Source organism: Conger conger, chromosome 8 (genome assembly GCF_963514075.1).
Source record: "Conger conger chromosome 8, fConCon1.1, whole genome shotgun sequence".
Taxonomy (NCBI): Eukaryota; Metazoa; Chordata; class Actinopteri; order Anguilliformes; family Congridae; genus Conger; species Conger conger.
The window spans coordinates 29,364,125-29,508,303 of NC_083767.1; the positions used below are offsets into that span (position 1 = coordinate 29,364,125).

Sequence of the window (144,179 nt, forward strand, 5' to 3'; positions counted from 1 at the left end):
CAGGTCTTAGAATTGGATATTCAGATATATATACTGTTTTGGTTCTGTGTACTCCACTGTATGGACCTGAAATGATGAAATATCATTGCAATATGAATAGCATTGATCACTGCCTGTCTGGAAAAATGACCTACCATTTCTTTCCACACAATTCAACTCCAATCCTCAACTGGATTGTCCAGGGAGGACTATTGGCAGGGCATCTTTGATTAATCTTTTTCTAGAATCCTATGGCAGTTGATGTTTTCAGTTATGACTTTCTGTGGAGATGTTATATAGCTGAATCATGATTTACTTAAAATTTTAATAGCCTACATTGTTTGATGTACTGATACTCAAAGTGTACCCCCCTTTTAAAAGATCACTGTAGCGCCAAGCTGTTTTAGCCACTTCTCCTGTAACGATATTGCTTGTCATAACTGACTGTTATGACATCACTGACTGAAATGACTCTAGAGCCAAAATATGAGTAGGTGTGCGACTGTACAAATAGTGGTGGGGCTTAGGTTTACCTGATATTATTGTGGTTCATAGAGTGCATATTGCATTATTGATAATAGTTTAGGCCAACTGGACTGTTCCTAGTGCTCACTTATGTACTGCAGCCAGCCCTTGACACTTGATTTGATCTTTGAAGATGATATTAAATATTTCTATATTTTGAAATGGGATATTGCAGTATAATAGCTTAAAACCTGCTTGATTACCTACAGTACAACTAGGCTAGTAGGCTACAGACAGCTATACCTCAATGTGGATTACGTGAATGTTGTGCATTGACCATAGCGGCAAGCTGAGCGCAAGATGGCGCTCATGTGCGGCCTATGTAAAAGGCAAGAGAGTAGGAGTAATAATGAGAGGAGAAGCAATCTGAGCAGCTGCAGGACTGGAACCCCAGTGATGATCTGGCTGCAATCCAAGCAGTGGAGCCAGCGTGTTAAATTATATTTGCAGCGTCATCTCAAGGGTGGTTGCAGTAGTCTGAGCATTCAGGGAAATACTGAGTTAGTATTGAAATACTAAATGTTATGTAGATGATAATATGTTACAGCACATTGTTTTAGTTTGACTATTTTTGTTTATGCCCACTAGTTAGTTATTTTTCTACACTTTCATCTATTTTTCAGTAATACTCTCTAGGTTACTGTAATTGAGGGAAAAAAGACAATACGCATTTCAATGTAGCTTTTGCTGGCCAAGCAGGGAAGCTGCCATAGGCAAACAGTGTGTTTCTACATTTTCTCCTTCTTATAATTATTATAATTCATATTTTTATTCTGGCTAGTGTCTATGGGACCCAGTAGAACTGTATGGTAAAACGTTTTGGGGACTGAGTGGGGACAGTCCCATAATTCTTTTCACCACGATCTCCACTTCGAGCACTCTAGTGCCACCAACGGGTCAAAGTTGGAGGAATGTTTATGCATGTAAGTTTTGAACCGTATGCCCGATTGGATTCCTTGGATCAAGCTGAGTTCAACACATCCATTGATGTGCATTTTCTGTCATATTGGATTTTCTGAAAAGTTTTCACAGTTCATTCTTCACCAAAATTGCCACTGATGATGTCTCACAAAATAGGATTTTTTATTTTTGAAAGTGTTTGTCCATCACAGCCAATCAAAATCGGTGGGGAAGTTGGCAAACAGGAAGTGAGCTGATATTTTAGCAACGCTTTGATGTATTGACACCATATAAGCTCAGTACCGCTTCCTGAGGAAATGCAAAAAACGGGAATAATTTGTCCACTGGGATGCGCCCCAATAAGTAAAAACATGTTTTTAATAACTTGATCTGTTTTCCTTACAAAAGTCTTGTGTGTGGTTGTATCTCGGGAGATCCCAAGGCAGAGACAAATGTGTTCATCCATTACAGTCAATTGAAAATGGCAGCAAAGTCGCCAAACAGGAAGTGACGGCCTAGCTCAGCAACACACCAACATTGGTACATAGACTCGGGACCCCATTTTGAGGAAGCACCAAAAATGTTCTGTCCACTGGGGGGGACTGCAATTAGCATGTGTTTTGGCTAATAACCGGTGATGTGTTTGCTTAAAAAAATATTATTGTGTCTAGTGAGGTCCCAAGGCTGAGACATGGCAACTTTTCATTTCAACCTAATTGATGTGGCCACCATATCTGATTTTACTGAAAGGTTGAAAAAATTTTCACAGGCCCAAAAGTTTGCCCAATCTTCACCAAATTTGGCACAGATGAGCTTCAGACCAAGCCTCACAAAGGTAATCAGATGGATTTTAGATTTTTTAAATCTTTTGTTCAGTACAGCTAATCAAAATCGGCAGCAAAGCCACCAATCAGGAAGTGAGGGTATATCTCAGCAACACTTTGATGTGTTGACACCAAACTTGGTATATGGACTCAGTACTCCTTCTGGAGGATGTGGAAAACATTTGGTGTCATCACATTTATCACTGCAATAAGCAAAAATGTGTCTTTGCTAATAACTGTTGATGTATTTTGCTTAAAAAAACTTATTCTTATGTATGCTGATACCTTGGTAAATCTAAGAGCTGAGACATGATATGACATGACACTTTAATCATATTGGACTTTTAAAAACATTTTAACACAAACCTGTGCCAAACTTGGCACAGATCATCTTCAGACCAAGCCTCATAGAACTTATCTGATGCATTTTTGATTTTCAAAAGCATTCATCCATTACAGCTAAACTAAAGGCAAACAACCTAAACAGGACATGAGCTCATATCTCAGTTACACTCATCTTTGGTCAATTGACATAAAACTTGCTATCAGTGCTTAACAGCCACACCTTTTACATGATCTGATCAAGTTGCCATGGCAACCCTGCCCTGCTGGACTGCTTGGCCCCCTCAATCCTGCTTGCAGATTTAATCATTTGTCTTGGCCAGTGTAACACAAACAACAGGAAACTGTATATACATTGATAGTAGAACACTACTGATGCCAAAATGAATTCATAATTGTATATTTTAATTGTCATACCAGTGCTTATAATTTCTATTTATGATGTATTTTCTGTTGTTATGTTGTGTTTATGACTTGGAGGCCCAACAACATTGCTTGAGGCAGAAACACCATTTTGTTTTGACAACTGATGTGTAGTTTCAGGAAAAGTGTCAACTATCAACATAAACACAGAATAACTATTAAAGCGAAAATTAAAATTTACATATCTGTCACGTGCGCAAATGTTTCACCCTAATTCTCATGGTACGCAGCCTTTTTGGCTCAACTCTCAGCAGCCCATTTGTTTACATTCTTGCATGGTGGCTGGATGCCAGTTGATATTAGCGACTGGTATAAGTATGAATCAGAGCATCTGATTAACCTACAATTGTCTGTCGAATATGAATCAACTACTAAAATATGTCAATGCTGACATTGAAAATTACATATATTCTCATTTGATGCATGAACTAGCTAGCTATATAGCCTTGCTTTTTGTAGGGAAAACTACCAACATAAAGCTAATCACAAAATAACCTATGTCATCAAAGGGTGCCAAGAAGACGTTCAAATCATTTTTTAAACAATTTCTGCGGAATGTCATTCTGAGTAAAATATGTTCAAATTTTATTTTTATAGTGATCCTTCGGAAAATGCTGCTCAAATAAATAAGCCTCTTCCTTTGAAGCTCGTCCCCATTCATTTCTGCCAGCTAAGGTCTGCTTATTTTTCCAGAATTGATTACGGAAGTATCCCCTGAGCTTGAGTAGTGTCTAGATCATTGTACTATAATATAACTGAAAAAGAAAAATTGCACTTTTGCCATGGCCCACATTTTTTAATTTGATTAGCCAGTGGGACAAGGTCATTCTGGTCATTTTGCAGATTGTAATGGCTGCCTTTGTATGTTGCATATAGCAAGGATAGCTTATTTATAATAAATTCACTAGCTAGCAACGGCTGCTAATTTTTGCTAAATTAACTATCTGTGTTTGCTTGCTAAGCAAGTTAGCCAAGGGGTGGTACATAAAAGCAGTTACCATAAAACGCTGACAATACTAGTTTTTTTTAAAAATTATGGTAGATATGCTAACGTTCTTAACTGCCTGTTATATTATAAATCTTGAGTGCTATCTTTGGCAGTATTTATAAGCTGTAGTCCATTGAATGTGGGTAACATGGAAAAGAACGTTGACTCGCAGTGTTCCGGATGATCGATCCAAATGGTCTTTGGTTTTTATTTGCGTGTGTAAAGTGTAATGAGCTTAATAACCTTTCCATAAACTTAATGTAATGGAGCCCTCTCCCCAGTGATAGTGGCTTTTGCTTGAGAGACAAACTTTTGCACAGTGCCCTTTTCCTTTTATTATCATCCATAAACAGTAAAAATGTAGGGCTGCCAATAATTGTGGTTTTCAGAAAAAAATATATTAGCTCTTAAAAAACATTGAAACAAGCGAGTAAATATCCATCCATCCATCCATCCATTATCTTAACCCGCTTATCCGCTGAACAACTTCCTCTCTTCTTCTCTCTTCTTCCCTTTCTCGCTAAAACTCTGGAACAGGAGGTCTGCTCCCAACTGTCCACTTATCTTCTCCAGAACAATCTCCATGACCCCAACCAGTCTGGCTTCAAGAGTGGCCACTCCACTGAGACCGCCCTGCTCGCGGTCACTGAGGCACTCCACTCTGCTAAAGCAGAATCCCTCTCCTCTGTCCTCATCTTCCTCGACCTGTCGGCCGCCTTCGATACAGTCAACCATGAGATTCTGCTCACATCGCTGTCTGGGATGGGTGTCACAGGGTCTGCACTCGCTTGGTTTTCCTCCTACCTCTCTGGTCGCTCCTACCAGGTGACTTGGAGGGGCTCAGTCTCCGACCCTCACCCCCTACGAACTGGAGTCCCGCAGGGCTCAGTTCTTGGGCCTCTCCTCTTCTCACTATACACCATGTCTCTTGGTTCTGTTATCTCTTCCCATGGCTTTTCTTATCATTCTTACGCTGATGACACCCAACTCTTTATTTCCTTCCCCCCCGACACCCAAGTCACCACACGGATCTCTGCCTGCTTGGCTGATATCTCTGCGTGGATGACTTCCCACCACCTGAAGCTCAACCTTGCCAAAACTGAGCTTCTCTACATCCCTGCTAAGTCCTCTCCGTCAATCGACCTCTTATTGACTGTTGAGGACTTTGTAGTTTCCTCCTCCCGTACGGCAAAGAATCTTGGGGTGACTCTTGATAACTGCCTCACCCTGGCTCCACAAGTATCCTCCACTGCCAGAACCTGCAGGTTCTTTCTGTATAATATACGCCGTATCCGTCATCTCCTGACTGAGAAAGCCACCCAGCTCCTAGTCCAGGCGCTCGTCATTTCCCGCCTGGATTACTGCAACTCCCTCCTAGCCGGTCTCCCAGTGTGTGCCATCAAGCCCCTCCAGCTGGTCCAGAATGCTGCAGCCCGCCTGATCACCAGTCAGCCCAGGTCGGCTCATGTCACCCCGTTTCTCATTGGCCTCCACTGGCTTCCTATTGCCGCACGCATCCGTTTCAAGGCCCTAGTGTTGGCATTTCCGGCTGCTAAGGGGACTGCCCCACCTTACATACAATCCCTGATCACTCCCTACTCCCCAGCTAGACCACTCCGGTCTGCCAGCTCTGGTCGCCTTATGGTTCCCTCTTTACGTGCACCTGGCGGTCGAGCTGCAAGTTCACGCCTGTTTTCCGTTCTGGTTCCTCAGTGGTGGAATGACTTGCCTACCACTGTCAGGATAGCAGAATCCCTCCCCCTATTTCGACGCAGACTCAAAACCCACCTTTTCAATCTCTACCTTAATCCTCCCTCCTGATTTCCCCTGCCCCTCCTTTCTGATATCCCTATCCTTGTCTAACCTCCCCCAAAAAAATAAATAAAAATAAAAATAAAAATGCACTTATGATGACAACTATGTTTAGAACAGCATTTCATGTGTATTTTGCTAGTTCTGGATGTGATGCTTTGACTTATGGTAGAACCTATGCACTTGTAAGTCGCTTTGGATTAAAAGTGTCTGCCAAATGACTAAAATGTAAATGTAAATGTTATCCTGAACAGGGTCGCAGGGGGGCTGGAGCCTATCCTAGCATACAGGTCGCCAGTCCATCGCAGGGCACACACACCATTCACTCACACACTCATACCCACTCTCCAATCAGCCTAAGCTGCATGTCTTTGGACTGGAGTATTCAGAGGAAATCCACAGGAACATGGGGAGAACATGCAAACTCCACACAGACCGGGATTCAAACCCAGTGCTTTTTCATGTTTATCAAGGGTGCCAATAATTCTGCTGCCAACTGTAGTTGTGCTGCATGCGCACATGCTAAAGAAACAGCCCATGTCATAAAAATGGCAACCCTGGCCATATTGAGATTTCAATCTTTTTTTTTCTTTTTTTTATCAGACCGGATTTCTTTTACCTGGCCTCTCCTACAAATGAAGCACCTGAATACATTTATACACGAGTCTGTCTCAAGGTAATGGGCTATCTCTAAATGGACTGCTCTACTAGACAGGTGAAGATAATTCCATAACACTTGACCAGGCCTCATCCTTTTTTTACTTCTATTGGCCCGAAGTAATCCACACCAACATATGTGAGGGGAGGCAGCTCAGGCGTTACACGGTCTGTAGGCAAGTCTGCCATCTTCTGTTCACCCAGAGTGGAGTGGAGACGTCTATATGTAGCACACTGCGATATGATCTTTCTGGTGAGGGAGTTTGCACAGGGGATCCAATACTTTTGCCGAAGCTGAGACGATGTGTAGTTTCTTCCACTGTGTCCTACTTGTTGATGGATGTATTTGAGTATCAGATTGGAAACATGATGTTCTTTTGGTAAGATTGCTGGATGCTTGGCCTCCTCTGGCATTGCCCATCTGTTTTCACCTTCCACCCACTCTGAGCAGGCCATTGTCTAATACGGGGTCTAATCTTAGGATTGAACTGTCCATCTTGACAGTAAGACCTTTCTTTAGACATGCAATGTCTTCATTGAATCCTTGCTGCTGACTGAAGCACACAATTTCAGATTCAGCTTTTTTAATGTCATCTATTGACAGATTGGATGCGGTGAGCGATGCTTTGAACTTGGTACATTTTTCTTTAATCAGTCCATCCTGCTTGTCTTGATTTGGTTCTTGTGATTGGACTGTTAAAAATATTTCCCTTCTTTTCAGACATAGCTCTTGTAGTAGCTTCTTGATTCTGAGAAACCAGGCAACTGCTCTGATAAGACTGTTCCATGACCCGTAGTAATGGATCAGAGTGCTACTGCTGTTGTGCTGTTCTTTCACAATTACATTGACTGTTAATCTATCCTTTTTTATTTCAAGATCATCCAGACTAATCACGAGTGGTAGGTTGGGCCATTCTTATTCTGCTTGTTGCAGAAAGACTGGTCCATTTCTCCAGAGATGACATCCTAAGAGCGCTTCAGCAGTTAGATCATGGGAGGCTGCATCAGCCAGATTGTCCTTGGTGTTGATGTACCGCCATTGCTTGACATCAGATGCTGTCCTGATGGCACAGACTCAGTTTCCAACAAATGTTTGGAATCATTTGGTTTAATTCTTTATGTACTTTAAGACTGACGTACTGTCAGTCCAGAATGCTGAACTCTCTAATTTAATCTGTAGCTCTCTGGCTAACAGCTTATCCATCCGCACAGCTAGCATAGCTGCTGTCAATTCCATCCTTGGTATGGTCATCTGTTTGAGAGGTGCTACTGTAGCCTTTGCCATCAAGAATGCTATATGCACTTTTCCTCAAATAAGACCCAGTCCTATATCCAGTCTCACTTGCATCGCTGAAATGGCGTAGCTGTGCCGAATTTGATCTTGCCAAAGCTTGCAGTTTTAATACATCTGCTAATGTGGAACTCTTCTATTGTCTGAAGACCAGAGAGCCATCTTAGGTGTCTGGAACCTTGTCATCTCATCCATACTCCAGCCTGCATAGCTCTTGAAAAATGTGCTTTGCAGTAAAGATGAATGGTGCTATAAAGCCAAGTGGCAGGTGACAGAACTGACGATGGACAAGATGCTTCTCCTTGTGTAGGCTTGGTTGTTTAGTGAAATCTTGAACTTTAATAGGTCTTCTTCCACTGTCCACTGGATTCCAAGGGCTCTTTCAGTGGGAAGGTCTTCCGAGTCCAAGTCCAGGCTTTTCACTTCCTTAGCTCGGTCGTCCTTGGGAACAGAAGCTAATACTGCTCGGCTGTTACTTATCCATTTTGTGAGATGAAACCGACCACAAGCACAAAGCTCTCTGAGTTTTTTGCAGAGCTGTATAGCATGAGTTTCTGTAGGGAAGGATGAGACAATCATCTACGTAGAAGTTAGCATGCACAACATGAATGGCTTCTGCAGAACATTTTTTCCTTGTTGTCATCTGCAGTTCTTTTAGCGCATGACTGGCACAGCTGGATGAAGATGTAGCTCCAAACAGACGCACAGTCATTCTATACTCGCCAAATCTCTGATTATAATCACCTCCTGGCCACCATAGAAGACAAAGGAAGTCTTTGACTGCTGGTTTGATTCTAACCTGATGGAACATGCCTTCTATGTCAGCCATTAAGGCAACCTTCTCCTTCCTGAAGTGCAATAAAATGCCGTGTGCTGGTAAGGTTGGGACCTTGGATGAGTTCACTGTTCAGTGATACCCCTTGGTAAGAGGCAGAACAGTCAATCACGACATGAATGGTGGCTTTCTTAGGATAATACGCACTGTGGTGTGGTATGTATCATACTCTTCCGTCATCGTTATCAAGCTCAGACTCTGTCACAGCCTCAGCATGACCCTTGACTATGACGTTTTCTAAGAATGTTGTGTACTTTTCTTTGTACTTGTGTTTTTCTTGAACCTTTTCTGCAGCATAAGGCATGTTGTTGGACGACTTGACTATTGTTGGGAATTCTGACATTGTCATTCTTGAATTCTAACGGTAATTGATAGTGTCCGTCTTTGAATGTCGCTGTTCCCATGATGCTCATGAATATTTGCTTTCTTTTACATTACATTACATTACAAGGCATTTAGCAGACGCTCTTATCCAGAGCGATGTACAACAAAGTGCAGATCAAACAGAAGTACAAGTGCGAAGAGGACCTGAGAGGACAGTACAGTTCCAAGTCCTAGTGTAACCATAAAGATACAATCGGAACCCTTGAAGAATACATCAACTTCCAAACTAGCATACCACAGTTGGCAGCTAGAATACCCAGAGTACAACAATCTTTTCATCATAAGCTCTTTCTGGAAAGTCATGATTGAACTGCTGTACCAACAAATTAGACAGAGGCTAGATACTGAAAAGCGGTTAACACAAAGTGGATTTTTTTCTTTGGAAGGGTTGTCGAGAAGACCATTTACTACCCAGCCTAACACAGTCTTTATAGCATAGGGTCCTTTGCCCTGGCTGTTGACTTCCCATGGTTCCAGTACCTTGGGAGCATTCATTCCTATGAGCAGCCCTATGTCCGTGTCAATGAATGGTATGCAAACGTCTTTCAGGTTGAACCATTTCTTTACTGCCTCTTCTGTGATTTATATGCTCATGAGTGACTGGGATATCTGTCTGGGTGTTTCAGGGAGCTTAAAAAATTCATCTTCATCTAGGCTGCTTATTTCAAGACCAGTAACTACATAGCTACTTACTGGTTTCTTTTGACCCATAGTACGTAGCAGGATTCTTGTTTTCTTTCCTCTGATATGAAGTTGATTTTTAGAGCTTCAGTCCAAAAGGTTGCAGAGCTTCCTGGATCCAAAAATGTGTGTGGATTAGTTGATTAGAATTGGTTACTTTCACTTTAACAGGAATGATGGAAAGTGGCATGGTTGGAGTGATACCGGCCCCTGTATGTGTGTTGGGGTGAAATGAAACCAGTGCACTGCTTACAGAGGTTTTTCCTGGCTTTATTTCAGACTCTGTCTTTGCATATGCAGGACTGTCGGGTGCCTAAGTGAACACTCTTTGCAGGTCATCCGCTTCTGGCAATTTATGCTGAGGTGCCCTCTTGTAAGGCAGCCAAATCATATGCCCTTTTTTTAAGAAAGAGATCTTTTCATCATGGGTTTTGTTGCTGAACTTCCTATATGTTTCTAATCCATGTTTTCAGTTGCAGTATGCACAAGGTTGGAGAACATAGGTTGAACTATGAGTAGGCCTACTACTAGTGGTGTGTGGTTCTGGAACTGCATTTCTGGAAGCCGCTGGTTCTGGAACTGCGCTATTGGAGGTTGCTGGTACTGGAACTGCGCTGTTGGAGGTCGCTATGGTTACAAAGCTACTTCCTTTATAAACTGGTGGGCTTGGAGCTGGGAGCTCTGGTTGTTTTACTGTCCTTTCTCAGTGCAACATCTTGCAAATCACTAAACAGTGGATCTATGGTCAGGCTTGCTTGTCTTTCAATCAACTCAACCAAATGCCGGAACCAAGCTCTTTTGTTGTTACAATCATAATAATTGTAAGCAGTCGTTCTCCACCTCTCCCTTAGTTTTGTGGGAGAAAAATATAATGTAGTACAATGTAACCTAGGATATATGTATCCAGATATGTACAATGCATATAGTTAGAAAACTGCTTAAAAGAATATTGTGCTTGTGACAGATAACCAGCAAAAATGTAAGGGAGGGGTGGGTGCTCTGCCACAGCTTACGTCATATGGGCATATGTGCAGGGGATAAAGCAGAACACGCTTCCATTGTTGGGTGCGCTCATGTGCTTGTTATGATAAAAAATAATGAGGAGGAATCGCACCCGAGGTCGGTTCCTCCTTACCCAGACTAAGGAGGAACCACAGATGATAAATATAACCTTGAAGATACTGTAGCAGTGGGCTAATTGCAACACAAATGTTATATGACTTAAGGAGCAGATGTGGGCCTAGGAGTACAACGCATGGGAAAAATACTGAGACACTGTCTGAAGATGATTGGCTTTCACAGTAATGTATTCATGTGATAACTTAGGATGTGTAATGGCATAAGAATAGACACCCTGTCTGCTAAAATCCAGAGTGTTTTCTCACATTGGTGTGAGGCATTCTCCGTGCTTTGTTATAAGGTTAATAAAGCTTGTATTATTGAAACTCTCCTTGCTGTGAAAGAACTGGGTTCTTTTAAACGGGAAAGGTTGCTTGCAAGAAGTCTCTCCTAATTCAAAGGGAATTTTCCCCGACAGTAACTTGGCGTAGTCGGCAGGATCTCTAACTCGTTTCTGTCTCAGAAGGGGCTGAGTCTCACCAGTCCGGGACTGGAAAGGGATTGGCAGGATCTCTAACTGCTGTCTGTTTCAGAAGGGGCTTAGTCTTCCTAGTCTGGGACTAAAAACGAAGACCGCCTCCGGGAAGAGGGAGCGACCCGAGATCCGGATCCCTAAAATGAAGACCGCCTTCGGGGGGAGAAAGCGATACGAGATCCGAATATTGAAGAAGGAGAAAGACTGAGTGGCAACCCCACAGCAACGAGAACGAGACTTGGGCAGACTACACCGGGTGTAGGGCGTGCCTATGTGTTGACGAACGCACCGGTCCGGGACCGGAGATCTCGTAAGGCCTTAAAGACTCATTTCAGGTTGGTACCTTTCTGTAATTGTTAAAATGGGGAATAGTTGCGGGAAGGAGTTAAATGTGGGCTCTGATCAATTTACAGGGCCCCTAAGAACAATGTGGAACCAACACGGACCATCAGCCGTGGAAGGTTTAAAAATTTGGCAAGAGCATGGGTTTCCTTTAAATGGCACATTTTCAACACAGAGGTTAGAGGATGTTAGAAAAAATATGGAAAGTTGTACTAAGAAAAGACATTTTTGTAAAAAAAAGGAATTAAGGGGATTTGAGTTATGGGAACGAGAGGCACGTGAAAGGCAGGCGAGACAACAAAGAAATAATGATAAAAAAGGGGAAACTCAGCCTCCGTCGTATTTTTCAGCTGGGGCGAGTGGGAAAAGCACACCCTGTTTATATCCCTCACTAACCATGTTAAAACATTCCGAGGTTGACACGGACCTGGACTGCCCGGTGCCCCGTCCACCTCCTCACGCACCTCCACCGCACCAGCCAGCCCCGGTCCCCAACACCCCGACGAGACCGCCTGCTCCAGCCCTGACTCTGCCATCGCCACCACGCCTACAGACTCCTGGAAGAGGGACCCCTCAGCCACCAACGTTGACACCCTCCACCAGCCCCATGGGACCAACCAGGCACCAAACCCTCCACGGGCCACACCAGATCGGGATTACAGTATCAGCCACGGAAAAACTACCCGTGTGCAATACCAAGCTGTCAGTTCCCTGCCACAGGAACTGCAGCAGACAGAGCCCCTGTCTGTGCCTCACACACCGCAGAGGCACGGGAACGCCAGTATGGATTAAAAGACATTCCAGAAGGAGAATGGAATAAAGAACCATATCAGGGTGATCCCGAAGGGTGGTATGGACCTAAACCTGATGATCCTCCCCGCCCCCAGCTGACAATGGGACAGTTTCCGATGGTAGAATGTCCGGACCCCCATCAACCAGGGCAGGTACAATTGGTGTACCGACCCTATACTAGGGACGAACTAAGGGCAATCTGCTCGGAACTACCGAACCCAAGTCATACTGGGGGAGAAACTTTCTATAACAATTTGATGAAAGCATTGACCGAATTTTTCTCCATTGACATGCGATTCCACTGCGCTTATCACCCGGCCAGTGCAGGAGCAGTGGAAAGAGCAAATGGAGTGGTCAAAAACAAATTGACAAAAACAATGGCGGAGACAGGGCTGGATTGGATAACAGCTCTGCCCATAGTCATGTTGTCCATGAGGTCAGCGGTAAGTAAGACGACAGGATTGTCGCCCCACGAGGTCATCACAGGGAGACCCATGAGAACCCCCGTGGGGCCCCCAATTGCCGGGACAGACCTAGCCCTAGTAGATGATCAAATGGTTCAATATTGTGTGGAATTGAATAAGGCACTGCGATTTGTCTCAAAGCAGGTGAAAGCAGCACAACCGGCCGTACGTGACGAACCTGGCCATCAGCTGAAACCAGGAGACTGGGTGGTGGTGAAGGACTTCCAGAGGAAGAGGTGGTGCGAACCCAGGTGGCGTGGACCGTTCCAGATCCTGCTCACCACTCCGACGGCTGTTCGAGTAGCTGAGCGCACTTCCTGGATACACGCCAGTCATTGCAAGCTGTACAAAGGGGGGGGATGCCTGTGACGAGCCATAGGCTGTCTTTGATCAGCAACGGGGACAAATGGCGACTGGTATGGCTTGGGGTTATGACAATCACCATAGCCTCATGTGTACCAGACTCTCTCTGGGCCAGGGCCACCCACAACGTATGGTGGAAATGGGCTAATCACACAGCGATGAAAGAAACTGAAGGGAGAGGGGACTGTGTGGTTTGCGCTGAACACACACCAGACCATTGGGTCGTTCCGACACCCTACAACACTTCCACATGTGCAAGATGGCTGATGGAGCACCGAGAGACTTGTGAGGCAATGTGTGGGGTTGTAAACATAAATGATGAATGTGCAGCAGCAAACCAAACTGGTAGAAGAACTATATTGTTGAATATGACTAGAACAAAAAACTGTTTATGTGTACAAAATTGTACTAGAGGGGCAGGGACCTGCCCGTATTTGTGTTTAATGATGCAAGGATCAAGACACTATAATGCTTCTGCCCACTGTACAAATGTGACCATGTGGCCCGAAACTAAGAGGGAAGAAAATATCACAAAATGGGGAGTGGGTGAATCTAAAATAGAATGTTACAAACGTACAAATGGGGTAGTAAATGTAGGGGCATTCCCAGCCAGCAATTGTAGTAAAACGTGGAACGTAAATGAATTGGAAAATACACAGTCAACAAACGGGAGTGCTCTACCTCCACAGTGGGCTCTCCAGGGGACGGGGACACCACTGGCCGACTTATGGTGGGCCTGTGGTCTCTCCCGACCCTTAACCCAGACATTGCCCACCAATTGGACTGGAACTTGTGCTCGGGTTATGAAGGTGCTCTCACATTGGTGTGAGGCATTCTCCGTGCTTTGTTATAGGGTTAATAAAGCTTGTATTATTGAAACTCTCCTTGCTGTGAAAGAACTGGGTTCTTTTAAACGGGAAAGGTTGCTTGCAAGAAGTCTCTCCTAATTCAAAGGGAATTTTCCCCGACAGTTTGAATGGAAGCTTTCATATTGGTTGCATGATTGATTTCTTCTAGTGCTTTCATACCTAGCATTGTGTTATAGCAGCCACGCAGGAACAATGAGTATGACTGCAATGCTTTGCCATCCTCTACCTTCATGGGACTCCAGTTTAAAGCTTTCCCTTGATATGCATTAGCAATGAGGATATCATTTCCATAATGTTTTTGTAGAAGTCTTCTGGCATCTTTGTAGCCCTTTTTTGGCTCCATGTGTTGACAACCTTTCTCAAGAACTTGTGCTTGGCCTTCAGTAAACTGCTCTAAATAGAGTAGTCTGTCACGGTCGTTGCTTGTTCTATCCTCAATACAATGCTCAAATATTCTAATAAAGCTCAGGTACTCCAGTGGCTCTCCTCTAAAAACAGGAATTTATCTGAAAGGTAAGCTTGCTAGTTTCTGCTCTTTGATTAGCATGTTGGTAATCTAGTTCTGTTTCTGCAAAATGTTAACTAAATTACTTTCAGCAGGTTTAGATTGAGAGCGTCCCCTAGGGGTAGTACCACTTATATTCCTTGTGACTGGTTGCCTAAACAGTGAATCTTCTCTCTCCTGTTTCAGGTATAAAACATGCTTGGAGTTTTGAATTTTAGCAGTAGCTTTAGAGTCCTTTATTGGCACAATGTCATCTTCATGCTCTTCTACATCATCAGTGATATCATCATCATCATCAGTGACATCAGCCACATCAGTGACATCATCAGTGACATCGCCGTTTTTTAAACCTTGAATGGCTAGAGCTGTTTCTTGCTGGGCAGATTCAAAATATTCTGTCATTCTATCCTCTGTAGTAGCAGTTGGAAGATGATGCAATTCATCATCTATAAGGTCCATAGCTTTAATCCTTGCTTCTGAGACTGCAATCTCAGTGTCTGAAGCTAACCTTTCTCTTTTAGCTTTCAGTTCTAGTTCTTCCTTTTCTAATTCTAATCTCCTTTCTAGTGCAGCTGCCAGTGCACTAGAAAGGAGATTTCTTTGCTTCCGTCTACAGATGGAGGAACCAGTGGATGATTTACTGTGTTTAGTACTGACTGACACATTTTCATTTTCATCTTCCTTGTCTATTGAAGGAGCATTTTCTAGCCATCTTTTCAGTTTTCTTGTGAAAGCCTTGTGATTAGTATATTTTGGTTGATACCAGTTAACATGATCACTTTCTTTCTCATCATCAGGCAATAATTCCTGTACAATTTGATACAATGCACCAAAGGCTGTGGTAAGATTATCCAATACAATTGTATTTCACTTCACTTAGGTTTTCATACGTGCCAAGAAGTGGTTCTATTCTATTTATTTTACTGGTTATTTGAGCCAGTGTCGCTTTTCTTGCGTTCCTTTGCCTTATCAAAGCTGCGTTGACCGCTTTATGTGTGAGTTTTCTCTCACGTGCAGTTCATTCCAATTGAGCTGCATTTTTAGGAACAGCACCTAAGTTTAGCACTGTTGGTTCGTCAGGCCCTTGCTCTTCCTGAACAGGCTGTTAGGAGACAGACAGATTTTTGTATTACAAAAACTTCACAGATGCATGTTAATGTCCACAGGAAGCTTCCATTGTTTTACAGACAACCAATAAAACACAGCGGTAGAAATTGCAGCCTATAGGGCAACCCTGTATAACGAATGACCAATCAGAGGTCACACTGTATTTAGCACCCAAATTTGAATACATGCAAATGTACTTGTATAAAGTCCCCGAACTCCAATGGTTTGATGGATACTTTTGTGTGAATCCTTCATGCTGGCTTCCTGCAATAAATACTTTCGTGACTCAAGCCACAAACATAGGATTTGCTGCTTCCTGAGAAAACGGTCACTTTAATTATTTGGTAAAACTTTGTGTTACTAACAAGGCCTAATATGTTCGGGCCAAGAGGCTTTTTTATTGTCATCGGCCATGGTTAACAATGTTGCAAAAAAGGCAAACTTATAAAACAATTATTTGTATATTATTTCCTTTACTGATAGCGCATAGGCCTATGATGAAAAGCGGAACACTTCATGCATTTGCGTGATGACAATCCATGGCTTCGCAATATCTTATCCTTAATTAACTTGTTCTTTGGTTCCTTCATATAGCAATGCCAGTTTCTCATTTGAAAGTACTCCAGTTTCCTCCCACAGTCCAAAAACATGCAGGGTAGGCTGATTGGAGAGTCTAAATTGCCCATTGGTATGAGTGTGTGAGTGAATGGTGTGTGTGCCCTGCGATGGACTGGCGACCTGTCCAGGGTGTATTCCTGCCTTTTGCCCAATGTATGCTGGGATAGGCTCCAGCCCCCCTGCGACCCTGTTCAGGATAAGTGGGTTAGGATAACGAACGAATGAATGAATCCAGTGTCGGAACCACTATCCCACAGGACAATTCCGCGATGTCCACCCCACATGACGTCTAGCTCGGTTCAGCCAATCCCGTAATGGCGGGAGCAATAAACTTTCCCCGTATAAGAGCAAAGATGTTCTCGGGATTCCCCCTTCTTCCCATTTCTTCGACGCACCCCCTTGGGCCATTTTCTTCACCTCATCTGCTCTGATACTCGGACAGAGGCTGAATTTTAAACGGCGCACTGCAAGGCCTACAGACACACCTAGTTACCTTGCGGTAACTTAGTGGCCTATAGTGAGTGTAAACTGGTGTACGCAAAACGTTACATCAGTTTACCCCTGCAAAGCACAGCAACAAACTTTTCCACCCGGAAAAAGGACCAGTGAACATCTTTTCAGCAATCAAACGGACCAGACAACAATGAACAGCCCAGCTTTGCGCACCTCTCCAGGACAGCATTCACATTGCGGCTCCTACAAGGACAGCACGTCTTTTTGATCCAGAAATGCGTTTCGACTCAGTAAGACAACAAACATTCAGGCATAGCCAGTGTTTAGTTTAGTCTTAGCTGATTTGTGAATATGTGTATCTATATTTGCTGTCTTATTGTTTGAATGTATTTTGTTAGCTATATACATGTACGTGAATTGATTTGCCGTCTTTCTCGCATATATAGAGTAAACTACGCAAGTAGTCTCTTCTCACAGCTAACAGTAGCACTAACAATGCCCACTTTTACCTTTCCACACACACACACCCTTACCTAAGAAAAGGGTTTATATGCAATACCCTCAAGCAATTCCCTTATCTAAGGGGAACTCAACCATTAAGTGTCAGAGTTAAGGGAAACACTTAAGGTGTTTTATGCAACTGGGCATTGGTGCTTTGTTGTTAGGCATCTGGTTAAGTGCTTCATAGAATTCATCCAGTGTTAGAGGTGCATCTATTTCAATTGCCAGTTTTTTGTTAAGTCCAGGTAGGTCTACACGGTTAAGGAAGGAGAGGGTATCTACTAAATTTGGTTCGTGGTGCAAGGTATATAATTTGCTATAAAATTCCCTGAATGTATTGCTAATCTCAGTGGGTGTGGTCACGGGTTCCCCTGCTGAGTTCTTTATGACTGAAATGAGAGATTTGATTTTATTTCGCTTGAGTTGGTTTGCCAGATATTTCTCTTCTCAGATATAAGTCTTTGTATTAGGAACTTGGTCTTTTTGTTTATGATATTGTTTAGTTGAGAAGTGGTTGCTGCTAATTAATTCTGTCTTTCTTCTGTGGGATTACAAGCATACATGTCGTTCAATTCTTTGAGTTTTTGTTGTAAATGTTTTTCTTTTTTTCTTATGTGAAGAGGATTAAATTATTTTTCCTACTTTTTCCCAGAGTATTGAGGGTGACATTTCTGGAGAATTGTTTATTTCCAAGAAGGATGCCCATTCTTTAGTAAAGAAGGTGTTAAAATCAACATCTTTAAGCAGTGAGATATTGAAACGCCATCTGGTCATGGGTAGTTTGAATTGCTTAGTGTTTAGATTGAAGGACACAGGGGCATGGTCACTGATTATGATGGGGTGGATTTTAAAGTCTGAAATATCAGATATGATTGAGTTACTTGTGAGGAAAAAGTCTATGTGAGAGAATGATTTATGAACTGGAGAGGAGTATGTATATTTTCTGGATGATGGGTTTTTTAATTGCCAGTTATCGCCAAGACCAAAATCATTCATGTACTGTTTCAGTGGTTTGGTGGTGTGCCAGTTTCTAGTATTACCTGTGTGGTGAGATCTGTCTAAAGCAGGGTTGATGACGGTGTTGAAGTCGCCTCCGATTATTATTTTTGAATTATATTTGAAATATAATTTAGTGAAGATAAAAATGTATGGAAGAAAGTAGGATCATCAATGTTGGGGCCATATATGTTTGCAATGGTGATACTGTTGCTATTAATGGAGGCATTGATGATAACATATCTTCCGTCAGGATCAGTAATTGTTGCATTATGGATTAATGGTATTCTTTTGTTTATTAGAATAGATACGCCTCTTTTCTAGGAGTTGTAGGTAGATGAGAACTTGAATGAATTGTGAGGATTTTACCTTGTGAGGCTCAGAGTCTGTTAGGTGAGTTTCTTGCATGAGGCATATGTCTGCATGTAATTTGGTGAGGTGATTTAGAATTTTAACTTTCTTTGCCTGTGAACTAATCCCACGGATATTCCATTTTATGAATTTGATTGACATATTTTAGGAGGGTTAAGGTCCGTTTTCCCGCACAAGAGATTGAATGGGTTTCCCCATGTCCGTACTGTTTCTTTCAGCTAGGCACAGATAGGTACAGACAAACATCAAACAATAGGTGAGAGACAAAGTGCTGTGTGTGCATGTGTGTTTGAGAGAGAGTGAGAATGAATGAAAGGAGAAAAAAAAGAAAAAGAAAAAAAGGAGATAAATGTGGAGTGTCCGTATTACAGATAACACTGAATGCTACCAGTAATGGAATGGGCTATCAGGAGGTTATGATCTTAGGGTCATTGCAAGCCTCAAAATATTTAAGAAAAGACAGGGTGTGGTGTCGCAGTCTTGAAATAAATGTAAAATACAGCCTTATTCCTAAATACCACCGCAAAACCGGAGAAACTAAATGTGAGTACTTAAAGAAAAAATAGGTAATTTCGGACTCCTAGCGGTCAAGAGAGGAATTGCACCAACAAACACCCTGAAACCAAAACATGCACTGTTTTGGAAAGTTGACAGTGACAAACGCAACAGAGCCTGCTGTCTTTTTGTAGTGTTCCAGTAAGAAAATGAAATGTTGACTTTAGTGTGCTGCACAACACTATTTATATGTTTTGTCTTTTTGAAGTTTTCACTTTAGCTAACCAAGTATATTATGAGCCAGCGACTTATTTGGCTATGGAACTAGCTGGCTATATAACTAAGATGATAGTATACCACAAACCATGCAACTGCAACTTACAGTTTGAGACAAATAAAGTTTTAGATAAACATGCATGATTCAAAAAGAAATAAAAGGAATGTGTAGCTGCCCAACTTGAACTCCAGACAAGCTATCACTGAAACTCTATACTATTGCTTATTATCCAAGCGAAGAATACATATCTAGTTATAAAATGATACCAGTTTGTTATCAGTAGCAACAAGCAAATTAGCTTTTAGTTAGCTTGCTGAATTTACAAATATCCACCTGAGACACAATGCGTGTGCAACAAGGCTCGCAACGCTTGCTACTATGTTCGTATTGCCTCAGGTGGATATTTGTAAATTCATCAAGCTAACTATGGCTCGGTAATTAATTTCCAGGCCATGGCAGCCATCTTGCACATCACAAAAACGATGTTTTTAATTAAATGTTTTCATTTGCTGAAAGCCTCAAAAGACAGGAAATTTAATTGATCAACCCTAAGGCTAACATCAGCCTGCTCTCCATCAAGGTGCATTAGCTCAGATCTCTGACATCTGCCTTCAAAGAATTCATAATCTTTAGAGTAGTGCACTGTAATGTGTCCAGCCAAACACAGTAACCGGGCAAAAAGGGTCTTGATCAGGGAGATGACTAAGAACCCAATGGTCACTCAAACAGAGCTTTGGAAGTCTTCTGCAGAGATGGGAGAACCTGCTGGAAGGATGAGCATCTCAGCAGCACTCAATCAAGTAGAGTGGCTCTTGAGTTTGGAGTTTGTCAAACAGAATTTAAACAATAATTTTACTCTGTCAATATGGGTTGTTGAGTGTAGCTTGATGGCTTCAATACTTTCTGAAGCCACTGTCAGTTAATGGGCCTATATACACTCACCGAGCACTTTATTAGGAACATTTTTACTTTATTACAGCTACTTATTCATGAGATTATCTAATCAGCCAAATGTGTGGCAGCAGTGCAATGCATACAGTCATGTAGATATGGGTCAAGAGCTTCAGTTAATGTTCACATCAACCAGCAGAATGGGGAAAAAATGTGATCTCAGTGACTTGATTGTTGGAATGTTGGAATGATTGGAATGATTGTTGGTGGCAGACAGGGTAGTTTGAGTATCTCAGAAACTGCTGATCTCCTGGGATTTTCACACAAACTAGTCTCTAGAGTTTGCAAAGAATGGTGCAAAAAAACAAAAATAAATCCAGTGTAGGGTCCTCGCACGGGCTGCCAAATAACGTAGGGATTTTACTCTCTACGAAACCGGGGCGCCAATTAATGTAGGGTAGCAGAATAACTGCAAAAAGTAATCAGTCTCATAAAATTACTGTTATCAGAAATATCTAACCACAAATTTAGTATTTTAATTAATAATTCAAATAACCAATATTAATGATTAAACATACCGATAACCTGAAGGTTGGAAGTTCTTTGAAAGACTGCTTTAACTCGGCTGTCATGTCTATGTGACGCCAAAACAGACACCGGGTTTAATAAAATATATTTATTAAACAAACATACAAACACAGAACAGATATGAACTAACGAGAAGTTAGTAGGGTGTGTGTGTGTGTGTGTGCACGTGCACAAAGGAAAGGTCAATTCCGCGGGTCAGTGTTAGGGTTAGCTGTGAGAAGAGACTACTTGCGCAGTTTACTCTATATATGCACGGAAGACGGCAAATCAATTCACGTACATATATATATATATATATATTTAGCTAACAAAATACATTCCAATGATAAGACGGCAAATATAGAAACACAGATTCACAATATCAGTACGACTAAACTAAACACTGGCTATGCCTGAATGTTTGTTGTCTTACTGAGTCCATACGCATTGCTGGATCCAAAAGACGTGCTGTCCTTGTAGAAGCGGCGATGGTAATGTGAATGATGTCCTGTGAGCTGTGCGTTGTCGTCTGGTCTGTTCGGTTCTGGACAAAAATGTACGTATGTCTCTGAATTACTGACATAATGGGTAGTCTTGTGTCAGGATCTGTTGGATCTGTTTAAATTTAGTTATTTTTGTATTGAGTTTGGTTCCAGGTCCCAGTCAAGCACCTTAGCCACTAGGCCATTATTAATAATTTGAATATACATTAATATACATTTATAATATAGAATTATACAATACATTTTTAAAATACCTGTTTTAATTACTGGATAAATAAATATGCTGACTAACTGATATTTGTAGTCAACTGATTCACACAAATCAGTAGTGTCCTTTGGCAAGCAACAGCCTCCAGAAACTGGGGTGCTACTTGCACAGACTGAATTCCTACAGGCCAGGTAGGACCAACTCACGTGAGACTGAGAGACTCCAGAAGACCTTGTAGATTGTGATGTAATACCACAGCCATCGAGCAGAGGTGGACAAAACGCCGTTCTCATGTAGTCTTGAAGTACCATACCAAACTGAGGCACATAATGACAAGTGCAGTGAGAGGGCCATCAATCTTCAATTGTAAATCGCTCTGGACAAAGTAAACCCAGCCTCATAGCTCATCAGAAAAACTCAACCGGGCACCTGCAGTTTCACCTTTGCCACTTGCATCATCTGAATTGTTAATCAATGAGGAAGCTGTCTCAGTTAGATGGTGGTACTGCAATGAGAAAACCAGCTGTTAACTCAGTGGTCTCAAACTTGTACTTGAGGGCTGTGTGTATACAGGTTTTCATTTCAACCAATTAATGCTGCCATAATTTCAATTACTCATTCAGCCATATGCATTTAATTGCATTATTTCACTTTATCTGAAATAGCCTACAGCCCCAGTTCAGCAATTGAACAAATTATATAATCAAGATCTGAGGCTGGAATAAAGACCACTATACATGGCCCCATATGGCACTAAGGTTGAGACCAATGCATTAGCTGGTGCTAGTTTGTGTCACTGCACAGCCCTCCCAAATTTACAAAGGAAGTTGAAAACATGGGCAGAGACTTAAAACTGGAATTCCAAAATGGGTGAAAAAATTGAAAGAAACAATTAATATTTTGTGTCTCCTTACTTTGTTCTCACAAGAAATAACCACATCAGGTTTACTCTTGACTATCACCGCAACTTATACTGTAAGGGCCATTGAGAAAAAGTACCTAACATATTAATAGCAATATAGAAAATATTTATATCTTGATTTGTATGAGGAGATGCCAGCATTAAGGATGTGACGCCATTGCGTTATAGATGTGACATGTCTGAAATGCACAATCTAAATTGTTTAACGATCTACTTCCCAATCAAATTTTATCATAGCACATTTGTTGTTATCTGAAATGGTTCTGAATATCAGTTTTGACATTGAGAAAACCATCTTGAAATTGTTTTCAAGATGGCTGCTAAATAGCATTGATTTCAATGGTTATGGGACAAATAAATACATTTTTAGGCATTTTCCTGTTAGCCAATAATTTATCTGATTTAAAAATGGTCACATTTGACTGTTTGGGACATAATAAGTATAATTGGGAAGTAAGTATGTTTAGTTTTTCGTGCTCAGGTTGACATTACTGTGGAATTGCCCATATATCAATTTATAAAATGGGCAGGACAAATCTCGCAATCTGATTTGTTAATAACAGTGATAAAATAACTATGTACCACTGCAATGAATTGTTCACAGTTCTATTTCAATTTTCACTCTGTGGCTAACTAGCTTTAATTTGGTTTGTGTCTATAATGTCTATAATATCATATTTGGTATATGGCTTTATAAAAGCAATATCTCAATCCACTTTGTGTCTGGCCGAACAACGCCCCTTAGCTGTGATAAAATAACAATAACTGCCTGTTGTGAGTTATTGCTTGTATATATACACTCACTGGACACTAGGAACACCTGTACACCTACTTATTAATGCAATTATCTAATCAGCCAATCATATGGTAACAGGGCAATGTATAACATCATGCAGATACAGTTCAGGAGCTTCAGTTAATGTTCACATCAACCATCAGAATGGGGGGAAAATGTGATCTTAGTGACTTTCACCGTGGAATGATTATTGGTGGTTTGAGTATCTCAGAAAAGTGATGCAGTGATCACAACATCAAATGCATTCCCGGAGCTCTTAATGATCTTAATGGCTCTTGATGAGGCACTGAGTACATACTTCACCTCACAATATTGTTTTGCTCACAATATTGTCAAGCTTTCCCCAATGTAGAGAAATATGTTGCAGCTGTGTAGGCTCATTCACTTTGTGGAAAAATGCAGAGGTACAGAACAAAACTTTTTACTCAATAACCAGTATGAATTCACACATAAAATAACACCAGATTAGTAACCTATATCAATGAAAATGGAAGCAGAGGGAGTATGAGATGCAACAGTGAGATGTAGGGCTATGGGGGACAAGGCCTTAAAAAAACTGGATATATGACAAATGAAATAATGGGAAAAAATTGTGAGGGTTCAACCAAATCTAAGCAGATTTAATCAATTATACATGTCTTCAAGAGGGAGAGTTGCCGACTACTACTGCAACCACAGAGTAATGAATGAAGTATAGATACAGTGTAAGATACAGCATCCTGTCCTTGATACTGTACATCAAATGAAATTAAATCAAATGCAATCAAAATTGCATTATGTTTTACTGCTATGATGGTAAATATTTTTTTACAGGAGACTGCTACTGTAAATATGGTCCTTGAAAACAAATGCCCTCTGCTTGAAAGACATAGAAGATACAAAAATGACCACTGTCAATCTTTTGCCACACGTTTAGTGTCAGAGGTTGGATTGAATTGTTTTTTGTCAGAACGTGGTAATTTGGTCATTCTGATATGACATGAATGCAGCATTAAGCTTTGTTGCTTTGGCTGACCTCTCTTTACATTATATTTACTGCTTTGAAGCAGGAAATAAAAGCTGAAAAGCTGAAATGATGAAATCGTGTTCATCTTTTTATCTCAACCCCAAATGTATTCAGTGTATTGCAAAAACAAAGGAATTGGCCTTGCTTTTCCAAAGGTTTTGGACGGGATTGTATTCGTTTAATCGTTAATATTGGTTATTTTCATTATTAATTGAAATACTACATTTGTGGTTAGACATTTCAGATAATAGTAATTTTATGGATCTGATGACTAATTGCAGTTAGTATATATATACTGCTTCCCCAACATATTTGGCACCCACGTGAGGTGTAGACGTGTACATTCAATAATCATCCTCACCATTTCATAGAGCATAAAAAACCCTACACACCAATGGTGAAAGGCTGCGATTCAAGGCACCAACCAGCTTGTTGCGAGCAACTGGGGATTAGGAGTCTGCTCAGGGACACTTCGACACACCCAGGGCAGGGGATCAAACCTACAACTCTCCAACTACCAGACAACTGTACTTAACTCCTGAACTAATGTTGAAGGTGCCCTGTGGTATCTGGCACCAAGACATTAGCAGCAGATCCTTTAAGCCCTGTAAGTTGCGAGGTGTAGCTTCCGTGGATTGGACTTGCTGTTCCAGCACATCTCACAGATGCTCAATCGGATTCAGATTTTAGCATGGGCTCTCTGACCAGTCTGTGGCTATGCAGCCCCATACGTTGCAGATGTACTGCGTGTTGTGCCGCAGTAGCCCTTCTGTCGGTTCAGACCAGACGGGATAACCTTTGTTGCCCTTGTGGATCGATGAGCGCTGTCGCCAGTTCATTGTTTGTTCTTTTTTTTTTTACATTACATGTCATTTGGCTGACACTTTTATCCAAAGGGACTGAGAGTTGATTTAGACTAAGCAGGAGACAATCCTCCCCTGGAGCAATGCAGGGTTAAGGGCCTTGCTCAAGGGCCCAACAGCTGTGCGGATCTTATTGTGGCTTTACCAGGGATCAAACCACCGACCTTGCGGGTCCCAGCCATGTACCTTAACCACTACGCTACTGTCGCTACCATGCTACATTATTGCCCTAACAGTGGTTAGTTTAACCGTTTTTTTTTTTTTTTTGTAGCCATTACCTGACTTGTCTAGGTGAACAACCATCTATCTCTTTTAATTTGACAGTTCTTTGACTTTCCCCATGGTGATGGATGACAAAGGGATTTTACATGTGTGTTACCTCATTTTTATACCCTAGGGAAACAGTGATGGAAGGCCACAATACAGTTCCTTAAGACTGAGATTAACTTAAATAAGTAGAATTTTACTGCAGATTTAACTTTGTTTGTTTTCATTTAAAATAATCTTTAAGGGTGCCAATAATTTTGACACCTACAATTTTCATAGAAAATAGTATTACTCAATAATAAAATAAAATAAATTAGAATAATTGTAATTGGATAAAGGTATATAGTTTTCCCATATGTTTGGATGTAAAATATAGCTAATTATCTGTGTTGTTTATTTTGTAAAGCCTTTTTTCATCAAGGGTGCCAATAATTCTGGACCTGGCTGTATAATCAACCTTCGCTTTATCTGTGAAATTTGCTCTTTTCTACTGACACACTAATGCAGAAAATAAAGACCAAATTTATATTTGCCTTTGCCTAACACTTTTGCACAGTGCTGTACAGCATATAGAGTGGGCTCCAGAATTATTTGCACCCTTGATCACATACTGTTGTTAATGGTATGAACTAGTTAGCCAGCCTCAGAATTTGTATTCCACGTTATTCTTCCAGAACTCATAGACAAGAGATCTGAGACAGGGCTCCATAGGCTTTCTATTGTGTAAACATTTTTTTATTTTTTATTTCAGGATGACTTCTTCATGCCCACATACTAAAAAAACCCAACCCACAAAATCTGGCACCATTCAGATCAAGAAAGCAGAGAAATCCCCTAGTTATACAAAATATTTTGCCAAATTTGTGTGTTGTTCTCATCATACATATCATCCTACCCAGATTTGAAAATGTCAGTTTGCAATTTAAAATTCAGCAATTTAAAACAGGGAAGTGGGTTTATAAGTGTGTTTGTATATGAAACCAGCATAACCCTTATAAGCACAGCAGCGACAATTATATTGATCCAATGTTGCTGGTTACATATTAATTAGTGTCACGCCGCAAACCGCAATGTCAGGTTTGTGTTTTTACAGGCTACTGTATCTACTATGCAACTTGTGCTTGAAACTTACAAGCGATTTTGTAGCTTTAAATGGGTTGACCACATGTATAATCTCTAATTGGCTATGGAAATATGAGTGGGCTCAGCAAAAAAGAAAGATTATGATAGGGCTGTTTCCTCAACACAGGACATTGACATTGATGATGGTGAAGCCAAAAAGCTTGTCCCAATTTCCATCACTCCCCCTCGTTCACTCCTTTGATCCACTCCTTTGCTCCACATTTTTTGCTGGAGTGGAGGAGTGGTAGTGGGGGAGTGGAGTGAAGGAGGGTGGAGTGAAAGACTCAGACACAGCCTCCATATGACAGGGATTTGCATGTGTGTGACATAATTTTTATACCCAGGTGAAACAGGAAGTGATAGAATGACACTGTATATGACAGTATACAATGGGAGCAATAATTATTTGATCCCTTGCTGATTTTGTAGGTTTGCCCACTTACAAAGAAAGGAACTGTGTAGAATTTTAATCATAGGTACATTTTAACATTGAGAGACAGAATATCACAAAATAATCCACAATAACATCATATACATTTTATACATTTATTATTGTATTTTTGCATTAAATAAGTATTTGATCATTCTGGCTCCCACAGACCAGTTAGTTTTCCATTAAGAAGCACTCCTAATCTCAACTCATGACCCAAAACACCTGTGTCAACTCGTTACATCGTTATGTAGCTGTATAAAAGACACCTGTCCACACAATCAATCAGATTCCAACGTTTCCACCATGGGCAAGACAAAGGAGCTGTCTAAGGACATCAGGGACAAAATTGTAGACCTGCACAAGGCTGGGATGGGCTACAAGAAAATAAGCAAGCAGCTTGGTGAGAAGTTAACAACTGTTGGAGCAATTATTAGAAAATGGAAGAAACACAAAGTCACCACCAATCTCCCTCGGTCTGGGGCTCCACGCAAGATCTTGCCTCAAGGGATATCAATGATCATGAGAAAGATCAGGGATCAGCCCAGTACAACACAGGAGGAGCTTATTAATGACCTGAAGGCAGTTGGGACCACAGTCACGAAGAGAACCATCAGTAACACACTACACCGTGAAGGATTAAAATCCTGCTGCGCGCGCAAGGTTCCTCTGCTGAAGAAGGCACATGTACAGGCCCGTCTGAAGTTTGCCAAAGAACACCTGGATGATCCAGAAGAGGCTTGGGAGAAGGTGATGTGGTCAGATGAGACCAAAATAGAGCTATTTGGCATCAACTCGACTCGCCGTGTTTGGAGGAAGAGAAATGCTGAGTAAAACCCCAAGAACACCATCCCCACTGTGAAGCATGGAGGTGGAAACCTTATGCTTTGGGGGTGTTTCTCAGCTAAGGGGACAGGATGACTTTGAGGGTCGACCATATCGAGGGGAGGATGAATGGGGCCAAGTACCAGGAAATTTTGGGCGACAACCTCCTTCCCTCAGTGAGAGCACTGAAAATGGGTCGTGGATGGGTCTTCCAACATGACAATGGACAACAGGCTATCCTTCTCCAAGAACATCGCTACGGTGACCTGGGCGTGCAGGTTCTTCCTGTACAACATCCGGAGAATCCGACCCTTTCTCACCACCTACTCCACTCAGCTCCTTGTTCAAGCAATGGTCCTGTCTCGCCTGGACTATTGCAATTCTCTGCTGGCTGGCCTTCCAGCATCTGCCATCAGACCCCTACAACTCATCCAGAATGCTGCAGCCCGTCTGGTATTCAATGTTCCCAGATATTCACATGTCACCCCCCTGCTCAGCAACCTCCACTGGCTGCCTGCTATGGCTCGCATCAAATTTAAAACTTTGGTGCTCGCATACCAGGCAGTTAAAGGATCAGCCCCTGTGTATATTCAATCCCTTATCAAGACCTATACACCAACAAGACCCCTCCGTTCTGCCACTTCGTGCCGTCTGGCGCCTCCCCCTCGCCACACCTGCACTTCACGTTCACGACTGCTGTCTGTCCTGGTCCCAAGGTGGTGGAATGACCACCCGGTGAATGTCAGAACGGCAGAGTCTCTGACCTCCTTCAAGCGCAGACTGAAGACCCATCTCTTCAGGCTACAACTTTCCCTCCCCAACTCACAATCACTGTGATTAGCCTTAGACCGTAATGGCACTTATGTATAGATATCGTTACTTGTAGAGGTATTGTTGTTTTTATTGGCTGTTGTTGTATTCTAGCTGCCAACTGTGGTATGCTAGTTTGAAAGTTGATTGTACTCTTCAAGGGTTCTGAATTTCTGTATGTTTACACTAGGACTCGGAACTGTACTGTCCTCTCGGGTCTACTTTTGCACTTGTTCTTGTGATTGATTTGCACTTTGTTGTATGTCGCTCTGGATAAGAGCGTCTGCTAAATGCCACGTAATGTAATGTAACAATGACACAAAACATACGGCCAAGGCAACAAAGGAGTGGCTCAAAAAGAAGCATATTAAGGTCCTGGAGTGGCCTAGCCAGTCTCCAGACCTAAATCCCATCGAAAATCTGTGGAGGGAGCTGAAGCTTCGAGTTGCCAAGCAACAACCTTAAGGATTTGGAGAGGATCTGCAAAGAGGAGTGGACCAAAATCCCTCCCAAGATCTGTGCAAACCTGGTGAAAAACTACAACAAACGTCTGACCTCTGTGCTTGCCAACAAAGGTTTCTCCACCAAGTATTAAGTCCTATTGTTCTATGGATCAAATACTTATTTCGTGTGAAAATATGATATAAAATAAATAACATTTATATGATGTTGTTATTGTGGATTATTTTGTGATATTCTGTCTCTCAATGTTAAAATGTACCGATGATTAAAATTCTACAGTTCCATTCTTTGTAAGTGGGCAAACCTACAAAATCAGCAAGGGATCAAATAATTATTGCTCCCAATAGTTCCTTTAGATTGAGATTACCTGAAGGAAATTTTTATTGGTAATTTAGGTTTGTTTGATTTTATTTACAACATTTTTTAGGAACATGAAAAATAATTTCCCTATATGTTTGAACATAACAGAATATTACTAAATACAGCTGTCTTCATTTTTATCTAGGGTGCCAACAATTCTGTACATTAAATACCAATGTTTATTAAATAACACAATGAGACGAGCAACACATCGAGGATTGCCAAAATGAGCGTCTCCACATCAACAAGAAAAAATGCCATTATGAAAAGTTGTCTATTTTACTGTCAAGCACAAAATGTAGCATATAGCATTCAGCACAAAACCCCTTCCCACCGCTAACTTTTTTCTGTCCCCAATCTTAGGTCAGACGAGTATGGCAGAAATGCCAGGGCAGGGTTGCTGGCGTTGCGGCCAGCAGGGGCATATCCAAAAGGGAGTCCCTTGATGGAGGTAAACCTCATGAGCCATCCACCTATGTCATACCAGTATGTATGAAAGGGGATACAATCCAGGCGTTGATGAACTTGCTTGCTACCGTACCCTTATGCACCAACACCTGGTTCCACCAGAGGCTATAGATAGGCTCATGGAGGTGGGTATTCGGTGTGCATGTGGCTGTTCTCAACCAAAATATCTAGTAGTCCTTGAAGTTTGGAAGTCACACACAAAGTGGTACTGTCGTAGTATGCCATGAAATATTGAAAGGAAATTGTGGCACGATTTCGAATTTTTGAATGACCGTAACGTTTTATGAAAATGGGAGAGGATAAAACAGTTATGAAAATAGTGTCAGACAACATGTTTTCAGGTTTCTCTCCCCTTTAATGCCAAAGATATAGTGCTTTGACACAAATCAGAATTCTTTGGATACCATCCACCCCTTATTTAAGAGTGAATATCTCTCGAACAACAAATCCAATGAGGCTAATGTTTTGGATTTACTTTATTGAATATATAAAGAACATTTGCACAAAGTTTGAGCAAAATTGGAGTGGTCAACTCCCACACATCTGGTTGATTTTTCACAGAATTACCCTGTTTCGAAATGGTCTGTTTGTTTCCATTCATAGCATTCTTTAAAACACACCATAAAAGGAAATATTTCTGTAGTATTTAATATAAAAGTAAATACTTTTTTAATATAAAGTATTTAAGTAGATATTTAAGTATTTAATATAAAAATTTTTATACATTATAAAAGTACATCTATATTTGCTTCATATTGCTACAGTACTTTTTAAAACATGCTGCAGGTAATACTAGTGCATCTACATACTTCACATTTTACAAAACAATCTATTTAAAGTGTGGAGCTGTGACGTGTCCATGGTTGAATGTATTGACCAATTGATTGATTGCTCTTGATAGGAAAGACCACGACTGGTTAAAATCAGCAAATCACGGATAACATGACAGCGCCACCCATTTTGGGGTATCTTGAAGTCTCTCTTTCCCATCCTGAGATACGTAATAAGTAAACTGGGAGAGAATATACCAAAGTTTTACATCTCCAGATGGCTACACACAATAACATAACATAACAGGTCAATCTCACCATTTAAAAAAAGTATATATAAAATCTCACATTTTGTATATTTTACATAATTGCATCACAAGAAAAAAATAGTTTCATTTGTACTGTATTGAATCATACCCCACATGTTCATTCTCATGGGTATATTGCCCAGTAATATGAGGTACTTAATCTTACTAAATGGTTGATCCAGGGTGATTGCACAGGAAGAGGTTGATCCAGGGTAAGATCTCATGAGGAGCAAATATAGGGTCTGTATTCAGGAGAAGCAGAGTCAGTGTTCTGACCAGTTCAGGCAACGCAGACATGGAAGTTTCCAGCGCGTGCCGTTATGGATGCGAAGTGCCAGCCATTCTTGCTGGGTGATGGCCAGGTAGGACTCGGGTGATGATGCAGCCAGCACTCGGGGGGCCAGCGATTCCTCTGCCTCAGTCAGGGCCTGGTTCCGCGCAGCCTGGATATCCATACTCTCAAGACTGTTCAGACTGCCAGACCCAGGGTCCACCAGCGAGCGTCTGTTTGGACCTGGGAGAATACATGGGAGCAGTGAATCATCACAGTAACAACCAAAATTCAGCACCGCAGAAAGATTCTATTATATATGAGACTGATTACCGGAAGACCGGAAATGGATTCCTGAGAAGCAGTCTGGAGCCGCTTCCTCTCTGCTGCGCGTAAGATGTACGCACGACGCAAAAGTTGCAATCCGGAATGACAGCGTGGGAACTTTTTGTGCAAATCATCCATTTCTAAATTGAAAGTGTTATATCTGCGCCATCAAACTGGAATATACACTTGACAAAACTATGGATGATATTGAACAACTTGATGCTTTTATTGATAGCTACTCAAACGTAGCCATGCCCGGCAAACCAGGTGAGCCCCACGCCAAACGAGGTAGAGACATGCTGACCTCTAGTGAGACGGAAGACCTTTCGAAGTCCGAAGAGTTTACCTAGGCAGACTGCATCATGTTAAAATCAATATGTGAACAGTTAAAGAAGTTAGATATGCTACATGACATGATGCAGGATCTCGCCAAAGTAAAAAAGGTGTTGAGTTTATTGAGGATTTTAAAAAAAAAAGAAAATGTCACGCTCAAGCATGGTAAACCTACAAAGTGTCACTAAGACTTGAAAGCGAAAATACGGATATCTCTAGTCGGATATCCTTGACCTCCGATGCAGGAGCATGAGGGGAAACATGGTTTTCATGGGCATAAAGGAGGAGGAGTGGGAAAACTTTGATAAATCAGAGTGCATATTGAGAAACCTTTTCAAAAAAGAGCTGCAGGTAACCCGATTGAGAGGCCGAAGAAATAGCATTTGAAAGAGTTCACAGAATAGGCTGCAAAACCCAGGATTTTCACAAACCTAAGATGGCAATCCTGGACAGAGGCCGCGAGTTAAAAGACAAGACCTTCTCAATGCAGTATCCACTGGAGATAGTGGAAAGACGTGGCAAACATTTTCCAATAATGAAAAGAAATAAAGAGCTAAATAAAAAAAAGTGCGTCTGAACGTGGATAAACTATATATAAATGGGCAACTTTTTAGAGACCCAGATATAACGGACTGGCTGTAAGCAGAAAGTTTCTCGTTTGTAAAAGCTTGGATCCTTATTGGTAATATAGGCCAATTGTAATACCATTTGGTTACATGTAGGCTACTATTGTCATTATTTTATTTTATTTATTATTATTATCATTGTTGTTATTATTATCTATTTGTTTTTCTTCTCTTTTGTTGGAGTATCTGCGTTTATACTACCATTTGAGATGTGGCTGTGCTTTGACACAGTCGAGAGTACTCTGATACAATAACATAGAGCTGCATGTATGCAGAGTAGCTGCCCCTTTGCATCTCCATGCTGTCAATACCTCAAGATACCTGGTGGGCTGGAGACATGAAGGTGCAGTCAGGAAGCGTGCTTCCAGGTGTACTGTGATGGTTTTGGTGGGGGAGGTAGCTTTGGAGGATGAAGACATATGGTGTAGGGAGGAGGGTGGGCAGAGGAGGGGTAGGGGTTGGATGGGTGCAAGGCACAGTTTGATGGGAAGGGGGACAACCTATAGTTTTTTTTTAGTTTTTTTTATTCAGATATAATTTTCTCTTTTAACTACATAGGCTATTCTCTTACATGCAAACTTTCCTTTGTCATAGTGATGAAACACGAAAGTATTCCTATAAATGTCCCAAGGAGAAATAAGCATAGCAAGTTATAATGCTAATGGCCTGGCCAACTATAAAAAGCGAAGAGCTGTGTTTAATTGGTGAAAAGACAAAAAGTATGAAATACTTTGCATACAGGAAACACACTCTACAGCCTCTGATGAGTTACTATGGAAGACAGAATGGGGAGGAATAATGTACTTCAGCCATGGACTGAGAAGGGCAAGGGGTGTTATTATCCTTTTTAATGGTATTGATTTTAAGGTTTGTGAGGCTAAAGTTGATACAGGAGGAAGATGGCTCATACTAAATATAGAGGTAAACGTTAAAGTAATTTCTATTATTAACATCTATGGACCCAATAATGATGACCCTGTCTTTTTCAAAAATATTTTGGATAATATTTTACATTTTCAAGATAAAATACATTCAACCATCATGGTAGGGGATTATAATACGGTATAAAATAACTCCTTAGATAGAAAAGGTAATCATTCTGCCAATTATCACCCAAATGCAAACAAAGAGATATCAAATATTATGAGCACAATAGACCTGGTTGATATTTGGAGATTAAAAAACCCAGATAAAGAGGCTATTACATGGAGACGACTTAATCAAGCCAGTCATATTGACTATTTTTACATTTCTTTTCCCCTTGTTCCAAATGTTACAAAAGTGTTCATTGGAGGGAGAATTAAGTCTGATCACCACATTATTGTTATGAATCTTATGACAACAGAATCACCCTGTGGGTGTGGCTACTGGAAATTTTATCAGAGCCTTCTGATGCATACAGTATATATAAATAACCAAAAAAAATTTTCTTTCACAATTTAAAATCTGCTGACCCAGATTTTTTTTTGTTTGGGATACTTTTAAATGTGCTCTCAGGGGTCACACTATTCAATATTCATCCTTTAAAAAAAAGTATCAAGACGAAATCAAAAATATTAATAGCAGAAATAGAAAAGCTGACAATACTGGCCGACTCAACTAGGGATAGTGGAACAATGATAGTGTTAAAAGAAAAGCAGAAAGAAATGGAAAAACTGATTGAAGAAAGGGCCACTAACACATACTAAATGAATAAAGCACAGTGGATGGAGCTTGGAGAAAGATTTACACATGTTTTTCTGAATAAAAATTATACTAAGAAGAATATACAAAAAGGATTCCTTTTTAAACTCTATGAACAGAAAATATTTAAGTTTATCTGGAAATGGGAAACCAGATAAAATGAAGCAAACATACCCATATAATACATATGACTACAGAGGAGTACACATTAAAGTATTAAAGTCTTCTTTGAAATCGTCACTAATTGGGAAACTGTGCTCAAATCCTCACTGGTTCAACAGTAGGTTACTTGTTTAAGGGTGGTCTTCTGGCATATTTACAGCTCAATCCTGTCCATTTCAAATGGTTTAAATAAACAAATGCATTTCGATTTGTCAAAATTTCTCAGTGAATCCATACAAAGCTGGTTACAATTCCAATATCACCCACCAAAAAAAGGTAACCAAATAGCTCAACAGATTATATGGTTCAATTCAAGTACAGTAATAGGTAATAAACCTATATTTATGAAACAATGGTTTGAGAATAGAATTATCTTTGTAAATGATATTTTAAATAAAGAAGATAAAATTATGTCATATGAACAAACTACTAAAGTGTATGGACAGGTTGGTTCGATGCAAAGTTATAATTAATTATTCTCATCCCTACCACAGAATTGGAAACTGGTTAAGGTGTCTGGGAAACTAATGGTCTGCAGACCCCTTATAAAAAATTATAAATGGACAGAAACTAGTAATATTAATCTGTATTAAGAAATATATCTATTTTATTTAAAAAGTAAAGGTGCTTGATATACCATATAAAATTCAGTACAAATGGGAACAGCTTTTTGATGAACCCCTCCCATGGAATGTGATATATGAATGTATATATAAAATATCTATTGATTCCTTTATGCAAGCCTTCCGGTTGAAACTATTGTATAGAATTTTAGCCACCAAACAAATGCTACATAGCTGGGGTATAGAACATTCTCCAGTATGTAGATTATGCCAAGAAACGGAATCAATTCAAAATATTTTTTGGTACTGTCCCATAGTGAGCCTTTTCTGAACTCAAATTCAAATGTGGCTAAGAAAGTGTAATATCAAGGCTGAATTGGACTTACAGACTGTTCAGCTTGGGGATTTTAAGAATATTAATCAAACAGTTGCAAATGTTATTATACTTCTAGGAAAATTATTTATTTTCAAGTCTACCTCGGATCAGAATCTACAAATGGAGCATTTTAAATCAATTGTAAAACATTATACCAGAGTAGAAGTATGGTATGGTTAAAGGTGGAAAACAATTAGACAGGCTGAGGGTTGGTGTTAGGCCACAGCCACATTAGGGATGGAAAAAAAGGACAAAGGGAAGAAAGAAATAAAGGGAGCAGGAAAAAAAGGAAAAGGAAATCCTTTAGTCAGAATATAAATATTGTGATTATAATAATATGATAAAAGTATTATTGTTAATGATATCATTATTGATACATTGTTCTTTTCTGTTCACTTTTGTTCAATGTATGACACTGACTTTACTTTCCAAATATTGTTTAATGTATGTCAACTGCTTGGGTAAATCAGTACTTATGTAAAAAGTTGTCCCCCAAAGTGGGGGGGTGGTGGAGGGATTTAAAAAAGTACAAATAAAGTCTTATATGAATACAAATAAATAAATAAAATGATGTATTTATTTATTATTAAATCTATTATAAGCATAGCATTTTCTCAGCACAAGTTTTGTGTAAGAGCAAGTGCAATTTTTATAAAATAAATAGTAGTAAATGTTTTATTTCCTGAACACTACATACTTGTTGAAATCTCACCTTGACTATTTACTGGTTATGAATATATCCTGCATGATATTTGTGATTGATGTCTAAATTAAAATAGACAAATTATATTTGCTGAAAATTTTGCTGTTTTAGGAATGACTAAATAGCATTCTAGTGAAAGAAACTGCTTCTATTTGCATTTTTAACCCATTTAATTTTTTTCTAAACTGAAATCCCTTATTTCTCACTGTCCTATGTACTGCCTCACCCCACTGCCCTGCCCTGCCCATTGGAATACCCTCAGCACTCACAGCAACGGTGGAATGGGTCCCATCCACGGGATGGCATGTAAGGTTTGGCAACAGGTTGCTGCAGCAGACACACGATGGCACTGTCCACCTGGTGAAAGACGTGTAAAGACAGCAGCCGCTGGTGGATTTCGTCTGACAGTCGATACTCCTCGGACCGGATCAGGTCCCGGATCAGGTCAAAGTCCTGCTTCAGCTGCAGTGCCCCCTGGAGGCTGAGAGCAATAGACAAAGGGATGCAGATTTACACTTGGCATGGTAGAGCGCAGTGTATATTTGCATTAGCCATATTTAGATTTTGATGAGCTCTATTTGTACATTTCCTTTTCCTTCAGTGAGAAAATGTGGCATTATTTGATCCACTTGCTAAATATTTGGTGATCAAAATCAAAATATGCTAACTTTTAAAATGATAAGAATTTTGAAAAGACTAGATGGGTCTTTATATCATATCAATCATTCAGTAATAGCAATTAAAAATGGAATGTCTGAAAAACATTGGGGCTGAAATGGTTTTTCAGACATGCCATAAGATTCAGCATTGCCCTGTAACAAGCAGTACGTAAAAGAAAATGTGATTCTGACATTCTGAGATGAGCTGGAGCCATAGTTTTGACTGAAATCCTCTTCTCCAGAAACAGATTGAAGATCCTCAAGCTAACACATAATCCTCACCAGGGGTATTCAGGGACAGTGATGAGACTGACATAGGGGTCAGGGCTGGGATGCACCTGAATTTGATCTTCTGTTTGAGAATGTGCTCCATCCAGGCTTCCATGAAGGCAGTCATGGCCTCGGTCAGGGCTGGGATCCGTGCCTCATCCGGCAGAGGCTGTACCCCCTCTAGCACCTGCCCAATCACACACTGGGCTGCTGAGGCTGCATAGTCACTGGGGCTGCTTGGTAACTCTGTGCTCAAGCCAAAAGACAGGGAAAGTGTGGGAGTACACATACAGTATGAGTATATGCAAGGGGAACACAAAAAATACAGATACATGGCCATACTCATAGGTTCCCAGTTTTACTGTCACTACCTACTATCAGTATCACACACACAACATACAGTGGCTTCAGAAAGTATTCAGATCCCTTCACTTTTTACACACATTATTATTTTGGAGATTTAATTTTAAATGGATAAAATTGCCATTTTTGTCCATCAAGCTACACTCAACCCAGAATGACGTGAAAACATGTTTTTAGAAGTTTTTCTTCTTGGGTAAATCTCTACAAGCTTTCCAAATCTGAATTTGGGCAGTTTCTCTAGGAAGAGTCCTGGTTAGCCGTAGCTGATATGGCCTAAAATTTACATCACAATATATTGTTATTTTTGGACGATAAAAATAAATATCACTATATGCTTTTTTTTTTTTTGCTTTAAGAGAAATACAAGGCTCAGGGCTAATTGTTCCCTTGAGTTAAGTGGACTTACTCGGTGTAGTTATTGAGTCAAGTAATCCTGCTTTGTCAAATAAGGCCCAGAGTTCGTCATTTTTTCATCAGTTTTTTATTTCCCCCGAGTAGGCCAAGATTTAGACTGGGCCAGCTCCCTTTTTTCAGGAGATTATATAAACTGTAGGTGCCAAATTGATATTTCTCTTATTTACATATTATTTGCATGTTTGAAATTTTATAAATTTGTGTGTGATGTAGCCAATATTAAACATTTGGTCTCTTCTAGCTGTTAAAAACATGCACCATTTACATTGCTAAGGTATATTATTTACAGTGACATAAATGGTGAGAAATTGGTTAATGTCTCTGTAAAGGTACAATAGGTAAGAGTTTTGTGTTAAAACATTGTTACAAGACCATTGTAAATCCCTTCCTATCATTGAAAAAGGCTCACTGACATGTTGACTCACCTATGCCTGTGTTTATAGTCTTAAATTCGGGTTTCAAAATATACAGTTGATGGCCCGACAGTCTGTAACAAAACACTGTATAACTACAATAATTCAGGCTTATTGGTTGAAAATTGGTTCAAATTGCCACAGCCAATGGCGTGGGGGCTTATTCTGATTGAATCAAAATACCACCACTGTTGACCCGAGTTTTGAAGAGGAAGGCAGCAGGTCTATAAGGTACCATTTGAACAAAACACTGCCATAGTAAATAACAGTGGTGACAATATGTTACGGTAAGAACTGTATTATCTGAAATCATATGGTGTACTACTGGACTGCGTGGATTAAATAACAGGCAAGATATGGGATTGTAAACATCTGCAGACAACCTAAAATATTTTTTCTGGAATAAATGGGTGCTGATTTTATGTACTGTAAAAGAGGGTCATTTTTCTTTTTGCCATCTTTAGTCAGACGTTTTTTTTAATATTATAGGCTTTCGTCATATTATAGGCACTACTAGCCTATGTGTCAAATTGTCTTCATGCATTATTTTGCAAAATGAAACAGTTTTGTTCTTTGCATCACCTATTCTCAAAACAAACACAGTTTTTCTAACAATGCATCTGAACAATTGATAAAAACTGTATTTTTCAGCCTCTTGACTTTCTTTGGCACAGCTCTGGTCCTCATGGTGACCAATGCCAATAACATACTCCAAAGGCAATCAAAAGCCTAGAAAGGCTTTCTTGTACCTGCACTAAGGAAGTGATTAAATGCACCTAAGTATTCAGAAGCAGCACAGAAGCCAACCAATTACTTTTGGTGAAATGGCGGGGGGACGACAACGTATTAAAACGGATGTGATTCCTCCAAGCATAACCCTGTATGGATGCGAATACCCCAACATTAAAGGGGACAGTCTGCACTTTAATGTGCACATCATTAAAGTACAGACTGTCCCCTTTAATTTGGAGGTATTGTGCTTGAGAATTAAAGGCAAAGAAGGGATTCATGAGAGAGTAGCAAGGTGGAATCCACAGCTAACCAAAAGAACAATCAATTATTGCCTCAATTGCAAAAAAAAAAAAAAAGCACCTGGTTGATCCCTGAAGCCTTGTGGGATAATGTTCTATGGACAGATTTTTGCACATATTCATATATTGCATGCCAATAATTCTGGAACACACTGTACATACAGGTATGCATGTTTATGTGAATATGGTTACATGCACACATATTGGTCCGTATATATAGAAAAGCTGGCATTTTCAAGCAAAGGGGTTTTATATCTTCTGAAACTCTGTAACAGACAAACAAAACTCCTAATCCCTGAAAAAACTTTGAATATTGATTTTCAAATGCTTGGTGTATCGAAGAAAACAATTAACTATTACCATTCTTTTGTACATTTCAAGGATGTCTGGTACTTCTTGAGCATTAAACTGCTTCAGAGCTTGAGAACAGTGTTCTATGCCTGCATTTCCATCCAGATGAATAACTGAGACAGCACAAAGGGAAAACCAGGTAAGGAGCAGTCTCTGACAAGCAGCCAGGGCCTAACTTAAAAAGCAGCCTCAGTGACTGACAGCCAGGGCCTAACTTAAAAAGCAGTCTCGGTGACTGACAGCTGGGCCTATCTTAAGGAGCAGTCTCTGTGACTGACAGCCAGGGCCTAACTTAAGGAGCAGTCTCTGTGACTGACAGCCAGGGCCTAACTTAAAAAGCAGTCTCTGTGACTGACAGCCAGGGCCTAACTTAAAAAGCAGTCTCGGTGACTGACAGCCAGGGCCTAACTTAAAGAGCAGTCTCTGTGACTGACAGCCAGGGCCTAACTTAAAAAGCAGTCTCTGTGACTGACACAGAGGAGCAGAGGAGCAGGGCCTAACTTAAGGAGCAGTCTCTGTGACTGACAGCCAGGGCCTAACTTAAGGAGCAGCACTCGCATGTAGGGTCACAGCTGGAATTCATTGTAATCACTATGGCTGTGGTCTAGTACAGAATTATGGACCTTTTAAAGAGGCCTGGTTTTCAAACCTAAGAGGAAAGGTTTTTCGTTTTTGGAAAAGACTGTTATGGGTTCCTTGCAAGTTTTAAGTTTGATGCTTTCCTCCCTTTTTCCCTACCTGGGAATATTTTGGTTGATTCCTTACTTCAGGTTTGAAGGGATTCTGTTAGTTGTTTGATTTTGAGTGAATAAAAAACTCCAAGCCAACCATTTATTTGAGTTTGCGTATCTGTTCACCATGTGATGCCAAGGCCCTCCTCAGCCCGGCATCACACTGATTACATTTTGACAGCGCACAGTAGCCAACAGATTGCTTTTATAAATCAGTTTAATTATGACATAATGTCAGGGAACTCATAGGAAATTCCAAAGGACCAGCTCACAGTGGTCTGCAGGTAGATAAGGAGCAAGAACTGCTAGCGGGCAGGAGTGCCGAGCAGGGCCAATATCCACGATATATTACGGGTTCAAATTCCATAATACTTTTATACAACGGTTACCACATTTATATTTAAAAATTTCACAAAATAAAGACAAACTTTAAATGAATGCATTTTTAATGGAACTATGTTTTATGGTAAATGTATTGTTACGCTGAACAGTAGTTTATGGATTGCAAAGCAACAGTATTGCAAACCTTAGCTAGCAATAATGTATCCCCTCTGCACTAGCTAAGCAAAGGTAGCTAGCAATAATGTACCCCCACCGCACTAAGCAACGATACTGCTAATGCTAGCTAGCAATAATGTATCCCTGCTCCACTAGCTAAGCAATGATACTAACGCTAGCTACTTGCAAGAATATATCCCCACTGTACTAATGGTAGCTAGCTAGCTTGCTAGTTTTCACCTGACAACACTGACACACAAGTAATTTGTCTTTGTTGTAGACGTTTATCTAGACACTGCCAGAAAACATGCAGTAATCGACATAAATCATAGCGTGGTTATTAGTCATCATTTGCTTCGCCGGGGTTTGGTGATCTTGCTGGTATTTAGATCCGAGGATGTTACCTTAGTTGTATTTTTTTGTTCCTACTCTCTTCCAAAACCCAGAGAGGGTCAAAGGACACATTAAAATCACTCATTTTATTTTACTTTGTTAGGCTACTTGCGGCAAGATGATGATAATGTTACGTTAATTTTAATTACAAAGTAGATAATGGTGATCTACAAATGTGGAGTAATATTAAAAGATGTGGGAACATTCCATTTAGCCGTGCATATATTGTGGATATTGGCACGGCTGGAATCCAAACGGACCAATGGAGACAATGGCCCGGACCTATCCATTGTATAATATATATGGCCAATTACAGCGTTATGGATGCATATGCATAGCATAGAGGAAGAAAAAATGTGACTTGCGTTATGGATGTCACGCAAAAAGACAGGTATTTTGGGGAGACAATATACTTTCAAAAAACTGTATTGTCAAACTGTAAACTTTCAAAAACTGAATTTTAAAGTCAAATGCAGAAGGTTCGATATCCATGTGATGTAGGGGGCTTGGCTGAACATAAAAATAGCAAATTTGAAAATATTTACACCTTCATCTTGATTTTTTATGAGGCGATACCAGCATTATGGATGAGACACCATTGCTAAAATGGTTCTGAATATCAGTTTCGACATTGAGAAAACCATCTGAAATGGTTTTGAATGTTTTCAAGATGGCCGCCAAATAGCTGTAGGGACTACAACTTCCACATTCCCACAGGAAAATTCTGCGACGTCCACCACGAATGACGTCTAACTTGGTTCAGCCAATCCCGTAATGGCGGGAGCAATAAACTTTCCCGTATAAGAGCAAGACACGTTCTTGGGATCTCTCTTCTGCTTTTTCTGCCTCTTCTGCTTTTTCTCTTCGACGCACCCTTTTTGGCCATTCGCTTCAGCTCATCTGCTCCGAGACTCGGACAGAGGCTGAATGCTGCACAGCGCACTACCAGGCCTACGGACACACCCAGTTACCTCGCGGTAACTTCGTGGCCTATAGCGAGTGGAAACTGGTGTACGCGGAACGCTACATCAGTTTACTCCTGCAAAGCTCACGATCGAACAACAGCAACGAACTTTCCCACCCGGAAAAAGGACAAGCGAACATCCTTCCAGTAACCGAGTGGACCAGACGACAGCGCACGGCTAAGACGCCCCAGCCTGCGCATCTCTCCAGGACACGCATTCACAGCACCATCGCGGCTCCTATAAGGACAGCACTTCTTTTGGATCCAATGCGTATGGACTCAGTAAGAGAACAAACATTCAGGCATAGCCAGTGTTTAGTTTAGTCTTAACTGTTTTTGTGAATCTGTGTTTCAATATTTACCATCCTACTATTGCAATGTGTTTGGTTAGCTACATATATATGTACGTGAATTGATTCGCCGTCTTTTGCGCACTACTCAAGTAGTCCCATCTCACAGCTAACTCTAACTCATTACCATACCCAGAACTCTAGCTTACTCAAGCTAGCTACTCCCACTTTTACCTTTCCTTTGTTCAAGCGACGCGCGCGCCCACACACACACATACACGCCCTAACGTAACCTACTAATTTACCCAACTAAATTTCCGTTAGTTTATCTGTTATGTGTTTGTATGTTTGTTTAATAAATATATTTTATTAAACCCCGGTGTCCGTTTTGGAATCGCATAGACATGAGAGCCAAGTTAAAGCAGTCTTTCGAAGAACTTCCAACCTTCAGGTTATCGGTATGTTTAATCATTAATATTGGTTATTTTAATTATTAATTAAAATACTAAATTTGTGGTTAGATATTTCTGATAATAGTAATTTTATGAGACTGATTACTTTTTGCAGTTATACTGCTACACAATGTTTAACTGGCGCCCCGGTTTCGTAGAGAGTAAAATCCCTGCGTTATTTGGCGGCCCGTGCGAGGACCCTACATAATTTGGAGTCCCGTGCGAGGACCCCTACATAGCATTGATGGTAATGGGACTTTCAACTTTCCTGTTGAAATCCTACATAGATTTCAAAATGATCACAATCGACTGTTTGGGACATAATACGTTTAAATGGTAAGTAAGTAAATTAATTTTTTCATGCTCAGGTTGACATGTGGACTGTGGAATTGCCCATATTTAACCCCTGGTCTTTTTGGAATGTTGGAATGAGTTTGGTATTATCATCCATTAATTTCCTTTAAGACTCTTGTCTGTGTCTGTAACTTTCATTGCTTTAAGGTAGATGAACCATGTCTGTAGATTAGACATGCATAACTTTTATAACTAAATAATCTTGCAAGTTGTACATTTTGATAAAGGTTGATCCAACAGATTGCTCTCCCTTTCCCTGAATTTGGCGATTTAAAGGCCCGCACACACCAAACCGACGGTCGGCCGTCGGACGTCGGTGGCGCCCTGGAGTCTTTCCAGTGTGTTCCGCACGCCGACACTCCGTCGGCGTGTTTTGGAGGGCTCCGACGCCGATTCAACATGTTGAATCGGCGTCGGAGCCCCCGGAGCCGTTGATGAGAGAGAGCTCTCTGATTGGCTGTCCAGCTAGCGAATCAGTGCACGAGAAGAGAAACGGAAGCGACGAAAGCAAGCAAACGAGGAAGTCAAGAGGACACAGACAAGTTACTATCACTACCAGACATAATTTTCGATTAGTATTACTAAATAGCGAGAGAACAAGGAAATTGCTGCAAACTGTTTGTTGTGAGCGAGACAATGGCTGCTTCTAGGTCCAACGCAATGCAAACGCATTCCCCGGTCTTCCGGTTTCCAACTCTCCTGGTGTGGAGAGTTATGACCTCTCACGCAGGCGCAGAACATACGTGCAACTCGGCCGTCGGCGGACCGTCGTTGCGGTGTGTTCGGCACAGCCAACATTAACGACGCGTATCGACGCGAGGCGATCTTTGTCGGTGCTCCGCGGCCGACCGTCGGTTTGGTGTGTCCGGGCCTTAACTGATCATTTATATCTTTGATCATAATTACCAAATTCATTCAAATAAATATATTTTTCATGTTGATTAAGTGAGGTGTTGTGAGTGCTGGACATTTAAATAAGGGTGTTGATGGTTAAAATGACTGGATTCGTAAACTGCTGTTCAAAAACACATTTTACATAATCATCGCCTCCCTGGCAATATATTCAGTTATCTAATGAATACAAGTAGCTATCTAAGTTACTGTACAAGCACAAAGCTTATAAGCTGTAGCTTAAATATAAACATAAGGCGAAACACTGTAAGCAAAACAGTGTAGCTAGCAAAGGTCTGTACTCGACTAGTGTAGCTCAGCCATATAATGACAGCTAAATTAAATAATGAATATTTAAACATGAAATACATTAATTACTTACCAGTACGTTACATGCTAGATGTGTAAAACAGAGTCAGTAATGAAAATAGTTCCAAAAAGTATGTATTCATAGGAATTCTATTATCTACAGCTTGGGCTGCTAGGATTTGGATCTGAGTGTGGCACCTCATTAGAAACAACCCATTTCACACTCTACAGTGCTCTCTCCCCATTTTACTCTCTACACCACCGTCTCCCTATTTTACACTGTACAGTGTTGTCTCCCAGTTTGAAATGCTCCAGGGCCATATCCCTGTTTTATGATCTCCAGTGTTGCCTACCTGCTTTACAGGTAATTCTCCAGTGCTTCCCTGAAGGCATGGTCTGTTCAAAGATTTCCACAGCCATCTTCTTACAATCCTTGGAGAAGATCCTCAGGACAAGCTCTGAGAAGACCTGCAAAATCAGACAGAACAGATCAGCAACATCACAGGCAGTCTCTCACGGATCTCAGTCAGCTGCATTGGAAAGGGTGTTTTAAGGCTCAAATCAGACTTAAAACTGATCGACCACATAAATACTCTACTGGTGAATTAGTTGTGGGCAACAGAGTGACTTCAAGGTAAAGAAGCTGTGTCTTGCACATAAAAGACAATTGACTGGATTCCCAAGTGGAGCAGTTCTGTTGTTCCTGTAAAAAATATTTTCAGGAGCTAATCCACTGTATAAATGCTGAATTTGTCAAATATAATGTAGCCACTCGGAAAGCAAGTGGCACAGTCACATACAATGGAAAGAGACTTTCAATGAAATGTGTGCACTTGCCTGGGTTTGTGTATTGGGCCTCTCACCTGTAGGTCTTTTACTTGGGTGAGCTGGGATGCCTGCCACTCAGTTGGGGAAAGCACACTGCCCCTGTCTTGAACAAGTGCCTCCACACGTACTGCTAGATTCTCCATTGCTGCTTTCAGAACCTGCACCACCAACACACAGTTTATACTACCAACACATAATTCAAATTATCTACACTACCGAAGCACAGTCAGCATTGTCTACACTACTAAAACAGAATAATCTGCACTACAAACACACAGTTAGAACCGTCTACACTACTAGAACAGAATAATCTACACCACAAATACACAGCTTGCATCATCTACACTACCAAAACAGAATAATGTTCACTATAAATGTACACATCCATACACTAGCAACATACAGTTTGCATCGTCTACACAACAAACATAGTTTGCATCACCTACTCCATTAATATACAGTGGGGCAAAAAAGTATTTAGTCAGCCACCAATTGTGCAAGTTCTCCCACTTAAAAAGATGAGAGAGGCCTGTAATTTTCATCATAGGTACACTTCAACTATGAGAGACAGAATGGGGGGAAATAATCCAGGAAATCACATTGTAGGATTTTTAATGAATTAATTGGTAAATTCCTCGGTAAAATAAGTATTTGGTCACCTACAAACAAGCAAGATTTCTGGCTCTCACAGACCTGTAACTTCTTCTTGAAGAGGCTCCTCTGTCCTCCACTCGTTACCTGTATTAATGGCACCTGTTTGAACCCGTTATCAGTATAAAAGACACCTGTCCACAACCTCAAACAGTCAGACTCCAAACTCCACTATGGCCAAGACCAAAGAGCTGTCAAAGGACACCAGAAACAAAATTGTAGACCTGCACCAGGCTGGGAAGCCTGAATCTGCAATAGGTAAGCAGCTTGGTGTGAAGAAATCAACTGTGGGAGCAATTATTAGAAAATGGAAGACATACAAGACCACTGATAATCTCCCTCGATCTGGGGCTCCACGCAAGATCTCACCCCGTGGGGTCAAAATGATCACAAGAACGGTGAGCAAAAATCCCAGAACCACACGGGGGGACCTAGTGAATGACCTGCAGAGAGCTGGGACCAAAGTAACAAAGGCTACCATCAGTAACACACTATGCCGCCAGGGACTCAAATCCTGCAGTGCCAGACGTGTCCCTCTGCTTAAGCCAGTACATGTCCAGGCCCGTCTGAAGTTTGCTAGAGAGCATTTGGATGATCCAGAAGAGGATTGGGAGAATGTCATATGGTCAGATGAAACCAAAATAGAACTTTTTGGTAAAAACTCAATGCTGAGTTGCATCCAAAGAACACCATACCTACTGTGAAGCATGGGGGTGGGAACATCATGCTTTGGGGCTGTTTTTCTGCAAAGGGACCAGGAAGACTGATCCGTGTAAAGGAAAGAATGAATGGGGCCATGTATCGTGAGATTTTTAGTGAAAACCTCCTTCCATCAGCAAGGGCATTGAAGATGAAACGTGGCTGGGTCTTTCAGCATGACAATGATCCCAAACACACCGCCCGGGCAACGAAGGAGTGGCTTCGTAAGAAGCATTTCAAGGTCCTGGAGTGGCCTAGCCAGTCTCCAGATCTCAACCCCATAGAAAATCTTTGGAGGGAGTTGAAAGTCCGTGTTGCCCAAGGACAGCCCCAAAACATCACTGCTCTAGAGGAGATCTGCATGGAGGAATGGGCCAAAATACCAGCAACAGTGTGTGAAAACCTTGTGAAGACTTACAGAAAACGTTTGACCTCTGTTATTGCCAACAAAGGGTATATAACAAAGTATTGAGATGAACTTTTATTATTGACCAAATACTTATTTTCCACCATAATTTGCAAATAAATTCTTTAAAAATCAGACAATGTGATTTTCTGGATTTTTTTTTCTTCTCATTTTGTCTCTCATAGTTGAGGTATACCTATGATGAAAATCTTTTTAAGTGGGAGAACTTGCACAATTGGTGGCTGACTAAATACTTTTTTGCCCCACTGTACAGTTATCACCTACATTATCTACATATTTTCAGTATCACCTACAGTGATATCAGGGTACTGGAAGAACCACCAATACACACTTATTTTATGGGGATCTCCATTTGGCATCAGAACAGCCTGAATTCTTCAGGAAACATAACTTTGAGATTCTAGTCCATGTTGCTGCAGGCTTCTGGGCTGCATAATCATGCTGCCAACCTCATTTGCACAATTCAGAATTCCTCCCTTGCCCCCAGAACTGCTGTGACACGGGTCTTACCTTTAGGTCTCCTAGAGTGACCAGCAGAAACTTGTTAAGGGCCCAGGAGCAGAGGAACTGATAGGCTTTGCTCATAACCCAGAATGTGGAGCTGTGAACAGTGACCATGGCCCGACTCAGCAGCGACACCTGGAGGGAATGTAGGGTCCTTGTGTCCAAGGGCTCAGCGCTGCACCCTATTGGAGGATAAGAGAACATGCATGCATATCATGTACTTCCTTGCCATGGTACCTTGTCAGTCATATCTTGATATGCTGACCATCTGGGACATGGCAACAGCAAGAGGGACTCCATGGTTGTGCCAGTTTAGACATTGAACCGATCCTCTCAGAGGGCCATTCACAGCATTTACAGTCTTTTCCAGTTTGAATAGCTGCCTTCTCATCAGATCCTCATTTAACACAATTAATGCCACTGCTTGAAATATATTAGTTATGTCCCAAAATTTGGTGGGGTTATTGTTCTGAACTGCACTGATTTTGCCAGTGGATAGGAATAAGCCTGGCATGAGCAGCTATCTTCAAATCTGGAAAGCACTCTCCTCATATATTCACAAAAACTCCAGCATAATTTTTATGCATTAGCAAAATGTATGAAAAAGAATGTATATGTATATACACTACCAAATAATTCAGCCTTTCAGATGGGAGTGGTTTCAAGTGCATTAGACCAACACATGAAAAGCATGCAGTTCTTCTACTCTGCCAGAGCATTATTTTTCCACTGTTAACTGAAGCCGTCCTTTCCGGAGCAACAACATGGAACCAACTACACATCAACCTGCAGTCAGCACTGGAACCAGGTTATATCTGGGGGTATCGGGCACATCTTGGCTGTTCAGAGCAGAAATAAGGCAGTCTCTTTTGTTAATTCAGAAGAAGTGTAGTAGTCCTCTTTTGCCATTCAAGTCAAAAATAGGAACAACCAACCCCCAATTTAAGTCTGCATGAAGGGGTTAAATCAGTCATCCAGAGTATTCAAGCTTGCGAAGCGAGCTCCACGATGAAAACAAAGGCATGGAAGCACATTAATGCAGGTTTTACGTAGGATGCGAGATGGTCTGGCGTTTGGGGGAGGGGATATATCCTTTATGAGCTGTTAAAGTGGTGCATTATTGCTCTGTCAGAACCGGGCGGGGGGGCTAACTGCCAACACAGCCACAGCTGCCCTGAACCTGGCCTCAGGGAGGGGAGTGTGTCCTGGAAGTGGCTTTGAGGACAGGGTGAGGGGGCAGAGATGAAAAAACGAAGGAGCATGATCTTATTGAGAGACTGCTGCCCCAAAATACCACTCAGGGTCCACATTATAATGGCACACATAGGGTCCAAAGTACTGTGATCAGAATTTATGAAGACCACAGTGCAAACACACTCCAGCCCAGCACCTTTCCCAACCACCACTGGTTGCTTCATGCAGCCTGTTCTGAACCAATCAGACAGACTGAAAATTAACTTGACCATGTCTTGTTTCTATGAACCCGCACCCTGAGCCAGCCAGATTTCTCCAGGGAATTTCTCATTCCCTCTGCTGCCTTTAACATGATTTGAGGGGGTTTATGCTGGGGTATAAAGTAAAGTATATGATGACCAGACCTGTGTCAAAAGTATCATCATAAATATCATGTCATAAATACCAGCCTGGTAAAATGGTCAAAGTATTCAAGTAATTAAAAAGGTGAAGGCAGTTATTTACTTATATATTCAAATACTGGAATGGGAAAACAAATAATGTATGCAATTATTTGTGAAATGGTGGGAAACAAGTAACAATATTGCTGCAAGCAGCAATGAACGGGCCCAAGCACCATGGGTGCAACCGCCTTGGTGGCATAGTTGTGCCAATGACATGTTTAACAATATGTACACACTTTGGAAATAATCACCTTCCTTGGCAATGTATAGTGTGCACAGGAATTCCCCTTTTATCAATGAAGATGTTGGTGTTGCTATTGGAATGCATCAATGACATAAGACTCACTTCCTGTTGCCAGATGGTGGCGCTATAATATTGAGCCGTGTATTATTTGATTACACTCCAATAATAAATCTATTTCAAAATTTTCAGCCACATCGGAAGATGTTGAGTGAAATTAAGGTCAATTCAATGTTCTAGTTTCCAGATGGTGGCGTTATAACATTGAGTCATTTTTGGAATATGGATTTAATTACACTCCAACAATATACATATTTCTAAATTTTCGGCCACATCGGAAGATGTCGAGTGAAATTAAAGCCACTTCCTGTTGCCAGATGGTGGCGCTATAACATTGAGTCATTTTTGGGATATGGATTAGATTATACTCCCACAACGAACATATCTGTGTAATATCAACCAGATCAGACCATCTAGAATGAAATTACGAACACTTCCTGTTGCCACGGCGAGACCTCAAATTGTACGCCTCGCCATAGCCGTACCGTTTGACATATCAGAAATATCCTTTCAATTTAGCATCAGGATTATCCAGAGACCATTCTCACCACATTTGGTGTGAATGTGATGAACTCCCTAGGAGGAGTATTTCAGAGTTTGGTACGTGTAAAAACACTTAAAAACACACAAAATCCAGAATAGCTCACTTCCTGTTTAGAAACGTTTAGGGATGCAAATGAGAAATGTGTGTGTCTTGAGGAGACCCATATGCATACCATATTCGGTGAATTTACGTGAAAGTATATGTCCACAATATTAGAAAAGAACCATAGCGGGCGCTGCGTAGCCACGCCCAGATGTATGTGGATATGGATGTGATTGCACTCCAACAGTGAATATATCTGTAAAATTTCAGCCCAATCAGACAATGTAGAACGGAATTAAGCCCACTTCCTGTTTTCGCTCGTAACGTGTGTATTGTACGCCTCGCCATTGCCAAACCATTTGAGATATCAAAAATCCGTTTGGCTTTTAGGGTCAGGACTATCCTAAGATCATGCTGACTTCATTTGGTGTGAATGTGATGAATACCCTAGCAGGAACACATACAAATATGATAAAAACCTCACTTCCTGTTGCCAGATGGTGGCGCTATAACATTGACTTCTTCTTGGGACATGAATGTGAGTATACTCACACAATGAACATATTTGTAAAATATCAGCCAGATCAGACGATGTAAACCACAAAATTATGGCCACTTCCTTTTGGCGCGGCGTGACATAAAAATTGTACGCCTCGCCATGACCATACCGTTTGAGATATCAAAAATATCCTGCCAATTTAGAATCATGAGTATGTTGAGACCATTCTTACCCCATTTGGTGTGAATGCGATGAACCGCCTAGGAGGAGTATTTAAAAGTGTAGTACATGTGAAAACGCACAAAATTCAAAATGGCTGACTTCCTGTTCGCATATTTGCATCAATGCGAATTAGAAATGTGTTTGGTGCGAGGAGTGCTATATGCGTACTAAATTTGGTGAAGGTAGCTCAAAGTGCCTGCCCACAATAGACAACAATGCAGGGGGGGGGGGGGGGGGTCAGCGCAATAGGGGGCGCTGTGGAGTCCCTCGGCCAAACCCAGGTCTGAGCATCTGATCCATCCTGACGGCCACCACTTCTGATGTGTCTGCAAAATATCAAGACTTTTTAGCCAGGGCAAGGCCCTCAAAAATGCCCATTTGACGGAAGAGAAAGAATAATAATAATAATAATAATAATAATAATCCTTCCAATAACAATAGGGTCCTTCGCACCCTACGGTGCTTGGGCCCTAATAATAATAATAATAATAATAATAATAATAATAATAAATATAGCTGCAAGCAGCAATGAACGGGCCCAAGCACCATGGGCGCAACCGCCTTGGTGGCATAGTTGTGCCAATGACATGTTTCACAATATGTACACACTTTGGAAATAATCACCTTCCTTGGCAACGTATAGTGTGCACAGGAATTCCCCTTTGATCAATGAAGATGTTGGTGTTGCTATTGGAATGCATCAATGATATAACACTCACTTCCTGTTGCCAGATGGTGGCGCTATAGTATTGAGCCGTGTATGGTTTTTGAATTTGATTGCACTCCAATAATAAACCTATTTCAAAATTTTCAGCCACATTGGAAGATGTTGAGTGAAATGAAGGTCAATTCAATGTTCTAGTTTCCAGATGGTGGCGCTATAACATTGAGTCATTTTTGGAATATGGATTTAATTACACTCCAACAATATACATATTTCTAAATTTTCGGCCACATCGGAAGATGTCGAGTAAAATTAAGGCCACTTCCTGTTGCCAGATGGTGGCGCTATAACATTGAGTCATTTTTGGGATATGGATGTGATTACACTCCCACAACGAACATATCTGTGTAATATCAACCAGATCAGACCATCTAGAATGAAATTACGACCACTTCCTGTTGCCGCGGCGAGACCTCAAATTGTACGCCTCGCCATAGCCGTACTGTTTGACCTATCAGAAATATCCTTTCAATTTAGCATCAAGATTATCCTGAGACCATTCTCACCACATTTGGTGTGAATGTGATGAACCCCCCTAGGAGGAGTATTTCAGAGTTTGGTACGTGAAAAAACACTTAAAAACACACAAAATCCAGAATAGCTCACTTCCTGTTTGGAAAAGTTAAGGGATGCAAATGAGAAATGTGTGTGTCTTGAGGAGACCCATATGCATACCATATTCGGTGAATTTTCGTGAAAGTACATGTCCACAATATTAGAAAAGAACCATAGGGGGCGCTGCGTAGCCACGCCCAGATGTATGTGGATATGGATGTGATTGCACTCCAACAGTGAATGTATCTGTAAAATATCAGCCCAATCAGACGATGTAGAACGGAATTAAACCCACTTCCTGTTTTTGCTCATAACGTGTGTATTGTACGCCTCGCCATTGCCAAACCGTTTGAGATATCAAAAATCCGTTTGGCTTTTAGGGTCAGGCCTATCCTAAGATCATGCTCACTACATTTGGTGTGAATGTGATGAATACCCTAGCAGGAACACATACAAATATAATAAAAACCTCACTTCCTGTTGCCAGATGGTGGCGCTATAACATTGACTTCTTCTTGGGACATGGATGTGAGTATACTCACACAATGAACATATTTGTAAAATATCAGCCAGATCAGACGATGTAAACCACAAAATTATGGCCACTTCCTTTTGGCGCGGCGTGACATAAAAATTGTACGCCTCGCCATGACCATACCGTTTGAGATATCAAAAATATCCTGGCAATTTAGAATCATGACTATCTTGACACCATTCTTACCACATTTGGTGTGAATGCGATGAACCGCCTAGGAGGAGTACTTAAAAGTGTAGTACATGTGAAAACGCACAAAATTCAAAATGGCTGACTTCCTGTTCGCATATTTGCATCAATGCGAATGACAAATGTGTTTCAATTGAGGAGCCACAAATGCCTACCAAATTAGGTTCATGTAGCTCAAAGTGCCTGCCCACAATAGACAACAATGCAATGGGGGGGGGGGGGGGGGGGGGGGGGCAGCGCAAAGGGGGCGCTGTGGAGTCCCTCGGCCACACCCAGGTCTGAGCATCTGACAGATCCTGACGGCCACCACTTCTGATGTGTCTGCAAAATTTCAATACTTTTTAGCCATGGCAAGGCCCTCAAAAATGCCCATTTGACGGAAGAGAAAGAATAATAATAATAATAATAATAATCTTTACAATAACAATAGGGTCCTTCGCACCCTACGGTGCTTGGGCCCTAATAATAATAATCCTTCCAATAACAATAGGGTCCTTCGCACCCTACGGTGCTTGGGCCCTAATAATAATAATAATCCTTCCAATAACAATAGGGTCCTTCGCACCCTACGGTGCTTGGGCCCTAATAATAATAATAATAATAATAATAATAATAATAATAATAATAATCCTTCCAATAACAATAGGGTCCTTCGCACCCTACGGTGCTTGGGCCCTAATAATAATAATAATCTTTACAATAACAATAGGGTCCTTCGCACCCTACGGTGCTTGGGCCCTAATAATCTTTACAATAACAATAGGGTCCTTCGCACCCTACGGTGCTTGGGCCCTAATAATAATAATAATCTTTACAATAACAATAGGGTCCTTCGCACCCTACGGTGCTTGGGCCCTAATAATAATAATAATCCTTCCAATAACAATAGGGTCCTTCGCACCCTACGGTGCTTGGGCCCTAATAATAATAATAATAATAATAATAATAATCCTTCCAATAACAATAGGGTCCTTCGCACCCTACGGTGCTTGGGCCCTAATAATAATCTTTACAATAACAATAGGGTCCTTCGCACCCTACGGTGCTTGGGCCCTAATAATAATAATAATCCTTCCAATAACAATAGGGTCCTTCGCACCCTACGGTGCTTGGGCCCTAATAATCTTTACAATAACAATAGGGTCCTTCGCACCCTACGGTCCTTGGGCCCTAATAATAATAATAATCTTTACAATAACAATAGGGTCCTTCGCACCCTACGGTGCTTGGGCCCTAATAATAATAATCTTTACAATAACAATAGGGTCCTTCGGTGCTTGGGCCCTAATAATCTTTACAATAACAATAGGGTCCTTCGCACCCTACGGTGCTTGGGCCCTAATTAGAAAATATTACAGAAAATCAACCCAGCAAATATGCAACTACTCAAATATGACTATGACAATGAAACCAATTCACCATTAACAATAAAGTCAGTAAAGTTCAATTTGTCAAATAAAAAATGCAATCCACAGTGATATTATTTTAAATACCAAAACTTAGATAACTGTCTTCAGGAAAAATTACAAACAGAAATGATGTTGAGTCATTCATAGAACAGGTTCTCTAATGTGTTTAAGGTCACATGGATAGAGCACTACAGGTGTAAAGTACTGCCATGCAATTAGTTTTGACGTCCATTGTCTGTGATCATACCAGTCACATTGCACGATTGTGGCCCAAAATTCCTGAGCCGCAAGTGGGAGAGAGAGGATGTTTCAAAGATTAAAATATGGAGAGATGCAGAAGAAAGGAAAGGAAGGAGAAAGGGATGGCGGGGATGTCACAGAGATATGGAAGAAGGGGAGAGAGGAAGGGGACGGGATGCAGAAGTGTGTGTGTGAGTGTGTGTATGCGTGTGGGGGTGTGGGGGCGTGTGTGCGCGCGTGTGGGCGTGTGTGGGTGTGTGTGTGTGTGTTTGTGTGTGTGTTGGGGGGTTACCTGAGTGCTCCAGGCAGTTCAGGGTGGTGTGTAGTGGGGGGAGGAGCTGGAGGAGGAGCTCAGTGGTGAGTGTCCTGACTGCAGAGTCTACCCCCACAGGATCAGGAAGACATTTATCCTTCATTCCCATCCCCAGAGACACGCATAGAACTGTAATACAGACAGGTACACACAAGCACATTAATATTGGCGTGCACACACACACACAACCAACTTGAGACCGACACAAAAAATATGCATACTACTGAAGCCATTCAAAACACCCATGGGCAGTACAGTCACTACAAGTAGTGAAGTAAAAGTATACGTTATGAATTATGAATGCATCTTCTTTGTACTGGAACCTATGAAATACTCTCTAAAAGTGGAAACCCTGCCTTCTGGTCATCTTGACTGGCTTAATTGCACCAGGCAACATCAAATTGAGCACAAAAAAGTATTTGGCCTCTAGAGTGTGCCAATCACATCGACACTTCAGAGTTGTTTCAATGCAGAGCGATTTTGTTCTTCAAAATCCATCAATTTTTCACAAGGCTTAAGGTTTCTTATTCGCAGCTTGTTATTCATAATTGCCAGTCCACCTTAAATTCAGTCCGAATGCTATAGGCCGATTCAGGACAGGTTTTAATGGCTTAAACTGTCTTAGGCCATGTTATACACACTATCAGTGAAAACTTACAAATACTAATTAATCAAAGAGATTTCATACTTAACCCGTTGACGCAGACTGTTATTGTGTAACAATTATACTAATTATGTAACTATTCAAAGAGGAACATGGTGGTTGGTCACACTAGGTTTTATATGTAATTTGCACTAGAGGGGATTGAAGAAACACGATGAAAGTGTTAAATATGTCTGTTCTTTAGTTTTGGAGAAGTAAGCGTTTAAAATGTATCGTCCTATTTTCAACCGGTTGAATGTTCTCCTCGTAGTGCGTCACACAAGGATAACGACTCCCCTTAAGCCTCCCGTACAACTCGTGACCCACAGTTTGCACCACTGGCATACAGGAAAGTGGGGGCATGTCATAGCTAATTGACAGTTCTCATTAACACGCCCGGACAGTTTGGGCGAACTTTTATTGTGGGAAATTTAGGCTTAGAAAAATTTGTTTCAAAATACATTTAAATGACTGAATAATAATGAAAATATGCACATTTGTTTAAAGACAAGTGACACATTCAACCACCATGTTACTCTTTTAAACCTTGTTCTTCCTAAGAGTACACGCAGTTATTTTCCACAAAACACAGCACCAAATAACTCTTTACAAAGCCGGTCCTCACTGTGAACATTTATTTATGCAGATGTCCAGATGCTCAGGGGGGAAACGCAAAACAGAATTACTAATTAAATTAAATTAATTTTATTAATTTTATTTAAATTCAAAGAAGTAAAAACAGCTGTTCCGGGTTTGTAATAAGTGCATGTACCAGTTTTGGAAGGGTTTCATGCTTTGTGATTCACCCCTCTGAAGTAGTAACAGTTGAGTCGCTATCCAGTTAGACTGTTAAACCTGTCACAATGAGCAAACTATGGGCTTACACAAAGCAGAATATGAATGCACGAATAGCGATTGCAATTTACAATGTATCGCATAATCAGTCAACTCATAAGTGGTTAAAATATCGGAATAAACACTCTGAAAAAGTTTCAAAAGAATCAGACAATAATACTGTTTTGTCATGTGTTCCTCCTAACATCCCTATCCATTGACCATCAAGTTTCTAGGGAGATCAAGTGAGAAAACAAGTCAGTAATCTTAGTCATGTTAACAACTTTGGTTTGACCAAATTACACTATATTGCTGCGACCGTGTGAAGTGGACAATAACAGTTGTGTGGTTTTACCTTTATGTTAGCATATCGTGATCAGTACAAGCCTGAAACAAACATCATGGGTGTCCATTACAATGTCTGCTAGAATCGGAACAGATCATTTGTAACACGTTTTTGAAAACAAGGAATATCGCAAGCAGTTTTCACCACTGGAACCACATTAGCTGACACTGACTGAAACAATATTGGCAGTGCATGTAGGTACAGTTGAAGTCGAAAGTTTACAAACACTTAGGTTGGAAGTAATTCAAACTCATTTTTGACCACTCCACAGATTTCATGTTAGCAAACTATAGTGTTGGCAAGTCTACTTTGTGCATGACACAAGTAATGTTTCCAACAATTGTTTACGGACAGATTTTTTCACTTTTAATTCATTATATCACAATTCCAGTGAGTCAGAAGTTTACATACACTAAGTTGACTGTGCCTTTAAACAGCTTGGAAAATTATGTCATGGCTTTAGAAACCTCTGATAGGCTAATTTACATTATTTGAGTCAATTGGAGGTGTACCTGTGGATGTGTTTTAAGGCCTACCTTCAAACTCAGTTTCTCTTTGCTTGACATCATGGGAAAATGAAAAGAAATTGGCCAAGACCTCAGAAAAGAAATTGTGGACCTCCACAAGTCTGTTTCATCCTTGGGAGCAAGTGCCTGGAGGTACCACGTTCGTCTGTACAAATAATAGTATGCGAGTATAAATAATAATATGTATATTCAAAATAAGCTGGAATGACCATTGTTATGGAGGAAAAAGGGTGAGGCTTGCAAGCTGAAGAACACCATCCCAAACGTGAAGTTTGGCAGCATGATGTTATGTGGGTGCTTTGCTGCAGGAGGAACTGGTGCACTTCATAAAATAGATGGCATCACGAGGAAGGAAAATGATGTGGATGTATTGAAGCAACATCATAAGACATCAGCCAGGAAGTTAAAGTTTGGACGCAAACGGCTATTCAAAATGGCCCAAAGCATACGTCCAAAATTGTGACAACAGTTTGAAGTTTAAGGTATTGAAGTGGCCATCACAAAGTCCTGACCTCAATCCAATCGTAAACTTGTGGGCAGAACTGAACAAGCATGTGCGTCTACAATCCTGACTCAGTTACACCAGTTCTGTCAGGAAAAATAGGCCAAATTTCCAGCCTCTTGTGAGAAGCTTGTGGAAAGCTACCCAAAACATTTAACCCAAGTTAAACAATTTAAAGGCAATGTTACAAGATACTAACAGAGTGAATGTAAACATCTGACCCACTGGGAATGTGATGAAAGAAATAAAAACTGAAATAAATAATTCTCTCTACTATTATTCAGACATATCACATTTTTAAAATAAAGTTCTGATCCTAACTGACCTAAAACAGGGCTATGTTTACTCAAATTAAATGTCAGGAATTGTGAAAAACAACACCTGTGATAAGGTGTATGTCAACTTCCGACTTCAACTGTAGCTTGCTGCTAACAATACAGATGGTATTGCCTCATACCCGTTATACACAGTCATATCTAGCGTTGTTGCATTCCTTGTATATTTAGCAATATTGAACATAATTCAATGGTGAGATATCCAATGCATGCAAGATTGAAGATAGTTAAATATACAGTACTGTGCAAAAGTCTTAGGCACCTGTATAATATTCTGTACAGATAAGATAATAAAATAAATAATTAAATGAAAGGTCCTAAATAAACATACTATACATTTTACGATACATTTGAGTAATTTGGCAGAGTAGTTAAAAACTGAATCAAATCAATATTTTTTGTGACCACCCTTTGGTGTTAAAACTGCATCACTTCTCTGAGATAGCCAACACTGTCCTGCAGTTCTATAAAACAATCAGCAGGGAGTTTGTTCCAAGCATGTTGGAGAACTTGCCACAGTTCTTCTGCTGACTTTCCTTGGCTCCTTGCTTCTGATCTCAGGCAGCCTTGATCAAGTTTTTATGTAAAAAGTAGTCAATTGCTTACAGTAAAATGTTACTTTTTAAAATGAAATGCACAAATGTCTCTGTAAAATTAAATCTTTTGGAAAATGAATATTTGGAAATCTCAAATGTGTTCTTTTATACTAAATGACACAAAAAAATAAACATATATATAATAAAGTCTAGGGTGCCTAAGACTTCTGCACAGTACTGTATATATAAACAACAGCTGTAAAATAGTAGAATTCTAGAACAGCTTCAGCAGGGGGAATCACACATCCCATGGAGACAGGAATAGCAAGTACCATCAAAAATAAATAAATAAATAAAATAAAAATAAATGATTAATCCATTCTAATACAATCCATTACCGTTTTTTTAACACACACATTTGTTTATTCCAGTGTTGTCAATTTGGAAACCTGATTCCAAGTAGTGATGCTTTCAAACAGCATCTTCTGCAAGCAGTATACCAAGGTGGACATGTGTGGTGTCAGTGCCTTGTACACAATCCCAAACTCCCAAATGCAGCATCATGGGATTGGAAGATGGAGTCTGGCAAATATTTCTGTAAATATTTTTAGCAGTGGTCATTTTGGAATTATGCAAATGAGGGCCCCTGGGGGAAGTATAATTATTATTTTTAAAAATTTAAGTTTTCTAAAGGTCAAAGCTACAATCATGCCAAATGGCATGTTTCCACTATAATTTGCAGAACAGAATTCCTCTGTATTGGACCGATTCTGGAGTGTCCATGAGATTGGCTGTCCTATGGCACCCTCTAGAGGCAAAAGTCACTCTGCATATTGAGAGTCATGCTCACCTTCATCCCAGTGACTGAATGCTGTTTTGCAGACAATCTGTGTGCAGAGATCATTCAGCAAGCCTTCATATTCAACAGGAAGGGAAACTAGAACAGATGTGTACACAAACAGCATCAGCCAAAACTCTTACATTTTATATCATTTTAGTTTGCTTACTTTGGTCCAGACACCTTGGAAGGTCCAAAATGCCTTTACATCTTCAACACCAAAACATTCTGTCTGCACAAGCAACTGATATACATCACCAGGTAAGATCTAAGGGTCTGAGCAATAAGCAAAGGATTCAACATTCAATGATGACACAAAATACCTTCTGCTTGTGTTATTTATTTTAACTACACTTAAATGAGATCGATTAAAATGTTTATGACAGTAGATGAATTCTACACACTAATTACCCCCAAAAGACCAAATATCCAATGATTTGGCAGTTTGCTTGTAGAATTATGGCTATTTATACAATTAAATGTAATGAAATTCGGCACTTTTAAGTGATGTCCCTCTAAATTTTTGAAGTCTCTAGCACAAAAATGAAGTATGAAGCACACATTTTCAGAATTTCTATTCCTCATCATTGCCTACCACCACCTAAAAAATTTTATACTATGGGGCAATTCATTTGATTTGATACAGAAACTACTTCAGCTATATTTTCCAGCTTTAACCAGATTATCATGTTGAGTATTCACATGAAAATGTAAGCTGTAAAGGACCTAAAGATAACCTTAGCATTTGAGAAAAAAGATCAAGTAATATGTTTATTTTCTGAATCCAGTGGTTCCAACAAACAATATCCTTGTTAAGTTGTTCAGCACTCAATACTGAAGTGGTATTGCATTCTAGAACCCCTCACTTAACCTACATATAAAATATATTTTATGTGATTTAAATAAATTATGATTAAGAATGATAATTATCAATTCAATTGCTTGATTGATCAATCTACAGTAAACTGGTGGAATCAACCAACATGTACAAACTCTACTATTAACTCTACTAAAGTATACCAGATTTTAAGATTAAATGCTTTAAGAAGCCGACAATTAGAATAATTAATGAAAATCATACATTCTTTATTGAATAAAACCAAAATCCGCTTTGGTTTCTGCTAAGAACAATATAATACCCATCTAAGGCTACACATAACATACAGTACTGTGCAAAAGTTTTAGGCAGGTGTGAAAAAATGCTCTAAAGTAAGAATGCTTTCAAAAATAGAAATGTTAATAGTTTATTTTTATCAATGAACAAAATGCAAAGTGTGGCGGCACGGATGGTGCAGTGGGTAGCACTGCCGCCTCACAGCAAGGAGGTCCTGGGTTCGAATCCCCGTCGGCCAGGGCCTCTCTATGCAGAGTTTGCATGTTCTCCCAGTGTCTGTGTGGGTTTCCTCCGGGTACTCCGGTTTCCTCCCACAGTCCAAAGACATGCAGGTTAGGCTGATTGGAGAGTCTAAATTGCCCATAGGTATGAGTGTATGAGTGTGTGAGTGAATGGTGTGAATGGTGTGTGCCTTTCGCCCAATGTATGCTGGGATAGGCTCCAGCCCCCCTGCGACCCTGTTCAGGATAAGCGGGTTAGGATAATGAATGAATGAAAAATGCAAAGTGAGTGATCTAAATCAAATCAATATTTGGTGTGACCACCCTTTGCCTTCAAACCAGTATCAATTCTCCTAGGTACACTTGCATAAAATCAGGTGAGCTAATGATCATCAATTTAATAAGTAGGTTGAAACACAATCATTAACTGAAACAGAAACTGAAACAGAAGCTGTGTAGGAGGGTTAAAACTGGGTGACGACCAGCCAAACTCCAAGGTGAGGTTGCTGAAGACAGTTTAATGTCAGAAGTCATACACCATGGCAAGACTGAGCACAGCAACAAGACACAAGGTAGTTATACTGCATCAGCAAGATCCCTGCCAGGCAGAAATTTCAAGGCAGACAGAGGTTTCCAGATGTCCAAGCTTTGTTGAAGAAGCACAAAGAAATGGGCAACGTTGAGGACCACAGACGCAGTGGTCGGCCAAGGAAACTTGGTGCAGCAGATGAAAGACATATCATGCTTACTTCCCTTCACAATCAGAAGATGTCCAGCGGTGCCATCAGCTCAGAATTGGCAGAAACCAGTGGGACCCAGGTATACCCATCTACTGTGTGGAAAAGTCTGGTCAGAAGTGGTCTTCATGGAAGAATTGTGGCCAAATAGCCATACCTCCGACGTGGAATCAAGGCCAAGCGACTAAACTATGCACAAAAACACAGGAACTGGGGTGCAGAAAAATGGCAGCAGGTTCTCTGGACTGATGAGTCAAAATGTGAAATATTTGGCTGTAGTAGAAGGCAGTTTGTTCACCAAAGGGCTGGAGGGCAGTACAACAATGAGTGTCTGCAGGCAACAGTGAAGCATAGTGGAGGTTGCTTCCAAGTTTATGGCTGCATTTCTACAAATGGAGTTGGGGATTTGACCAGAATTAATAGTGTGGGCACTGGCAAACTAACATGTAGGAAAATGTCACCAGTACAATACATGGAAGCAGGTCATGCTCGATGATATTGCCCTGAGAAGATCGCGAGACAGCAGGTGAAATGAAACATGGCGACGTCCTCCTAAACTTCTAGCAAACAGAAACACCGCAAACAAAACTTTCGCTAGGATATTTTCATACATTGGATTATCTACCTCTTCAACCCTGGTATTTACCCTTATTGACGACTACTTTTATAATCTGGACATGGCAGCAGAACCCAGCAGAAAGCAACCAAGACGAGACTGGTCGACGGAGACAGAGGAAGAAACTACCAAAATCAAGGTCAGTGTACTCCAATCCATCAATAACAAACTCTCAATACTAGAACTACAACACGCAGACCTGAAATCCAGTCTTGAATTCTCCCACAAATCGTATCCCTTCAACAAGAAAATAACCAACTAAAAGGAACAATCAAAACGCTATCAGCAGAAGTAGCCTAACAAACCTTGCTAACGAAAATTTAAAAAAACTATCTTGGATCTCCAGTGCCACAGCATGTGTAAGGGAAAATTCACAGAACAAAAGCCCTCCCTCCTAAAAGCATGATAAACAATCACAAGTCAAAATCAGACTCCACCTTAGTGAGCAGGCTGGTTCCTCCAAAACTCTCGACGATGTATGCTAAAAGTGGATCAATATATCCATATAAAAGTATGATATGTACCCTGTATAGTTTCAAACTGATTGACTGCAAAATTGCGCTAGAATTACACAGCAGCCAGCTGGGGGGGGGGGGGGGCGCCGTCTTGAACTGTGTAGACCAGACAGTCAAGGACGTTGGGTGTCTGATATGACTGTACAACTGATTTCTCCAAAACTCTTAATGATTCATGCCAGAAGTGTATCTATATGTAAGTGGCTTATAATCAATATATCACATGTACGCTGCTTGTTATCCAATCAAATGAACATAGAACATTAATCTTATTAATGTTAGAAGAGAATGGTAATCAAATGTTTAGTATGTCTGTATATGTTCAATGATTTACTGCTGATAAGTTTGTGTTAGAAGTGCATAAGTGACCCATGTGTAATCTAAAGTTGAGTAAAATAATTAATATGAAGTGGAAAGTACCAAAAATGATTATTATGCTGCAAAAAGTACCAAAAATGATCTATAGGTCGTAGAAGGTTCTGGAAAACACTATACAGTGAATAGCACCGTGTTTTACGTGATTCCTATGTGAATGATTCCATTTTGTTAAAAATACAGCCTACAAAGCAAGATGTATGTAATAAAATCCTTTTTTGTTTTGGAAATCAATAGAGCGATTCGCCACAATGGTTTCAGAACTGGGAAGGTAGCGCTGCCAAGTCAGCTGATGGTTTAGGAGGATTTAAGATAAGAAGTGTGGGTGATTGGCCAGAATGATGTTTTAACGGTGTAAAATGGGTGTAAAAATGGAAGTCCGGGTCCATGTTTTTGGTCCGGCTTTATGCACTTGTGCTAAATAAAGTCTGATTTTCCCGAACAGCTTGCTGCCGTGGTGTCTTTTCCCACCTGAAGATGTTTTTCGACAAATTGGAATTTTGGACTCTGTCGTTTCCTAGACATGACACATGCACGATACTTAGATTTTCTCCAGAATACCCGAACAAACTCTAGATAACCCAGAAGAATTAATCAAACATAATTTATGCAGTCATCCCTGAAACTACCACCAGACACCATAAACTAAAAAAAATTTAGGAAGGGAACTCAAAGGGACTTACTACGGTATGAAGGACCAACATCCCAGAGAAATTCAAGAATGAAGAAAAAAAACTTCTTCCAATCATGAGGCAATTTCGGGAGAATGGAAGACGAGTCGCACTGACTGTGGACAAGCTCTATGTCGACGGGCACCTCTATCGCGACTGCAACATCACCACTCTCACCCCAAACACACAATTGTCCATATGCCAACATAAAAACAGAACTTTAAATGTACAGTGGTGGCCAAAATTATTAGAACACTTGGCATATTTAAGAGGTTTCAGTTGTTTTTGTTGAATTGGCCATCATTATGCTCTATAAACAATAGAATAGAGCCATCAAAACGAGATTTACATAATTTCCCATACACAAAACAAGCTAGGCCTATTTCACTGTCAATGTCACACAATCATGTTCCTTCACAGAAGAAGCCAAATTACCTGCATAATCATTGTCAGGTGTGATCGTGGTTAAATTGATGGTGATGCAAGAGTCTTAGGACACAGCTGTGTGATTATTTTGAATGTACAAGGCCTATCCTGCTCATTAAGTGATTGGTAACATCAGGGTTTTGTCACTGAGGCCACACCACCAATTGGTATAAATTCAAAGCCTCTAGAAGTAGTCTTGAAGCACATGTTGCTCTTTGAACATGGCTAAGGTAAAGAAGGAGCTAACGAGTGAGCAACGGGTTCGAATAAAGGCCCTTTTTGATGCTGCTGGAGTTACCGCCGCATAGCCAAGGACTTGAGATGCAGTCCAAGCACTGTAAAGTACATTTTAGACTGCCAGGATGCCACCAATTCACACCAGAACCGAAAGGGGAGAGGTAGAAAAAAGAAACTTTCAGACAGACAAGTGAAGCATCTCAAAATTCTCAGTCTTAAGGACCGAAGAAAGACCTCACGAGAACTGCGTGACGAGATCAACACCAAAATGACTAATGGTGCACCAGTGTCTTCAAGACATTACAATTAAACATTAAAACAATACATAAGTGATTTTGGTCTTGGCGACAGTTGGCGCCCCATGATTCATTCTCTGATATTGACTTTTTTCTCACCAGTAACTCAATTATAACCCATATTTCAAATTCCAAAATTCATCCCATCATAATTAGTGATCATGCCCCTGTATCATTTAATTAAAACAGCAAACAACTCAATCAACCCATCTCCAGATGGAGATTTAACACTTCTTTGCTTAACGATCCTGAATTCAATACAATTTTCACAAGAGAGTGAGCATCCTTCATGGAAATAAACGATTCTCCAGAAATCTCATCCACTGTACTTTGGGAAACTGCAAAGGTGGTATAATAAGAGGAATAATTATAACATACTCATCATACAAGAAAAAACAGGAAAAGGAACTCGAAAGAAATGGAACAAAAAAAATTAAAGCACCGAATGACCCTTATGCTAAAAACCCCACAGAGCAAGCCAAGAAAGAACAGAAACTAAAGCACAGTTAAACAATCTCATGAACAAAAAAACCCAATTCCTGATACAAAGACTCAGACATGATAATTCTGATAACAAATCAGGGAAATATCTGGCAAACCAACTCAAATGAAACCAAGACAAATCAGTTATACTAGTCATAAAGAACTCAGTCGGGAAGACCATGCAAACACCTAAATAAATGAATGACACATTTTGTGAATTTTACAGCAAATTATACACCCCTGACAAGGATCCTGACTCAACAGATATTAGCACCTTCCTTGATAACATAGAATTACCCCAACATAATAAAGAACAAGCAGACTAACACGACACACCGTTAACACCCAAGGAACTCCATACAGCACTCAATAAGATGGAAAACAATAAAGCCCCAGGACCTGATGGCTTTCCTGCCGAGTTCTGTACACATTTTTGGAATACAATCTCACAATCTCACTACTTTTTATACTGGTCCTTAATATTAAACATATTTAAACAATTCCTCCTCACAGCTCTCATCTCAGTACTACTGAAACCTGATAAAGATCCAACTCTCTGCTCCAGCTACCGCCCCCTATCACTCATCAACACAAACCTAAAAATTATCAGTAAAGCACTAGCCACCAGAATGGAAACCGTTAACTCATCACTAATTCATCCAGATAAAACCGGATTCATCAAGTGTCAAGGCCGACACTCATCAAATAGCATGTGCAGATTATTTTATTTAATTCATGTATCATAACAAAACAAATTGAAAACACTAATTGTATAATTAGACGCAGAAAAAGCTTTTGATACAGTAAACTGAAAGTTCTTATTTGGAACGCAACACAAATTTGGTTTCAGAGAATCGTTCATTCACTGGATAAGAATTCTGTGCAGTTCACCAATGGCCACATCTGTTACTAACAGATTAACATCACAGAGTTTCACACTGCACAGGGGTACCAGGCAAGGATGCCCACTCTCTCCATCACTTTTTGCTCTGTTCATCGAACCCCTTGCCGCTGCAATACGTCAAAACATCAACATCAAGGGAATCCAAACCCCAAGATTAGCCTATACACGGATGAAGTGTTGCTTAATCTACAAGAACCATCAAACTCTACAAGAAACTATCAAGCTCATTAATTCATCCTCCAACATTTCCAACTGCGCTATAAATTGGACAAAATCTCTGATTTACCATTTCTCAACAACACAAACAGCATAATTGCTTTAGTAACACTGTAATTTCAACAACCCTGACAGCCTGGTGGAAAATCAACAATATCTTCAAATCTACAATGAAACCCTGAAAAAACACTCCAATATGGCACAAGCCTGATTTCTGCTCAACAAAAAATACCTTCAATACCTCCCATTAAAGTCTGTTCTAAAATCAATACATCAAATAACAATTTACTCCCACCCCCACTAGTAGAAGAAATCAGCAAAAACTCCAACCCAAGGAAAATTCTTTCAAAATGATATATCCACCATAGACTGAACAATTTCCATCCCAATCAAAGCATGGGAAAAATACCTGTCATTTACCGCCGAAACCGAATTCTGGACCCAAATCTGCAGGAAGCTCATATCACTCAACTCATATCACTCAACACAAGATGTATAGGATGGGACTCACAGACTCCGACGCATGCTCACGCTGCACACTAAACACACCAGACAATTACCTCCACTCCACCTGGCTATGTCCACCAACTCAACGTTTCTGGCAAGAAGTTATCAAAAGAATTTCTCTTTATGAGTTGCAGCATTCCAGTATCTCTGTCGCTCTGCCTACTCGGAGATCTCTCATTAATAAAACCACCAATCCAAAATTCAAAACCGATACTCATCGCCTTAACTCATCCTGCTAAACTGGAAAACTCAAAATGCATTAAACGGGAAGTTCCGGTGAGGCGCGAGGCAAAATGGCGACACGACACTGAGCGCTTCTTTCATGTTTGTTGGGGCTCACAGAGTAAACTAAATTGAGTTAGACTTAGGAGAAAAGTTGTCCAAAGCCATGGCTGACAAGAAAAATCAGACTAGGGGAGGAATGGGCGGTCGCCGCCGTGATGAACCGCCAGATTCTCCACCCCATGCAGCCAGAGAAATGGCTAAGCTTATTCAAGAAACGCTAGCTAAGGAGCTGGGCTCGCTACGTGAAACAATGGCTGAAACAGTAGCCGTCATGCTGGAGGGCTCGCTCAAAAAGGCCCTCGACCCCATAGTGAAGAAAATGACAGAGAATGGTAATATCCTCCGTGTGTTAAAAGAACAGTTGGATATACATGATAAAAAATTCGGCACAGTCTTTGAAAAGATGGACGGCCTCCAGGCTAACGTGCGTAAGAACGAGAAGAATACAACCTCCTGCATGTCGGAGCTGACTAAGTTACAAAGAAAGCTCAATGACTTAGAGGATAGATCCAGGAGGAATAATGTGCGGCTCGTTAATTTACCGATGGGTGCTGAAGGTGACGATCCGGCACCCCCATTGGAGATCGATAGAGCACACCGGATTTTCTCCAACAACCCTTCGAGACCACGAACCATGATCTTCAGGCTCCTGCGTTACACCGATCGACAGGCTATCGTTGACGGGGCACGAAAGGCCGGACCCACGCAGGACGGCATCCGGCTGCAATTCTACGCCGACTACAGCACCGGGACGACGAAGGAACGGCAGGCATACAGGGAGATCCGTGCTACGCTTTGGGGGAGAGGGATCGACTCGTTCCTGATATACCCGGCGATCCTGAAAGTGAATTATAAGGGCAAGAGGATGTCGTTTGACTCGGCAGGAGAGGCGGAGGAAGCCCTGGCGGATCTGCTCGGTGCGGGAGGACAGGGAGTGGAATCCGGGGACATTGAGTGAGAGGAGGCGGACTTGATTTGTTTTGGCTAGCCTGCACCCGCACGCAGACACGGACATGGTACATCGTATGGGTGACGTTGAATATTTTGTTTTCTTGCATATTTTAACTGACTGGATGCACCTCTCTGGTTGAATAAGGTGTGAATTTGTTTTTCTTCTTGAGAGTTACTGTTATATATTTTATTTTAAGATATTGCTCAACACACCCAGATGTTACTCTATATTGCGGGTGGGGTGGGAGATTGGAGAACGTTTATTCGTTTTGGATAACTTTATAATTTCTTGCACCACTGGGGGTCGTTGTTGTCTTGGGAATAATATGGCTCAAGGAGGCTGTGCTGTGGTGCTTCTGAGACAGGGATGATTCCAGTTGCAGTTTTACAACTTGATGGGCGAGACCTGATATTATTTGTTTGGTTTGCTTTTACTCGTATTTTTGAGAACCAATTTAATTTTTCTTTTGGTGCTAGGGGGGGCAGTTAGTGCTCAGTGTTAGACATTGCAGAGTGACGCTCACAGATGTTACAAGGTAAAGGGGTGAGAGGGAGGGGGGGTGGTTGTGGGAGGGGGGTAACTCAGAACTCCACCAACTCACGACTACAAATCCAAGGGAATATTTGCAATACAGGTAGACCAGAACATTTCAATATTGTTTCATTTAACGTTAGGGGACTAAACTCCCCATATAAGCGTTCCAAGGTATTAGATTTCCTATGCAGGAAGAAGATAGACATTGCGCTATTGCAAGAGACACACCTAAGACCTAATGATGTTTCCAGGGTTCAGAACCGATTCTATAAGCCAGTTGTGGCATCGGCTGATGGTACTCGTACAAAAGGAGTTATGATATTAATGAGACGAAATATTAATGCATCAATTGAAAAAATTGGCTCTGACGTGGAGGGACGTATAGCATTTTGCTGTGTGTCTATTCAGGGGGAAAAGGTTGCATTCGTCAGCATATATGCCCCAACCATTCACAACACAGAATTTTTCCCCTCGATTACTGCACAATTACTGAAGCTCAATGATTACCAATTATATATTGGTTCAGACATGAATGCGGTTGTAGACAATAACCTTGATAAGTCATCCTCAGTGTTAGCGGGCTCTCAAGAAGCAGCTTCTAAAGCACTTAATCGCTTGATAGCGGACTTGAATCTAACTGATGTATGGAGGATACATAATCCATCTGTTAAAGACTATACCTTCTTCTCCTCAAGACATAAGATGTTCTCTCGAATAGACTATGTCCTGGTATCTTCTAGTTTGCTGCCTTCGGTAAATTCAATAGATTTTCTGTCCAGACACTTATCTGACCATAACCCTATCATATCCACCTTTAATTATGGCAGTATCAAAAACAGGGCCTCCAGATGGAGGTTTAAAGTCACCTTGTTAAGCAACGACGAATTTTTGGCACAATTAAAAACCAAGTTGACTGAATTTATAGCTATAAATAAAGACAGTGTTGCAGATGTGACAATAGGGTGGGCTGCCATCAAAGGCTTTATACGAAATAATGCCATCTGGTTCAGCTCTCGCCTACATAAAAATCAGCTCCGGCAAATTTCCACGTTAGAAGAACAATGCAAGACTTTGGAAGATGATCTTAAAGGGACATACACCTTGGCAAAAGAAAACGAGCTCAAAACAAATCATTCAGTTCTGCTTGTTTGGTTAAGACACAGGGCAGAATATATGATCCACATAACCAAACGAAAGTACTATGCAGAGGGTAGCAGACCGAGTCATCGTCTGGCGCTTACTCTTAAACGGCAGGAAGCTAAAAGGTCCATACCAGCGATCAGATGTGCTAACCGTGGGGTAGTAACCTCAACAGAGGAAATAAACCAGACATTCAGGAATTACTTTGGGCAGCTGTATACGAACGGCCCGGCTCCCACTGACTTTTCTAACTTTTTTGATGGACTGGGCCTCTCTAAATTCTCTAAAAACTGGGCCTCACACTGGATGAGCTATTTAAAGCAGTCAAAGCTACTAATAAGGGCCGTACACCAGGTATAGATGGTATACCAGTGGAGCTTTATCTTTCATTGTGGGATGTCCTTGGACCAGTATGGTTGGAAACACTAGATTATGCTATCAAAAAGGGCAGATTCCATAGAGATCTAAACACAGCCTTGATTACTGTTATACCTAAACCCGGGAAGGACCCCTTGGAGTGTGCCAATCACCGCCCAATATCGCTGATAAATGCTGATCAAGATATTTTCCAAAGTCTAACCGGTAGACTTGAAACAGTGGTTAAGAAAATTGTGAGTCCTGATCAAACAGGCTTTATTAAGGGACGCCTGGCCTCTGATAACGTCCGCCGACTCCTACATATACTGAGCGCAACACATAAGATCCCACTTGAATGTGGCCTGCTATTTGTGGATGCTGAAAAAGCGTTCGATCGCCTTGAATGGCCATATTTGTGGAGGGTTTTGAGAGAATTCAACTTTGGAGACAAATTTATCAATATGATTCAAACATTGTATGCCAACCCATCAGCTCAGGTGTGTGTGGGAGGAGGCCTCTCTGAACTATTTGACATCAAACGCGGCATACGCCAGGGGGATCCTCTCTCGCCGTTGATCTTTAATTTATCTATCGAACCACTTGCTCAATGAATAAAAAAATGCCCTCAGATTTCCCCTATTACAATAGGTGCAACATCCCACTCAATTTCGCTATATGCGGACGACACGTTGGTTTACATGGCAGACGTTCAACAGACTCTTCCCAGGGTATTAGAAATACTGGAACACTTTGGACACCTGTCCGGTTACAAGGTCAATCTGGCAAAATCTGCATTGATGTTGGTTAATACAGACCAAAGTAGGGTGGCTCTCCCCCCCCAGATTAGTATTACCAAAGAGGTCCTTTACCTGGGTATTAAAATCAGTACTTCATTGTCCTCTATAGCTAAAACCATTATTCTTTAGTATTTAAAAAAGTAGAAGAGGATATTGCGAGATGGAAACATCTACCAGCGTCAGTCCCAGCTCGTGTATTAGTTATTAAAATGAACATTTTACCCCGTATTAATTTCATCAGCTCGATGCTTCCACTGGCTCCTCCGACAGGTTACTGGCAGAAACTACGAGGTTATGTCTGGAATGGTAAACGTCCCAGTATAAAGTGGTCAGCTCTCCAGGTCAAGAAGTCATTTGGGGGATGGGCATGTCCAAATTTTAAATTATACCACTGGGCATTCGTATTGAGGAGTCTCAGTTACTGGTTGGATGAAGATAGAATTTCATCTTGGAAAAGCGTGGAGCAAGAACTAATATCACCAATACGATTGAAAGATTTCCCCCTTATAGGTATATCTAATAAAAAATGTAGTTTGCTTTATGGCCCAATCTTTACTTATATGCTACAAGTGTTCAGAGCAGCGGAAAGGTTTCTGAAGATCCAAAACAAGTGGTACAAATCATCTCCATTATGGAATAATAGTCATCTGTTAACGGGGGGGAAACCTTTTAGTAACAAATCATGGGAGGATAAAGGTATTGTGTCTCTTCAGGATATCAACAGGGTAGACAATATTCGGGATCTAGTCTCCAGCTATGGTATCGATAATCCCTCTCTTTTCTTTTACTTCAGAATAAGGTCAGCCTGTAGAGCCTATCGGGTTCCCTGGGGGTCAGAGTTGAAAGAACATCCTATTCTAGACTGGGTAAGAATCGCTCCAAAAAGTATAGTGTCTTATATATATGATCAATTTAATTCACATAAATATACACATACTTGTGGTATGCAGGCATGGGCTAGAGAACTAGGACAAGAGTTAAACTGGGATGCAATTTGGGATAATGTTACTGGTGCTTCGAAGAATCCAAACCACCAATATATACATCTTAAATTTTGTCATAGAGCGTATCTAACACCGAGAATTAGACATAGAATGGGATTGGTAACTGACCCGTTTTGTTCGTTCTGCCACCCGGGAACCATTGGCTCTTTTATGCACGTTGAATGGGAGTGTCCAGGGGTGTTGGAGTTTTGGGGGAAGGTAATCAGTACGCTGTCGGATCTGCTGGAGTTGCAACTCCCTATGGACCCGGCAGTATATTTGTTGAGTGATAACTCACATATCACCCTTCCCAGGAAATCACGTAATATCTGGCTGGCAGGTCTAACGGCCGCCAAGAAGATTGTTGCTCAACGTTGGAATCCTCCGCACGATATCTCATATACTCATTGGCTTCGGAGCTTTTTGGAAATTTCATACCTGGAACTATCTTCAGCAAGAATTAACAATGCAAAACCAAACAGTTGAAAGATCTTCTGATTAGGTGATTCTTTTTATTTGATCTCTACCTGTTTTTGTTTTTGTTTTTGTTTTATTTCTTGGTCAGTTGCAATATCCGGATTGGTGGTAGGGAATGGGGAGGAGGGAGGGGAGCGTGGGGTGGTTTACGGGATAGGTGGGGTTATAAATCTTCATAATAATAATTTGTATGGTAATCATATGGTAATGTATGTCATGTATATGTGTGTTTTGCCTACAAATAAAAAATGAATGATATAAAAAAAAAAAAATGCATTAAACAATGGTTAAACCTCCTCAAAGAATACATATCCATGGAACAAATTACAACTCCAGCACCAAACCTCTGTCTTTAAAACAGTTTGGGGCCCCTTCATCATCTCATTAGACCTGCCTGTTAACTAATCCCACCAACACACACACACACCAGAAAACCTTCACCGAAATCTTAATCTCTCCCTTTCATCATCTTGTTTTCCGATCTCATATCTCCTACAACAGAACATAAACGACTCCTTTAATCTTTATACAATCCATTATATACAATCCTTGGTCTTATCATGTCCTGTAATACTTATCTACATGTCTGTCTGTCTGTCGGTCTGTCCATCCATCTGCTGAGTTTTATCCTTATTAAGAAGAAGCATTTGAGGCTGCATAAATCCACAGAAGAACTGTGGCTAGCTCTCCAAGATGTTTGGAACAACCTACCTGCCGAGTTTCTTCAAAAACTGTGAGCCTAGTATACCTAGAAGAATTCATGCCGTTTTGAAGGCAAAGGGTCACACCAAATCAATATTTGGTGTCACCACCAAATTTGATTTAGATTTTTATTCTGTTCATTTTGTTAATTCTGAAAAAGGAACTGTTAACATTTCTATTTTTGAAAGCATTCTTATTTAAAGCATTTTTTCACACTTGCCTAAAACTGTATTTTACAAACCACAAAAAGCATAAGCACCAAATCATCAGAAATCAAACATACAGTGGTTTCATGTTACATTTGGCTTTCTGCTTCTGAAGCAAAAATCCTGCCAGCCGGGAAAATATACTTGTTAAAAGTTGTACCGAGGACTGCTCTTTCAGTTGCTTATATAAGATATCCATATCAGGGATATCTGTCCCATAGGCAACAATTCCTGTGCTGGGATGTTGGGCCATCAGACAGGAAGTGGAGGACCTTGACATTCGGGCACTCCTCCCTAAAGTACCTCTGAACAGGCTCCAGGTGCGCCCATGTTGCAACTGCATCATGCCTAACACATGATGACAGTGACGAGAATGAGTCCACTCTTCCACAGCTCAAGTAGATCACACCAGTGTGGAGAGTGGTCTGCCCCTACAAAGTGAATCTTCTTCACTACTTTGCTGTATTTGCAGCTATAGTTTTCACTATAGTCGATGTGCAAGATGGCTTCAGCTTCAGACAGCTCCTGCTTCAGGGTGAAAATTCTCTCAAACTGGTGCCTTACATTGTAAAGATGGATGCTGAAGCTGGGCAAGTGTTTTTCAAGACTGTGATTTTGAGTGGTTCTGGTGACCCATTAATCCCATCTTACAAAGTTTGCACATGGATGTTTGTGGCAAATGTTTCCTTGCAGTCCACACATTGGACCTCACTTATCAATACTTTCGGAAATTTGTTTGTAAATGTTATGTGTGATTGGAAACAAACTAACAACTTTTGCGAGATTTATGAAACATGGGTAGACACAACTTTTTTCGTATCCACGTGTGTATGTTGATAAATACCAAGTAATCGTAATACCAAGATAGAGTTTTTGTTGGAACTGGTGAATGGCGGAATCTTTGCCATTCTGACTATTCTTCAATCCGTTTTAACAGTAGTTGCTTGTTTTCTTCCGCATGTTTTGGGTTTTTGTTGCCATTTTAAAGCATTTGAGATCATGTTAGCTGAGCATCCCATAATTTGCTGCACTTCTTTATACGTTTTCCCCTCTCCAATCAACTTTTTAATCAAATGACGTTGTTCCTCCAAACATTGTTCGGAACGGCCCATTTTACCCTGGGTTTTTATAATCATTTTGACTGCCATAGTATCATGCAGGTTTCATGAGAGCTCTACTTATAGAATAAACTTGACGGAGGCATAAGCACTATATATACAAAAAAAAAAGGAAGTATGTACCCTGTGTACCCTACACTTCTATACCCTACTATTTGTAAGGGGCCACTTGAAATGAGATAAAGGAAAAAACTGGTTCTGCAAGAGGTCTGTAGCCGTCGCAGTTTTATTTGCGATTCACAAAAGATGCATTTTTGTGAAATACGTTTTAATAAGACATTGCAATCTGTGAGTGAAAATCCTCGCAAAACGCTTTTCTGAAACAAGCTTCAGTTTCACATTTTATTGATTTTATTGATTGCCTACAATAAAGGTAAAACTGGCCAGGAAATCTGATCCTAGACCAACTTGGAGCCTGGAGCTGTATATCAAGGCACACCCAATATCATTTTTAATACATTTCATAGCCTAGCCTATTATTCCCGTCATTCACTAGAATGCTAGATTGTGCACTCACACTGTTGTTGCTACAAAGTGCAACTTTTTAACAAACATAAACAGTATATTGCATATTGACATCTGTATTCAGTGATACTGTATTTACTTCCGGAAACAGACACTTCAGGAAAAAGGGCTTCCCCCCCTACTCTCAAGCGCCAAATGAAACATGAAACCACTGTAACACACAAGTATTTATAGGAAGTTAGAAACCATCTAGTGAGTTGCTTAATACCAGCATGAGCAAGAACCATAGTGAATAAAATTAAGCAAATAAACATTATATATTCCCACCACTAGAAGGGAGGGTGGGATCATTCCTACCTTTTCTGCAGGCACTGCGGAGCTCTGTGACCAGCAGAAAAACGGTCTGATCAGTACACTGGTTTAGACTTCCCAGAAGGCAGTTGTGAGGGGGGTAGTAGAGCAGGATGAGCAGGGCTCTGCCAAACTCCTTCCACAAAACACGTCTGTAATCGACCGTCAGAGCAGCGCAAGCGTCAGACTTGCCCAAGTCTCTCCACTGGACGGACTTGCACCTCTTGGTTTCCTGCCCAACGTGGGCTCCACTGCCTGGCGGGGGGTGTGCAGGGGAGCCATCCGCCGTGTGGGGACGGTCTGGCACAGGCTGGCTAGGGACGTGTGGCACCAGCAGGTTGGTGGATGACAGCAGGGCTTGGTGAATTCTCTCCATGAACTCTGTGTCCTGTCTGACAAATGCTGTCACAGGACAAGGGCCCTTGGGGAGAATTGTTGCTCCCGTGGGCAGAGCCAACAGAGAAGGCCAATCAAACTGTTCCCACCTCGGCCTCAGAGGGGAGGCGCAGAGCACAGGGGGGGTCCTGCTCCAACCAGCTGCCCACTGATGGAGAGCCTCGGCAGCCGCCCGCCCCCTGTTCACTGCCAGGGTGCAAAGCAGCGAGGTGGCGGTAATTGGAGCAGGGCAGCCTCTAGCCCATTGGGCCATGGCCTGGAGCTGGACACCCTGCTCAGCCAAAATGTGGCTGAAGGTCCCCAGCCCTGCCAGGGTGTCCTCCATGACTTCAGCAGACAACCCATCTTGACCGGCATGCGACAGGGCGGCTAGGGCTGTCTGGAGGTACTCTTCTGTCAGAGCCAGCGCCTGCAGCCCCAAAAGCATCAGGTTCCACCGCGCCCCAGCCAGAGTCCTGGAGATCCAGAAGGAGGCAGGCCTCAGCCAGCAGTCAGCCCGGGCCTTGGCATGGAGGCGACTCCAGTGGCCCAAGTGGACCCGAAGTTCTTCACACAGACCCCTGATGCTGTAGCCCTGCGGTGGACACTGGCGCAACCCCCCAGCATCTGGTAACTCCCGCTCCAATTCCAACAGGCCAGCCAGGTTTGCAACAAATACGGCGGCAGCCTGGTAGCGACGGGCAAACTCGTGGAGGAAAAGGAGCCGGGCCCTGTCTTCCAGGAGGTCCTGCAGCTGGGAGTAGTGCTGGCCGAAGGTAACTGCTGCTGGGTGGTGATGGAACTCACAGTTGTCTGGGGACGGAACCATACAGCCGCACTGCATTCCGGCAGGTGTGTGCAGCACCTGCCAGTGCAGGCTCAGTCGAAATACGCACTGCTCTAGCTGCTGCAGACGGCGTGAGGAGCGGGAGGTCAGGTTCTGACACGCCACGAATGTGCCCTCATTCTCTGGGTCAGAACCACAGTCACCGGACTTCTGCTTGAGAAGCCAGCGCAGCCCAGGGTTCAGCCTAGTCCGCAACAGAGCCTCGGCCTTCTGCAGGGACCTTGAGAACGAACTCTGCATGCAGAGAACTGGACCAGCAGAGGGAATGGAAGAGGGAGCGAGGGAGGGAGAAAGGGAAGAGGAAGGGGTATATGTGAACCAGAGTGAGAGTTAGATAATCATACGATGCAGAATTTTCAACCCTGCCCCCCAACACCCTCACAATGATTCTGGCCATTGCAGACAACGGTATGATAGCAATGAAAATTGCGGTCTAAAATGATTTGTAAAACATTTGCCACACAAGCCATTTACAAATTATTTTGCTGTCAACAAATACAGATTCAGATACAAATAGTGGCTTCTGTGAATACCCCTAGTGAATACTAGTATCAATTTCTTTCAAAAACATAAAACATTTCTCAGTGACTCAAAACCTTTGAATGGTAGCATAAAATACATCCATTAATATCTCAGCCATACATTTTGAAGCTGTTACATTCTTTAATGAAGTACGTTGCTATATTGAGACTATAACAAACGATCACATTGCATGACCACGTGTGACCACCACTCAAGTTTTATACTTGTCTGCCTGCATTACAATTTGCTCGGTTATACACAGTTGGTATACTTCAGAAGAAAAAGTAGTTCTTGATTAAACCAGGCACAAATTAAGCTCTGTGGACATTGATGGTCAACCATGGCATTATATTTGGAAAGTGACAATGTACATTATCAGTGCTGTTCAAATCTTGGGGAAACCATGTGGATGGACAGATAGTACTCCGGGTGGATCCCTTTAACTCACTAGCTAGACAAGAGAATAGCTGCAACTTGGAGCACAGCATGTAGCAGACTACATTTTCCAAGGCCAGACCCCAAAATAATGATGTTGTGTACAAGCTTAAAATAGAAACCAGAAGGAAAGAACCCTTACCATCGGATCTGTCCTCAGACATCGCTTCAGGCAAAGGATTTGTTCTTTTCTGACAGAGTATAACAAAGGGAAACATTAGAATAGCAGTTCCATATGTGAGAAACGGAAATGCAGAGGTGAAAGTACGTTCCAAAAGTCTTTTAAGTCTTCATCCTAGAATCAGTTACACATTGGAATTATGGGTTGCATCTTTTATCTTCATCCAATCAGCATGAATTGAATTTGTATGAGCACCAACAGCAATTTCTGAAGAGAGAATAATGGTATTTATTCTACAGGGTGTCCTAAATTCCCAAATCCTGAATGTAAGTTAGACTGAAGATGTGTACTGCAGTACCTATTTTTGTTTTTCATTTACATGTGATGAGTTCCCTCACTGAAAATGATTGAAGTGATATGTATAGGGCAGGGCAGGGAAACTGACCTGGTCTTCCTTGGACACATGCAATTCAGTCAAATTGTTCACTGGCCACACCTCCATCCTGGCTGCAGGATTGTATCCTTGTGCAGTTATTTCCTCATCAGCTGTAGCTTAGTAAACACAAAGGCCTCTTTACCCTCACAGGAACTTAAATTTGCGAACATGAAAAACTACAAACATGAAGGAGCGCCTCAAACAGAAAGCAGTTGTCGTGATACCTCATTGCCTCGCTGCCTGATTAGTCACTGTCCTTCCAGTATTTTCGGAGGTTCTTAGACAACACGTAATGAGACTTTGAAAGCAGGAAGATGTCACAGAATAGATCAGTGATTATTAGCCTTTGTGGCAAAAAATTGTTTTGATCAGAATGCATTATATTTATATATTATATTTCTGCCTGTGCCACTGTAGCCTCACGATGAGTACATAAAACATACATTTCTGCTTACGCCACTGCAGCTTCGCAATGAGAACATAAAACATACATTTCTGCTTGTCGCTGCAGCTCTGCAAGGAGTACATGAAACATGCATTTCTGCCGATGCCACTGTAGCTCCGCTATGAGCATGTAAAATAAGTATTTCTGTCTATGCCATGGTTGCTCCACCACTACGCCATTGCCACTACGTCACTGTAAGCCCGCAATGATTACAGAAAGTACAGAAAACATGGATTTAGCATTTATGCCACTGTAGAGTATATAAACCATGTATTACTGCCTACGCCACTGCAGCTTCGCAATGTGTACATAAAACATGCAATTTGCATTTCTCCCTACGCCACTGCAGCTCTGCAACGAGCACATAAAACATACACTTCTTCCTACGGCACTGTAGCTCGCGCACTGAGTACATTGCAGCAGTCAACTTCATTATTCTACCATTTCACTGTTTAAGCAGTTCTTCGTAGCCCAAGTTAAATTCATTGTCATATTGGGAATCTAATCTAATTTGAAACATTAGTTCTGACCTGATATAAGTAACGTTATATACACTGCCTTCATACCCCTGTCTGTAGAATAGGAATCGACACCAAACTGCTTAGTATATGTAACTACGATATTCAACATAAAACCAATTGTTCTTCATCATACAGTGCAGCTCTTGCGATTCCTATTCCTATTCCTATACTGAACCAGAGCATCATTGCTAATGAGTGAAAAAATCATAGCTGTCGAAATCCAGTTACATAACAGTAACTTAGGCTTTATTGATGATGGCTGCAATGGAGCCAGTAGAATGTGAAAATGATGGCTGATGGCAGGAATGGTTACTTACCTTCTGGGCAGTCAGAACATCCTTCAGTGTCCAGGAAGGAGACATCCTTCTGGCTCCCCAGGAGCAGAGACCCACAGGATCTATCAGTCATCTGGGCCATGGTCAGAACCAGGCCTCAGTTTAGTCACACCAAACCCCTCATTCCTGTCAAGTAAGCAAAAAATCCAGACAAGACTACTTCAAAACAAGATTTAGTTTAATACACAATGCTGCCCAATCGCACAACAGCGAAGGCCAAACTCTGCATTTGTAGGAATAGCTTACTTTCAGTGACTGGCCCAGAGTGCAATGAATTTGTATGCAATGAACGATATTTCAGATATTTACAGTTCATATACAACAGTCTAAGATCAAGATGGCGCCCTGGACGGTCCCCTCGGTGTCGGTGCGCGTTGAATTGTCTTGTTTTGTTTGTTAATTCAATGTTTTGTGACAATTCTGGGAGCTCGTACACCAGAGGAGAAGAGCTCATAAACATCAGGGCTACAACCCCTACGGATTTATTTCCCACTTTCATCGCCACATCTGTGGAACTACTGAACATTGTGGTCAAAGGTGAGCTCACCTTTGTACATACAGTGACACACCGGAGGAGAGGAAGACACGCTGGTGTGCTCGTGCGTCTCCGCCGACGGGAATATTGCACAGCATACCTGGAATATTTCTCTCTAAAGTGCGTTCACTGGGAAACTGGATGAACTTCAGCTACTGTTGCGTAAAAACAGAGACTTTTCTTCATTTTCTGTTTTGTGCTTCACGGAGACGTGGCTGTGTGGATCGATACCAGAATCTGCGCTGCAGCTGGCAGGCTTCCAACTCTTCAGGGCGGAATGTGACAGAACTTTCCAGCAAAACGAAAGGCAGAGGTTTGTGCTTTTACATTAACAGTGGCTGGTGTAACGACGTCAAAGTGATCCTACACTGTTCTCCTGATCTGGAATCTTTTTTCATTAACTGCAAACCCTTCTACTCCCCCCGTGAGTTTGCTTCATTCATACGGGTCAGTGTTTACATTCCACCGCAGGCTAACGTGCAGGAGGCACAGCACATGCTCGCCGATCAGATACTGTGTGTGGAGCGGACAAACCCGGACTCTTTAGTTATTGTCCTCGGCGACTTTAACAAAGGAAACCTCAGCCATGAACTCCCCAAATACAGACAGTTTATTAAATGCCTGACCAGAGAGAAGAACATTCTGGAACACGGTTACACAATAGCAAGCAGTGCTTATCATGCCGTCCCCCGTGCTGCACTGGGACACTCTTACCACGTCATGGACCACCTGATTCCTGCATACAGGCAGAAATTAAAGCTCTCTAAACCTGTTGTGAGGACATCAAAGAAGTGAACCAGTGAAGCTGTGGAGGATCTTCAAGCATGTTTGGACTGCACCGACTGGGATGTTTTCAGGACTGCTACCAACAATCTGGATGAGTACACAGAGGCGGTGACTTCCTACATCAGCTTCTGTGAGGAGAGCTGTGTACCATCACGCACCAGGGTGGGTTACAACTGTAGGGGTCCTCGCACGGGACTCCAAATTATGTAGGGTCCTCGCACGGGCCGCCAAATAACGCAGGGATTTTACTCTCTACGAAACCGGGGCGCCAGTTAAACGTTGTGTAGCAGTATAACTGCAAAAAGTAATCAGTCTCATAAAATTACTATTATCAGAAATATCTAACCACAAATTTAGTATTTTAATTAATAATTAAAATAACCAATATTAATGATTAAACATACCGATAACCTGAAGGTTGGAAGTTCTTCGAAAGACTGCTTTAACTCGGCTCTCATGTCTATGCGATTCCAAAACGGACACCGGGGTTTAATAAAATATATTTATTAAACAAACATACAAACACATAACAGATAAACTAACGGGAAGTTAGTAAGGAAATTTAGTTGGGTATGTGTGTGTGTGTGTGTGTGTGTGTGTGTGTGTGCGTGTGTGTGGCGCGGGCAAGCGCGCGTGTCACTTGAACAAATGAAAGGTAAAAGTGGGAGTACCTAGCTTGAGTAAGCTAGAGTTCTGGGTGTGGTAATGAGTTAGAGTTAGCTGTAGGATGGGACTACTTGAGTAGTTTTACTCTATATATGCGCAAAAGACGGCGAATCAATTCACGTACATATATATGTAGCTAACCAAACACATTACAGTAGTAGGATGGTAAATATTGAAACACAGATCGACAAAAACAGTTAAGACTAAACTAAACACTGGCTATGCCTGAATGTTTGTTCTCTTACTGAGTCCATACGCATTGGATCCAAAAGAAGTGCTGTCCTTATAGGAGCCGCGATGGTGCTGTGAATGCGTGTCCTGGAGAGATGCGCAGGCTGGGGCGTCTTAGCCGCGCGCTGTCGTCTGGTCCACTCGGTTGCTGGAAGGATGTTCGCTTGTCCTTTTTCCGGGTGGAAAAGTTTGTTGCTGTTGTTCGATGGTGAGCTTTGCAGGAGTAAACTGATGTAGCGTTCCGCGTACACCAGTTTCCACTCGCTATAGGCCACGAAGTTACCGCGAGGTAACTGGGTGTGTCCGTAGGCCTGGTAGTGCGCTGTGCAGCATTCAGCCTCTGTCCGAGTCTCGGAGCAGATGAGCTGAAGCGAATGCCCAAAAAGGGTGCGTCCAAGAGAAGAAGCAGAAGAGGCAGAAGAAGCAGAAGAGAGATCCCAAGAACGTGTCTTGCTCTTATACGGGACCGTTTATTGCTCCCGCCATTACGGGATTGGCTGAACCAAGTTAGATGTCATTCGTGGTGGACGTCGCAGAATTTTCCTGTGGGAATGTGGAAGTTGTAGTCCCTACACAACAATGACAAACCCTGGTTCACAGCCAAACACAGACAGTTAAGGTCAGAGAAAGAAGAGCTGGGAAAACATGTCTCTGACAGAAAGAACCCAGCCCCACCGCCCCCATCACCTTGTGAGACTCCCATGTCGACATTGTGCCGCTTTGTGGGAACCATCATCTCCCAGGACCTCAAGTGGAAGCCGAACATTAGCTCCCTCACCAAAAAAGCCCAGCAGAGAATGTTCTTCCTGCGGCAGTTGAAGAAGTTCAACCTGCCAAGGACGATGATGGTGCACTTCTACACTGCCATAATCGAGTCCATCCTCACCTCCTCCATCTGGTATGCTGCTGCCACTGCCAAGGACAAGGGCAGACTGCAGCATATCATCCGCTCTGCAGAGAAGGTGATTGGCTGCAATCTGCCATCTCTCCAGGACCTGTATGCCTCCAGGACCCTGAGGCGTGCAGGAAGGATTGTGCCTGACCCCTCTCATCCCGGACACAAAGTGTTAGAAACACTTCCCTCTGGCAGGAGGCTGCGGTCCATCAGGATCAAAACCTCTCGCCACAAAAACAGTTTCTTCCCATCTGCAGCTGGCCTCATCAACAAGGCCCGGGGGACCCCGCCTTGTCACAGAATTTTGCACGTAATATTTCACATACCCTGTTTGTATCGTGTATTGTAAATATTCTACTTTATTTTATATCTATGTTTCAATTTTAGCATTATTCTTTATGTTGCCTGCATGCACCTACAAACCACAGCAAATTCCTTGTATGTGAAAGCTACTTGGCGAATAAAGCAATTCTGATTCTGACATTTCTCTGACTCCCATGACACGGCCACACAAAGACCCAGTTACCTCGCCCGGAAAAGGGAAACCGGGGCCCCCTGCTGGAGCCAGACCCGGGAGGGGAGCTCATCGGCGAGCGTCTGGTGGCCGGGCCTTATCCCATGGGGCCCGGCCGGGCACAGCCCGAACTGGTCACGTGGGGTCGCCGCCCTGGTGGCTCACCACCTGCAGGGGTCGGCATCGGAGTCGGGTGCTTTGCCCAACGGGCAGTAGGCAAAGGCGGGGATCCGGGTGTGCTGATCCTCGGCGTCGCAGACTGGTTCTGGGGACGTGGAACGTCACCTCTCTGGTGGGGAAGGAACCGGAGCTAGTGCGGGAGGCGGAGCAGTACCAACTAGATATAGTTGGGCTCACTTCCACGCACAGTACTGGTTCCGGAACCAAACTCCTGGAGAGGGGCTGGACTCTGTTCTTTTCTGGAGTTGCTCAAGGTGAGAGGCGCCGGGCGGGTGTGGGGATACTCACAAGCCACCGGCTGAGCGCCACTGTGTTGGAGTTCCACCCGGGGAACGAGAGGGTCGCCTCTCAGCGACTACGTGTCGCTGGGGGGAAGGCTCTGACTGTCATTTGTGCTTATGCACCAAATGGCAGTTCAGAGTATCCGGCCTTCTTGGAGTCACTGGGTGGTATCCTGGAAAGGGTGCCACCCGGAGACTCCATAGTTCTGCTGGGCGACTTCAACGCTCACGTGGGCAATGACGGAGAAACCTGGAGGGGGGTGATTGGGAGGAACGGCCTGCCTGATCTGAACCCAAGCGGTGTTTTGTTATTGGACTTCTGTGCTGGTCATGGATTGTCGATAACAAACACCATGTTCAAGCATAGGGTAGCTCATAAGTGTACTTGGTACCAGAGCACCTTAGGCCAAAGATCGATGATCGACTTTGTGGTCGTATCATCAGACCTGCGGCCGTATGTCTTGGACACTCGGGTGAAGAGAGGAGCAGAGCTGTCAACTGATCACCACCTGGTGGTGAGTTGGATCAAGTGGCCGGGGAGGCTGCCTGACAGACCCGGTAAACCCAAACGTGTAGTGAGGGTGAACTGGGAACGTCTGGCGGAGGCCCCTGTTCGCGAGGCCTTCAACTCCCACCTCCGGAAGAACTTCTCACGCATCCCGGGGGAAGCTGGGGACATGGAGTCCGAGTGGGCCATGTTCAAAGCCTCCATTGCAGAGGCGGCAAGCAGGAGCTGTGGCCAGAAGGTCATCGGTGCCTGTCGGGGCGGCAACCCAAGAACCCGCTGGTGGACACCAGCGGTGAGGGAGGCCGTCAAGCTGAAGAAGGAGGCCTTTCGGGCTTGGCTGGCCCGGGGGTCCCCTGAAGCAGCAGACAAGTACCGGGTGGCCAGAAGGGCTGCAGCTTCGGCAGTCGCTGAAGCAAAAACCCGGGTATGGGAGGAGTTTGGGGAGGCTATGGAGAAGGACTTTCGGTTGGCCTCGAGGAAGTTCTGGCAAACCATCCGACGACTCAGAAAGGGAAAGCAGGGCTTGTCTCAGGCTGTTTTCAGCAGGGGAGGAGAACTGCTGACCCGGACTGGGGATATTGTCGGGCGGTGGAAAGAGCACTTCGAGGAGCTCCTGAACCTGAACAACACGTCCTCTGTGGAAGAGGCAGAGCCTGAAGACTCGGGGGAATCTGCACCTATATCACTGGCGGAAGTTGCTGAGGTAGTCAAAAAGCTCCTCAGTGGCAAGTCGCCGGGTGTAGATGAGATTCGCCCTGAGATGCTAAAGGCTCTGGACATTGTTGGGCTGTCTTGGCTGACACGCCTCTTCAGTGTCGCGTGGAGATCGGGGACAGTACCTGTAGAGTGGCAGACCGGGGTGGTGGTCCCCATTTTCAAGAAGGGGGACCGGAGGGTGTGCTCCAATTACCGGGGTATCACACTCCTCAGCCTCCCTGGGAAAGCTTACTCTAGGGTACTGGAAAGGAGGCTCCGACTCAGCTCTTTACCTTGGCAGGGTTGCTGGCGGGGTCATGGGAGTTTGCCCATCCAGTCCACATGTGCTTTGTGGACTTGGAGAAGGCTTTCGACCGTGTCCCCCGGGGAACCCTGTGGGGTGTACTGCGGGAGTATGGGGTACCGGGGCCGTTGTTACGAGCCATCAGGTCCCTGTATAACCAAAGTGAGAGCTGTGTCCGCATTCTCGGCACAAAGTCAAGCACGTTTCCGGTGGGTGTTGGACTCCGCCAAGGTTGCCCCTTGTCACCGGTCCTGTTTGTGGTATTCATGGACAGGATCTCAAGGCGCAGCCGAGGTGAGGAGAGTGTCCGGTTTGGTGACCTCAGAATCGCATCTCTGCTTTTTGCGGATGATGTGGTTCTGCTGGCTTCATCGGACCGTGACCTTCAGCACGCACTGGAGTGGTTTGCAGCCGAGTGTGAAGCGGCCGGGATGAGAGTCAGCACCTCCAAGTCCGAGGCCATGGTTCTCTGCCGGAAAACGGTGGATTGCTCCCTCCGGGTTGGGAACGAGTCTTTGCCCCAAGTGAAGGAGTTCAAGTATCTCGGGGTCTTGTTCACGAGTGAGGGTAGAAGGGAGCGTGAGATCGACAGGCGGATCGGTGCAGCGTCAGCAGTAATGCGGGCGTTGCACCGGACCGTTGTGGTGAAGAAGGAGCGGAGCCGGAAGCTCTCGATTTACTGGTCGATCTACGTCCCAACCCTCACCTATGGTCATGAGCTTTGGGTAGTGACCGAAAGAACGAGATCGCGTATACAAGCGGCCGAAATGAGCTTCCTCTGTAGGGTGGCCGGGCTCAGCCTTAGAGATAGGGTGAGGAGCTCGGACATCCGGAGGGAGCTCGGAGTAGAGCCGCTGCTCCTTCGCGTCGAAAGGAGCCAATTGAGGTGGTTCGGGCATCTGATCAGGATGCCTCCCGGGCGCCTCCCTTTGGAGGTTTTCCGGGCTCGTCCAACTGGGCGGAGACCCCGAGGGAGACCCAAAGCCCGCTGGAGAGATTATATATCTCTCCTGGCCAGGGAACGCCTCGGGATCCCCCAGGAGGAGCTAGAATGCGTTGCTGGGGAGAGGGACGCCTGGAATACCCGGCTTTGCCTACTGCCCCCGCGACCCGACTCTGGATAAGCGGGTGATGATGGATGGATGGATGGATGGACATTTCTCTGATTACAATGGTTGAGATTGGAACAGATTCATTGTTTAATTCAAAATGACCCCCAAAACAACTCCAGAGGTTGTGTTTTTGTTTTTGTTCATTTTCACCAACTACCTTTAGACCAGACAGATGTTGTTCTCAAATGGGATGCCAGCCAATATACTTTCCCTCTTTCATCCCTCAGCCTCTTCATAAAAACTGTTCATAAACAAATTCAGGCTCAAATAACTAAGGTTCAGAAACACAACTAAAATGGTCTCTTGTTATATAGTTGAACATCATTTTACCTGAAATTTCCATTTTCATTTAAATTTCCAAAATAAGCTTGGCTTATTTTCGGCATGCAACAAGACAGGTAATACAATAAACTACCGCTTGGCCAGTCCCGGCTGCATCTAAAGCACATCTCTCTGGCACTTGGACAGAGCACCACTGAGAAGGAAATGATAACGAGCAAAAAATAAATAAAAAATTCTTTTGAATAAACACAACTAAATGAAAGGCTGGCTCAATAATTTTGGCTGCTTAATGATAATTATAAAAGGAAAAATAAGTATTTAAAATGAGTGTAGGACCAACACCTTCCTTGTCTATATTCCGTCTTTTGCATTTCATTCATCTTCATTGTTTTATAGCTTTATAGCTATAACGGACATTTTGGGAGTCCTTGCTCAGCTCATCACTGTGGAAACAAATGCATCACTCACTCTCCTGTGTATATCGATTCATATTTACACCAAAATGCACCAAAAATATCAGTAGGCCTATCCGGTACCTTAAATGATGCAACAACAGATAGAGTTCTCATCTGACAACTCCGTAATGCAAAAAGAGTTTCCTACTGGATATCATATAAATTAGATTGCAATGTAGGCTATTTATCCATTTGCTGTGGAAATATTTACTAGCGGCATTATGGGTTCCATCAATAATCAAAAGCGAATTCACACAAAATTAAACAACAATAAGGCCCATAATAATTGAAGGGGTGAGATGAAAGGGGGCAGAGTTCAGAGTTGAATGCTGCAGTTTGGCACCTAATCTTTTTTTCTTATGATGCAATATTATTTTCTATTTTATAAGTGTGCTTTTGAATGGTTCAATCTATGCACTGTGTCTATTGTGCAATTTATTTAGATACATAAAAAATGGCCTACTTTCAAAGCACATGTGCAATGGCATCTTTCAGTTTTTAAATAGATTAGTTTGGATTTCTTTATTCAGCTAAATAAACAAGCAATTCATAGTATAAAATATAATAACCGTGCTATATTCTGCTGATATAGACCACTGCAAAATGTAGTAAAATAATAGCCTAACTTCAATATGCAAACAAAATGTTGCGCCACTAAATATAATTTTTCATTGTTCACTTTCTAGAGTGGAGACAGAATTTGTGTCACGTTTTTTAAACTGCCATTACACACTCAATTTTGGGACAACATACACTATACACTCAGTGAGCACTTTATTAGGTAGTTATTACTTATTTTTCAGACTTCAACTGATGTAGCCTATCCACTTAGAGTTATGATGCATTGTGGGTTCAGAGATGCTCTTCTGCATACCACTGTTGTAATGTGTGGTTATTTGCATTACTGTCACCTTCTTGTCACCTTTGACCAGTCTGGCCATTCTCCTCTGACGTCTCTCATTAACAAGGCGTTCCTGCCTGCAAAATTGCTGCTCACTGGATTTATTTTTGTTTTTTTGCACCATTCTTTGCAAACTCTAGAGACTAGTGTGTGTGAAAATCCCAGGAGATCAGCAGTTTCTGAGATACTCAAACTACCCGGTGTGCCACCAACAATCATTCCACGGTCAAAGTCACTGAGATCAAATTTTTTCCCCATTCTGATGGTTGATGTGAACATTAACTGAAGCTCCTGACCCGTATCTACATGATTGTAGTATGCATTGCACCTTGAGCTAGGTCTTGAAGCCTATGTTGTACATAGGCTAATCCCAGAATCCCAATGTGTCCGATCTCAACACCTTACTGTAACAGTTTTATGGTCTTGGCTATATCTCACATACGCTAATTCAGAAACATTTCTGTACATTAGTGAAACGTAGCCTATGCCATATGGCGATTCATATGTCAGTTGTCAGGAGAAAATTTGACCGATTACTGATCATTAATGCTGGGTAACATATAGGCTATATATATTTCCGGAGCACAGAGCGGAGATGGGTGGTAGTGGAGTTAAGAAGTATGCACTTTCTGGCTAATGGGACACACTCCTTGTCATGACAGGCTATTTCTGACCGCTTTCAAGATGGCAGTTAGCTCAGCTAACATTAGCTATTTATTGTTAACTATCTAGTTAGTTACTACTAGCTAGCGATACAACTGTACAAAGCTATAATTAAGCTAGTCAACTTAAATACAAATTTAAGTTTTTACACCAACTAATGTGTTACTTCCCTAACTATCTATCCATCTATACTTCAGGCTTTTGTTGCCCTGCTAAGATACTTTACACCACAAAACAGCATCTCTGGTTAGTCCGTAGCTATTCTAATACCGAATGTCTATCGGTGTGTCTTGTTGGGATAGCTGGTTAGCTCTATGCTTTTATGCTTAGCTAGCTAGTCTATATTGGCTTGGTGGTAAAGTAATGTTAACATTACTAGCTAATTGCGTTAGCTAGCTACCTGTGTAACGTTAAATAGGACAATTTAGCTATAATGGCAACTTCTAGCTAGCTAAGTTATTAAGTCCTGTAAAGCATATACATTAAACCAACAATAGCAGACAAGTTGTCACCACCAAGCTTACAAACAACACATTTACTTATGATTATCTGCTTATATAAGTACACATATCATATAACGAAATATTAACTGTTTATCAAGTTTATACAGTTTAAAGCATTTCTAATCATGAAAAAACTGGTTTAAGCAGGTGCGTTTAATGTTGGGGCTGTATGTAGCACACTAAATGTACTTTATATCAGTGGTCACTTTATCTTGCATTCCAAACAAGCAGATATTTTGAGGATAACATTGTCATATTAAAAGGCGCTGATTTGAGAAGCTCCAGCAACTGTGACTGATCCTGTGGAAATGATTGCTGCCACACACACACATACACATAGACTGACCCTGTGGAAATATCTGAATGTGTTTCTAAGTCGATCAGCTTTCTGCATCTAGCATGTGTTGTTGTTAGTATCATAACATTTACATGGTCTTGGGAAGCAAGTTATAGAAAGTAAAGTGCATGCATCTCTTTCATCTCTTCTCTTTTTGAGCTTGCTTACTGACCTAGCTAACTAGTTGGTTTAAAACAAACTTCCGCTTGCAATGGCACAAGCCAAACAGTAGCTGAATGTTTTGCTAAATCAGCCATCGCAATGCTACCGGACAATTTTTGACTCGGTCCGGAAAAGGCAGAAAAGAATGGGGCTTGTTGGCTACTTCACTGAAGCTCTTGCTGCTGTGATGTTTACATGTAAGGGCCATTATGTAATTGCTAGGTAACAGTCTTAAACTACTTATGGTTCCCTATTCTTTTTTAAATGGTCAAAAATTCTAATTATATTAGTCTTTAATAGTTCAAGTTATTATGGCAAAATTAGTGGAGTTTATTCAGAATGCAAGTGAAATATTGTAAAATGCAGATTTTGATTGTTTACTTTCTAATAACACAAGATATCATTAGTCAGGGCAACCACTGTTTATATAGATATGATTACATTACCTTCCGGTAAAAAAAAGTCTGGAAATTCAACACAAAAACTATGTTTTAAAGAAGAGATGATTGGCAAAAGCCGAAAAAGACAGGAAATTCACAGAAGCACCAAGAACAGTATCTTGACCTATGCACTGACAAGGCTTCCAACACACAATGCATTAATACCTGCTATGGGTAACTATGGTGGTCTACTTCAAACAACATGTGCGACTGGGCAGGCTGCTGAGGATTCAATCAAATACTTTCTTTGAATCAACAACCAAATATATTATTTTCAGAGGAAAGCAGGAGTTGATTAATTTCTAGAAATCAATTAGGCAAGTATTTTGTTGCTATGTTTACTTAAAATGTACCAATTATGTGTCTTGTTACTTTCTAGTAATTAATGCTCTGAAGTAGAAAAAAAAAAATCACTGTCACATTCAAGGCATGACAATGACAATAGACGGATATCAAAATCCATTTGTTTCAGTCAGTGTCGTGAGCCACGGACCCCTTGCCGAGCTCAGACCTCACGTTCCCACGAGCAGTACCTCACAATGAGGTGTCTCGGGGACGAACTCAAGTACTCCGAACGTCCTGGAGCCCTGGTAAGTTCTACTGAACTTCCAGCCCAGTCTCGAAGTGAAGGGTGTGATGCAAATCTGGTAATCGATGTCCTGTATTCAATGTATTCCTCTAAAGACTCTTTATCACATATGATTATAGTAAGATATACTTTATTATAATCAATCAAAAGAATAGAGTTATACAGATTACAGTGTACATATCATCTTTTGCAGTTTGCTAATCACATGCAAGTTACATATACCCCTCTTAGCTCTTTCTAAATTACCTTTCCACCACGATGTTTAAAAATCAAGGTACACCCCTCCAATATCCATCCTCCTCTTTGGCCTTTACCTTATCTTATGGCTCCCCCTTCACGGAGATGAAAGCTACTGAACTTCCATTAATACAATGGGTACGAACACCCCTAAAGTCTACTACTTATTTATATCGTATATAGTATCTTTCTAAAAAATAAAAGACATAAAAATAAAAGGAAACTTATAATGTATTACTTCTATGTATTACTTTTCCTACTTCTACAAGTAATATAGATTATAATTACCACTCATGCCCTAAATATAGCCATCTCGTTTTCTGCGGGATTTGATCCCTCCTCCTTGCTGTTGATGAGCTCTTTGAACAACTGCATTGGTTTGGGAATCTGGGGCAGGATCAGGACCCAGACTTTCGAAAGACGTGACTTTGCACTTCGTACTTCTCCTGCCTGTTGTCTGGGATGTGCACTGGTATTTCTTCGAACACGTCGGGGGTTTTGCAGTGCAGCCGCAGCATATGCCTCTCCTCACTGACACTGAGGTTAGGGGGGGAGGCTTCAGGTTCTTGCGTGGGTCCAGCAGGAAGGTGTTCTGTAGCGTGGAGGAACCCCGCGTCCCGTCTGTTGGCCTCCAGGTGCAGTTCACGGCTCCAAGCATGTTGTAAAAGCCCTTTAACTTTCACCAGCTTTTCTGTATGATGAGGGATGCGCGTGAACACCTCTTCGACATCAGTCCTGCTGTCACAACTCTTGGGCTGAGTCCGCACCGCGTAAGTCACTCCTCTCTCCATATCCATATCCTGGAGTGGCGCGCAGAGGGAGCGCGCCACTCCAGCTTGACTACAGCTGTCTTGTGTTGCTCTCTCTTCACCAGCTCGTAGATCTTCTGAAGCCAAATTCTGGGATCCTGCTCTAAGGTCTAAAAACTTATCCCTTATATATCTTTTTTGCATACAAAAGTGTACCTTTTTTGATAAGAAATGCCCCCATTATGTCAAGCGGGAAGACATTTATCTCTTATATAACCTGTTTTTTAATGACCATATTAATTATTTCTGTTTTTCCAATTGTCATTTTCTCATACCTCAAAAGAACTGTCCCCGATATTTTATTTCATGGGCCCCTCTGGTTTGGGAATTTCCACCATCTTAATATACGAGTGGAAAAACACTAGCCCTTATGTTGTTTTTAATGAACCTATTCATCACTGGTGTCTGTCAGTTTCATAATCTCCCCTTGACTTCCTCCAAACTTTGATCTCATGCAAGCCAGACGTTAAAGCCTGCCACCATCTCAACACCCTCTTCAGGTGCCCCTTTTTGTGGCGCCTTAAGGGATCTACAAAGGACATCCAGCCAATAGCTGAGTGTAAATCATCCGCCATTAATCATTAATTTTCTTTCGGTATTGACATCCCTTCCGTTTTCCTTATTTTTGTTTTTCTTTAGCCAGGCATTGTGCCCCTCCCCTGTAGGGTTGGGGTATTCTCAGTCAGAACTTTAACCTTGCTCCTTAAAACCCTAAATCTAAGTCCCCCGACTTCAGACTCCTCTACTGACAAGTATGGCTGCTCATTCTCTGAACCACATATTTTTCTTCTTACGGGCGTTCTTACTACCACCTCGATGGCGTGTGCGAGGGGTTAACAATGCATTCCTTTCTAACCCATCCCCCGTCAATCTCTCATCAGGGGGGCCTAGGGCCGGGTCCTTGACATCAGTATATCTTAATTTGAAATATACACATGTATTTCTAAATGTTAAACAGTTAGAAAGGTCTTAATATGAAAATTAATGGAAAAAATATGAACCAGCCCAAAGGCTTTCCTATTTTTACCTTTAATTTGTGATTGAGCAAGGTAATGTCTGTAAGGAAAAGATCCTTTTGAACGTGAATTCATTTTGCCATTAGACTATTTTTGACATTAGAAATCAGCTGATAATTGTTGAATTGGTGAACTATTGCTTTAAGGCTGCATCTTCAAAAGTGCTAGTGCAGTTCTGGGTACATTTATTTCATAACTGATTTATATGTGTAATGTCTATGTGAGCCCACACAAAATATTAATGTGGGTTGCACTGCTGAATCATACCATCCTCATATAATAATGTTATAATGATGATAGACATAATAATACATAAGAGAAAAAAAAATCAAGAAAATAGTATTTACAATTGTAGCTCAGATACACTATGTACTTATGTAATTTGGCAGCAATTACCTCTTTGAATTTCTTTTACAGAGATTTTGTGTTGAATTTATTATTAGCGTGATTCCGAAGTAACACTCTACTGTTATTCTTCAGCTTTATTTATTATTACTGTGATTCCGAAGCCACACACTACTGTTATTCTTAATTCGGGCTTGGTCCAGAATGATAATAGATTTTCGATATTCCCATAAATGTACAATATATTTAAGGTTTTCCAGTGGAAAAAGCCACATAGTGGCATAATGGAAGAATGTTCAGTTTCTACAGTTTGTGAATGCAGCTTGTAAATGCAAATATTGAAACTCTTTAGTATTAGCATTAGTAGAAATAGTCCACCGATTTGGCGCAATCACACGCAGTTTTTAAATGAATTATAAAAAGGATATAGGTGTTAAAACGGATGAACTGTCCATAACACTACCAATAGAATTTTAACTCTGAAATTACTTAGCTAATTTCAAACATATAATTCGTGTTATATATTAAAGTATCAGGATTTCACAACTATGGTCCTGGAGTGGGTCTGGGTGCTGGTTCTTGTTCCAACCGCTTACCTTATTTGTAGTTTTCTATAAACTCTATCAACTACGCTGGTTTATTCATGTACCTGAGTCCAGTCAAACCTGGTGCTAATACAAATGTATTGAGCCAATTCAATAATTAAGAGCATAAGTTGGCACAAAATCTTGAAACGAATCGGCCCTTGTTGTGCAAAGCTGCTATAGACTATAGCCAATAGATCATTGTTTGTATTGAAGTTGATTTTAAAAAAAACTTTAAAAAAACACGATTAGGGCTTTTCCAGAGCCCCTGCGAAGAGGCACAGACATATACAGCCTACAGGACAATTATGCCCCAACAAAAAGATAAAAACACACCAGCATCGTCTACAAAAATGCCATCACTTGGGTACTAAGTTACGATAATACTAACTGTACAGAAACCCCACAATACAATCATTGAAAACATTGGCTACTGTTAGCTATCCAATACCAGTTCAGAACCCCAATTCCGTCATATTCTTAACAATTAGCGACATCAATTTAGCTACATACCTGTCCGATCACGACGTGGTTGGCTGAGGTAAGACGTTTATCGTGTGTGAAGTTATCCAACTTCGAATACTGTTCGTAGGCACTCCTAGTAGGTAGCTTCAGCGCATAGCCAGAAGAAAACATAGCTTGGTTGTACATCCTTCCTCTGCATTCTCAGATACTATGTTAACTTAATTACCTGGCGCCATATCCACCACCAAGGATGCCACAATGTTGAGCTAACATTCCTAACACTTTTACAGAACAAAAAGGTTTTTAGCTAGTGCCGGTTCCGTTTATCCATTTAATTTGTACTGTATTGCCAGTTACTTGTGTGCCGCCATAGTCCCCGAGAAGCGTAGTGTTCTGCCATCAGCAGTATTTTTAGACAGGTTAACTAGCTAGCAATGCAGCTGCTTATTATCAGCTAGCCTAAAGCTGAGCTGTAATCCTTTGGCATTTGCGGAGGGTTAGGCATGATATGTCCTGATTGCACTACAATTGCTGGCGGACAATGAAGCTCCCTGCTCTAATTAGTCCGCCACTGTAAAGCGGGTGTCATTTACGTTAGCTATAGTAAACTGGCTAGTCAACAAGTCCACATAAAACGAGTAGCAAGCGTTGGCTAAACAAGTAGTTTGGGGTATTAGCTAACGTATCCAAGTAAACAAAATGGATAAAAAACAATTTAAAGTGAAGTTGGCCAATTATGACTCGAGCTACGGCGGTTACGCTACCAAACGTAAGATCTGAGCATACTAATTTAATTAGCCAGCGACGTGAACGAGAAAACGAAATGACATGTTTTGGTCACTAAATGAGTGCTCCTTGGCACACATTGTCGTATGTTATATTGGAAGCGATCCAGCTAATTCACCGAAATTAGTCTACCCTAAATTATGTTGAATACGTTAACGATAGACATCTAACGTTATAGTTATCTATCTAGCTAGATAAATGTGGTTGCTAACATAACGTTAGCCCCAATATCAGCGGCGTAATGTTAATCATGTCTCGTCACATGAACTAACTTAGCTAACGATAATGAACTAACATTAGTATCTAAACCTAATTACGTCTCAACGTCTCTAACGTTGTGCATGCGTAAACATAAAGATGTGTAAACATAAATACAGCGTTACGGTTATTTATAGATAGCTAACTAAATGCGGATAAGAGCTACGGTGATTCAAATTCGTAAAATAACCCAGACCGGACAATAACCGGACCGGATTGTTTACCCATGGTCTACTTCCGTATTTAGGGTCGCGGGGGGCAACCAGGGAGCCAGGGCTTGCCTTTCTCGGAGGAGCTCGCAAACTCCAGTGGTTACTCGAGGCATTGCAGTTTTGTAAGCCTCTGGTGCCAAAAAGCAAAATTTCATATTAAAGGCCGTTCAAAACTAGGAATTTACCCTGGCCAAAATATATTATTTTGGACTATACTTTTAAAATCTATCTTTTTTTAGACTGAATTAACTACTCTCCAGTGACCGATTTCTTGTCTGAGCTATACAGAAGAAGATATAGGATTTATTTCATTCTAATTTTGTCTAACTAATAATAATGTTACCTGCAAAATTGTTCTTGGGTCCATTGTTCATGGTAATTTGACGAATGCATAAAAAAATAAAATAAAGATGGCATATGTTGCTCTTAAGCTGCTATTATGCTCATATGATTCCACCTTATTATCTCATTATTTTGACCACATGGTTATTTTGATATTGGTATGAATAGCCTACTGTTATTAAACTTGTTCTTATTTGTAGTATTTCTGTCTTTGCATGATGATATTAGTGTTTCCATGTCTCTGTTCACACTGTAGTCACCCTGTCACTTCATTCATTCGTTCCACCTGTTTCACTTCCTGAATGTTTCCCACACCTGATTGCCATTCCCTCTTGTTACCCATCTTATTTAAACCCCTCAGTTTGTATGTCTCATTGGCAGATTGTTATGTGTTTGTTCTACACCTTCCAGCATTTTCAGATTGATACCTGTAGCTACCTGTTTCGCCTCGACCACCCGATTCTGTACCTCGACTTTTGTTTCTGGATTTTGCATGTGTCTGATTAGCCCGTTTGTTTTCAACCCTCCGCCTGTGACCTCGACTACTCTTTGGCTTACCTCTGATACATCCGTTTGCTGGAATTCCAACCTATTGCCTGAACTTTTGATTACGAACTGCTTGATCCTTGTTGCATCTGTTTACTGGCTTTTGACCCTCACTTGTTTAACCTGCTACCAGAAAATAAAGACTTTGATTACAACAAAGTTCCCATCTTGGTCTCGCATCTGGATCCCCTGTTCTGAGTGCCTGATAGAACAATCTGGCCAGAATGGATCCAGCGAGCACAACCCCAGCTTTGGAGGCGCTGTGACTCCAGGAACAGCGCCTGGGCGTTCACGAGGACGAGATTCAATCTCTGAAATGTGAATGCTCTTCTGCACCAGATGCACCTGTGCCCTTGCCCTTCTGAGTCTCCTCAATTACCTGCTCCAGAACCAGTCCAGTCCCGTCCAGAACCCTGTCTACCTCCACCAGAGTGAACCAAAGAACTGTGCATCTTTTCTATCCCAGTGCTCACTCATTTTTGAGCTACAGCCATCTACCTTCCCCACTGAATGCTCTAAAGTGGCTTATGTTGTCACCCTCCTGTCCGGGTGAGCCCGGGAATGGGGAACCGTATTTTTGGACTCTCTGCGGCTATGAAGAGAGTGTTCAAACGGGCCATCTCCAGACCAGCAGCCTCCCGTGAACCTTATCCGCCAGGGATCCCACTCGATGTCAGACTATTGCATCGAGATCCGGACCCTGACGGTGTCTGCAGGCTGGGGTGATATGGAGCTCCATGGTGTGTTCCAGAATGGTCTTTCCGAAACCATCTTGGACCAACTGACCATGTGTGAGCTGCCATCTTCCTTGGATGGCCTCATTTTGCGATCTGGGTGGATACCCAATTGAGGGAACGGCGCACGACCAGGCGATTCCGTGAACCCGATCTGCTTCCGCCATTTCAACACCCCCCACCCCAACGCCAGGTCTCCCAAGAACCTCCTCAACCCAAAACAGAACCCATGCAGGTGGGGTCCACGCACCTCACCAGCTTGGAAAGGGAGAGACGAATGAGGAGGACTCTCTGCCTGTACGGCGGTGGACCTGGCCACCACATATGGACCTGCCTGTTACCTCCTCTCACCATGGAGAAGTATATTGGGGAATCCCTGGCTGCCGGGCTGATCCGTGCCTCATCCTCTCCAGCCGGCCCTCATCCTCTCGACTGCCGGGGGTTGAAAAATATCACCATAAAGGATCGTTACCCTATAACACTCATCTCCTCCACTTTCTCCTCACTTCAGAAGTGCCAATAATTCACAAAACTGGATCTCCGCAAGGCCTATCACCTGGTCCGCATCCGAGAAAGCGACGAGTGAAAGACGGCTTCCAATACCCCGAGCGGCCTCTATGAATACCTCGTGATGCCGTTCGGCCTCACCAACGCACCGGCCATCTTCCAAAACCTCATCAATGACATTCTCAGAGACATAATCAACCGCTTCGCCTTTGAGTACTTAGATGATATCCTCATCTTCTCTGTCATCCTGGAGGAACATATTCGTCACGTCCGGCATATTCTGTCGCCTCCTGGAGAATAGACTGTTTGTCAAAGCCAAGAAGTGCAAGTTTCATCGCTCCTCCATCCAGTTTCTCAGCTTTGTCGTCTCCAGGGGGTAGCTTGAAATGGATACCGTTACTTGGTGGAGAAATCTCCATCCTCCTGGGTGGACAGCCTCCCGTGGATTGAATACGCCTGTAATTCGTTGCCTGCCTTCTCCACTGGATTATCCCTGTTTGCTTGTTGCCTGGGCTACCAACCTTTTCCAGAGGAAGAGAAGGAGGTGGAAATGCTGCTCTCCTCATTCAGCGGGCCCGTCTTACCAGGAAAAGGGCCTGCACGGCACTCCTCAAGAGCGTCTCTGAAATGAGGAGGTTCGCCGACCACCACCGGCACCCTGCTCCACACTACACAGTCAGCCAGAAGGTCTGGCTATCATTTAAAGACATTCCCTTCCCCTCCAGCTGCCCCGAAGCTTACCGCTAGGTTTATTGGTCCCTTCACCATCATCTTTGTCTGTTGTAATCCCCTCTGCAGTCAGACTTTGCCTCCCACCTCCTTTACGCCGCCTCCATCCAGTGTTTCACATTTCACTGGTGAAGCCAGTAGTCACATCCCCACTCAGCCCCCCTGCCAGACCCCCTCCACCCCCCCATCTCATCAAAGGGGGCCCCGCTTACACCATCCAAGGTATCCTGAAGGTTCACCCCTGAGGCTGGGAATGACAGTTCCTGGTGGGAAGGGTACTTCCAGAAACTAAAGACTTTGATTAGAAAGAAATTCCCATCTTGGTGTCGCATCTGGATCCCCTGTTCTGAGTGCCTGAGAGAGAAAACTTTATTAATATAACATAATAGCCTATATTAGACTAATCTCCTTAGATTATTTATTGACTACCTTTGTAACTCAATACGCTCAGTGAACCTCATTTATCGAAAGTGAGCCGAACAAAAGTCACCATAAATCCATCAGAAATGCATTTGCACAAATAATGTGGGATTTATCAACGTTTCTGATGTCAGTTTTTTTGGAGGAGCCGAACCAACTTCACGAGTGGTCTCAGCTTTTCATATTGGGCACGGAAATGAAAGTGCACGGTTGTAAAGCCTGTTTTGTTATTTTATTATTCCATGAATTAATATTGTATTTTGATTCATAATATTTTTTTATTTTATTGGATATTATAATTATTCATATCTATAAAAACGCAACAGGATTCAACATTAAAATGGGTGATGTTTAATTCCAGTAATCCTTATTAATTAATGCTTAAGTGGAGTTGAATAGCCTATAAGTTCCAGAAAACGTGTATTGGGCAAGGCATAGCCTACTTCGGAATGAGCGAATCTTCAAAGACCAAGCCAATTTATTTGTGAGGCTCACAAAAGAAACACAAAAGAAACAACAAACAATAACAGCTCATGTTAGACTTGCGAACATCATCGTAGGCTATAGAAGCAGCATGGCAAGTGGTTGATGCACTTCATTTGTTCTGTTGCCGTTGATGTGAACTATTTTTCCCAGTCGGAAAGGTGGTAAATCGGTCATTCCAATATGATGTGAACGCAGCATTAGGCTTCGTTGCTATGGCTGAAGTAATAGAGTGCATCCAGAAAGTATTCACAGCGGTTCACTTTTCCCACATTTTGTTATGTTACAGCCTTATTCCAAAATGGAATAAATTCATTTTTTTCCTCAAAATTCTACACACAACACCCCATAATGACACCATGAAATAAGTTTTTTTGAAATTTTTGCAAACTTCTTAAAAATAAAAAAATGAAGAAATCACATGTACATAAGTATTCACAGCGTTTGCTCAATACTTTGTTGATGCACCTTTGGCAGCAATTACAGCCTCAAGTCTTTTTGAATATGATGCCACAAGCTTGGCACACCTATCTTTGGGCAGTTTCGCCCATTCCTCTTTGCAGCACCTTTCAAGCTCCATCAGGTTGGATGGGGAGCGTCGGTGCACAGCCATTTTCAGATCTCTCCAGAGATGTTCAATCGGATTCAAGTCTGGGCTCTGGCTGGGCCACTCAAGGACATTCACAGAGTTGTCCTGAAGCCACTCCTTTGATATCTTGGCAGTGTGCTTAGGGCCGTTGTCCTGCTGAAAGATGAACCGTCGCCCCAGTCTGAGGTCAAGAGTGCTCTGGAGCAGGTTTTCATCCAGGATGTCTCTGTACATTGCTGCATTCATCTTTCCCTCAATCCTGACTAGTCTCCCAGTTCCTGCCGCTGAAAAACATCCCCACAGCATGATGCTGCCACCACCATGCTTCACTGTAGGGATGGTATTGGCCAGGTGATGAGCGGTGTCTGGTTTCCTCCAAACATGACGCCTGGCATTCACGCCAAAGAGTTCAATCTTTGTCTCATCAGACCAGAGAATTTTGTTTCTCATGGTCTGAGAGTCCTTCAGGTGCCTTTTGGCAAACTCCAGGCGGGCTGCCATGTGCCTTTTACTAAGGAGTGGCTTCCGTCTGGCCACTCTACCATACAGGCCTGATTGGTGGATTGCTGCAGAGATGGTTGTCCTTCTGGAAGGTTCTTCTCTCTCCACAGAGGAACGCTGGAGCTCTGACAGAGTGACCATCGGGTTCTTGGTCATCTCCCCGACTAAGGCCCTTCTCCCCCAATTGCTCAGTTTAGACGGGCGGCCAGCTCTAGGAAGAGTCCCGGTGGTTCCAAACTTCGGATGATGGAGGCCACTGTGCTCATTGGGACCTTCAAAGCAGAAATTTTTCTGTACCCTTCCCCATATTTGTGCCTCGAGACAATCCTGTCTCGGAGGTCTACAGACAATTCCTTTGACTTCATGCTTGGTTTGTGCTCCGACATGCATTGTCAACTGTGGGACCTTATATAGACAGGTGTGTGCCTTTCCAAATCATGTCCAATCAACTGAATTTACCACAGGTGGATTCCAATTAAGCTGTAGAAACATCTCAAGGTTGATCAGTGGAAACAGGATGCACCTGAGCTCAATTTTGAGCTTCATGGCAAAGGCTGTGAATACTTATGTACATGTGATTTCTTAGTTTTTTATTTTAAATAAATTTGCAAAAATTTCAAAAAATAAAACTTCTTTCATGTTGTCATTATGGGGTGTTGTGTGTAGAAGTTTGAGGAAAAAAATGAATTTATTCCATTTTGGAATAAGGCTGTAACATAACAAAGTGTGGGAAAAGTGAAGCGCTGTGAATACTTTCCGGATACACTGTATGTACACATATCTATGGTTGGCAGAGCAATTTTCAAACCATTTTCATATTAACTGCTGCATAGAGGGTGTTACTTGAGAAAGAGTTTACAAAAGCTGTGCTATATTGCCAGGCTTTAGTCCCCAGCTCTGACAATTCACTGCTTACACTACGGAGTAAAACACAACGATCAGCCAACCACCTGCCTAAACCAGTTTTTCATGATTAAAAATGCTTTAAACTGCATACACTTGTCTATAAACACTTAATATTTCATTATATGATACGCATACTTATACAAGCAGATAATCAAAAGTGAATTGCATTCAAAAGATGATCATTGGGAGAGAGGGGGGGTGCATTGTTTTGTTATTGAAATGTCTAGGTACATACTGGTGTTCATGATGACGTCTATCTTAACAGATGCTCAAGGACCTGTACAATTTTTCATATTTAACAAGAGATAAAGACCAACCGCCATATTTAAATGCATGGCATCTGATCCTACATCAATTTCACCCTTATTCCCTCCATTGGAATTACATGGTACTGCATGTGGTGAAATTTATGTTGGAATAGATCCCATACATTTTTAAATATGGCTGGTCTTTTTTTTTTTTTAATATGAATAAAAGATAGACCTCATCATAAACACCAGGACATACCAAGATATTTAAACAACAAAACAATGCACTATTAAGAGTTAATACAGTTTAAAGTATTTTTAATCGTGGCTAAACTGGTTTAATGTTGTGGCTGATCGGTATATGTTTTTGGCTTGTTATACTTCCATTAACAGAACTTCAATCTCTGCTTCAGAGAAGCTTTTTTCTTTTTTCGACGGGTATCTCTTTAAAAAGCTGAAATTCCAAATATGGTGTTTTAGGGGTGTCAATTTATGCTAATCAAAAATGTCCTTATCACAGCTAGTCGCTTGTTTTCATCATATGCAACAGTTTGTCAGACAGCTTCCACTTCCAATTCTCACTGCATGTCCACGTGGCAGAGCAATGACATGATTGCTCTACGTGTACTGATGTATACCGTAATCCTTCACGTGTAGGTACCAAAAGCCCCATAGTCCAATATGGCTGCCTCCATGGGCGCGACAGGGGGGCGACATGGCTCAGGCAGTAAGAGCAGTCATCTGGCAGTCGGGAGGGAGGAGTAAGGTAGAGTTTGAAAAGGTGGGTTTTGAGTCTGCGTCAAAATAGGGGGAGGGATTCTGCTGTCCTGACAGTGGTAGGCAAGTCATTCCACCACTGAGGAACCAGAACGGAAAACAGGCGTGAACGTGCAGCTCGACCGCCAGGTGCACGTAGAGAGGAAGCCAGTGGAGGTCATTGAGAAGCGGGGTGACATGAGCCGACCTGGGCTGACTGGTGATCAGGCGGACTGCAGCATTCTGGACCAGCTGGAGGGGCTTGATGGCACACGCTGGGAGAACGGCTAGGAGGGAGGTGCTCTTCTGCATACCACTGATGTAATGTGTGGATATCTGCATTACTGTCACCTTCCTGTCAGCTTTGTAAAATGTACGGCTGTGTATCCAATAAATCAAAAAGTTCTGCTTGACTGCTTGACAGTGTGTGGTGAACATAAATGCCATCAAATGGGTTTATTGCAAACATTTTATTTGACATCTTCATAACAACCATTCAACTTACACTGTTTAAAGAGAACAGTTGTGCACCACCCCATGATTTGCAGTCGGCTGAATTTGAATGCACATTCGATGGGTCAATGCAGTTGGTGATGTGAAAATAGAGAACAGACAGACAGCTCCCAGGATGTATGTAAAATCATTTTTAGTTTGGTGTCAATAAAGGCCACTCATGCTAAACTTCATGAGACTTCATGCCCTTTTTACATATCACAGGTGAGCATCGTCTGATGAAACAGATCCACAGTAAAACAATATACCTGAGTTTGACTTTTATATTTATTTGCAAAGAAATAACACAAAGTGAGAGAGCTTACCAGCTCTGATTTGAATCAGACATCGTAAGACTCTTATACAGACTTTTCCACAAGGGCGGAGACAAAAACAAGGAAGACATGATGCTGACAACCTAGGATTATTATTATTTAGTCTCCAGATAAACTCTTTGTTGACCTTGCTGTCAGACCGGAATGTGCTTGCTACCCTTCTAGGAGAAGCAGAGACATTAATCTCACAGGCTGCCTGTCTGTTAGAAAGAGAGGCAGAGGAAGATTCTTAGAGCATATTTCCTAAGCACATAATTCAGCATACATGGTCTAATTTGTAATAAAGATTAAAAATAAAAGGTTATATTTTATCACATGATTGATGTTAACAGACATTGTCAATTAAGAATCAATTAAGAAAATCCCTTGCACCAGCCAATACTGACCTAAAATACCCATACTCTGTATCGGTATCATAAATACATTTTTGCAGCATCGTCTCCAGGATTAAATAAGTATCACTTGTTTGTGCTGTTTTTAACTGAGTTTAGTAGTGTCACTGTAGTGTGGTTTTGCTGTTTGTTTGTTTGTGCAACTGCAACTAGTGTTTATTTAGACTGCAGTGAAACCAGGTTTGTGTGTTTATTTTTCTCAGATGAGCTAGGCTATTGTGAGGTAAGTTATTGTCTGCAATTGGTTGGCAGGCCACAGCAATTGTTGCAGGAGGAGCAAACATTTTGCTCCTTCTCCAGGGTTTATTAGCTGGCGTAGCTGATTTCACTCTACTCTGCATTTGGGTTCTCCAGCGTGTGTTTGTAGCATCATCTCTGCCGGCAAACAGTGTAGTGTCTTAGCTAGTTATTTAAGCAGTTGTGTAGCTGCACCAGCGGCAGCTGGGTGAGGCAGCCTTGTCTACTTGTCTCGTCGTAGAAGTTGCAGGCGTACAAAGTTGAGGGTGTCTGTCTGCGGGTGTCCATCGAGGCTGTCTGAGAGACTGATTATTGATTATTGTTCTTGCTGCCTGCCCTCAGTTCACTGCGTAGTCCACCCATTTACCCTAGTTCCCTCTATGCATTTAATTCCCATTCCTGTCATCTCTCCTCTCCCCAGGTTCCAGTCAGGTAGGAGGTTTGCTCCTCGCCAATATGGCCGGAATGTCTCTAACCTGATTTTCCCTCCCAGATCCGCTGCTGTTGATCTCTGTGAAGCTGGTGGCCTCTGGAACTGCCAGTCAGCCGTACAGAAAGCAGACTTCATATTGGCCTTGGTTCTGTTATCTCTTCCCATGGCTTTTCTTACCGCTCTTATGCCGATGACACTCAACTCTTTATTTCCTTCCCTCCCAATACGCAGGTCACCACACAGATCTCTGCCTGCTTGGCTGATATCTCTGCAAGGATGACTTCTGACAACCTGAAGCTTAACCTTGCAGGACTGAGCTTCTCTACATCCCTCCTCTCTGAAAATCAACCTCTCACTGATCATCAAGGACTTTGTAGTATCTTCCTCCCATATGGCCAAGAATCTCACCCTCGCTCCTCATATATCCTCCACTGCCAAAACCTGCAGCTTCTTCCTTCATAATATACGCCGTATTCGTCATCTCCTGACGGAGAAAGCCACCCAGCTCCTAGTCCAGGCGCTCGTCATCTCCCGTCTGGATTACTGCAATTCCCTCCTGGCTTGTCTCCAGCTGGTCCAGAATGCTGCAGCCCGCCTGACTATCAGTCAGCCCAGGTCGGCTCATGTCACCCCACTCCTCATTGGTCTCCACTGGCTGCCTATTGCTGCACGCATCTGCTTCAAGGTGCTAGTGTTGGCATTCCAGGCTGCTAAGGGGACTGCCCCACTTTACATCCAATCCTTCATTGCTCCCTACACCCCAGCAAGACAACTCCGATCTGCCAACTCTGGTCGCCTTGTGGTTCCCTCATTACAAGCACCAGGTGGTCGAGCTGCACGTTCACGCCTGTTTTCTGGTTCCTCAGTGGTGGAATGACTTGCCTACCACTGTCAGGACAACAGAATCCCTCCCCATATTTTGAGCCAGACTAAAAACACATCTTTTTAGACTCTACCTTAGTCCACCCTCCTGATTTCCTCCCCTCCTCCCAATATCCCTTATCTAACCCTAACCCTTAAAAAAAAGAGCAATTACGATGACTATTGTCTTTTTGTTTCGAAAGCGTCTGCTAAATGACAAAAATGTAAATGTAAAGAATCAACGAAAATATATCTTCATGCGAGCACAGCAGCTAAGCAGAGCAAGCCTGTGGCTAAACAACAGACATTGCAGCAGTCACTGCAAAGGCAAGAAAAACTATCGAATGAAAGTGCCAAGGCAAAGAGAATTACAGATTCAAATTAATCAAATTCTTCAAATTCATCGCTCTTGATGACCAACCTCTGTCTGTCGTCTGCCCCATGTCAATACTGAGCTTAACAGCACAATGGTGGATAATTTAATTCTTCAAAATGAAGTACTACAGTTAAAACAGTTCTGTGGCTCGCACACAGCTGTTGCAGTGGCATTCAAAGAAATGCTGATCCAATTTACCATGTGTGACATATATATACTTCAATTTGCTGTACATGAGGGACTGCTGTCACAACACAGCGTCTGTGATGCAGTGGTGATAGCTAGGAAAATTGTCAAAAATCGTCAAAAAACAACATTTCAAGCATTCACCATTGGCCTACTCCCGTCTGAAGGACGTTCAAAGAGAATTATCAGTGCCCATGAAGAGGCTGCAACAAGATGTGCAAACTCAATGGAACAGCACATATTACATGTTGAAGACCCTTCTAGATCAGAAACATGCTGTAACTGCGTACACAGCTGATCATGAATTACCAGGCACATTGAATATGAATATAAACCAGTGGGGACTGATTGAGAAGGCAGTGACAGTCCTCACCCCCTTTGAAGAGTTGTATTAGCAGCTGACGTCATTCTGGCTATTACAATTATCAAACGCCTGCTCAATAGAGAAAGTGAGTCCGATTACAAAATCAAAACAATGAAAACCAATCCTTTTAGACGCAGCTCAAAGGCAAGTCACTGGAGTTGAGCCAGAGCCCCTTTTCTCTGTGGCGACTCTTTTGGAAGTGAGGTACAAGGACAGGTACTTCATAACAAAAATGCCACCCTGTAAGACCCGAAGGCAGCATTAATAGGAAAGGTTGAAAAAGTGGAGGGAGTGTCAGCAGAGGCAGGTGCAAGCAGAGAAAAGGGCACACAACAGGGGTACAGAGAAAGCCAGCAGCCTTGGTTTTCTGTTTGATGAGAGTTTAAAAGAACAGTCAATTCGCGGGGTGTACACAACAAATGCTGCTGTTCAAGTTGCGGCCTCCCCTAGGGCCAACCATTTTGAGATCTGACAAAGCTTTGAAGTATTTGGCAGGAAACCACATCTGATTCCCAGCCATGGCTTGAACAGCTTTAGGTTTCTCTCTGCCCCATATATAGGGTTGCCACATTTGATTTGTGAAAAACCGGGACATTTGACGCGCGGTGCGGCTGCAGTTTTAAGCACTCAAGGGCGTTTATTCACAAAAAGGAGGCTTAAACAAAAATAAAAAAACATAGGTCCTTCCACTCTTCTGTGGGGTTGTTGAAGTGAATGCACGCGCCACACTGACAGCCCGTGCAGCAGTTGCTAGGCGCTAACAAGGATAGGCATATGGCCAATCGTCGCTGTATTTTACTCATTTTTGTCATCTGTTTACAGACACGGGATTGGATGTCTAAACGTAAAGAGGAAAAAACAGAATAGCATTAGAAGAATCCGATTTTATTTGGAACTCTGACATTTAGAAGTACAAAAAACAGGGACAATTCGTGTCCCGGGAAAGAATAGTCATTTTCCGGGGCAGACGCTCAAAAAAGAGAACAATCCCGGGAAAACCAGAACGAGTGGCAACCCTACCCGTGTAGCAGTGTGGAAAGCGAATGTCTCTTCAGAGCAGCCTCGCAAATTGTTGACAAAAGTAGAAGCAGACTTACAGAGCAGACAAAGCAGAAATGCTCCTGTTTGTTAAAAAGAACTTGCCACTGACGTCTGGACAGTAACCTAAGTAATGTTAACAGCTGACTGGCTAATCAATGTCAGATGTCAGTTAAACCCAACTAACTTTAAACTCATTAACATTACAGCTAACGTTATTTTTCTTTTCAGAAAGTTTACACTCCAATGATTTGTTAATGGGTCAGTGCTCTTCTCGTTTGAGCTATAGTGTCCCTGAAACTTCCCAGCTAGCTACATGCTTGTCTTACGTTACTGTTTGTAAACACATTGCTTGCTAGCTATCGATAGCTAATGTTATTGCATATCTTTAAAAAAAACTAAAACATGATGCAAGTTTGTTAGCTAACTGACATGTTTATACTGAACAGTTAAACTTTTCAGCAAGGTAGCATTGTAGTGTGATTATTGATTTAAAATTGAGCTAACATTGCTAACTAACATTACTCCCAGCTATGTCACAAGCTAGTAATGTATATTTCCCTCAAAGAAACATGCGTGATGTTTATTTGTTAGTTTATTTTAGCGAGCTACGCAATAAACTTGTGTTGTGAGTATTTTGTTTGATTCAAATGGAAACACGTTGAAGTGTGTGATGGGAGTTTACCAAGGTAATGTCATCTAACCCTCCCAGTGTCTTTTTATTAAAAAGTACTCCGTATCTGTACTCGGTATCAGCCGATACCATACCTTGCATTTAAACACTTCAAAACTGAATTTTTATTCTGAATTTGGCATTAAGAAAAGCAGATTATGAAAGCCAAGATATTGTTCTTCAAATTGAAAATTAAGCCATAAAAAAGCCAAAAATTATACAAATAAAGATATATAAACGTCAATGCATGTGAAATATAAGGGAAACATTATCCAGTCTAAAGGCCCTTCCACACCAAACAGGATTCGGATTGCGGTGCGGAAATGCTGAAAAAAAGCGAATGTGGAAATTCCGCACACAAGGTGTCCACACCAGGTGCGGTGCAATTTTTTTATATTTCGCGTTCTATTTTGCGCTGGTTTCGCGCCGTGACTGTCAGTCGCGAGTGTCATTAGTAAAGATGTCGTCAAGTGATGAAGATCTCATTGTGATTGATATGTTACTGAATAACAAAAAAAGAAAGTATTGGGTTCACCCCTTGTTGGAGTGATGTAAGTGAAAATGTTACATTGGCCTACTTCCATTTACTGGACTACATTACATTACATTATTGGCATTTGGCAGACGCTCTTATCCAGAGCGACGTACAACAAAGTGCATACCCATAACCAGGGATAAGTTCGCTGAAAGACCCTAGAGGTAAGTACAATTTCAACTGCTACCTGTACAACAAAGATAAGGACAAGGGCCATATTATTTTTTTTTTTTTTTTTTTTTTGAACAAACAAACAAACAAGAGCAAAAGTGACCAAAGTTAACTATCCAAACACTGCTTACCTAGCCAACTAAAAATACCGATACACAAAGCAAGTCACAGAGACAACAATTAAGGTTCACAGGGAGGTAGGGAGGGATGGGGAGAGGTGCTGCTTGAAGAGGTGCGTCTTCAGCTTGCGCTTGAAGGTGGGGAGAGATTCTATAGTTCTGACCTCAACGGGGAGTTCGTTCCACCACCGTGGAGCCAGAACAGACAGTAGTCGTGAGCGTGAGGTGGAGGTTCGGAGAGGGAGAGGTGCCAAGCGGCCTGTGGAGGCTGAACGAAGAGGTCTGGCAGGGGTGTAGGGTCTGATGATTTTTTGCAGATAAGCTGGGGAAGACCGTTTAACTGCTTGGAAGGCTAGCACCAATGTTTTGAATTTGATGCGAGCCATGACAGGCAGCCAGTGGAGGGAAGTAAGCAGGGGGGTGACGTGTGAGTATTTGGGAAGGTTGAAGACCAGACGAGCTGCTGCATTCTGGATGAGTTGGAGGGGTCTGATGGCGGACGCTGGGAGGCCAGCCAAGAGGGAATTGCAGTAGTCCAGGCGGGACAGAACCATCGCTTGGACCAGGAGCTGGGTCGAGTAGGGGGTGAGAAAGGGGCGGATTCTCCGTATGTTGTAGAGGAAGAACCTGCAAGACCGGGTCACCGCCGCAATGTTCTCGGAAAGGGACAGTCTGCTGTCCATCACCACGCCGAGGTTCCTTGCACTGGGTGACGGCGTGAGTGTGGTATCCCCGAGAGAAATGGAGAGATCCAGATGGGGAGAGGTATTAGCAGGGATGAATATCATTTCAGTTTTACCTGGGTTGAGCTTTAGATGGTGGTTGTCCATCCAGCTCTGGATGTCCCTCAGGCAAGCAGAGATACGGGCTGAAACCTGTGTATCAGACGGCGGGAACGAGACGAAGAGTTGGGTATCGTCCGCATAGCAGTGGTAGGATAGCCCATGTGCAGTGATCACAGGGCCAAGGGAGCGAGTGTAGAGAGAAAAAAGAAGCGGGCCAAGGACTGAGCCCTGGGGAACCCCTGTGGCGAGGGGCCGAGGTGTCGATACCGAACCAGCCCAGGCAACCTGGAAGGAGCGACCAGAGAGGTAGGACTCAATCCAGTCCAGGGCTGTGCCACAGATGCCCGTTGCTGACAGGGCAGACAGGAGGATGGAGTGATCCACAGTGTCGAAGGCAGCAGAGAGATCTAGAAGAATGAGGATAGAGGAGAGGGAGGCTGCTCGTGCGGCATGAAGTGACTCACTGACGGAGAGGAGCGCAGTCTCTGTCGAGTGGCCCGATCTGAAGCCAGACTGATGGGGGTCTAGCAGGTTGTTGTTAGAAAAGAAAGAAGAAAGTTGAGTAGAAGCAGCTCGTTCTATAGTTTTAGAAAGGAAAGGAAGAAGAGATACCGGGCGGTAGTTCTGGATGATGGAGGGATCCAGGGTAGGCTTTTTTAGCAGCGGAGTGATGTGGGCCCTCTTGGAGGATGCAGGAAAACAGCCGGAAGACAGGGAGGAGTTGACAAGGGAGGTGACAAATGGGAGAATGTCAGGTGTGATAGTTTGGAGAAGAGAAGAGGGGATAGGGTCAAGGGCACAGGTTGTAGGGCGGTGGCAGAGCAGGAGTTGAGAAACATCAGAGTCCGTAAGGGGGGAGAAAGTGGAAAAGGAAGGGATGGGTGGTGGTGGTTGTAAAGGATCTGCGGATGACTGCGACCTTCTCATCGAAGAAATCAGCAAAGTCATCAGCAGCGAAGGAGGACTGAGGAGGAGGAGGCGGTGCGTTGAGGAGAGAGGAGAAAATGGAGAAAAGTTTCCGGGGGTTAGAAGCAGAGTTCTGAATTTGCGTTTGATAGTATTTTGCTTTGGCGGCAGTGACATCGGAAGAGAATGCCGCCAGGAGAGACTGGTAAGTCATGAGGTCGGAAGCGTCTCTGGATTTCCCCCACTTCCTCTCCGCTGCGCGGAGGCTGGCCCTGGAGGTACGGAGGGTATCAGATATCCAAGGACTGGGAGGGGATGTGCGAGGTGGTTTTGAGACAGGGGGACAGAGAGAGTCAAAGGCGGAGGAGAGAGATGAAAGGAGGGTGGCAGATGCAGAGTCAGCGGGGAGTTTGGAGAAGGATTCGAGAGGGGGGAGTGAGGCGGTGACGGTGCTGGCAAAGGAAGAGGGTGAGAGGGAGCGGAGGTTACGGCGGGCTGAGGAAGTGTGGGTGGGAGGAGGGGGAGGAGGATGGGGAGGAAGAGGGAGGGAGAATGAGATGAAGTGGTGATCAGATGTATGCAGAGGGGTAACCGTGAAATCGGAGCATGAGCAGTTCCTTACAAAGACAAGGTCTAGGACATTGCCCGCCTTGTGGGTTGGAGGAGAGTGTTGCAGGGAGAGGCCGAAGGAGTGGATTAGCGGTAGGAAGGCGGCAGACTGGGAGGCTTCTAGGTGGATGTTGAAGTCTCCAAGGAGAATCAGTGGGGTGCCATCCTCGGGGAAGGAGCTGAGAAGGGTGTCTAGCTCATCAAGGAAGTTTCCCAGGGGCCCTGGAGGACGGTAGATAACTGCAATGAAAAGGTTAGTAGGGTAGGATACTGCAACAGAATGGAATTCAAAAGTGGATATGGACAGGTCAGAGAGGGGGAGAACAGAGAATTTCCACAAGGGGGAAATTAAAAGACCAGTACCACCGCCACGGCCGGAAGGCCGGGGAGTGTGCGAGAAGGAGAAGGAGGATGAGAGGGCAGCGGGAGTGGCGGTGTTGTCAGGTGTGATCCAGGTCTCAGTTAGGGCAAGGAATTGTAGGGACTGGAGGGAGGCATACGCAGGGATGAAGTCAGCCTTCCGAGTGGCAGACTGGCAGTTCCATAGTCCCCCTGTGACAGCAAAGTCCTCACAGGGGGTCAGCGGGGGATAGCTGAGGTTTGAGGGGTTCCGACGCCGTGGAGGCCCACGTCGCAGGGGGGGTCTTCGAGGGAGAGAGCAGACTGGGATGGGGAGAAACATAACATCACAAACGGGGACGGAGTCGCTCTGACACGCCTATTTAAATGGCCTACAATTGCTCACAAGCAATACCAAATCAAAGCTAATCTACTGATAAATTCCACAGCTATTTAAGTTACTTAAGACGAATGTTCAATCACTCTACGGGTATGCAACCAGTAGAAGTGATTAACAGGTAATAGACAAACAACGTGGCTCAAGCCCTAACCCTTGCTGTTCAAATGAGCAATTTAAAAAAAATCAACTTTACCGCGTCTAGAGGAAACCCGCAGCGATACTAAACACCTGGTCAGAATGATGCACTTACTGACTAAGGACAACTTTCGCCAGTCTAATATACGCTAGCGTCGCTCTGACACGCCTATTTAAATGGCCTACAATTGCTCACAAGCAATACCAAATCAAAGCTAATCTACTGATAAATTCCACAGCTATTTAAGTTACTATTGGACTATTGGACTAGACTTGTCTTTTATGATCTGGCGCTGTATTGTCTGGTTGTATTCGAGTTACTGATACTGTCTCACACGTAATGGGGTGGATCCAGTAATTTCCGCGAGGCCCAAAATGTATTAAGTAAGTATTGTGTAAGTATTTTTAACTGACATAATGCAAATGACATTTCAGAATATATAGCCTATTTTACACGCACTCAAACCACCAAAAGTCTGTTTTTCCAGCATTTAATGTTACAGGCTTAATGAACAAATCATTATGGCACCATACATGTCAGAGTAGAACACAATTAAATCCGTATCTGATTGGTCAGGCACATTTTTCCGCAAGCAAAATTTCACATCAAAACGGACTGATCCGATATTTTTCCGCGCGAATTTGCGCACGGAATTTCACAGATGAACAAACACATCTGTTCTAATGAGTCTGTGCACACCAAAAGGCGAAATTCGCTGTGCGGAAAAAAATATCGGATCAGTCCGTTTTCATGCGAAATTTTGCAGGCGGAAAAATGTGCCTGACCAATCAGATACGGATTTAATTGTGTTCTACTATGACATATATGGCAACAAGCTGATTCTTTATCTGAAGACTGTCTACCTGTGAAATCCTTATTTGATTAATATTGCAAGTGCGTTTATAAAGTTTAAGAGAATGTTAGGCTACGTTAAATTGTTTGGAATGCACGTCTTTAGGCGCCATAATGATGGTTGTTCATTAGGCCTGTAACATTACATGCTGGACAAAAACTGACTTTTGGTGGTTTGAGTGTGTGTGTAAAATAGGCTATATATTCTGAAACGTCATTTGCATTATGTCAGTTAAAAATACTTAGCCTATAGCGTTTGGCTTGACAATACAGCGTCAGATCAGAAAAGACAAGTCTAGTCCAATAGTTTTTACTGAACTGTCCGGCATCTTATCTGTCATAATAATTATAGTAGCCATACGTGCTAAAAAGACAAAAGGTTTTGCAGAATCCTTTCTTTTTAGATGACAATATAATTTTGTTGACGTGTAACATGTTATGTTGTTGGTGCTAGATAATGTTGACCAAATTGATGCCGTTATGTTCAGTTGTGAATGGAATCTTCAATAGCATATTAATTTTGAACTGCAACTACTTCATAGCCATGGATTATCAATGTGCATTTACTGAGAACTCCAGAACTTTCAAATTTTCAAAGACTCCATGATACAGCCACACTATGACCCAGTTACCTCGCCCAGAAAAGGGAAACCGGGGCCCCCTGCTGGAACCAGACCCAGGAGGGGAGCTCGTCGGTGAGCGTCTGGTGGCTGGGCCTTATCCCATGGGGCCCGGCCGGGCACAGCCCGAACTGGTCACGTGGGGTCGCCGCGCTGTGGGCTCACCACCTGCAGGAGTCGGCATCGGAGTCGGGTGCTTTGCCCAACGGGCAGTAGGCAAAGGCGGGGATCTGGGCGTGCTGATCCTCGGCGTGGCAGACTGGTTCTGGGGATGTGGAAAGAACTGCTGACCCGGACTGGGGATATTGTCGGGCGGTGGAAAGAGCACTTCGAGGAGCTCCTGAACCCGAACAACACGACCTCTGTGGAAGAGGCAGAGCCCGAAGACTCTGGGAATCTGCACCTATATCCCTGGCGGAAGTTGCTGAGGTAGTCACAAAGCTCCTCAGTGGCAAGTCGCCGGGGGTAGATGAGATTCGTCTTCAGCTTGCGCTTGAAGGTGGGGAGAGATTCTATAGTTCTGACCTCAACGGGGAGTTCGTTCCACCACCGTGGAGCCAGAACAGACAGTAGTCGTGAGCGTGAGGTGGAGGTTCGGAGAGGGAGAGGTGCCAAGCGGCCTGTGGAGGCTGAACGAAGAGGTCTGGCAGGGGTGTAGGGTCTGATGATTTTTTGCAGATAAGCTGGGGAAGACCGTTTAACTGCTTGGAAGGCTAGCACCAATGTTTTGAATTTGATGCGAGCCATGACAGGCAGCCAGTGGAGGGAAGTAAGCAGGGGGGTGACGTGTGAGTATTTGGGAAGGTTGAAGACCAGACGAGCTGCTGCATTCTGGATGAGTTGGAGGGGTCTGATGGCGGACGCTGGGAGGCCAGCCAAGAGGGAATTGCAGTAGTCCAGGCGGGACAGAACCATCGCTTGGACCAGGAGCTGGGTCGAGTAGGGGGTGAGAAAGGGGCGGATTCTCCGTATGTTGTAGAGGAAGAACCTGCAAGACCGGGTCACCGCCGCAATGTTCTCGGAAAGGGACAGTCTGCTGTCCATCACCACGCCGAGGTTCCTTGCACTGGGTGACGGCGTGAGTGTGGTATCCCCGAGAGAAATGGAGAGATCCAGATGGGGAGAGGTATTAGCAGGGATGAATATCATTTCAGTTTTACCTGGGTTGAGCTTTAGATGGTGGTTGTCCATCCAGCTCTGGATGTCCCTCAGGCAAGCAGAGATACGGGCTGAAACCTGTGTATCAGACGGCGGGAACGAGACGAAGAGTTGGGTATCGTCCGCATAGCAGTGGTAGGATAGCCCATGTGCAGTGATCACAGGGCCAAGGGAGCGAGTGTAGAGAGAAAAAAGAAGCGGGCCAAGGACTGAGCCCTGGGGAACCCCTGTGGCGAGGGGCCGAGGTGTCGATACCGAACCAGCCCAGGCAACCTGGAAGGAGCGACCAGAGAGGTAGGACTCAATCCAGTCCAGGGCTGTGCCACAGATGCCCGTTGCTGACAGGGCAGACAGGAGGATGGAGTGATCCACAGTGTCGAAGGCAGCAGAGAGATCTAGAAGAATGAGGATAGAGGAGAGGGAGGCTGCTCGTGCGGCATGAAGTGACTCACTGACGGAGAGGAGCGCAGTCTCTGTCGAGTGGCCCGATCTGAAGCCAGACTGATGGGGGTCTAGCAGGTTGTTGTTAGAAAAGAAAGAAGAAAGTTGAGTAGAAGCAGCTCGTTCTATAGTTTTAGAAAGGAAAGGAAGAAGAGATACCGGGCGGTAGTTCTGGATGATGGAGGGATCCAGGGTAGGCTTTTTTAGCAGCGGAGTGATGTGGGCCCTCTTGGAGGATGCAGGAAAACAGCCGGAAGACAGGGAGGAGTTGACAAGGGAGGTGACAAATGGGAGAATGTCAGGTGTGATAGTTTGGAGAAGAGAAGAGGGGATAGGGTCAAGGGCACAGGTTGTAGGGCGGTGGCAGAGCAGGAGTTGAGAAACATCAGAGTCCGTAAGGGGGGAGAAAGTGGAAAAGGAAGGGATGGGTGGTGGTGGTTGTAAAGGATCTGCGGATGACTGCGACCTTCTCATCGAAGAAATCAGCAAAGTCATCAGCAGCGAAGGAGGACTGAGGAGGAGGAGGCGGTGCGTTGAGGAGAGAGGAGAAAATGGAGAAAAGTTTCCGGGGGTTAGAAGCAGAGTTCTGAATTTGCGTTTGATAGTATTTTGCTTTGGCGGCAGTGACATCGGAAGAGAATGCCGCCAGGAGAGACTGGTAAGTCATGAGGTCGGAAGCGTCTCTGGATTTCCCCCACTTCCTCTCCGCTGCGCGGAGGCTGGCCCTGGAGGTACGGAGGGTATCAGATATCCAAGGACTGGGAGGGGATGTGCGAGGTGGTTTTGAGACAGGGGGACAGAGAGAGTCAAAGGCGGAGGAGAGAGATGAAAGGAGGGTGGCAGATGCAGAGTCAGCGGGGAGTTTGGAGAAGGATTCGAGAGGGGGGAGTGAGGCGGTGACGGTGCTGGCAAAGGAAGAGGGTGAGAGGGAGCGGAGGTTACGGCGGGCTGAGGAAGTGTGGGTGGGAGGAGGGGGAGGAGGATGGGGAGGAAGAGGGAGGGAGAATGAGATGAAGTGGTGATCAGATGTATGCAGAGGGGTAACCGTGAAATCGGAGCATGAGCAGTTCCTTACAAAGACAAGGTCTAGGACATTGCCCGCCTTGTGGGTTGGAGGAGAGTGTTGCAGGGAGAGGCCGAAGGAGTGGATTAGCGGTAGGAAGGCGGCAGACTGGGAGGCTTCTAGGTGGATGTTGAAGTCTCCAAGGAGAATCAGTGGGGTGCCATCCTCGGGGAAGGAGCTGAGAAGGGTGTCTAGCTCATCAAGGAAGTTTCCCAGGGGCCCTGGAGGACGGTAGATAACTGCAATGAAAAGGTTAGTAGGGTAGGATACTGCAACAGAATGGAATTCAAAAGTGGATATGGACAGGTCAGAGAGGGGGAGAACAGAGAATTTCCACAAGGGGGAAATTAAAAGACCAGTACCACCGCCACGGCCGGAAGGCCGGGGAGTGTGCGAGAAGGAGAAGGAGGATGAGAGGGCAGCGGGAGTGGCGGTGTTGTCAGGTGTGATCCAGGTCTCAGTTAGGGCAAGGAATTGTAGGGACTGGAGGGAGGCATACGCAGGGATGAAGTCAGCCTTCCGAGTGGCAGACTGGCAGTTCCATAGTCCCCCTGTGACAGCAAAGTCCTCACAGGGGGTCAGCGGGGGATAGCTGAGGTTTGAGGGGTTCCGACGCCGTGGAGGCCCACGTCGCAGGGGGGGTCTTCGAGGGAGAGAGCAGACTGGGATGGGGAGAAACATAACATCACAAACGGGGACGGAGTCGCTCTGACACGCCTATTTAAATGGCCTACAATTGCTCACAAGCAATACCAAATCAAAGCTAATCTACTGATAAATTCCACAGCTATTTAAGTTACTTAAGACGAATGTTCAATCACTCTACGGGTATGCAACCAGTAGAAGTGATTAACAGGTAATAGACAAACAACGTGGCTCAAGCCCTAACCCTTGCTGTTCAAATGAGCAATTTAAAAAAAATCAACTTTACCGCGTCTAGAGGAAACCCGCAGCGATACTAAACACCTGGTCAGAATGATGCACTTACTGACTAAGGACAACTTTCGCCAGTCTAATATACGCTAGCGTCGCTCTGACACGCCTATTTAAATGGCCTACAATTGCTCACAAGCAATACCAAATCAAAGCTAATCTACTGATAAATTCCACAGCTATTTAAGTTACTATTGGACTATTGGACTAGACTTGTCTTTTATGATCTGGCGCTGTATTGTCTGGTTGTATTCGAGTTACTGATACTGTCTCACACGTAATGGGGTGGATCCAGTAATTTCCGCGAGGCCCAAAATGTATTAAGTAAGTATTGTGTAAGTATTTTTAACTGACATAATGCAAATGACATTTCAGAATATATAGCCTATTTTACACGCACTCAAACCACCAAAAGTCTGTTTTTCCAGCATTTAATGTTACAGGCTTAATGAACAAATCATTATGGCACCATACATGTCAGAGTAGAACACAATTAAATCCGTATCTGATTGGTCAGGCACATTTTTCCGCAAGCAAAATTTCACATCAAAACGGACTGATCCGATATTTTTCCGCGCGAATTTGCGCACGGAATTTCACAGATGAACAAACACATCTGTTCTAATGAGTCTGTGCACACCAAAAGGCGAAATTCGCTGTGCGGAAAAAAATATCGGATCAGTCCGTTTTCATGCGAAATTTTGCAGGCGGAAAAATGTGCCTGACCAATCAGATACGGATTTAATTGTGTTCTACTATGACATATATGGCAACAAGCTGATTCTTTATCTGAAGACTGTCTACCTGTGAAATCCTTATTTGATTAATATTGCAAGTGCGTTTATAAAGTTTAAGAGAATGTTAGGCTACGTTAAATTGTTTGGAATGCACGTCTTTAGGCGCCATAATGATGGTTGTTCATTAGGCCTGTAACATTACATGCTGGACAAAAACTGACTTTTGGTGGTTTGAGTGTGTGTGTAAAATAGGCTATATATTCTGAAACGTCATTTGCATTATGTCAGTTAAAAATACTTAGCCTATAGCGTTTGGCTTGACAATACAGCGTCAGATCAGAAAAGACAAGTCTAGTCCAATAGTTTTTACTGAACTGTCCGGCATCTTATCTGTCATAATAATTATAGTAGCCATACGTGCTAAAAAGACAAAAGGTTTTGCAGAATCCTTTCTTTTTAGATGACAATATAATTTTGTTGACGTGTAACATGTTATGTTGTTGGTGCTAGATAATGTTGACCAAATTGATGCCGTTATGTTCAGTTGTGAATGGAATCTTCAATAGCATATTAATTTTGAACTGCAACTACTTCATAGCCATGGATTATCAATGTGCATTTACTGAGAACTCCAGAACTTTCAAATTTTCAAAGACTCCATGATACAGCCACACTATGACCCAGTTACCTCGCCCAGAAAAGGGAAACCGGGGCCCCCTGCTGGAACCAGACCCAGGAGGGGAGCTCGTCGGTGAGCGTCTGGTGGCTGGGCCTTATCCCATGGGGCCCGGCCGGGCACAGCCCGAACTGGTCACGTGGGGTCGCCGCGCTGTGGGCTCACCACCTGCAGGAGTCGGCATCGGAGTCGGGTGCTTTGCCCAACGGGCAGTAGGCAAAGGCGGGGATCTGGGCGTGCTGATCCTCGGCGTGGCAGACTGGTTCTGGGGATGTGGAAAGAACTGCTGACCCGGACTGGGGATATTGTCGGGCGGTGGAAAGAGCACTTCGAGGAGCTCCTGAACCCGAACAACACGACCTCTGTGGAAGAGGCAGAGCCCGAAGACTCTGGGAATCTGCACCTATATCCCTGGCGGAAGTTGCTGAGGTAGTCACAAAGCTCCTCAGTGGCAAGTCGCCGGGGGTAGATGAGATTCACCCTGAGATGCTGAAGGCTCTGGACATTGTTGGGCTGTCTTGGCTGACAGGCCTCTTCAGTGTCACGTGGAGGTCGAGGACAGTACCTGCAGAGTGGCAGACTGGGGTGGTGGTCCCCATTTTCAAGAAGGGGGACCGGAGGGTGTGCTCCAATTATCAGGGTATCACACTCCTCAGCCTCCCTGGGAAAGCTTACTCTAGGGTGCTGGAAAGGGTGTTCCGACCGACGGTCGAACTTCGGATTCAGGAGGAGCAATGTGGCTTCCGTCCTGGTCGTGGAACAGTGGACCAGCTCTTTAACTTGGCAGGGTTGCTGGCGGAGTCATGGGAGTTTGCCCATCCGGGAACCCTGTGGGGGGTACTGCAGGAGTATGGGGTACCGGGGCCGTTGTTACGAGCCATCAGGTCCCTGTATAACCAAAGTGAGAGCTGTGTCCGCATTCTCGGCACAAAGTCAAGCACGTTTCCTGTGGGTGTTGGACTCCATCAAGGTTGCCCCTTGTCACCGGTCCTGTTTGTGGTATTCATGGACAGGATCTCAAGGCGCAGCCGAGGTGAGGAGAGTGAATCGCATCTCTGCTTTTTGCGGATGATGTGGTTCTGCTGGCTTCATCGGACCATGACCTTCAGCACACACTGGAACGGTTTCCAGCTGAGTGTGAAGCGGCCGAGATGAGAGTCAGCACCTCCAAGTCCGAGGCCATGGCTCTCTGCCAGAAAACGGTGGATTGCTCCCTCCGGGTTGGGAACGAGTCTTTGCCCCAAGTGAAGGAGTTCAAGTATCTCAGGGTCTTGTTCACGAGTGAGGGTAGAAGGGAGCGTGAGATCAACAGGCGGATCAGTGCAGTGTCAGCAGTAATGCGGGCGTTGCACCGGACCGTCATGGTGAAGAGGGAGCTGAGCCGGAAGGCGAAGCTCTCGATTTACTGGTCGATCTACGTCCCAACCCTCACCTATGGTCACAAGCTTTGGGTAGTGACCGAAAGAACGAGATTGCGTATACAAGCGGCCGAAATGAGCTTCCTTCGTAGGGTGGCCGAGCTCAGCCTTAGAGATAGGGTGAGGAGCTCGGACATCGGAGGGAGCTCGGAGTAGAGCCGCTGCTCCTTTGCGTCGAAAGGAGCCAATTGAGGTGGTTCGGGCATCTGATCAGGATGCCTCCCGGGCGCCTCCCTTTGGAGGTTTTCCGGGCTCGTCCAACTGGGCGGAGACCCCGAGGGAGACCCAGAGCCCGCTGGAGAGATTATATATCTCTCCTGGCCTGGGAACGCCTCGGGATCCCCCAGGAGGAGCTAGAATGTGTTGCTGGGGAGAAGGACGCCTGGAATACCCGGCTTTGCCTACTGCCACCACGACCCGACTCCGGATAAGCGGGTGATGATGGATGGATGGATGGATGGATTTAATGAGAAATAATGCACACTCCTCCAGCCAATCAGAAACTAGTATTTCACCAAGCCGTGGGACAATAACCATAATATTCAAACGATCCTGTTCACAAAAATAAATTGGATATTGGAATGATTATCTATTGTATCAGTGGGAAAGTTAATTAAAAGACATTTTTAAATTAAGCATTCATCTTTACTGTCTTTATTGCTAGTTAGCACATGCCTAAAACAACCTGAAGCTAAATTTGAAAGCTAATGGCTAAATAAGAGCCATTGAGTAATTTTGCGATTCATAATCCAGATAGTTGATTATTTGTTTCAATAATAGATAGATTATTTCACTATCAAAATAGTCGTTAGCTGCAGCCCAACTCCAAATTCGAAGCTTCACAAGTGTTCCAAGTTATTTTTAGCTATTTATTTTCAATTCTTAAGGTAGGCAGATAAAGGAAACGCTAGTACCATGTACCTAACGTGGCTAACTAGCTAGCCATAGCTAAGGAAACAATCTTGGCATTGTTGGATACAAATCTGCAACACAATAACAGCTCTGCACAAGTGAGAGTTTCAACAGCTTTATACAATATGCATATTGGGTCCAGCGCTTCCAAAGCGGAGAACAATGCCTTATACTTTGTTACAGCTTATATACACATTCTGTTGCTGGGGAGAGTGGGGCAGTCCCTGTCTCCCTCCAGTCAGCAGCCAACACATGCACCAGGAGAAACAACTAGGGTCAATCCAATGTGGCCCCCTCCTTCGTGGTTAGGTGGGCTCCTGTTTTTCTGCAAGCTCGTGATGATATTTGAAACAAATGTTTCTGATTCTCTTATCTTACTGGTATTCATGCCCTATGACACATATTTACTCACGTTTCTACAGTTCAGTGGAAATTTCCACTGGTAGACACTCTGCACATTAGTAGAAGTGGGCACATATTAATGCTTTGCACAAATTACACAGTTAAGGCCATATGAGCTATATTTCGTGAGCCAATTAAAATTATCCCACAGCATTCCACAGTGCATCTAATTCTGTTTATACAACAAAGCATTAAGATATGCTTGGGTGATGCAAAAAGCCACAGAATATGGATGGTTTTAAAATTTTTACCAAGCTAACTTAGCATTAATTGTAAGAAAGCAAAATGCTACCTAGCCACTGTAGCCAGGAGAGTTTCAACATAGGCTCAGTCCAAACTATAGCTCCTCTTGTTTTAGTTTTCCTCCAGTTCAACTCAAATCTTAATGGGCCCTAATTTTAAGATGCTTGCAACCAAGTGTACGAGTAACTTGAGTTAGCTAGGACTATACTTTTCAAACTGTGCAAAACAAGGTATTGAACTTATCCCTTCCCAGCCCAGTTCACTAGCATTAATGAGGCATTTTGGATGAAAAATGTTACACAAGGACCCATAAACATTTGAATGTTATGTCAGTGACCATGTGAAAATGCTGAAATCTGATAAAATAGATAACATAAAACACAATTTTAACTAACCTTAGCATCCTAGCGGTAGTGTTATAGCACGTTCGCCAGTCAATCCTGTTTCGGTTTTATTTAAGCTTTTTCAAAATACAGAATCTAAAGTAACATTAGCTTTACTTAGCTATATGACACTTGGGCACATATACATATTATTCATATGTATCGATGAATGGTGGTTTTATATTTTGTATTTGTTTTTTCAGCCTGGGTTCACTAAGGGAACGCAGCTGAGCCTGTCGCTAAGGCCTACTAGCATCTGTTATGGTTTTGAACTGTTGTTTCATATGCAAACGTAAAGTATCTAGGCCTAGGCCGTATACTTCATATGGGGTAAATACACTCACCGACCACTTTATTAGGAACATTTTGACTTTACTACACCTACTTATTCATGTGATTATCTAATCAGCCAATTGTGTGGCAGCAGTGCAATGCAAACAATCATGTAGATATGGGTCAGGAGCTTTATTTTAATGTTAACATCAATCATCAGAATGGGGAAAAAAATGCAGAAACTGCTGATCTCCTAGGATTTTCACGCACACTAATCTCTGGAGTTTGCAAAGAATGGTGCGAAAAAAACAAAAAAAATCCAGTGAGCAGCAGTTCTGCAGACAGAAACGCCTTATTAATGAGAGACGTCAGAGGAGAATGGCCAGACGGGTCAATGCACAATGCATCATAACTCAAAGTGGACAGGCTACAGCAGTACAAGTCTAAAAAATAAGTCTAATAAATACCAAATAAAGTGCTCAGTGAGTGTACAGTGTATCCGGAAAGTATTCACAGCGCTTCAGTTTTTCCACATTTTGTTATGTTACAGCCCAAATTGATTAAATTCATTTTTTTTTTCCTCCAAATTCTACACACAACACCCCATAATGACAACGTGAAAAAGTTTTTTTGAGATTTTTGCAAATTTATTAAAAATAAAAAACTAAGAAATCTCACATGTACATAAGTATTCACAGCCTTTGCCATGAAGCTCAAAATTTAGCTCAGGTGCATCCTGTTTCCACTGATCAACCTTGAGATGTTTCTACAGCTTAATTGGAGTCCACCTGTGGTAAATTCAGTTGATTGGAATGATTTGGAAAGGCACCTGTCTATATAAGGTCCCACAGTTCACAGTGCATGTCGGAGCACAAACCAAGCATGAAGTCAAAGGAATTGTCTGTAGACCTGTAGACAAATCTGGGGAAGGGTACAGAAACATTTCTGCTGCTTTGAAGATCCCAATGAGCACAGTGGCCTCCATCATGCGTAAATGGAAGAAGTTTGGAACCACCAGGACTCTTCCTAGAGCTGGCCACCCGTCTAAACTGAGCAATCGGAGGAGAAGGGCCTCCAGCGAGAGCTCCAGCATTCCTCTGTGGAGAGGAGAACCTTCCAGAAGGACAACCATCTCTGCAGCAATCCACCAATCAGGTCTGTATGGTAGAGTGGCCAGACGGAAGCCACTCCTTAGTAAATGGCACATGGCAGCCTGCCTGGAGTTTGCCAAAAGGCACCTGAAGGACTCTCAGACCATGAGAAACAAAATTCTCTGGTCTGATGAGACAAAGCTTGAACTCTTTGGCGTGAATGCCCGGCGTCATGTTTGGAGGAAACCAGGCTCATCACCTGGCCAATACCATCCATACAGTGAAGCATGGTGGTGGCAGCATCATGCTGTGGGGATGTTTTTCAGCAGCAGGAACTGGGAGACTAGTCAGGATTGAGGGAAAGATGAATGCAGCAATCCTGGATGAAAACCTGCTCCAGAGCGCTCTTGACTTCAGACTGGGGCGACGGTTCATCTTTCAGCAGGACAACGACCCTAAGCACACAGCCAAGATATCAAAGGAGTGGCTTCAGGACAACTCTGTGAATGTCCTTGAGTGGCCCAGCCAGAGCCCAGACTTGAATCCGATTGAACATCTCTGGAGAGATCTGAAAATGGCTGTGCACCGACGCTCCACATCCAACCTGATGGAGCTTGAGAGGTGCTGCAAAGAGGAATGGGCGAAACTGCCCAAAGATAGGTGTGCCAAGCTTGTGGCATCATATTCAAAAAGACTTGAGGCTGTAATTGCTGCCAAAGGTGCATCAACAAAGTATTGAGCAAAGGCTGTGAATACTTATGTACATGTGATTTCTTAGTTTTTTATTTTTAAGAAATTTGCAACAAAAAAAAAATGTATTCCATTTTGGAATAAGGCTGTAACATAACAAAATGTGGGAAAAGTGAAGCACTGTGAATACTTTCCGGATGCACTGTATATCCAAATGATTAACTTACAGTTGATTTGCCTCCCAAAAAAGGCCACATTTTTTTCTCTTCGGAGCCACACAACAGATATAAGCACTTTTATATTCCTATTCAACTCTTTTAAGTACCCAGTGTGCATAAAAAGTCCCATAGTTAAGGCTGATCATTTTCTGAGTATATTTTTTATTGAAAATTTTGGGAATTTTTTATAAAACAGGTGAAAATCAGGTTAAAAATTTGACATTGAAAAAAATGGGTGGAAATCGGTTTATAATAATGTACATTTCTGTAATACTGTTTTTTCTTTTAACCACGGGCCTTTTAACTGATCTTTTAATATTGCCATTATAATGACAATCTCATTCTTACACAAAATACTCAGGAATTCTGTTTAATTCCTTAGAACACACAAGTGTTTATTTCCATTTAATTCTTTTCAACAGTTAAAGTAATAAAACTAACGGTTCTATTTGTATAAATTATTTTACGATACCACTGTTTTAGCAACGGTTCCTTATTTAATGTGCGGTGACAAAACAAAGCAATTGGGGTAACTCAATTTCTATGCATTTTAGACAACATATTTAACCTCACAGACCACATGAATCAGGCTAGAATTGGTCTTTTTTTCATGGTGTTACTGTTTTTCTGCTTCTGTCTGAATCGTAGTTGGGAGACACAGGGGAACCAAACCACTATTCCTTTTCGATTCCAGGGCTGAAGCTGCTAATTATAGCTAGTTAGCTGTAGCTGCACCGTTCACTCGTCAGCAACCTTGGAGTAAAAACCAACTTAACGACTGGCTTCCTATTGCCGCACGCACGCATCCGTTTCAAGGCCCTAGTGTTGGCATTTCAGGCTGCTAAGGGGACTGCCCCACCTTACATACAATCCCTGATCACTCCCTACTCCCCAGCTAGACCACTCCGGTCTGCCAGCTCTGGTCGCCTTACGGTTCCCTCTCTACGTGCACTTGGCGGTCGAGCTGCACGTTCACGCCTGTTTTCCGTTCTGGTTCCTCAGTGGTGGAATGACTTGCCTACCACTGTCAGAACAGCAGAATCCCTCCCCCTATTTCGACGCAGACTCAAAACCCACCTTTTCAAACTCTACCTTAGTCCTCCCTCCTGATTTCCCCTGCCCCTCCTTTCTGATATCCCTATCCTTGTCTAACCCCCCCCCAAAAAAAAGAAAAAAAAAAGAAAAAATGCACTTCTGATGACAACTATGTTTAGAACAGCATTTCCTGTGTATTTTGCTGGTTTCTGGATGTGATGCTCTGACTTATGGTAGAACCTATGCACTTGTAAATCGCTTTGGATTAAAAGCGTCTGCCAAATGACTAAAATGTAAATGTAAATGTACTAAGCTGGTTTCTGCTGCAAGAGTTCTTTGGCATTTGCTTCCTTTATTCCACTGAAGAAAATGACAACTCCCTTGTACTAGTCTTTTCTCTGCAACCATGCAACGAAAGGGATGCAAAAATCCACTCACTCTCACCATTCCCAGCGGCCTCACATATACACACAGACCAATCACCAGATTCCCACTCTTAAAGCTGCATACCCTCATTTACCAACAACAGCAATGGCCTAGAGAACCAAATCCATAATAGATTTTAATTCTGAAAACATTTCAAAGGCGGAGAAACATCAATAAGAAAATAAAATCGGTTAAAACAATAAGCATTGCCCATAGTGAAACAGGGCAGCCTCCACAAACTGGGCTTCATGTACTATATACTTCGCAGGACTTTTTTTTTTTTAACTGCTATGGTGCTGCGTTTAGTCAGTTGTCTCCTCCTCCATCCTCAACCCCGCCAACTCACCTGTTTTTATACTTCAAATCCATTTTGCAGTTTTTATCTTTACAGCTCAGATTTTAATAGCTGTCAGCAGCAAGGCAAAGCAATTTCCAAAAGATGACTTGTTTTTGAATGCGCCCTTAAAAATTTTTTTTTTTTTTGCTTTTCCTCTGCCATTGCAGTAGCTAGCTAGCTACCTACAAGCGCTCTGCAGAAACCTGATCCCACCCCACAGGCTCTGGAGCTACACCTAACGCGCTGCAGGACGCCACTTTTCAACGTTGGTTAGTGGAGTCTGACCAAGTATAGCAAGGTAGGCATACATAAGCATTATTTGCAACTACTATATTCCTCAGCATAAGGCTTTAAGGAGAGGCTTCACAGGTTATTCCTAACACTTAACAGTAATAAGAAACAAGTTTGCAAATGTCTTGAAATTAACAAAAAAAAAGCATGGTTCGTGAAACAGAATGTGACCGGGAGATTACCAATCTTTTCTTACAAAATACTTTTTACCTGCACAGGTGTTTGCTCCGATAGGCAATGATATAAACAGGGACTGGGTATTTACTGATTTCAGTACATACATGTTTGCCTCTGTACTCCACAATTATAAAAAAAATTGGTGGTTAAATTGCATATTGTCAGATTTTAATTTTGGTTTCACCATGTAGAAATTACAGCAGTGCAATTCATGGACATCACCATAAACTGCGTCTTCTCTGGTGATGCTCTGGCGGGCCAATATTGCAGCAATCTTTAGCTCATGCTTGTTTCAGGGGCTAGTTCCCTTACATTTTCTCTTCATCATATGAAAGGCATGAAGAGAAAATCAAACTCCTTTGTGGCTTTAGCAGTAAGTTTGGGATCATCGTCTTGCTGTATAATGAACCGCCAGCCGTGACTTTTCAGGCATTTGCTTTAACTTGAGCAGTAGGATGTGTCTATACACTTCAGATTTCATTTTGGTGGTACCTTCGGCAGCCATACATGCTCAGGCCAGAACACCACCGTGTTTCAGTTGAGGCAGTTCCTTAGGCATGCTTAGGCAGTTCCTTCTCCCCTCCATACTTTGCACTTGCAATCACTCTGATATGAGTTAATCTTAATCTCATCTGTCCAGAAGACCTTTTTCCAGTGAACTGTAGGTTCACTTTTAACTTCTTGGCAAACTGTAACCTGGCCATCCTGTTTCTCCAGCTAACCAATGGTTTGCATCTTGCAGTGTAGCCCCTGTATTTCTGTTCAAAGTGTTCTGCAGACAGTAGTCATTCACAAACCCTCCTGATCTCTTGAACAGGTAATTGAGAATTGGCTCTTTAACTACACGTTAACTGTAATTCAAAATCTAAAATGTTGGCAAATCAGAGGCAAACCAAGACATAACGGGTCTTTGTCTTAACATTATGGAGGGCATCGTATGTAAATAGATTTACTTTGCTCAGAAAGAACTTAAGAGCACAAACATGATGTGGTCTTCTAAAAACAAATATTGCATTTTGTAATTTGTAAACAACGTCATACAAATAAAGCCATTTATTGTGGCCCTATTTTTTCTAACACTTTATTTTACTTTTTCTTTAAACAGAGTGCAGATAAAATGCCAGTCATAATCACAACACGTCCGCAGGGGTAAAAAAAATAATAAACAAGGAACATTCACACAGAACAGTTTTTATAGCACATTTATGAAAGTAAAAATTTACCATTAAAAAAAATTACATAAAAATGTACACGCAACCCAAACAAACTTTTTGTGAAGTATGCACTGAACTAATAGGGCATGAAACAAATGTGTTAAATGTTCAATGAAAGGGCAGACAAGGAACACCTCATCAGAAAAAAAATCATGTTACTGAAGCACAAAGCAGACGCTCATCTTGCACGTCTGGTTTCCCGTGTGGTTGTGGAATGAACGTCGATTCAATAGCCAGCTTGTGTTGCTGTCTGCAGGCCATGCTTTCCCACTTAAACTCCAGCAGCCCAGGGGCTTCAGAGCCCAATCCACTCCATGGATGAAAGTATCCAGGCTTCATCACAAACTTAGCCATTTGCTGTCATCGTCCACTTGGTTTAGACACATCTCCAGGTCAAAAGACAGGTCAGTTTTCATGACCTTACTGGGGGTCCCTGAGCAGGAGTCCTAAAGCACAAAACAGACATTTAAGACACGCTTCAAAAGCTCCAAACAAAATCATAACTCCAGGATATGATTCAACCAGCAAGAATGCTGTATCAAGTTCCCAGTTTAATTGATGCAGATGTTTTCTGGATCCAATTCTGAATACAGTATGACACCAGCAGTTCCTTTTAGGAGATTTAAAACACTTAATGCAGAATTAAAGAACATTTGTGGTATGCTAATGGTCAATCAAAGTTGACCATATTTATAACTTAAAGGCCACATTCTGGACTTTAATAAAATGTTAAAACAAACAAATGCCATTTATAGTAAGTATTTTGTCAAATCGTGTGCACTACAGATAAGGATAGTAAAACAGGAATAAATAATGGCAAAATCATGATTTTCTTCTTTTTTTTTTCACGTCATGGTAACATTTAGTATACAAGGTTTTTGCTAGTTTGTTTTTAAAATCAGTCATTCAGTTTTACAAAACATAGAGAAGTCTTTAGCTTAATCAACTTGTATTGCATTTCTTCATCACAGAACATTTTGGGCAATCATTGCATTGCTGCCAGACAATTGGCTGATTAGATAATCACATGAATAAGTAGGTGAGTGTATACTTGGTGAGTGTATACATGAAAATTAACATATTTGGAGTGTTCTGAGCACTACATTGACATTTGAATTCATACAAGGCATGAGCCAATGCTATACTAAAGTGATAGGGTGTTTTGTTTCACATCTCCACTATGCTATAATAACTCAAAATACATGAGGATTTAACTCCATTGTTTGTTTCTTGTTTCCATTTGAGATCAAAACATTTAGCAAGAGATGTTCAAAATCGTGAATGGCATCCATAACTTGTATTTGCATGTACGTACACAAAGTTATGTGGTAATAATCACTTTCACCAATTGGGTATTCTGAAAATATCAAGCTGCGGATGGGTATAGTAGTAGTAACCATGTAAGCATTAACACTTCAAAATGTCAAGGAGGAGAAAAAAAAAAAAATCAGATAACACTTAACGTTACACTCTGATTCCAACAAATATTGTACTTTTTCCATTCTCACACTGTACCTACATTGTTACAAAGTTAACCCTAACCATATCTGTAGATGCTGGATTTTTTAAAGTAAATTGCATGTTACACTGTACTTAAATAACTGCACATTAACAGAGCACTGTAAATAAAAATATATGAGCACCAGGTAGAAATGGGTTACTCTCCAAGTTATAATGGCAAATATAGCGGATATAAATATATAAATAACATTATTAAAATGATATTATATAAATAATAGTTTATTACACAAAGTAAAAACAAATGTAACCTATTTGAATCATGATACTCTTGTTGCATTTGCTGAAAGAGTGCTTTTAATTTCCCTTCCTGAAACATGCTCATAACGAAATATGGCTTGATCAAAATGCATGTTTTTTTTTTTTTTTTTTTTCCGTTTTATTGTCGGTGATTTTGATAGCCTATATTTCAGTGACATGAGGAAAAAAAGAAAACTAATGTAGGTTCAAAAATAATAGTTACGCAACTGAGATTGAAGGATGAGTGATTTATCTGGGTTCAATGAGTTAAAGGTACAGACACATTCACAAGATGGCGACCAAGACCAGAAGGTGTTCTTCCATAACTGGAGATGCTAGTATCTCAACCAAGAACCTTGTGCTTATAGTTCTCCACATTAATCCAAAGTCAGGGTTTCAGGGTAATGTGAGGTAGTTGAAGAGCTACAAATTATTTTTACAATTTATTTTCAGGTAAAGGAAATGAAATACCAGGCCTAAGTAGCTAGCTAACGTGGCTAATTACACAAGCTAGCTGACGAAAACAATCTTGGCATTCCACAGCACATCCAATTCTGTTTAGAACACAAAGCATTAAGATATGCTTTGGGTGATCGATAAAGCCACAGAGAATGGATGGTTAACCAATTTTACCAAGCTAACAGTGTTGAATGTCAGAAAGCAAAATGCTAGCTCGCTAATGTAGCTAGTGTATCCAGGACACGTGCTGGAGTTTCAACACAGGCTCAGTCCAACAGAGGATTATTTTGTCCACTTCGGCTCCCCTTGTGAGTTTTCTTTCAGTTCCACTCAAATCTCGATAAGCCCAAATTTTAAGATGCAACTACTGTGTACAAGTCACTTAAGTTAGCTATAGCTATACTCGGATACATACCACAATCTGATATCACAAACTGTATGTATAATACGGTGAAAATTTTAAATGCAGTTTAGTTTGTAAGTTTTAAATGATATTAACATGTTCCCACCAGTCGTGATGAATGCAATATTCTTAAGTATTCCTGCACTGTTTTATTCATAAAGAACACTACTTTCTCTGATAAAGCAGTCAAGCAGTGATCCATTGAGTGAATAATCAATCTTAGAGCCATCGATGGGCCTAGTAATGTCACACGTAGAAGCTATCCCTTAAGCAACCGCCTAAGTGATAGTTTGGGGAACACACCTAGAAAAGTAAACAACTTTGGTAAGGTATACCTTTCAAGTCTTCATAAAACGTTAAGAGACGTTATCGGGAAGCTCGGCCCTGAAATTATTCTGTTTGGTGGCTGACATGCAAAAGTCATGGTTTTGCAATACCATGACAAAACAATTACGTTAACAATTAGTGAATATTAGATGTATAAAAAATATATTTAAAAGTTATGCTGGTATTTTATGGAGTAACAATTATTCACTTTCCAATTTGATAACAATTCAATGAACAAACCGTGGAATGTTATTTTAAACTGGCCACTGTTCAGCATCGGATTTCTTATTCCGCATTTTTCTTTTTCATCGATTTTCATTTTTTTAATCCAACTTTTGTCAAGGCCGTTTTTTGTTGAGGTGGCCTGCCATAACTACAAACCACTGCAGGAAACACTGAATATGCTAGATGCTGTTTTATAACTTCATCATAAAAAATAAATTTAAAAAATCATAAAAATCATCATAATAGCTAACTAGGACATTAAAAATTCTATCCATGTTCATGCTTGTATACTCATAAGCTTTTAAGGAAAACATTCATTTTTTCAATTTGTCAGACAAACATTGTTTCCTGTCACACACCATGCAGAAACAACCAGTTTCACAGAGTTTCTTGCACCAAGTGTTAAGCAGTTGCCTGTCCTAACCATTTTCTTCTACCCAAGCCCCATCTCCATAGATTTTCTTCCTGAGTTTTAATTAACTTCCATGTTTCAGCGAATACTTTGAATTTCGTGCATAGCACGAAGACTCACACGGTGACTGACAGTAGCTGCCTACTCATTTGATGAAAAAACTGCCTTACTCACACACTATTGGTAATTGAAGAATAAATGGTAGCAAAACTGAACACGATTGGACAGGACGCAAACAAAAACAGACGTGGGATTGCGTTATGACATTTACATTTTAAGACCCTGTGTTACATGTTACGAAAGAAACAATGTTATAATATTGATATCTTACACGGAATTAAATTATGTATTATCTTGACTTGGCCAAGGGAGTGGTTGTTGCATTCTCTTATGCAAAATGTAGTGCGGCCTAGTGGTTGGGGACCACTGGCATAGGGTATGGGGTAGCCCATTTGCTGGAATACTTCAGTATCCATTGCAAGGGAATTGCATATTTTCATTACAATTCAGGTTGTAAATTAGCCTCAGGCATATTTGTGCAGGACAAAAATGACAAAAATATATGTCGCTGTATTCATAGCATTTTGGCTCTTCTTTGTACAGTGAATATACAGTCACAGAATATGCCAGTGTAAAATGCAAAATAACTAAATTAATCACTTCCATACACCATGAATTTCTCATGTAAAGGAGCACTGTCATGCTTCTTTCAATTGAGATTATTTGAATTAAATGGTAAAATTATGTGTAGACCTTTATAAAAATCGGTGTCTGTGCAGCCCTTAGAAGTTTTGCTCCACATTTAGAAAATGCCTACAGCGACGGTGATTTTAAAAATGTCTACAATTTCATCATTTAATCCAAAAAAGCTCAACTGAAAAGTGCTCCTTTAACATCAAGCAATTAAAAAATATAAATTAAAAAAAGTAAAATAACTGCGACAATATACATACAAATGTATTACAGGATAAAATTCAGGAATGGTTACCTCTTGAACAGATGCTGGAGTTTTGCTGATTTTAGGGTGCTGTGTGTTAGCACCAGACTCTGTGGGGTTGGTCATCCCAGATTCAGTCTCCATGATGTCATCCAGGTCTATCTCCTCTCTGGAGCAGTTAAACAAGCCAATAATTATTACAGGTTCCAGGATTCTGATTCCAGTCTCATATTATACAACACTGCACACTAGAATCATATAGAGCACCACATTTATACGTAACATTTAAATAAAATGTAAATAAATATATCGCATACATGCACATGTATACATAGAAATATGAATTACTCAAACATGTAACTGAATTCCACAAACAAATGCTTAAAGGCCAAATGATGATGAAGTAGTTTATGGATTGACGTGATACTATGTTCTTGTACTCCTGATGCACAGGATTCCCATTACAGAGAATCTGCAGATGTGCTTCAGTGTCTGGGCTGAGGGGGTCTGCAAGCACGGTTCATACATGGCCTGCAGGTCACTGCCTTCCTGGGCTGGGGGGTCCCATGCATGGAGCTTCACCCTCCACAGTTTAATCTGCTGGTCCCAAGATCTCCGACTGTACTTTTTAAACTTGTTTGGTGTCCTTGGGTGCACCCCTGGCTGACGCAGGTGTCTAGAACCAACCCAAAAAAGGAGGAGTGGAAAAAAGAACAAATAAAGCATTGGTGCAACGATCAACTAAAGGGACTTACAGTGAGCACCATAATTGATTGGACAGAGACAATTATTATTTTTTGGTTCTGTACTCTAGCACTGTTTCAAAGGACACAATTGATACATTCTGAGAAAGATGTAAAAAAAAAAAAAAAAAAATCCAAGTTTAAAACTTTTTTTTTTTTGTATAAATATAAACAAAACGTAACCATGATTCAAAGGTCTGTTTCCCTCGGGCAAGTATTTTGTTACTGAAAGTTACTTCCGGAAATAGATTCAGATCTTTCATGAAAATTAATGCTTCTGAAGATGAAAAAGGCCACTGCTGCCCCTCTACCATCAGAACCTGCAAGTACGTCAGACCGCTGTGAATTAGAGCGGTAACGTATGCCTAATGGTGTAACAACAATATGAATTACAACGGTGATCAGACTATTTGACTGCCGAGTTACTATCAGAGTGCAGGTATCACAAGCCCCGCTTGTGTTGGACTCACTTGGGCACTTCCCGGATGTAGCGGTCATAGGCAAGAGTGTTCTTCCCATAGTTAATCTGCTTCTGTCTCCTTAACAAAACCACCTCATCAGTCTCCATTTCAGCAGGAATTGGAGAGTCCCTGGAGTCTGAGCTGGAGAGACGAAGGAAATATTTTTGCAGTGTACACACATTTAAAAAAGATGTATACAGCAAAATGGTTTCTAATAGATAGTTATCTATAGTGTGTATACATGCACACAGGCACAACACGCACCTTCCCGAGGAAGTTTTTCTTTCCCTTTCATTAAAGTCACTGGCCAGGATTCTCCTCCTATATCTGGAAAGAGAGAAGTGGGACAAGACTCATCCAGAGGCTTCAGGAATGTGCATCAGGCTTTGTCTGAGCAAAAACAAGAATATAGGGACACAGGAAACTGGACATTGGAGTTTTGGTATTCATAGCATTCGATGACATCACTCAAAACGAACTGCGGCCATATTGTACGGATACACAGTGGACCACCAGGCTAAAATCCTAACCTCCGTCAAGGCATGCAGACAAAATATCACAAATGAAAACCAGAACCAACCAATACCACAATAAAAAATAAAGACATAGATAAACTATCAAGAAGACGATATGAAGGAAAAAATAGTCTTATCAATGGATTACATTACATTACATTATTGGCATTTGGCAGACGCTCTTATCCAGAGCGACGTACAACAAAGTGCATATCCATAACCAGGGATAAGTTCGCTGAAAGACCCTAGAGGGAAGTACAATTTGAACTGCTACCTGTACAACAAAGATAAGGACAAGGGCCAATTTTTTTTTTTTTTTTTTAAACAAGAAACAAACAAACAGAGCAAAAGTGACCAAAGTTAACTATCAAAACACTGCTTACCTAGCCAACTAAAAAATGCCGATACACAAAGCAAGTCACAGAGACAACAATTCAGGTTCACAGGGAGGTAGGGAGGGATGGGGAGAGGTGCTGCTTGAAGAGGTGTGTCTTCAGCTTGCGTTTGAAGGTGGGGAGAGATTCTACAGTTCTGACCTCAACGGGGAGTTTGTTCCACCACCGTGGAGCCAGAACAGTGAGGTGGAGGTTCGGAGAGGGGGAGGTGCCAAGCGGCCTGTGGAGGCTGAACGAAGAGGTCTGGCAGGGGTGTAGGGTCTAATGATTTAGGTAAGCTGGGGAAGACCCCTTAACTGCTTGGAAGGCTAGCACCAATGTTTTGAATTTGATGCAAGCCCTGACAGGCAGCCAGTGGAGGGTAGTAAGCAGGGGGGTGACGTGCAAGTATTTGGGAAGGTTGAAGACCAGACGAGCTGCTGCATTCTGGATAAGTTGGAGGGGTCTGATGGCGGATGCTGGGAGGCCAGCCAAGAGGGAATTGCAGTAGTCCAGGCGGGACAGAACCATCGCTTGGACCAGGAGCTGGGTCGAGTAGGGGGTGAGAAAGGGGCGGATTCTCCGTATGTTGTATAGGAAGAACCTGTAAGACCGGGTCACCGCCGCAATGTTCTCGGAAAGGGACAGTCTGCTGTCCATCACCACGCCGAGGTTCCTTGCACTGGGTGACGGCGTGAGTGTGGGATTAGATCCATAAGACATGAACATAACAACACTTGACAATTGCCATTCCGGTTTACCTAGGGAAATAGGGGAGGGAAGATCTAAATGTAGCTGAGGTGGCTGATTAATCTCACAACACATTTACTGCAGCCACAGAGCTGTTCAGCCAAATAACGTTACGCGCATCAGTAACGTTAGCTAATGTTGCTATCAGCATAGCTAACATACCAGACACTGGCTGCCCCCCAATACAATATCAACTGAGCTAACTGCAATAACTGAAATGTATGATGAAGACCATTTGTTTTATATCACCTAGTTACATAAACACTCAGCTAGTAAAGCAGTTTGGTGTTTGTTCCTATTCTACAGAAGATAGAAGACTCTTGATCTTTGAATCAAGGCAGTAGGCCATGTTATTACTTGGAATCACAAGAGCTGCACTGTATGATAAAGAACATTGGGGACGATTGAAAGTGGGAGGATGAGGAGGTGGAGGTGAGAGGAATTGGTTTAATCTGGCTGGCCATAATAAATTCCTCCTGGCTTGTCTTAAACTCCTCTCCCTCATTCTCTCACCACTGGGATTCTATAAAAACACAACTGCCTACTCTTGTCACGATCGGATTTCTTATAATAACGATAAATTACACACGTTGTGACCATTTCCGAAGAAAAAGGTGAACAGAAAAAATTTATCATTTTAATTTTACATGTTTCTAATGCTACTCCACATAGTGGCAGGCGGTTTCGTGTTAATGAGCAGTTAGTATCCGTACAATATGGTGCCCAGCTATTCAAGTGACGTCACTGGAATAGTATGAATTGGTCACTCCCTTACATCTGCTGCTTGGCTTCAGCAGGATGATTTTACTCAGCTGACTGCACACATGCACCAAACACATTTAGAAGACTTCCTACCACTGCTAAGGAATATTTCTGTGGCGGTCTGGAAATTAACTTTTTAATTAAACTCTTAACATTAATAAGGCTCTTCATAATATAAAATGTTAGTGAAGGCTAGTGAATGAACATTGATTGATTTCAATTCAAATAGGCTACTACAGGTGAACAGGAGCCTAGTGGTGTAACTGAACATACAGCAGCGTTTTCAAAGACAATTACATTGGCAACAATGCATATACGGTGACATACTTCCTGATACCGCCATTAACATAAATTAGCCATTTCCCCATCTATTGTCCACTTGAAGACAAGCTCACAGTCCTGGTTTAACATAATGGTAAGTGTTGGTTAAACCAGCGAATGTTCAGAATATGACAGCTGCTAACCTTTGCATATCACGGAGGACGCCTGAACGCATCTCCTCCTCCTCCACCTCACTGCCCCAGTCCGCGCATCTTGACACCGGGCCCCCGCTTTCAGGAGTGGTAAAGCTAAAAGAAGCAGCAGATGTTAGAGGTTGAGAAAAATAAGGTAATGTACAGAGGCATAGGGGGTTCTTGTAATTTTCAGATACTTTCCAGATCTCGGTTTAAAGGACAATAGTTAATCTTTTAATGGTTTCCACAGGGCAGCCAGCTCTTCAGCTATTTGCGAGTGCCCCATATGAGTGGGAGTTTGATCCAACAAATAACTAACTTTGGTTAAAGTTGGTTGAAACATCTGAACTTTTGCAAATAAATTAAGAACTGTACTTAAAATTTGCCAAATCATTAGAAGTGGTGCAGCACTGCAGCATGGACAGCTCAAGCCTGTTCATAAAATCGTATTTAAGGGACACGGCACAGTGGAGAACTCTCTCCAGCTCGAACATGATGAACAGCTCTGAAAACTTGTGCCTCTCCTTATTATTTTGACCTAATAAGAGCTTAATAAAAATAAAAATAAAAATCCCCTAAAAGCCTTTCATATTGCTCTTGAAGGACTGACGGAACTTAGTTTAACTTAAACAGGTATATTTGCAATTAATATGGGTAACATCGTTCTGTATCTGCCATGATTGATAGGCTAAGTGTTGCTGAATAATAATAAAACCAAAGTGTGCAGTTCAAGAGTTGACTACCACTATCAGCTATCAAAAACATATGCTAAAATACAGTCAAGTACACATTAGCCATTGGTATGATGCATTTATAGGTACAAGTATTATGAGCGGAGTCATTTGCAGTAATAAACATGGCCTCGTTAATAAAACATAATAAATACTGAACCACTGACCATAAAAATGCTCAGATAGATGTTTTGCAATTAAAATATTTGCGGGATAAAAACCCTTATTTACCTCATTTAAATCTAGGGATTGATCTTTGGAATAAAGTGTTAAAAACTGTTTCTATGGTTAGGTTCCTTTTAATTCCAGACTTCAGTGATCTGGAATGCTGTGTCCCAGATACCTCAGAAACTGAATTCTGACCTGGCTGAAATGTTTACCGTTAATGCGTATTCCGACAGCAGTTATGTTGCAAGCAAACAAACACTGTACATTAGCTACAAAGCCACTCTGAAGCTTATGGTGCTCAGAAGCACAGGCTTACCCTCCGAGTTCCCATGTCAGATCTAGATATACGAGCTTCCAGAGTTCACAACGAACGCAGCAACAGAAAGTTTCCGTAGAGATTTCAAACAGTAATGAGAGAAAATACCGTACCTACAGCGGCTTCAGAAAGCATTCAGACCCATTTAATTTTAAATGGATAGAACTGCCATTTTGGCCATCAAGCTACACTCAATAACCCATAACAAAGTGAAAACATGTCGTTAGAAATGTTTGCAAAATTATTAAAAATCAAAATGTATTTACATAAGTATTCAGACTCTTTGCTGTGGCACTCCAAATTGTGGTTGCTGCACCCTGTTTGCTTTATTGATCCTTGAGATGAGTCTAGAAATTGACTGGAGTCCACCTGTGGCAAATTGAATTGATTGGACATAGATCAGAAAGGCACACGTCTATATAAGGTTCCACAATTCACACTACACGTCAGTTCAAGGAACTCTGTAGATCGCCACAATAAAACTCTCTCCGAGAGTTGGCCATCCGAACCAATGGTCAACGATCACTAGATAAGAGGAAGATGACCATTTCAGAAGTACTCCATCAATTAGGCCTTTATGGTAGAGTGGTTAGACAGAGGCCATTCTTGAATAAAAGGCATTAGAACAGCCCACTTGGAGTTTGCCAAACGGCATATAAAGGACTGAGCGCAAGAGGAAAACGATTCTCTGTTCTGATGAGACAAGAAATATAACTCTTTGGGCAGAATAACATCCCTACAGGGAAGCGTGGTGGTGGGAGCATCATGCTAAGAGCATCATGCTAGGGGGGTGCCTCTAAATCAGGTGTCCAATCTTATCCTAAAAGGGCCGGCGTGGGTGCAGGTTTTTGTTTTAACCCAGCAGTAACACACCTGATTATATTAATGAACTAATCGTGGTCTTTAATCAAGACCCTGATGAGTAGAATCAGCTGTCTTAGTCCTGTACTAAAACAACAACCTGCATACACACACCAGCCCTTTTTCGATAAGATTGGACACCCCTGTTCTAAGTGGCAGGGACAGGTAGACTGGTCAGAAAAGAGGGAAGGATGAATGCAGCCAAATACAGAGGTACATGTGACCTCAGACTGAGGCGGTGGTTCAACTTTCAGCAGGACAATGGCGCAAAGCTGTTGCCTCAGGACAAGTCTGACTGTCGTTGGGTGGCCCAGCCGAAGCCTAGACTTATACCCCATAGAACATCTAAGGAGAGACCTGAAGATGGCAGTTCAGACATTACATTTACATTAATGACATTTGGCAGACGCTCTCATCCAGAGCGACGTACAACAAAGTGCAAAGTGCAGACCCATACCAGGGATAAGTGCGCTGAAAGACCCTAGAGGGAAGTACAATTTCAACTGCTACCTGCAGAACGAAGATAAGGACCATTTGATCTTCGGAATTTATTTATTTTTTAATCGTAGTACCGCAACACACAAATGCACTAAAAATTGGGCGGTCTGATACCAAAGGTGCTATGGTCTAAGTAGTTTAACACGTCTAGGTGTAAACACCAGGAAATTCTGAACTCTTGTGTTCATCTTTTTCATCACAACCCCAAATGTATTCAGTGTATTGCAAAAACAAAGGAATTGGCCTTGCTGTTCCAATACATTAGGAGGAGACTGTATTTCAAAACAATTTGAAATGTTTGTTCAACACTGGTGGAGAGTTAATATCTCTCTGCGTGCATCTCACCTCAATCTCATCACCAATTACGTGATGAACCGGTCCCATGAACGCAAAATTTTATTCAAACTTGTAGTATAGTTCATCAAGATGTATTATGTCTCTTTTCTTTTTGCAAGATATGAGATTTTTCTTTCGTTGATAGTGCCGTCTAATATTTTACAAATTATTATCATGAAAAAGGTTTGAAAGTGTATAACATCTTTTACTTATGTATATAATAAACATTATATTTACATTTTAGAGCTTTAATTCCCAATATATATTTCATAGTGACATTCCTCGCAGTTGCACCACCTGACTTTTGCAACTAATTTCAAATTAAACAGGCTTCTACTTGGACGCCTGTATTAGCTTTTGCCATTGCTATCAAATTCATATATATAATTTTAAAATAGAATAAAGAGTTTTATGATAAAATAACATTTGCCTAATTTTACATTATTTGTACCACCTGACATGGAAAGTGTACCAGCCTACCTACGAGTTGAGAGTAGCTATTTTTACCAATATTCGACAGATCTGCAAACCTTTTCACTCAGCCATAAAGGTGACTTGGGGTCATCTTGATGATACAATATCCCGTTTACTGTTATTAGCTCTTCACTTCGTAATAAAAGTCCCATGTTTACGGTTGGACCACCCTGACATTTGAGAACATACAAATTGCTGGACAAAAGTTCTTAAATTATCTCAACAGCTTTAAAACTATTGGTATTTGTAAAATGTTGTTATTTGAAAGGTTTCAAACATAAAAGCATGCCATAGTATTTCATTTTTAATTTATGATAATTAAAATACTATTTTTTTAAATCGTTTTCTTAGTCTGTTCTTTTGCACGGACGGTTGCTCCGCCTGACATTTTGGAGGTTTGAGATGCCGAAACATGTACTGAAAATGTATTCAAACTAAGTGGATTTTGTAGAATAAAGTGATACATGTAATGAATTGTATAATTCAAAAGGAAATAATGCACTCGGACACAAAAATATGTACGTCATTGACCCAAGACCTTTTGCGTGTCATTTCGAGAGGCTCAAACAGAAAATGTGTAGCCTTTAGTAAATAAGACTAAATAAACAAATAATAATAATAAAAAAACATGTTCATGAGAATTTCAGCTTTTATTTCCTGGTATTTTTATCCACATTTGTTAAACAACTTACAAAATGTAGTATGTTCCATCAGACCACCCAATTTTTAGTATTGGTTAAACAATAAATAGTTCTGAATGCCTACTCTTGGTTTTAGCCTTGGGTTTTCCCTGTGAAGATGGCATGCGTCTCATGTTCATCATTTTCCCTCAACCCCAAATATATTCAGTTTATTGCAAAAACAAAGGAATTGGCCTTGCTGTTCCAATACTTTTTGAGGGGATTGTACACCATGTAAACCATGGGTGTCAAACTCTGGCCCGCGGGCCAAATTTGGCCCGCAGTGTAATTATATTTGGCCCGCGAGGCAATATCAAATTACTATTAGAGCTGGCCCGCCGGTATTATGTAACAGCGCATTCACCGCTAATACTACAAATCGCAAACAGAACTTTTCTGGACAGGTGGGAGGCAGAATATCGGTTTACATATGTAAAAGACAGACCTGTTTGTCTTGTTTTAGGGAGGGCAAAGTGGAGCTTTAGAATGTAGACCGCTGTGTGTGCACGTGAGCTCGCCAATACATTTCTCACAGAAAACGTAATTTGTCCACTTTTTTACTTCACAGTAGAGGTGATCAAACTTACAATAACTAAGAGCTAGTGTGTTCTAAGCCTTTACTGGTCCCTGTATGATGTTAGCATGATGTAGCTAGCATACGCAAATAGCACAAAGCCATACAATTTGCTTTTTAACGGCACTTGGTCATTCAAACGATATAAATAAAAGCATTCGAAAAGTTCGAAGGCACCGGAATTTTCTGTCGTACCGTCCATAAATGGCAAAAGTCCCACCATAGGATTTATTTAAATCTTTAAAAGTTATACATTTTCTGAATCGTCATTAATTCATCCTGTTTCTATCAGTGATTCGGCGTGATCGGACAGTTCTGTAGCTATGGAAATGACGGATACAGCACTGTTATTTGCTACCTAAACTTTGACGCACGCTCGAGAGCGTTAACATGATTGAAGTCTGACATGTCTATTGTCAAAATCCATTGAAACTATTAAAAAGTAACCAGGGACTTTGGACGTATAAGGCTGGACATACCGAGTACCCAGCAAAAATATTGACCTGGCTACAGTCACACTTGACAGTTCGAACTGCCATCAACTGCCATGTATGAGCGCGTGAAGTAAACCAGTAAAAGCTATTGTTGCGTCACCATTTTCGATCTCCATAAATGTAAACAATGGAATGGCAGTGAAATCTGCCTGTTTTTCGGTGCCGTCGGGGTCCAGCATTTAACATTGATGGAACCGCCGTGTGCGCAGTTTGCTGAAAAACTCAGTGTACTCTGCGCTGAGTTTAGCCGGCGATTTGCCGACTTTGATGTCCAGAAATGTAGATTTGAACTGCTTAGTAATCCTTCGCAGTTGATGTGGAAAACGCACCAACCAACCTCCAAATGGAGCTGATTGAACTCCAGTGTAATGACACGCTGAAGTCAAAGTATGATGCTGTTGGCGCCGCACAGTTTCGACAGTTCATCGCTGACACAATGCCTCAGCTCCGCACCCAAGCTGCTCAATTGCTCTCCATGTTCGGCAGCACTTATCTATGTGAGCAACTTTTCTCCTTGATGAAGATGACGAAAACATCTCACAGGAGACGTCTGACTGATGAACACCTTCGTTCGATACTGAGGGTTTCCTCAGCTCAGAGCCTGAGCCCAGACATTGATGAACTAGCACCCAAGAAAAGATGCCAGGTATCTGGCTTGGGCACATCAGATTAGATCAGTGGGTCGCAAACTGAGCAATAATTAACGTTTTCATTATGCACTTTTTCTTGCTACTCCAAGGCCTGAATGGTTGATTCATTCATTGTTGTTATTTTATTTTCAAATTTATTAGCCTGTGGAAAAAGTTTATTTTGATATTTACCTTAGAAGGCTGCAAATAGAAAAGAGGCCTACAATTTTTATTTAAATTTTATTTTATATGCCATTGATATGTTTTTTTTTGTTTTTTTTGAAATTCGAAGTTATACAAGCGTTGCTTGTTCCATATTCAATGTTAAAGCAAAACTTGTTGGGGTCCATATTAAAAGGTTCATTTGTTCAACGTTGGCCCGCGGCTTTGTTTAATTTTAAATTTTGGCCCACTGTGTATTTGAGTTTGACACCCCTGATGTAAACCATAAATATGATGAACTTAGCAATCAAACTGTTGATAACCATACCTTGTTGGCCTGCTATGAGTCTGCCTGCCTCCTTTCCCTTCTTTCTCTGCATCATCGAAGACTGTGGAGTCAGGGTCACCCTGGGGCCTCAAACTGCCGTCTGCTCCTCGTTTTCGGCAATGGGACCAGCGTGAAGGACCTTTACTCCTGTGAAGAACACATCACATTACATTACATGGCATGGCATTTAGTAGACGCTCTTGTCCAGAGCGATGTACAACAAAGTGCAGTTCAAACACAGGAACAAGTGTGAAGAAGACAGTACGGTTCCGAGTCCAAGAGTGACCATACAGATACACTTGGAACCATTGAAGAATACATCAACTTACATATAACTTATAGACCTTGGATCTGTGCAAACAATCCAGCAGCAGGAGGCAGCACAAATAACATCAGTTAGCCAACGTATTCATGAATCTTCGTACGTCAGCTAACGTTATTGCCAAGTAACTGAATCGAATATGATTTTCGGGATTCATATCAGCACAATAACACTGGATACAACATGGTCGTCATTATAACTGGCTAATTAATAATTTGATGGCTAGTTCGCATTGCTCGCTAAGCTTGGAAGCATTAGCAAATAAAAATACAAATGACCAATTATTTGCAGACCAGCCTTGGTTTTTGTGTGCGTGTGTTGTGTGTTTGTAGTACAAAAAAAACTTGGTGCTAGACACGTACGTAATCAGTCTCAGCATACAGTGACAAGGTAATAAGTCACTGCATCTCTGCTCTCTCGTGACAGTGTGGTGGGGAAACTGTTGCTAACGAGACTACTGACCGAGCAGGCTTATTTGGTCAAGTGTTCATTGTAAATATTGTTCACGCAATTAATATTAAGACCAGCCAGATAAAGATTTAATAGAAATATCTCTGCATAACAAAACTGTAACGTCACAAAGTGTTTTGGTGACTGGGATAGGCAATAAGTAATCATAAAACACATTCCTCAAAACTAAGTTGGACGTTAAATGTTCCGGTGAAAAATCCCACACGTTCTGTTCGGAACACCGTGAGTCTACGTTATAGCAGTGTCAATAAAATGCTAATTGCATCAGGTGACCCACTAGTTAGCTAGCTAAATAACGTTAGCTAACTTAGCTACCATTCAAAGTTCGCGCCAAACCGCCATTTTAGATAACAGATCAAAACATCCAATATAGCTACCCAAGTTATCTAACAAAATGTAGCTATTTTGCAAGTTACATCAGTTGTGCAATCGGTACATTTTTAAGTCATAATCAATTTTACTTACTCACTTTGAGTAAAGTGAATTCGACAGCTAAAGATATATTCAGCTGTCAGGAGCAAATTCAGCTAACATGTAACATTACTAGCATCAGGAAGCAAGCTGGCTACTTTTCTACAAGGCAGCTAACGTAGCGAGCAAGATCACCTGCACTTGCATTATTTTGCACTACAAAATTTTTACAATGACCAACTGCCGAACTGTAACGTGACGTACTAACTACCTAAAAATGACCTTAAATTGCACCCGGCTTGTACTAGCCAGACATGTCGCTCGATTAACGTTCGTAAACATATTAGCTAGCCCTAGCTAAGTGAATCTAGCTTAGCGAGACGCTAACGTTAGCTAAAGTACCACAGCAGCCAGCCAAGCTAAATTAGACATAAACACAAGTTACAATCTATGAATTGGCAAGGTAGGCTAGTGACAATAATGTAAATGTTTCAGGTGCGCGCCTCAAATCAGTAACTTAAGCTTCACTTGTGCTAGCGAATGCAGGGCAAAAACGAAACAAAGAAAGAAACCCGCCATCGAGCTGGCTCTAACGTTAACTAAATTAATATACACATAGCGAGCTTCAGATAAAACCAAATCAACTCACCTGCTCTCATCAGTGCTCTGGTAATCGTAGTGTCTTGAATTGTGTCTAAAAGACATCGTTTTCTGTAATTTATTTTTATTGAGCCGAACAGTACAGCAGCCGGAAGAATTCTGGTGGGAATATCGACTAGGCAGCGACCTAATAACCTGTTCTGCGCGGAGAAACAATTTTAATACAACGCGCCAAGGCAGAGATGGCGCGGTTTGGACAGTACCAATACGTCACATAGGGGAGGGCAATATACTTTTTTTTTAATTCACTAAATATATACAAAGATTGTCAGGTAATCATGTACAGCTAGGATTAATTACAAAAAATGTATTTATGAGACAATTTATAAATAAAGAAGGAAAAAGGAAAAACATTACAACACCATTATAACAAGTTAGTTGAAAAACTAAAAGACAGGGGAAAGTACAATATTTAAATCAGAAAGGGGAAAGTAGCATTGTAATATTTCAAAAGCTCATTGCTCTTTTTTTTGTTTACCAAATTGAGAGATTTAAAGACTGAACTGAGCTACAGCAGAAAGGGATAGATTCCTGGAGAAGATTTACAGAACCTTTGTTTAGGAATAAAGATAAAAAATAAAACAATGAACAGAGTAAACCAAATTAGCAGCTTCAAAAATATTCGATTCTAAATCTCCCATGGTTTGATGACAAAAATTCCAAGATAAATAAATGTCTATAAACGTAACAATAAGCTAGTTAGCAGGGTGCTTCCTTAGCCTTATCTGGAATACAGTACTTATAAAAGCCAAGCCCTTCTCCAATGTATGTACTGAATTTAAGCTCTCCAAAAAAATCTTGGTACAGTTTTATTCTTTTTTTTTGTTGATGAGTTTGAAAGTATGTTTATTGTTACACTTATTTGATCTGTTAGTTCGATTCCATCCAAGAGAAGTATTGCATTCTTCTCATTATTTGTTTCCTAGTTGAATTAAACCACTTGGGATTGCATGAGTTAAGAAATAAAAAAAACTGTATTTCCATAGCATACTACTAG

The 144,179-nt window shown here is 42.1% G+C and overlaps 2 protein-coding genes across 5 annotated transcripts; both read right to left on the minus strand.

Moving 5' to 3' along the window:
- Positions 1–30,431: 30,431 nt before the first annotated feature.
- On the minus strand, positions 30,432–94,737 carry ccdc142 (coiled-coil domain containing 142). Of its 3 annotated transcripts, none has more exons than XM_061252456.1 (13): positions 93,541–94,737; positions 78,979–79,122; positions 77,705–77,805; positions 77,281–77,329; positions 74,966–76,429; positions 59,287–59,373; positions 54,693–54,842; positions 47,510–47,685; positions 45,258–45,380; positions 44,748–44,862; positions 37,009–37,186; positions 36,281–36,492; positions 30,432–31,481 (listed from the first exon to the last, which is right to left on the minus strand). In XM_061252456.1, the coding sequence occupies exons 2-13, from the start codon at positions 79,076–79,078 to the stop codon at positions 31,231–31,233; spliced, it is 3,006 nt and encodes a 1,001-aa protein (XP_061108440.1). In that variant the 5' UTR covers positions 79,079–79,122; positions 93,541–94,737; the 3' UTR covers positions 30,432–31,230. The 3 variants fall into 3 exon arrangements, with proteins under 3 accessions (XP_061108440.1, XP_061108439.1, XP_061108441.1); XM_061252455.1 differs by having other exon boundaries at positions 77,705–77,811; XM_061252457.1 differs by lacking the exons at positions 54,693–54,842; positions 59,287–59,373 and having other exon boundaries at positions 77,705–77,811.
- Positions 94,738–126,310: 31,573 nt separating this feature from the next.
- On the minus strand, positions 126,311–143,390 carry slbp (stem-loop histone mRNA binding protein). 2 transcript variants are annotated; one of them, XM_061250636.1, is made up of 8 exons: positions 143,172–143,390; positions 141,319–141,465; positions 135,077–135,181; positions 132,476–132,538; positions 132,221–132,352; positions 131,534–131,683; positions 131,059–131,176; positions 126,311–126,932 (listed from the first exon to the last, which is right to left on the minus strand). In XM_061250636.1, exons 1-8 carry the CDS (start codon positions 143,225–143,227, stop codon positions 126,825–126,827), a joined length of 879 nt encoding a protein of 292 aa, XP_061106620.1. In that variant the 5' UTR covers positions 143,228–143,390; the 3' UTR covers positions 126,311–126,824. The 2 variants fall into 2 exon arrangements, with proteins under 2 accessions (XP_061106620.1, XP_061106621.1); XM_061250637.1 differs by lacking the exon at positions 135,077–135,181.
- Positions 143,391–144,179: the final 789 nt, after the last annotated feature.

What these genes read in the sequence shown, in the direction of transcription:
- ccdc142 (XM_061252455.1), bottom strand. Translation starts at nt 79,078, where the DNA reads ATGGCCCAGATGACTGATAGATCCTGTGGGTCTCTGCTCCTGGGGAGC. An exon ending in GTCTGAGGACAGATCCGATG is followed by an intron (nt 76,430 to 77,280) that starts GTAAGGGTTCTT and finishes CTGCTGGTCCAG; the next exon opens with TTCTCTGCATGCAGAGTTCG. An exon ending in ATTCAGTCACTGGGATGAAG is followed by an intron (nt 54,843 to 59,286) that starts GTGAGCATGACT and finishes TCTGTATTACAG; the next exon opens with TTCTATGCGTGTCTCTGGGG.
- slbp (XM_061250636.1), bottom strand. Translation starts at nt 143,227, where the DNA reads ATGTCTTTTAGACACAATTCAAGACACTACGATTACCAGAGCACTGAT. An exon ending in TACATCCGGGAAGTGCCCAA is followed by an intron (nt 131,684 to 132,220) that starts GTGAGTCCAACA and finishes GGTTGGTTCTAG; the next exon opens with ACACCTGCGTCAGCCAGGGG. An exon ending in CTCCAGCATCTGTTCAAGAG is followed by an intron (nt 126,933 to 131,058) that starts GTAACCATTCCT and finishes TTTGTGCTTTAG; the next exon opens with GACTCCTGCTCAGGGACCCC.